Source organism: Sabethes cyaneus, chromosome 3 (assembly GCF_943734655.1).
Source record: "Sabethes cyaneus chromosome 3, idSabCyanKW18_F2, whole genome shotgun sequence".
NCBI classification, from domain to species: domain Eukaryota; kingdom Metazoa; phylum Arthropoda; class Insecta; order Diptera; family Culicidae; genus Sabethes; species Sabethes cyaneus.
The window spans coordinates 68,361,619-68,502,933 of record NC_071355.1 but is presented as its reverse complement, the minus strand read 5'-3'; the positions used below and the strand labels follow the sequence as shown (position 1 = coordinate 68,502,933).

At 40.1% G+C, this 141,315-nt stretch overlaps 15 protein-coding genes and 1 long non-coding RNA gene across 18 annotated transcripts in view; 7 read left to right on the top strand and 9 right to left on the bottom strand.

Annotated features, from left to right (window-relative positions):
- LOC128741915 (5-aminolevulinate synthase, erythroid-specific, mitochondrial) overlaps positions 1 to 2,613 on the top strand; it is a 16,583-nt gene extending 13,970 nt beyond the window's left edge. Inside the window, exons 2-3 of the mRNA XM_053838036.1 lie at positions 214 to 1,869; positions 1,945 to 2,613. Of these exons, the coding sequence (XP_053694011.1) occupies positions 268 to 1,869; positions 1,945 to 2,070 (1,728 nt within the window). The 5' untranslated portion in view covers positions 214 to 267 and the 3' untranslated portion in view covers positions 2,071 to 2,613. The remainder of the gene's footprint in view (positions 1 to 213; positions 1,870 to 1,944) is intronic.
- Positions 2,614 to 7,869: 5,256 nt separating this feature from the next.
- Positions 7,870 to 9,480, bottom strand: LOC128742885 (V-type proton ATPase subunit S1). Its single transcript, XM_053839376.1, has 3 exons — positions 9,225 to 9,480; positions 9,006 to 9,114; positions 7,870 to 8,938 (listed from the first exon to the last, which is right to left on the bottom strand). The coding sequence occupies exons 1-3, from the start codon at positions 9,323 to 9,325 to the stop codon at positions 7,985 to 7,987; spliced, it is 1,164 nt and encodes a 387-aa protein (XP_053695351.1). The 5' UTR covers positions 9,326 to 9,480; the 3' UTR covers positions 7,870 to 7,984.
- A 5,694-nt stretch (positions 9,481 to 15,174) lies between these two features.
- LOC128742541 (PHAF1 protein CG7083) lies at positions 15,175 to 18,730 on the top strand. The gene is made up of 5 exons (XM_053838939.1): positions 15,175 to 15,351; positions 16,685 to 16,767; positions 16,824 to 17,431; positions 17,496 to 17,729; positions 17,795 to 18,730. The coding sequence occupies exons 1-5, from the start codon at positions 15,288 to 15,290 to the stop codon at positions 18,132 to 18,134; spliced, it is 1,329 nt and encodes a 442-aa protein (XP_053694914.1). The 5' UTR covers positions 15,175 to 15,287; the 3' UTR covers positions 18,135 to 18,730.
- A 96-nt stretch (positions 18,731 to 18,826) lies between these two features.
- Positions 18,827 to 19,411, bottom strand: LOC128739680 (uncharacterized). Its single transcript, XM_053835176.1, has one exon. The coding sequence runs from the start codon at positions 19,409 to 19,411 to the stop codon at positions 18,827 to 18,829; it is 585 nt and encodes a 194-aa protein (XP_053691151.1).
- A 4,976-nt stretch (positions 19,412 to 24,387) lies between these two features.
- LOC128743131 (uncharacterized) lies at positions 24,388 to 25,190 on the top strand. The gene is made up of 3 exons (XR_008412285.1): positions 24,388 to 24,452; positions 24,550 to 24,853; positions 24,917 to 25,190. It is a non-coding gene; the product is annotated as an uncharacterized LOC128743131 (long non-coding RNA).
- A 10-nt stretch (positions 25,191 to 25,200) lies between these two features.
- Positions 25,201 to 26,016, bottom strand: LOC128743130 (NADH dehydrogenase [ubiquinone] 1 alpha subcomplex assembly factor 3). Its single transcript, XM_053839655.1, has 2 exons — positions 25,817 to 26,016; positions 25,201 to 25,752 (listed from the first exon to the last, which is right to left on the bottom strand). The coding sequence occupies exons 1-2, from the start codon at positions 25,873 to 25,875 to the stop codon at positions 25,242 to 25,244; spliced, it is 570 nt and encodes a 189-aa protein (XP_053695630.1). The 5' UTR covers positions 25,876 to 26,016; the 3' UTR covers positions 25,201 to 25,241.
- A 9,336-nt stretch (positions 26,017 to 35,352) lies between these two features.
- Positions 35,353 to 65,264, top strand: LOC128739134 (uncharacterized). The gene is made up of 11 exons (XM_053834531.1): positions 35,353 to 35,489; positions 35,758 to 36,271; positions 51,658 to 52,072; positions 52,137 to 52,269; positions 52,321 to 52,466; positions 52,533 to 52,682; positions 52,753 to 52,923; positions 52,998 to 53,062; positions 53,127 to 53,209; positions 58,640 to 58,847; positions 62,149 to 65,264. The coding sequence occupies exons 2-11, from the start codon at positions 36,132 to 36,134 to the stop codon at positions 63,995 to 63,997; spliced, it is 3,360 nt and encodes a 1,119-aa protein (XP_053690506.1). The 5' UTR covers positions 35,353 to 35,489; positions 35,758 to 36,131; the 3' UTR covers positions 63,998 to 65,264.
- A 7,002-nt stretch (positions 65,265 to 72,266) lies between these two features.
- Positions 72,267 to 73,713, bottom strand: LOC128743905 (dynein regulatory complex protein 9). The gene is made up of 5 exons (XM_053840598.1): positions 73,641 to 73,713; positions 73,304 to 73,577; positions 72,989 to 73,241; positions 72,695 to 72,866; positions 72,267 to 72,640 (listed from the first exon to the last, which is right to left on the bottom strand). The coding sequence occupies exons 1-5, from the start codon at positions 73,711 to 73,713 to the stop codon at positions 72,267 to 72,269; spliced, it is 1,146 nt and encodes a 381-aa protein (XP_053696573.1).
- Positions 73,714 to 76,203: 2,490 nt separating this feature from the next.
- LOC128742324 (CAAX prenyl protease 1 homolog) lies at positions 76,204 to 77,968 on the bottom strand. Its single transcript, XM_053838655.1, has 2 exons — positions 77,838 to 77,968; positions 76,204 to 77,772 (listed from the first exon to the last, which is right to left on the bottom strand). Exon 2 carries the CDS (start codon positions 77,765 to 77,767, stop codon positions 76,412 to 76,414), a length of 1,356 nt encoding a protein of 451 aa, XP_053694630.1. The 5' UTR covers positions 77,768 to 77,772; positions 77,838 to 77,968; the 3' UTR covers positions 76,204 to 76,411.
- Positions 77,969 to 81,314: 3,346 nt separating this feature from the next.
- LOC128744609 (RAC serine/threonine-protein kinase) lies at positions 81,315 to 109,203 on the top strand. The gene is made up of 6 exons (XM_053841743.1): positions 81,315 to 81,871; positions 97,988 to 98,816; positions 98,885 to 99,082; positions 99,144 to 99,295; positions 103,468 to 104,086; positions 104,145 to 109,203. The coding sequence occupies exons 2-6, from the start codon at positions 98,274 to 98,276 to the stop codon at positions 104,223 to 104,225; spliced, it is 1,593 nt and encodes a 530-aa protein (XP_053697718.1). The 5' UTR covers positions 81,315 to 81,871; positions 97,988 to 98,273; the 3' UTR covers positions 104,226 to 109,203.
- A 3,157-nt stretch (positions 109,204 to 112,360) lies between these two features.
- On the bottom strand, positions 112,361 to 113,674 carry LOC128739678 (zinc finger protein 490-like). The gene is made up of 2 exons (XM_053835175.1): positions 113,464 to 113,674; positions 112,361 to 113,401 (listed from the first exon to the last, which is right to left on the bottom strand). Exons 1-2 carry the CDS (start codon positions 113,581 to 113,583, stop codon positions 112,361 to 112,363), a joined length of 1,161 nt encoding a protein of 386 aa, XP_053691150.1. The 5' UTR covers positions 113,584 to 113,674.
- Positions 113,675 to 115,118: 1,444 nt separating this feature from the next.
- On the bottom strand, positions 115,119 to 117,132 carry LOC128741838 (kinesin light chain-like). Of its 2 annotated transcripts, XM_053837925.1 has the most exons (3): positions 116,805 to 117,132; positions 115,365 to 116,738; positions 115,119 to 115,309 (listed from the first exon to the last, which is right to left on the bottom strand). In XM_053837925.1, exons 1-2 carry the CDS (start codon positions 116,997 to 116,999, stop codon positions 115,392 to 115,394), a joined length of 1,542 nt encoding a protein of 513 aa, XP_053693900.1. In that variant the 5' UTR covers positions 117,000 to 117,132; the 3' UTR covers positions 115,119 to 115,309; positions 115,365 to 115,391. The 2 variants fall into 2 exon arrangements, with proteins under 2 accessions (XP_053693900.1, XP_053693898.1); XM_053837923.1 differs by having other exon boundaries at positions 115,119 to 116,738.
- A 3,238-nt stretch (positions 117,133 to 120,370) lies between these two features.
- LOC128739677 (kinesin light chain-like) lies at positions 120,371 to 121,880 on the bottom strand. The gene is made up of 2 exons (XM_053835174.1): positions 121,692 to 121,880; positions 120,371 to 121,543 (listed from the first exon to the last, which is right to left on the bottom strand). Exons 1-2 carry the CDS (start codon positions 121,878 to 121,880, stop codon positions 120,371 to 120,373), a joined length of 1,362 nt encoding a protein of 453 aa, XP_053691149.1.
- A 1,583-nt stretch (positions 121,881 to 123,463) lies between these two features.
- On the top strand, positions 123,464 to 125,065 carry LOC128742036 (protein C1orf43 homolog). Of its 2 annotated transcripts, none has more exons than XM_053838217.1 (6): positions 123,464 to 123,788; positions 123,850 to 124,021; positions 124,082 to 124,211; positions 124,264 to 124,350; positions 124,421 to 124,710; positions 124,953 to 125,065. In XM_053838217.1, the coding sequence occupies exons 1-6, from the start codon at positions 123,633 to 123,635 to the stop codon at positions 124,976 to 124,978; spliced, it is 861 nt and encodes a 286-aa protein (XP_053694192.1). In that variant the 5' UTR covers positions 123,464 to 123,632; the 3' UTR covers positions 124,979 to 125,065. The 2 variants fall into 2 exon arrangements, with proteins under 2 accessions (XP_053694192.1, XP_053694190.1); XM_053838215.1 differs by having other exon boundaries at positions 124,934 to 125,063.
- Positions 125,066 to 128,142: 3,077 nt separating this feature from the next.
- Positions 128,143 to 137,784, bottom strand: LOC128740791 (5'-3' exoribonuclease 1). Its single transcript, XM_053836356.1, has 9 exons — positions 137,660 to 137,784; positions 136,565 to 137,593; positions 136,282 to 136,505; positions 135,663 to 136,221; positions 135,500 to 135,601; positions 135,097 to 135,371; positions 133,227 to 135,036; positions 128,512 to 129,318; positions 128,143 to 128,451 (listed from the first exon to the last, which is right to left on the bottom strand). The coding sequence occupies exons 1-9, from the start codon at positions 137,732 to 137,734 to the stop codon at positions 128,380 to 128,382; spliced, it is 4,953 nt and encodes a 1,650-aa protein (XP_053692331.1). The 5' UTR covers positions 137,735 to 137,784; the 3' UTR covers positions 128,143 to 128,379.
- Positions 137,785 to 138,547: 763 nt separating this feature from the next.
- Positions 138,548 to 141,315, top strand: part of LOC128741221 (uncharacterized) — a 17,072-nt gene continuing 14,304 nt past the window's right edge. The window contains exons 1-5 of the mRNA XM_053836867.1: positions 138,548 to 139,552; positions 139,614 to 139,676; positions 139,741 to 140,573; positions 140,698 to 140,855; positions 140,916 to 141,276. Coding sequence (XP_053692842.1) covers positions 138,727 to 139,552; positions 139,614 to 139,676; positions 139,741 to 140,573; positions 140,698 to 140,855; positions 140,916 to 141,276 — 2,241 coding nt within the window. The 5' untranslated portion in view covers positions 138,548 to 138,726. The remainder of the gene's footprint in view (positions 139,553 to 139,613; positions 139,677 to 139,740; positions 140,574 to 140,697; positions 140,856 to 140,915; positions 141,277 to 141,315) is intronic.

The window sequence follows — 141,315 nt, the reverse complement described above, 5'->3', positions numbered from 1 at the left end:
GACACTTTATTGTCGCATCCTTTAACATGCTGTATCTAAACCAAAGAAATTAAAGAATAATAAAAAAAATTCACAAAGCTTCAATAAGCGAATTATATTTAGTTTTCGACCATAATTCAAAAACGAAAAAACTAGTTTTTAAATACTTCTATCAAAACTACCAAACTATGAAAACTAATTCTCCTTCCTTTCCCACGTTTCTTCTGCTTGCAGCTAATAAACTCTGCCAGTTCAACTTTGTTCCGTTCGGTAAGCAGCATTAAGAAGATGCCTTGCCCATTCCTGACACGTCTGAGCACCAGCTATGTGCGCAATTACGGTCCTGCCCTGCTGAAGGCGTACGGCTCCCAGTGTCCGGTCGTAACGCGTACGATTTCGACGCTGCAAGGAAACCTGCCGATTGCTAGTGGAGCCGCTGGGGCTGGCACCGAACCAGCCGCTGTTGGTACCCCTGTGGCCCTGAAGGAACCGCTAGCGGTTCCTAAGCCGGAAATTAAGCCGCAAAATCGTACCCTTAGCTCGCTGCAGCAACCGAAAGCGAAAGAGGAAGGCAAAAAGTGCCCCTTCCTGGACTCGGCTGCTCCGCATCTCAAGGAGCTTGGGGAAGAAAGCGTGGATATGCCCTCAAGTCGTCCGTTCCCGTACGAGGAATTTTTCCATGAACAAATCATGCGTAAGAAGAAGGATCATTCGTATCGCGTTTTCAAGAAGGTAAACCGTCTTGCAGAGGAAGGTAAGTTTCCGCAAGCTTTGGAATACTCATGGGGTGAGCGCCCGATTACGGTCTGGTGCTCGAACGATTATCTCGGAATGTCCTGTCATCCTGAGGTCAAGAAAGCCGTTTCCCAAGCCTTGGAAACGTATGGAGCCGGCGCTGGTGGTACACGCAACATTTCTGGCAATTCGTTGAATCACGAGAACCTGGAAAAACGTTTAGCTGAGCTTCATCAAAAAGAGGGAGCTCTATTGTTCACCTCATGCTTTGTTGCGAACGATTCTACGCTATTTACGTTAGCCAAGGCTTTACCGGGATGTCATATCTTCTCGGATGCCGGAAACCACGCATCGATGATTCAAGGAATTAAAAACAGTGGAGTGCCCAAGCATATTTTCCGTCATAATGATCCCGGCCATCTACGGGAGTTACTTTCGAAGGTAGATACAGCGCTGCCGAAAATTGTTGCATTTGAAACCGTTCACTCTATGACGGGGGCTATCTGTCCACTGGAAGAACTGTGCGATGTTGCCCATGAATTTGGAGCTTTAACCTTCGTGGACGAAGTTCATGCTGTTGGATTGTATGGTGAGCACGGAGCCGGAGTGGGCGAGAGAGAGGGAGTTTTGCATAAAATGGATATAATCTCGGGAACACTTGGTAAAGCATTTGGTAATGTGGGTGGTTACATCGCCGGAACCTCGCGGTTGGTAGATATGGTACGCTCGTATGCTGCTGGATTTATATTTACCACTTCGTTGCCTCCTACGGTACTGTGCGGTGCACTTAAGGCCATTAACATTTTGGCCTCGGACGTGGGTCGTCAGCTGCGGGCTCAGCACCAAGATAATGTACGCTATCTTCGCACAAAGCTACAACAGGAGGGCTTCCCTGTGGAGCACACTCCCAGTCATATCATTCCAGTTAAAATCGGAAACCCGGCTCAATGTACCGAGTTGTCCGATTCGATGATTAAACGGTTTGGCCACTACATTCAAGCCATCAACTATCCGACGGTTGCGCGTGGCGAAGAGAAACTTCGCTTGGCGCCAACACCGCACCATACGAAGGAGATGATGGACATTTTGATACGCGATTTAAAGGTAGTCTGGAAGGATTTGGGACTACCGTTGAACGGACCGCCGTGCACTGCGGTAAGTGAAACGATGAACAATGAAAAAAATGTAACTTTAATCCCCAACTCTTTCTAATATTTTATCCAATTGCAGGAGTGCACTTTCTGCCGTAAGCCGCTACTGTTCGACCGTTTCGAGTCGCGCATCAAACCTAGTTGTGCTGCTGAAATTAACTGTCAGATTCCTAACTGCCCGCAAATTGCCGCCATTGCCAACTAAGGTAGCTACCGCGTCTAGTTACTCATATCTACTTACTATCTGGTGCCCCACCCTACCATGTGGGGGGCCACGTTTCATGACGGTGAATGGTGTTCAACTAACCGGAAATCGATATTCAACAGCAGCATATCGCAGCCACATAATGCTTGTACCGTGTCCACAATAAATTCGAAAATCTCCCATCTCCACCTGGTGTTCAAAAACCGTTACATCCAGTTTTACATTTATCGTTTAGAAAGTTAATTTTTATTACCCGCGAGTGGGGAATCCTGCAATTCTTGTGATACTATCTTTGTTGATGTACTTTTGTGTCTTTGTTATTTGTTACACTTTCCGTCTAAAGAAAGAATCGAAAGAAACCTGATCAAAATCAATATTCCAAGTATTCATTGAATAACACATACTACCTACTACCATGTATTTGTCGTCAGTCTTAATGTTCACTAGGTATAAGAATTACAAAATGTGTTTGTCGATATGTTGTTGACAATATTTGAGGCAAATTGGTACTATGGAAAAAATATATACTTATATGTGTTGCAATCTTTTACTGGAAAATTTGCTTATGCCGAAAGAGTAACACTGCCGTCTCTAATCATATCTATTTTAATGCTTCAATTATTTTCAATTTTTTATTCGTTGTAAGCCGTCCATTTTCCCACATTAAGCCACATTTGAACGTTCCACCGTTGGTCCCTTGAACCCCTCAGTTGATCCCCTTTTTGTAACCCAGCCATTTACTTACTTAGTTGGCCTTACCTCTTATGATAAGACCTGCGTAGCATAATTTCTCCGTTTGATTCGGTCGATGACAGCTGGTCTGCAGTTCCGCGGACAGCGCGGGGTCTTGTCACCTCACTCACTGTGCCCCTCTTCGTCTTGTTCCTACCGGGTTCGATGCGAAAACCATTTTTGCAGGATAGTTGTCCGGCTAGCAACCTGTACTGCCCACCGTATCCGTCCAGCTTTAACCACTTTCTGAATACTGGGTTCGCGGAGGAAAGGCGCGCGAGCTCATGGTGCATTCTTCACCTCGATATACCGTTTTCTTGCACACCGCCAAAAATGTTTCTTAGCACCCGCCATTCGAAAACTCCGAGTGCTTTTAGCAGTGTTGACGTTGCGTGCCCGTAGAGCACAACCGGTCTAATTAGCGTTTTGTACAATGCGCACTTTGTAGGGGGCTCAGATTGTTCGACCGTAAGTGTTTGTGAAGTCCGAATTCCGTTGATAATGCGCCTTTTAATCTCACGACTGGTATTGTTCTCTTTTACCAGTGAGCCCAGAACCAAAGACTCACGGCAACGCAGCTTAGCCAACGACATCCGCGCTGTAGACGAGAACCTGTCCTGGCAAAAGGTTAAAGCCATGACGGGTAACCCAACCAACACCATCTCGTATATCAATGTACGAAAATTATCGTAAATATCTCTTAACAAATTCGGATTCGTTAAGCCTAATAAAGCGCACACAAGTTGATATTCTATCGTTTATAATGCTAACTGGCAAACATACGATTTTCAGCACAAAGTCGTATAGCTGTATGTTCGCACTTAATTGGGTCTTATCGTAATGAAATACCTATATAAGTGTATCGCTCAAAATTATTCTTCAGTGCGTATATCGCCACCAAAATGGTACGGATAAGTGGCTTTTGCGCGTCGAATACGATTTTGTTGGATACCTTTCAGCAGTGGTGGGCACCGCAAACCGAAAATTTAGCGTCGCTAACCGCTAATCCGCTAACAGAAAAAAGTTAGCTCTTTTTCTTCTTCAGCAGCATAGAGTCGGGGTGGCTCGTGCTGTTTCAAGAACTCGTCTCCATTCAACTCGATCTTGGGCCACTCGTCGCCAATTTCCTAGTCGTCTCAGAAGTCGCAAATCGCTTTCGACCTACTCGAGCCATCGTGCACGTTGGGCTCCGCTGTTCCTGGTGCCGGTGGGGTTGTTGAAGAGGACTATTTTCGTCACACTGTCGTCCGGTATCCTTATGACGTGTCCGGCCCACCGTAGCCTGCTAACTTTCGCTAGATGTACGATGGGAGTCTCCCCAAGCAGTGCCTGTAGCTCATGATACGCCTCCGCCACTCTCCACTTTCAGTTTGTACTCCGCCAAATATCATCCGCAGCACTCTCCGCTCGAACACGGCAAGGGCGCGTATGTCCTCCGTGAGCAGCGTCACGGTTTCAAGCCCATAAAGAGTTACCGATCTAATAGGAGTTTTGTACACTGTTAGCTTCGTGCGGCGGCGTACACTTGCTGATCGTAGCGTTTTACGAAGGGCAAAGTAGACCCGATTTCCTGCTTCGATGTGCCGCTTGATCTCCTTACTAGTGTTGTTGTCCGTGGTCACCAGCGATCCCAAATACACGAACTCCTCTACCACTTCTAGTTCGTCGCCGTCAACGGTTACCGTCCGTGGGAGGCGCGCGTTTGTTTCCTTTGAGCCTCTTCCTTTCATGTATTTGGAGCCCTATCCTCACAGTTACCTCACCTAAATTTTTTAGGTGAGGTGACAATTCGTCGCGTCCCGAAGGGACTTGAGAGTGTCCCCACATCACTCGATCCAATGTAGCTCTGATCAGTCGCGTCAGTTTGTCCGAAAAACCGTGTTCGTGCATTATCTGCCATAACTTGTCTCGATCGACTGTATCGTATGCTGCTTTGAAATCAATAAAGATGTGATGCGTGGGCACGTTTGTACTCCCGACATTTCTGCAAGATCTGTCGGTTAGTAAAAAGTTGGTCCGTAGTTGCGCGAGCCCCCATAAAACATGCCTGATAATTCCCTACGAAACCTAGTGCTATCGGTGACAACCGGCGTAACAGGATCTGGGAGAGTGCCTTGTAGGCGGCGTTTATCAGCGTAATACCACGATAGTTGCAGCAGTCTAGCCGATCACCCTTTTTGTAGATGGGACAAACCACTCCTTCCATCCATTCCTCCGGTAGCTTTTCCTCCTCCCAAATCCTCGAAATAACCCTGGGTAGAACCTTTGCTAGCGTTTCTCCGCCATGTTTATAAAGCTCTGCCGGTAGGCGGTCCTTCCCAGCAGCTTTATTGGTCTTCAGCAACCCGATTTCTCATTTGACTTCTTGGAGACCAGATGCTAGGACATTACTATCTTCCATGGGCGCTCCTGAGTTAATTTCCGTTCCGCTTCCTTCTGAGACTTCGCTATTGAGGTGTTCATCGAAGAACTGCTTCCATTTACCGACCACCTCGTGCTCGTTTGTAATTAGATTCCCTCCTTCGTCCCTACACATGTCAGGTTTCGGTGTGTAGCCCTTCCGAGTTTGGTTCACCTTCTCATAAAACCTGCGCGTGTCATTAGCTCGGAATAGTTGCTCTAATTCTTCACGATCTCTGTCTTCCTTCTAGCGCTTTTTCCTCTTCAGAATCGTGGTCAACTGGTCGTCGTCGCTCGTCGGTATTTGGCCAGGTTCTCTCTAGTGGCAATACTTAGATAATTTTTCCAAGCAGCTTTTCGCCTTCACCGCTTGTTGGCATTCCCCATCAAACCAATCATTTTGTGTACTCCGAACCTCAATACCTAGTGCCAATACCGATGGCCGAGCATATTCTGCCCCAACCGTCTTCGAGGTTTGAAGCACCTAACCCCTCGGAAGAAGGCAGTGCCTCATTAAGTACGAGCGCGTAGTTCTCGGCAGCTTTGACGTGTTCGGTATACGGTGGACAGCTTTGAGCGCACATGTACTGCTACTAGGTAATGGTCAGAATCAATATCCGCACCCCGACGGGAGCGTACGTTCGTGATGTTAGAAAAAAGCCGGCCCTCTATGAGAACGTGGTCAATTTGGTTCATTGTATGTTGGTCAGGTGATCTCTAGGTGGCATTGTGGATATCCTTGCGCGGGAAAAAGGTGCTTCGGATCACCAGGCCTCGGGAAGCTGCGAAGTTTATACATCGTTGGCCGTTATCGTTTGTGTCGGTGAGCAGGCTATGGGGTCCTACCACCGGTCTATACATTTCTTCCCTACCGACCTGGACATTCATATCCCCGATGACGATCTTCATGTCCCGGGACGAGCAGCTGTCATACGTTGCCTCCAGCCTTGCATAGAACGCTTCTTTCTCATCGACGGGTCTACCTCCGTGCGGGCAGTGCAGGTTAATGATGCTATAATTGAAGAAACGGTTCTTTATTCTCAATACACACATTTTCTCGTTGATCGCCTTCCAATCTATCACGCGATCCTACATTCCGCTCAACACTACAAAGCCCGTTCCCAGTCCGTTGGTAGCGCCACCGCTCTGGTAAAACTGGGCCTTTCCGCCACGGATCTTCCATACCTTCTCTCCTTTGCGACAGATTTCCTGCAGAGCTACGATGCCGAGTTAGCGGTGTTCAAGCTGTTCAATCAGCACCCATCAGTTCCGTTGCCTACGTTAATGCCGAATATTCCGCTCCGAATTAGCTTGAATTTTGTTAGTTGTAATTTAATTTAGGTGTGTAGCCGTACTGGGGCAACACTATCGAGTGTCGCGATGGGGCTGCCATCTTATAGTGTCGAGACTCACTATGCCTCCTTCCCGGTTAGTATACGACCTTAATTTCCACCGGGGTTGGTTACCCAATCTCCGCTAAGGTTACTCGTATTCCGGCTGGTACCACGAGGAGATCGGGATCGTAGTTGCTGGATAAGAGGCAACACCACCACTATGGGGTCTATATTCCGCATTATCCAGCCGTTTACCAACCACGACCACGTCGCTATTGAAGGTGTGATTCGGCGAGCGGGTATCGAAACGAGAGGAACGATCTTCAGCAGGAGCAGCCAACTCTTAGGCTTCACAGACGACCTCGAGATCTTTACAAGAAACCTTGGGACGGCGGAGGCAATCTACGTTAGACTAAAAACGGAGGCTAGGAAGACTGGGTTACAAATCAATGCGTCTAAAACTAAATATGTGGTAGGAAGAGGCTCCAGAAAAAACAACGTTTGCCTCCCTCGCACATTGAATATTGACGGCGATGAACTGGAAGTGGTTGATGATTTCATTTGTTTGGGATCTGAAGGGCCCATTCAAGCTGGAAGTCAAGCCTACTTTTTCCTCCGCAAGACGCTTCGATCAAAGAGATACCTCGCCGCACAAGTTCGTCAGTGGTATTGCTATTGCAGTTGAAAACCGTAATAATCGACGTGCGACGTTTGGTTTTATTCTTGGAGCTGTGTCGCAACTACGTCGTACGTGGTGCGCTGTGATCGCACATTGATGCGCTATACAGCGCACCACGTGCGACACACAGAACAAGAATAAAACCGAATGTCGCACGTCGATTATTACGGTTTTCAACTGCAATTACAATACAATGCTGACGATGTACAAAACGCAAATCAGACCGTTTGTAGTCCTCTACGGACTTCAGATAGTAGCTTTGCTGCACTTGGCGTATTTGAACAAAAGGTGTTGGGGATTCCCACTATAATCGGCTACGTCGCACGGATGCCGGACGACTGTGCAGTGAAATACGTTCTCTTCAAGAACTGCGCCGGTACCAAGAATAGAGGGGCCCAACGTGCTAGATGGCTCGATCAGGTTGAAACCAACTTGCGTGTATAGTCGAGACGCTTTAGTTAGCGACGAGTAGACCGAGTCATTAAAGAAGAATTCTAGATACGCAAAAGTCACCCCGACTCTCTGCTGGTAGAACTTTTTTTTATCCCGTCTTCATTTTTCAACTTTTTCAATCAAAAGTATCATCATATCGCCCATTGGACAGGTTGGGAAGTAAATGTGATATTTCCGTTTAAAACTCGACTTATGTTTTTATTTTGCAAGATTATCTATTTTGCGAACAATAAATTTGTGCATAAACAGGTTTTCGCCTAACGCGTCAACTGTGTTGGCTGAATGTTTTACATTCACTGACCTACCACCAACCTATTTAGTCGGCTGCAGTAACGGTAATGGTCTTACCCTTGGGATCGTCATACCGATCCATGGTGCGGATATCCATCATCCAACTAATTCCGTATGATCCAATGATGATGAAAATTGTTACCAAAAAGAGTCCAGTTAAAATACCTGGAGAGGTGAAGCCCACGCAATCCCAGGAATCGCCGAAGCGGAATTCTTCACCAGACCATTCCCAGAACGGCTGAAGCTGAATTTGTTCGAAAACAATACGCTTTCTTAAATCGATTGTATGATATTCCAAACTATTGCAATGATAGGAAAAGTATTGATTCAGGTGTACGCGATGTCTCAAATAGTAAGCTTCATTATTGTACGTAACTCCAACAATTTCCCATGATCCTTGCGTAAGCAAGAAATTTAGTTTGAGATCACCGCCTGGACCCTTGATTTCAATTTGAAGAGTTTCGGCAGAGCTGTTTTCAGCGTTCTTAGTGGCTGAATCCAGAACCACTTCTGGGAGTTCCTCGTTGGCGGCAGCGGCATCGCCAGCTCTGAATTTCTCATAAGCCACAATGAATTCGTTGGGAACGGTAATTATTTTTGGCTCTACAGCTGGAGTGTCCTGTTTAGCCTGTCGAGTATGTCGAACCAGCGTTGAATAGCGGAAAGACGTAGTTTTTCCGGTGTAAATCGCTAGGATGCTTTTGGATTCCTGTCGGAGCCGATTATATAAGCTGCTAATAAGCGCATCATGTGACGCAAAATCATCACCGCGCAGATTAACAATGACAACTGCACCACCCTTAGGCACAATCGGTTTGCTAAGTGTACCATCATCGGACATGTCAACACTTTGAATGTCTTCAAACGCCGCTAGTGGTTCCTGTACATTAGGAAGGTATGATTTGCGTTCCTCCTTTGCTAAATTGCGGAAACACGTCTGGGTGTTTAGCTTACATTGAGTCAAATCTTCGGTTGATAGCTGGATGGGAAAGTATACGAAATACGATATGTTCAAAATGATTCTTATGCATTACCCGCTAACTTACTTGTTCTTCCACAAAAACTACGGTAAATGTGTCCGCATTAGCCTGAGACTCAACCAGGGCAGCAAATTCTGATGTAGCATACTGTGGCAGAGCAGGGACATATGATACACTGTAAAAGGAAACGTCACATAAAAACTCACATCACATGACCTCCACAAGATTGTTTCAATCAGACAAAATTAAGCACATCTGCCTTCGCATTCTACGACAAATACTTACGATGACTTGCCCCAAATGAACACGGGTACATTTTCTGACAATACGCAACCGAAGGTTGCTCCCAGTAGCAGCAAAACCGTAAACGTACGGTTAGATTTCATCGTGTATCACGATTCCGTATGACTATTACTAGCTACACCAGACAAGTTCCAATTCGCTACTGAGCAATGATTAAAGCGATATAGATATTCCAGATTTTTTCACACAAAATTATCATAGATCTCGTGACTCAACTAGCTAGCACCATTTGCCTTAAAATTAACACATACGAAAAATAACTAAATACATGCACGTTGCACTTATGAAAATAATAAAAGCAAAAAATGTAAAAATTTGACAGCTGTGCTGTGAGCTATAATTTAACAATGTCGACTTGGTCGACTTAAGCTCGATTTCGATTGACCAAGGGGTGGGTTTTCAACAGCATTGATTAATCGACGATCCACAACAAAAAATATATTTCTCGGGTAATTTTTCAAATAGACCTATATGTGACAATAAAGCTTTCTGACAGCTCAAGCACTCACACTACTCTGTTTTACCTGACTCATAGCGAATATGCGTTGTGTTCGAGGGAGCTCAAAATCGGGAAAATTTTTAAATGAGCGACGTTCCCTCGCTTAATTCGCACCCCTGAAAATTAGAAATACTCAGAGGTGAGAGATACGCGGATGCAGCCATCTTGGGAGCCAATCGAACAGCAACAGAATTGTCAAAGGGGAGCCAATCGAACACGCATACCGTTTGCTTAAATGTTTGATTAATAAGTATTGAAATAGTTATGAATTCTGCTTAAGCTATTGTCACGCACCTTGAATATTATATATATTAATATTATATATATAATATATATTATACTCAGACACAGTGTGTATAAAGCTTTGTAATGCATTTTACACTGATTAAGTTGACAGATATATCGCTCTATTGTGCAAAATGGATGTAAATAAAACTGAAACTAATCATGTTGAAAACAATCAAGTCACACTGCTACAGCATATTGCTCCGTAGCAAGTACTGGCAGTTTTTGTACACTGATGCCAAATCGTTGGCATTAGTTTCCGCGTATCTCTCACTGTGAGTATTTCTACTGAAAATAACCTACAAAACGTTATTTTTCAAGTGACAGTAGTATGCAATGCTTTCTTTGTTAAACTAGAGTGTTATTCGTGCAACTTTTTACAGGTTTAAAGCAATTGGGTCCTAAAGCCCTATGTTGTTTTTAGCTAGAATCGATGAGGTTAGGGTTAGGAACACATATTTTGATATTCAATTTTATATTTTTAGGCTATTGCCGTTAAAAACCTTTTTTTTTATTTTGTGAAATTTTGAACAAAAAATAAACATTTGGGCAACCTTATATAGACAAACTATAGTTGTGCATGGTTGTGTCAAGCGGTGTCTAGACAACACGAATTATAAAAAAAACCACAGTATGTCTTGAAATGTCACGGAAAACTTTTTGTTTACCTTCACGCTCATGTGATAGTGTGTCAAAAAGTCAAAAGTTGCAAAGTCAGGAAATGGCTTGGCAATCGCGACCTAAAACATTTTCTCAGTTTACAGCTCATTTTCCGGTTCCGGTCATCTCAGTTTAATTAAGGCCTTTGTCAAAATCAGCAATAAGCGTAGTGACTGCACTTGGTCACAGCGTGGATGACTTCAGTTTTCGGATGCAACACCCGCCATCGAGATGCGACCGTGTTTGGTTAGAAACGCACAGAAATTTTTGGTCTGCCGTTCGCCCTACTGCTGATTCACATCGGAGTAGCAGAACATACCAATCTGGTTGATAATACGGTGCCAGTTTCGGTTGGCGTTTTTTTCCATACTGTTCTGCGGGGTCGATTGTACCGAGATTATACTGTTGGCCATCAGTTTGACATCGTTTAGTCATTCTTAGCGCAAACTAGATTTGGACAAAGTCTAGCACCGTGAATCGATGGATTGGAATACATTGCCCGAATCAAAACTTTTATCCGATAACTAGTACAAATTTGATGTTCCACTTCCTCACGACCAGCAAAACGCAGACAAGACAAGCACAAGAGACAACTGCGAAGCTGTAACTGTCAAAACGATCAGCTGCTCTAATGTCAAACCAGAGTTGCCAGTGAGAAAAAGTTATCATTGTTGCCAGAAACGTGTTATTTTCGTTATGTCAAGGAAGATCTCTAATGTCAAGGGAGAATAAATAACAATATTTTTGTTTTTTAATTTTTTAGTGCTCTGCATCTATTTAAAAAAGAAAAAACTATACTCTGGTAGTCATAATGGGAAGCTTTATCGTTCCTTCTAAAAAAATCATCTTTTTATCACAAATTTTAGGACCCAATTAATAAAAACAACTTACAAAAAACTTCTTGATATTCGTATTAACTGAATAAAATGCGTATTGAGCTTGCTGACGTTTATCGTACGCACACATCGACGCGCGATTTGTTGTTGCTGTTGTTAGATTTTACATTGATTTTACACGTTTGTTTTTGTTTTCCCCCAGTTATACCCCGGTATAAAAACATACGTTTGAGTGATAAACGATAAGTTTTTGTAGCCTTTTGCACTGGGCTTAGAAAGCTCTATACACTATAAACGAATAAAACGGTATAGTATATACCCAGGTAACCAATAAGCATTAAAATAAGCAGTAAATCAGTCGTTTATTAGCATCCCTGGTGTTTTATACTGCAGGTTGTTGTTTACCAGCTTTTTGACTGCATAACTGTTGTAAATTGGCATCCACAATTCTATTTAAATTCTTCTTGTTGGAAACTAGCTGCAAATAAGCATTGTCAGCACTATAAGAGGGCTAGCAGTAAAGTAGCCGCATATTTTGCATTTAAGTAGCATTTATGGCAACTTAAATGCTTATTGGTTTGCTTTTAAATTGCATTGGAAATGCTTATTGGTTACCTGGGTATTTTATTTCAATAACACGTATATTCGTTGTGAGTCAGGTAAGATCGTAGTGAACACGAAATTCGCGTGTGTAGATACATGATATTTGCCTCATTTTGGGGAAGAACCGATGCCTGTTTGTCTCATTTTCAAGCACCAACACACATAAATGGAAATGTCTATGAGAGATTCTCTTCGCGTCTCCTCTCTTCCGGATTTTACCGCGATACTAATGCATTTTAACCACCTCCCCGACATCGCTATCTTGGTCTACAGAGTTTGACAGTATGCTGCTCCAGTTTAAATAACTCTCGCTCAGTCCGTTTGACGTTTGGCTTATCCGCCCTTTTCAAATGTTGGTCGACATTTGCCTACATTTCGACATTCGACCATTTCGATGATTCGATCAGAGGACTGGCAAACCCTAGGGGTTTCCAGAAAGGCGCATAAGTGCGTATAGTAATCAGAGATTACTTTTGTAATCTTTTACAAATTAATTAGGTAATCAATGGTAATCAGTAGAGTAATCAATGATAATCTTAAGTAATCATTGGTAATCATGATTAATTTATAGTAATCACAAGAGATTGATTACTGGTAATCAGAGGTAATCAGTAAAGTAATCAATAGTAAGGTTTCGAAGGTGCGTAGTAATCATTGTTGTTGGAAACCCCTTGGGCAAACCTATCCAGCTTTTTACGCGCTATTGCTGTTGCAGTTGAAAACCGTAATAATCGACTCGCGACATTCGCTTTTATTCTTGTTCTGTGTGTCGCAACTACGTCGCACGTGGTGCGCTGTATAGTGCATCAATGTGCGATTACAGCGCACCACGTGCGACGTAGCTGCGACACACAGAACAAGAATAAAAGCGAATGTCGCGAGTCGATTCTTACGGTTTTCAACTGCAATAGCAATATAATGGCGAACGCTATAAATTGTGTTCGTAATATGCGAACAATCTTTTTGACAACTCTGCATATACATCAAATCAGGCACTCTCTTACAACACTACCGTGCTCTTTCTTTCATTTACGCCAAAGAAGGAGAGCAAAAATGTGCGAAATGTAAAGAAAACTATTGCACTCCTTCTTTTGCGTAAACGAAAGAAAGAGCAACACTGCCGTACAGGAAAAGAGTGCCCAGTTTTGATGGATGCAGAGTTGTCAAAAAGATGGTTCGCATATTACGAACACAATTTATAGCTTAGTTTTGTTTACATTTTGCACATTTTTGCTTTCCGTTTTGGCGTAAACGAAGCAACGAGCACGGTAGCACAGAACAGAAGTGGAAGTAGAAATCCAAACACGTACATGCTACTTTCTACAGATACTAGCGAACCTGGCGGTAGCGGGTCACTTTTTCCCACGAAAACACACGAACGCATACAAATGCACAGGAAAGCATGTGAAATCTGCTATGGGATTGGCAGCGAGCGTTCTGCTTATATTGTTGTTATTCTCTTCTATGCGAAAACCTTCCCAGAAAAACAAAAAAGTCTCTGTTCCCAGTTTTGATCGCCGAATCGTTCGGACTTCCACTTCTGTTCTGTGGCGGTAGTGTTGCAGGAGAAAAGTACCAGATTTGATATACACTCAAGTACTTTTTTTACACGGTTTGTTTTTTCGATTATAAAAAACGGGGCGACTTAGGGCCCATTCATTTATTTCTCAATACATTTGGGACTGGCCCGACATTCGTCACGTAGTTTGTAAATGGTCCCTAAGTTGCACCGTTGTTTAATCGAAAAAAACAAACCGTGTAAAAAAAGACTTCAGTGTATGCAGAGTTGTCAAAAAGATTGTACGCAACGCATATATGAACACAATTTATAGCGTCCACCATTATAACGCGTAAAAAGCTGGATAGCGTTCGTCATTATATTGCCCTTTGCATTGAAAGTTGGATTTTGAGCACACTTGTTCAGTCACACATTTTGTAGGTGAGAAAAGTTGCCAAAATTTCGTGGTAAAAACCCAAGAATCTTGGTTGATTCCTATTTCAATTCTAATGCTCACGTAGAGTTGTTATCGACGCTACGAATAATATAAAAATAGTTTCTAAATACATAATTCCGCGCATAATTCATAATTTGAACAAATATGCAGCATGTATGAAATAAATGAAAAATTAAATACTATTTGCTTTTCCTACAACTGGTACTGGCGCCACTGCTAAATCAAATGTCAGCTCAGATGGGAGAGTTGTAATGATGGGAAATGTCGATCAAAATCTATAACGATTATTGATAAAATTTTCTTATCGTTAATAATTAATAACGATAATATGAAAGTATAAGCGAAAATACGTAAGAAATAGAACAAAAATGTTAAAATAATAACAAGCCAAGAAGAAGATTTCACTTTAAACCGTCTAATTTTCGATACTCTTCCGTGACGATAAAGTTTGATGGTATTATCGATATAAGATTACTAGCGATATTATCAGTAGCACACTTTTCATCACAGTTTTGAAGGTTGCACTTTATAAGTGTGCAGTCCAATTGAGTGTGAAGAGCGCAATAGCGCGTAAAAAGCTGGATAGCCTCTGTAGCAGGGGCTTGCAATGAGTGCCATGTTTTTGTTGCCAACATCTCAGCACATCTCGACAAAGGTTGGCAGCAAATTTACCTGTCAGACGGGCGCTTTTCATGCAATAGCGCCCTTCGTTAAGTTGACTGTCAAACACCGTTCGTTAAGATAGGGATAGCACCCCGCTGCTCTGTAGGCAACCCCCTGATGGATTTGATTTTAAGTCGACCGAGGATGCGACGGATTCGACAGTCGAGGCGACCCAGTCGATCTTGTATAGTCGACCATATAACAGCCGATATTCGAGTATTCGACGAACAACTGGACGTTAACGGGTTATCAAGGCATTCCGAATTTCAAAACCTACTCCCACATACAGAAAACTCCGTATATAACTGCCAACATATGAGTCCTGCGAAAAGCAATAATATTTCCTTCTCTTTTTTTCTCATTGAAAAACCAGAAAAACAACAACACAACTTCTACAACGCGAATCGCAAGCCAAAACAAAGAAAGTTTTAGGGAACTGCGTAGAACGAATTGGCTGAGTGAAAAATTACAAGTTTTACGAAAAGTTAGCTCTTTGAAATCCTGATCGGGTCATCAAAGCAACGACGAAACGCTTACTTTTACAATGTTGGACTTAGAAGTGGTTCCTGAACGCTCGCTGGGATGTGATAGCTGGGAGTTTATCCTAGGTACGTATACATAATAGACACAATTTTTGTTTTCACCCGATCACCTTCAGTGCCTTCACAGTTCATGGACAAATAGGTATTCAGTCAGAAAAACAGCTGCACGATGAGTAATGTTTCATTGCTTCCCTAGACTATCAATGGAAGCAAAAAATAAAACACTCCTGATTACGGGTGCTAATTGGCAGTTTCAATTCACTGTTTTGCCTTGTTTGTAGGGAAAAAGCTAGAATTTCTGTCACAAAGTGACCTTTTTAATTTATGCTTATACAGAACAATGTCATATCCTATACCAATCGAATCACTTGAAAAACTGTGCGTGAATGTGTGACGCTCGATTTAAGGCTATTGCTTATTTGTATACGCAACTCACGCAGTTGGCTAAATAAATATACTTCTGGCTAAATACTTCTAATTTTAAGAATCAATATACTTTTTTGTTTGTCCTATTGACGCTGGAGTTCAGAAGTTGAGCTGAACTAGTTTAGAACTTTGCATAATCAACGATCCCTTTTTAATTGGCTTCGATATTCTGTTAAACTTTGCTCAGACACGGCGAAGGAAGTTGTTTTCAGCACTAAATAACAAATATGCAATAAGTTTGAGGTGAGGTTTTTCTTTTTTTGAAAGTTAAAACTATCGATAAGTTGCTAGTCAACTTAGCAGAACTTTCAGGTTCAAGCGCGCATCATCAATTTCGGGGATTTCAAAAGTAGTTTTTCTGCTTGAAAAAATAATTATGTTCAGAAAGCTATTCTCACTTCATCCTGTCCGTGTATCAAAACCTCAAAACCCAATGAACATATTTGCGCGAACATGACTTTCATTTCGAGCATAAAAACTGATTTCGAAACCCCAAAAATCAATTACGTTCATTTGAGCCTTGCATTCACGTTTGTAGGGTAGACTAGATGATAAAATAGCTGATTATAGCAGTTTAGCTTTTCGTGCTTTGTTGCTTATTACTTCTGAAAAACCTATATTAGATAAACTTTATTTTGAAACTTCCAGATTATTTTGTGCCAAATTAATAATGAGACATAAAAGTTTGCTTCAGCTTTAACTGAGACAACAACTGTTTTTTCCGTGCTTTGAATTTTAACATACGTAATCTGATTGTTTGCATTTCAGTGATGAAATTTTAATTTTGAAGACAATTTTTCAACAGTTTCACAATAAAAAATCTATCTAAATAATTCAAAAGTGCAGTAGAAGACAGGTTTTTTGACAAATCAAAAGTTCAGGTTTTGAAAAAATTACTCTTGAAAATTATAGCAAAAGAATTCTGCAAACCTTAAAGCTTATCTAGCTAAAGTGATTATTTTGTCGATTTAAGGTATGCATTTTTCCCAAGCCGTGGCAATAATACAATCGCAAGTTGGTATTATTAAAGGCGTGCAAGTTCTCTATTCCGATACGGTAAGCAATTGTAATCATTTGAATCGTTCCGTCAGTTAGCTTTTTTTCTCCCTCAGTCTCCCCTAAGCGTAGACATCATAATCAATCTACCCCAGGATGGGATCCGTCTAATTTTCGATCCGGTTCAACAGCGTCTCAAAGCTATTGAAGTGTTCAACATGAAGTTGGTTAAGCTGAAGTACTATGGACTTCCATTTAACTCACCCGAAGTCGTGCCGTCGATCGAAGAAATCGAACACTCGTTTGGGGCGACCCATCCAGGAGTGTACGATGCTGCGAAGCAGCTGTTTGCTCTCCACTTCCGAGGACTGAGTTTCTACTTTCCGGTTGACAGTAAGCTGCAACCGGGTTACGCCCACGGATTGGGATCGCTGCATTTCCCGAGTGGTGCATCGCCAGTTGTATCCAAAATGGCACTGTACAGTGGCGGAAACATTACCGACAGCCGCCCACCCCCGTTGCCTCTGTCCTGCTACAATCAGCAGCTATATCTGGAGTCTGCTATGGTATTGCGCAATTCGAGCGGAACACGTGGGCTGCGACTTCAACTGTACACGGAAGGATCTCCTCGTGCTCTAGAGGCCAAAAAGCAGTGTCTAACACGAGAGATTATCTTCGGTGACAGTTGCCAGGACGTGGCAAGCAACTTGGGAGCACCCTCAAGGTTAGTCAACGTCAACAAAAAATGTCGAATGCTATTCGAAACCAGTTTTGTCTTGTTATTTCAGAGTGTTTTTCAAAAGCGAAGATAAGATGAAAATTCACTCACCTAGCGCACATCGTCGGGTACAATCCAAGCGTAGCGATTTCTTCTTCAACTACTTCACGTTGGGCATTGATGTTTTGTTCGATGCCAGAACTCAGCGGGCCAAAAAAATCATTTTGCACACCAACTATCCAGGTCATTATAATTTCAACATGTACCACAGATGCGAGTTCAACTTGCAGTTGGCACCGGACAAGTACGTTCACAGCAATGCTCTTACCAAACGTTGTGGTCACTTTGACTTTTCCAATCTGCTTTCAGGGTCACTGAAGATACTCCGCTGGATGCACCGGTCAATGTGAGTGCATATTCCAAATGGGACACAATTTCATCGCGTCTCGCTCCGGCAGAGCGTCCGGTAGTTTTGCACCGAGCCGGTTCGACAAATACTGCAAACGTGTTTGGTTCGACGTTCTGCTACGGTTATCAAGATATCATTTTTGAAGTCATGCCCAACAACTATATTGCCTCGGTGACGCTCTATCACCCATCACCCTATTCTAGCGAGATTGGGTATGGCAGCAGTGCTAGCAGCGTCAGCAACAGCACCAGAAATCTGCTGCAGGACAGCACCAAGGGAAACATTCGCGTCAGTGCATGACCGGCCGTCGGTTTTAATCAGCTGATCCTCGACGGTCAGTATTTAAGTTGTGTTAATTAAAACAAAAACAGACGAATCATTGTGCATGCATACAACAGTGGCGTTGATGATGATGACTTCGTTCATGATAGATCATCGTAGCGAGTAAGCTTCTTTAATAACGTTAAAGTTTACGTTTTTGCTTCCAATATTCTTATTTAATATTAAGCGGGATTTCTTTAACAATATCGACCTACCGTAGTGGATATCGTTACACGCTATTGAAGCTCAATAGTTCGCTGATCGAAACAATCCAGTTAGACTACACTACAAAATATTTAAAATATTCAAAAGAAAAAGTATTGCAATTACTCTCCGTGATGTGTATGAAATGCTTTTCAATGTGACAGTAATCAGCGAAAAAAAATTAAAATGTGATTAAAAAATTCTTTTAAATGAAAAAGAAAACAAAAATATTCAAAGACTATTAAATAAACTTAGATTAGGTCCTAAGCAAACGTGTTTGTTGAATGCGAAAGAAATTGCAATACTGCGCAATAGCAGAATACCACAAAATGCAATTATGCTTGATTTCAAATTCTTTTTTACTAGTTAGTTACAATTTTCACCAAATACATACGTAGAAAGCCAAATAAGAACCGTAAAATAAGCGTCATTCCATAATACACATACAGTACATCAAACTAAAAATTTCAATCGCCTTTTCTGAAGCGAAACAGCATCGCCAGCTGCATATCCTTCGGCATCAGTGTGTTTCTATCACGATGTATTGTGCAACGGTAGGCGTCCTCCATCAGTTGTACGGTGAAGATTTCCGCCGATTCTTGAAAACACAGCAGTGCGTCCGCAGTGATGCGAAACCCTTTACCGACGTAGTCCATCAGAACTTCCCGTATGACACGGGCAAAAGTAAGCTTAGGAATAACCAGCGACGTACAGGACTGCAGTTTGGCGATCTCGACTATTACTTTGGAGTTTGGCGTTTTCTTCGGTGCGGAAGATTTTCTTCTAGGTATACTCTGTCGGCCGCTGTTGATTGAAGCGGACTGTTCTTCCGAAAGACGCAGGGAAACAGTGTCAGTGGATGGGTCGGTAACTACTGAAGACTCTTTGTTGAATTGCTCACTATGATCCGACATTTGTAGCGATTGGCTAGCGAGAACCGTTGAAGTACTGCTGTTTGTTGCCTCCGAAGACGATAGCACTGGAACAGGTTCACTACATAAGATGTCCAATGGCTTATCATTTGAAACCGCAACGATTTCCTTTCCCATCATAGTTTCGAAAGATACATTCTTCGTTTCGCCGGGGGGATTTGTCTGTTTTTTATTTTTCTTGGGTTTTCTGCCCTTTTTTACCATTCTAAAGTAAAGTAAAATAAACGACGATCACTGCACAATTTTTACTCGAGATTTTTACTGTTACCACTTCAGCAACCTATTATTAATCTATTGTTTGTTAGTCTTTTGTTGGCATTTTCAATAGCGTACCCCTTTATCGAATGTAACGGCAGGGTGTCTAGTATCTTTAAGATATAATTCCCATTATTTTTTGGTCGAAGGCCTATTTCGGAAAAAAATATATGCAATTTGAAGGACATTATAACCAGAATAAGCGGAACCCTCCTGAACCCATAAATATTCGATTTTTCAGTTTTTTCCTGATAAGCTAATCCTCCTTGAACGCCCCTTAGCTTTCGTAATTTAAAAATGGATAATTTTGTGGGTCGAATTGATTTAGAAATAAACCCTGTGGGAGCAGAATTTGCGATTCTGAAAGTCACCTGCGTGGCCCCGGTTACTTTACTGACTATACAGATCAAATGGGACTGCACCGGCGTGCCTAGGCTGGGCCAAGTGTCCCACCTTTTCTATATTCTTTATTCTAAAAAAAATGTCAAGGTATAACCAGGAAGAACGAAGATTTCAATAGAAGAACGAAGATGTAATAGCTGGGAACGGTAGGAGAAAGTAGATAATGAAATCAAAGGTGTTTATAGTATTGAAACAGAGAGGGACAAAGTGTGAACAGGGAAAGGCGGAAAGTTACATAAGAGAGCGCTCAGCGGGTACGAGGTCTGCCCCAGTTCACCGCAGCTTGCCACATAGTACTATCTACGCTATATCAACATATTTGATACAGTTCGGGATTCATGCGTCTACAGGCCCAAACAGAATGCAGCGTTAACGCATCCGTCAGCGTCAATTTGACAGTAAACCCATGGGAAAACTGTCAGAATAACGCTGACGGACGCGTTGACGCAGCATTCTGTTTGGCCCTTACGTCACACTCCATTTTCTATTTTGTCACCAAGTGTTGATCACAGAACTTTACCCTCAAAAACTACAAGTACTCGTCGATTAACTTCCTTTAGAGCCACCAGAGGGTTGGTATTCTTTTGCGCACCAGTTTTGTGTGAATTTGTAAACTACGGGACTTCAGCGGGCTATGTAATCTCCAACCCGTAGAAAGCCCGATTCATAGCTGCAATTCGTCGTTCAACTTCGCGGCTGACATCGATGGCTCATGTCATGAGCGCGTCACGGTATATGAATTCCTCCACTCTTTAATATCGCTCCCCATCCAGCTCCACCTCGGCACAAACACCATTTGGACGATCACGTCCCCTGCCAGAAGCCACGTACTTCGTTTTGGCGAAGTTGATGGTAAGTCCCAATCTCGCTGGTTCCCATTTAAAAAGCCTGAAGGACTCTTCCACTGCTAAACCAACAAGCATGTGAGATTTCGTGATGATAATCCTTTGCTCTTTGAATTGCACCATCCAAGACAATGTTGAATAGCAGACTAGAGAGTATATCCTCTTGCTTCAGTCCATCCAACGTCACAAAAGCGGCTGCCAGCCAAACTCATTCGCAATGCCGGCGCGTGATTTTGGCCCACCAAGCGAATCAACGCACCTAATTTCATCAAAACCCATGTTCTAGCTCTATCTGCCACAGCTCATTTCATTTTACTGAATCGTACGTCGCCTTAAAGTCCATAACCAGATGATGAATACGCAAGTTGGTCTTCCGGAAACCGGAACTTGTTTAGTAACGCAGAATAAACATCTGATCCGTCGTCAGTCGTTTGTCAGTAAGCACTATCATTGCACATGCACATCACAGGCATGGCAAAACTCATACACCTCACCGTTTTGTAGAAATTCTGTGTGCCGTGTGCCGAGAGAATCTCTCTCTACGTGCCGTGCTCCTCGTATGCGAGTTTTTTTTAGAATCTATATACCCTGGTTGTGGCCTGGTTCTTCTTATCTGCCACTCTCTGGCATTCGGCCATCAAACCAGCTGGTACACTGTCTACCACGTCCACGCGTCGTGCCTACCACCACGCTCGCAGTTGTTTCAATGACACTATGGAGGATCTTCTAGCCCACTTATATCTAGTTCCTGCTGTTCTGAGATTCACTGATCAAGCTTTCTGGGGTATTCCGCCATCACGCTATCTGCCGACAACCGCTGGATATTGAAATGTAGCGTCCTTTGTGCGAGTCTTCGCCGCTTTCAACAACTTTGCGTGAATCACACGACGAGATAAAGACCGTCCCTCGATGACATTAGAAAAGTGTCGACCATCAATCAAGACAAGATCGATTTGAGACCTAAAGGTTCCATTTGGATGCCTCCAGCTGTGTTTCCGACAGGGGCTTGCGATGGATGCCATGTTTTTGTTGCCAACATCCTCAGCACATCTCGACAAGGTTGGCAGCAAATTTATCTGTCAGACGGGCGCTATTTCCTGCATTTCCTGCAAATAGCGCCCTTCGTTAAGTCGACTGTCAAACACCGTTCGTTAAGATAAGGATAGCACCCCGCTGGTTTCCGAATATTCAGACGCACTCAACCAGCAGACATTTTTGTTGAATAATATACTATTGCTGTTGCAGTTGAAAACCGTAATAGACGTTTTGCGACATTCGGTTTTGTTCTTGTTCTGTGTGTCGCAACAACGTCGCACGTGATGAGCTGCAACAGTGGAATAATCGCATGATATTGATACGTTTGATAATGTTTGTTGGGCAGTTATGAAGTAATTTGCGGTTTTGTCACTAACGAGAATGAAGCTTAGGCTAGATGCTCCAGCAATGGAGAAGTTATGTGAGGGCGTAGTATTTAAAGACCATTATAATGCTCAATTTACCAGCTTCCAATTGAACTACACGATAATATGGTGCACCATAATGTTGGCTTTAAATATATACCAAAATTATGCAATTCTGTTGGTTAATATATCTAAAATAATGCTTTTCCTGACATTAGTCTGTGCTCCTAAAGTAGTGGAAAATTTGCCTATACCACTGACGAACTGGACATGACACATAGAAAAAAATCCTTTAAAAACCATCGTCCTACACATTTTGCTTGCACACTAGCACCCTCTGTTATGCATGTTGCGGAGTAGCTTGGATTTGCAGGGTTTTATGCTGTAGGGTTTTTACATTTGTATGGTTTTTCACTGAAAACTCGAAGCAACACCCGCGCGCCGCGGTGTGGCCATGTTGCGAAACATGCTTTTCTGAAAAATGAGTGGGTTTTGATTGGACGATGGAATTAACGCGAGTGTCTCGTCTGTTTGTCTGTGGCAGTAGTGTAATTATGTATTTATTATCAAGTTACATAAGAGAAAGTATGTAAATCGGAATGGTCTACAAGAAACATCATTAAAGACAATAAATAAATAATTGAATGAATATTTCAATACTCTACGGAACAAATTCGCCACAAAAAAAAAACGAATAAATCATGATGGGTTTCAAACTTGGTGTGTACATATTTTTATCAAAAATAAGAGGAAAGTCCTAGGGAAAGTCTATGAAGTAACAAAATCCAAATCACCGACCTCATTAATTAGTAAACACAAAAACATAAAGTTGATCCAAAAAACTACACGCAGAAAAATGGTGATAGTTTGAAACAACAATCCCCTGTTGTTGAGTTCAACTTGTATCATATTTTTGAATCAAAAAAATATTGTTTAAACTGAATTCGTACTTCTTTTACTTCTACTAGATCGTTTATAAACCCAAAAGTACTTATTTTTGATTCTACAATTTTTTCTTTGATAGAAACTAGCAATTATTTGAAATAACAAACCTTATTGTTGAACTAAAAAGTCAAACAGTTAGAATCAAAAAAATATCTGGGTTAGCCTTCAGTCAACAATATTTTTTGTTGAATTTAGACAGAATTTTTTTGCATTTACAATTTTTTTTTCTGCGTGTACGTATTATTTCTTCACTAGGAAATTATTTTTTTCTTTTTAATTTTTAGCAAGGTAGTAAGAAAAATTATTGGAAGAGAAAGACAACTTAATAATTGCTTTTCTTAAAGAGATTTTTATAAAATTTCTTGATTCATCGGAATTCGGCGCATTGCTTTCGCTGCAAAAATTTCCTGAACTTCCGTTGGCTTGAACGAGCGTTGCTCCGTGCGTCCTTTCTCCTTTGTAAACCTTGGTAACACGCAGAAAAAAAATTGTAAATGCAAAAAAATTCTGTATAAATTCAACAAAAAATATTGTTGACTGAAGGCTAACCCAGATATTTTTTTTTGATTCTAACTGTTTGACTTTTTAGTTCAACAATAAGGTTTGTTATTTCAAATAATTGCTAGTTTCTATCAAAAAAAAATTGTAGAATCAAAAATAAGTACTTTTGGGTTTATAAACGATCTAGTAGAAGTAAAAGAAGTACGAATTCAGTTTAAACAATACATTTTTGATTCAAAAATGTGATACAAGTTGAACTCAACAACAGGGGATTGTTGTTTCAAACTATCACCATTTTTCTGCGTGAAGCAGCTCGATTTTCGAGCAGTCAAGCAGTTACAGATAATTTATGAAAGCAAGATGGCATCTCTGGTTTGCATTTTTGTCTCGCATTCGCATCGCTTGTTTTGATTTTTCTGATAAGGGAAGGCTGATAATAAGGACTCAACTTGGCTCGGCACTGGGCAGCAGGGATACCAGACTTGCAGATTTGTCTGCAAATTCCAGATTTTTGGAACGGTCTTGCAGATCATTAGAAATTTGCAGATATTTGCAGTTTTTATGACTTTTATTGTTTTGGTGCAGATTTTTGTTCGAAGCCCTTTAAACTTTCACAGACTTCCTAAAAAAGTGTGCAGACTTTCGCAGATTATTTCCAAACCAGTAAATTCGAGTAGCCGGAAAACTGCTCGATTTTTTCGGTTTTCGAGCAGTTCCAGACATTTTTTTAGAAAATATGGCATCTCTGCTGGGCAGTCGACACTCGATAGGCGACACTCGAAACTTGAAAAGGCTAGGTTGTAGGTTGTATAGGTAAGTTGTAGCTGTAGTAACTTTTACTGTAGTGCCGGTAGTACTATGGACATGATCCGCTCATAACTAATCGTTTAAATATGATGTCTTTATTTAGTTTGCAGCCAACAGTAAGTAAACAATGGAGAACGACATAGAGGTAGAAGTGGACGATATTATATTGAAGGACGAATCAGATTCAACATCCCATTACGACACAAATGAGGAACCAAAGTGTTGTGCACCTGGTTGTGAAACACGGCAAATCACCGAGGGTATGACGCTGTATCACTTCCCTGATCCGCTTCGGCAAACTTTAAAACACCGAATCTGGAAACAACTGCTTTTAATTACTGGCGACGTGCACGACTCGGACACAGTATGTAATGTGCATTTTAACAAAGAAAGTTTTACATTGAACAGTAAGTAGTAGTGCGTTAATCTTTGAGAATATAACTACTATAACCATAATGCTTTATTTTTAGAGGATTTTACCAGAACTAAAATTTTGAGATCTGATGCATTTCCCTGTGCTACAAGTAAATTTATTTTACCCCTAGAAAAGCGACAGGAGTTTGCCGGTATGAAAATAGGCGAACCTAATGCACATAAAAGAAAAAGAAGGAGACGCCCTTCTGTAGAAGTAATTCATGTCGAACCCAATATTGTTCAGGAAGAAATCGTTTATATGAATCCTCTTGAAGATCAATCTGATCTTATTGTCGAGGAAAGTATTTTGTATGAAGAAATAGAATAGATTAGCCGTAAATTCTATAATTATTTTCTAATTTTCGATAACATGTCATTTTACTAGAAATCTTTTATTTGGAACGGTTGTTTAGTTGCTATATGCGTCCTCATCATATCATCTTCATTAATCCGTAACGAAACTGGTGGAACCAGAGCCGCTGCCACAACCCGCCCTTCAGCGTTGAGAAAATTGAACGTAGCGCATGCTTGTTCAGTAGTCAACACTTCAACGTTGATTTTGTGCTTTCGCATGTAATCAATGACTTTGTTGCTAAAAGCGGGAGTTACTTGCTGATCGCCGATTCCCACTACTAATATGTCGATTTTCGGTTCAAGCACGCTAAAAAGACTTAGACTATCTTCGTTAATATCCTCAAATCCAGAAACATTCCAGGAGAAAACCGAACGTGGAAATATCGCCATTGGGCCTATTACAACCATATCGTTGCTTAAACGAAAGCCCACCTGACTATAAGAATTAATCAGAAGACCGGCATCTGCTTCCTGATTCAAGATGCTTACCGTGGTTTTTCCGTCACCATCATACGCCGTTCGTCGTGCAGTAGTGGACCTAAGGATAATGAAATCCTGATTTTATTTCCTATTTATATTAATCGCGGGGTTGTAATACTAACCAAAAATTTCTTGTGACTGGTGATCTTAGAAAAGATCTCATTCCTCGAAGCGATTGCATTCCGTGAAGATGCAAACGTGACGCTTGCTGTTACGAAATAGATTAATATAACGCTGTTAAATCAAAGGAAGTCGCAATCTCAGATCTGCCACTGGTTACGTTAGATAAACCCGAGGATAAATCAACTGTAGCCGTACTGCCTAGAAGATGCACACGGAAAACCAAAGGTACCCAACAGCTAAGTTTAAGTAACCTAAAATTAGGTACTATTGATTCATCTTCAGCGTTGGGTAGTTTTGATATGTATACATTGAGTCAGATTTACTTAATAAAACGGTAATATGCGCATATGCAATGTTGAGTACTACACTCCAACTTAACGTTGAGTAGATTGTACCTAACGTTGGATGAAAATATGTTGAACTGTAGCGGCGTGCTTTGTTGACGGTGCGGATCGTTTTATTTCGTGATTCGTTTTATCCATGGTGGCAGCATAACGTTCGCGGTTTTGTTTTTCTGTGCTGTGCTATGCTGTGACGAGTGTTCAAAATTGGTAAGTGAGTAATTTATGTGTAAAGCTGTCGATTTTAAAACTTTACTAGCTGACCCGACAAACTTCGTATTGCCACAAATTAACCTGTGTTGTACATAAATCATGAATCTCGGATGATCTTTGTCACTATCTCGAGTTTTGCAAGCCCCCCAGTGGGCGGCGCTTCCGACGGCGGGTCACCGGCAACACTCGCGACCGGCTCGTCCTGAATGATCTAGTGTTACTATAGATAGTTTTTGTGGTCTTGTTATTGATTAATGTTTTATGGAAGAGTCTCGAATTTCTCGAGTTGGATTAGTTTTTGAGTTTCGCAAAAATTTCTGTTTTATTTGTATGAGAGTCCATATCCCCCTACCACAGGGGTGAGAGGTCTCTAACTATCATAAAATAAATTCAAGACTCAAAAATCTCCTACATGCTAAATTTGGTTCCATTTGCTTGATTAGTACTCAAATTATAAGGAAATTTGTATTTCATTTGTATGGGAGCCCACCCTCTTAAAAGGGAAAGGGGTCGTAATACACCACAGAAAAAAAATTCTGCCATCTAAAACTCTCACATGCCAAATTTGGTTCCATTTGCTTGATTAGTTCTAAAGTTATGAGCAAATTTGAATTTCGTTTGAATGGGAGCCCCCCCCCCTCCTAAAAAGGTAAGAAGTCCTAATTCATAATGGGAAAAATGGTTGCCTCCAAAAACACCCACATGCCAAATATGGTTCCATTTGCTTGATTAGTTCTCAAATTATGAGGAAATTTGTATTTCATTTGTGTAGAAGCCCCCCCTCTTGAAGTGTGGAAGGATCCTAATTCACCGTAGAAAATATTTTTGCCTCCAAAAACCTCCACATGCCGAATTTGGTTCTATTTGCTTGATTAGTTCTCGAGTTATGGGGAAATTTGTATTTCATTTGTATTGGAGCCTCCCCTCCTAATGTGGGAAGAGGTCCTAATTCATCACAGAAAAAATTCTTGCCTCCAAAAACACCTACACGCCAAATTTGGTTCCATTTGCTGGATTAGTTCTCGAGTTATGAGGAAATTTGTATTTCGTTTGTATAGGACCCCCCTCCTAAAGTGGGGAGGGGTCCCAATTCATCATTGAAAAAAAAAATTGTCTCCAAAAACACACATATGCCAAATTTGGTTCAATTCGCTTGATTAGTTCTCGAGTTATGAGGAAATTTGTATTTCATTTGTACAGGAGCCCCCCCTCTTAGAGTGGGGAGGGGTCCTAATTCACCGAAGAAAATTTTCCTGCCCTCGAAAACCTTCACATGCCAAATTTGGTTCCATTTGCTTGATTAGTTCTCGAGTTATGAGGAAATTTGTATGGAAGCCCCCCCTCTTAAAGGGGAGAGGAGTTACAATTCCCCTTATAAAGAGGGAGGGGTCTCAATTTACCATAGAATAAATTCTTGTCACCGAAAACACCCACATGCCAAATTTGGTTCTATTTGCTTGATTAGTTCTCGAGTTATGAGGAAATTTGTATTTCATTTGTATAGGAGCCCCCCCTCCTAAAGTGGGGAGAGGTTCTTATTCATCATAGAAAAAATTCTTGCCTCCAAAAACACCTACATGCCAAATTTGGTTCCATTTGCTGGATTAGCTCTCGAGTTATAAGGAAATTTGTATTTCGTTTGTATAGGAGCCCCCCCCCCCACTTAAAGTGGGGAGGGGTCCCAATTCATCATAGAAAAAAATTTTGTTTCCAATAACACACACATGCCAAATTTGGTTCCATTTGCTTGATTAGTTCTCGAGTTATGAGGAAATTGGTATTTCATTTGTACAGGAGCCCCCCCTCTTAAAGTGAGGAGGGGTCCTAATTCAACATAGAAAATTTTCTTGCCCTCGAAAACTTTCACATGCCAAATTTGGTTCCATTTGCTTGATTAGTTCTCGAGTTATGAGGAAATTTGTATGGAAACCCCCCCTCTTAAAGGGGAGAGGAGTTATAATTCCCCTTATAAAGAGGGGAGGGGTCTCAAATTACCCTAGAATAAATTCTTGTCACCGAAAACACCCACATGCCAAATTTGGTTCTATTTGCTTGATTAGTTCTCGAGTTATGCAGAAATTTGTGTTTCATTTGTATGGGAGCCCCCCCTCTTAGTGGGGGGAGGGGTCTCTAACCATCGCTAAAACCTTTCCTGGCCCCATAAACCTCTACATGCAAATTTTCACGCCGATTGGTTCAGTAGTTTTTGATTCTATAAGGAACACAGGACAGACAGACAGACAGACAGACAGACAGACAGACAGACAGACAGAAATCCTTCTTTATAGGTATAGATTTTCTGAAGGACAGCTTAAGGATGATGAAATTATCAACAGCAGCAAATGGAACAACAGTGTCAACCTTCTCATGACTAAGATGGATCATCGAGACAACCGGACATTTTTGTACCGACTCATGTAGCTAATTATGAACCTCAACAGCATACCAAACTGGGCATCGAATCGCGAGGTAAGCTAGTTTCAAAATACTATAATTTAGATGGAATATTTTTTATGGAAATAAGCGTGAATTCATATACAAACAGTCATAAAGCATCTGCGGTTTTATCATATAATATAGCACGAAGTACATAGAGTAATGTTGGAACTTCTTTGAAAACAAAACATGTCCCCTCACATGATTTTACCGCTTCCTGGATCTTCCAATCTGGAATGCAACCGGGTTCGAATACAATCGCATCCGCGCCCACAATATTTTTGACGTAGAACTACGTCTGATTTTTTATACTGAGTATCACTTTATGAAAATGAAAATAGAAGACGGAATTCACGCAAACTCAACCAGGGATTAGCATGACCCTCTCAGATTTCAATAAAACTTTGTGTGTTTAAGGAGTTCATGTAAATAAGAGACTGCATACTTAGTTTTTCCAAAATTGGTCTAGACTAACTTTTGGAAAGGGCTCAGCTTTCTTCTCTTTATTTTTATAATTAATACGGATTAATTCGAAAACTAGGGTAACCAACGTATTTTGTACTCCATCAGCAGCTGTACATAACGTGCACACTTTCACCGGATTTTGCTGTAAGTGTCCAAATTATATACAACTGCTGGTGGGATCCAACATACAACAAAAAATTATCTATGTGTGGCTTTTAAAATATATTCTGAATTTTCATAAAATGGCATTTTTTCAGTGGAAAAGATTTGATAAGATAAGATTTGCATGCAAGGGTTTTGGGGGCCAGGGAAGGTTCTTATGATAGTTACAGACCCCTCACCCTCTAAGATGGGTGGGCTCTCCCATACAAATAAAACACAAATTTCTGGGTAACTCGAGAACTAATCAAGCAAATGCAATCAAATTAGGCATATGGGGGATTTTGGAGGCATACATTTATTTTATGATGGTTTGAGACCCCTCACCCCTGTGGTAGGATGATAATGACTCATACAAATTGTAAGACTGTGGCAAACAAACGTGTGGTTGCATCAGCCCACTAATTTATTATCGTAATGCTCCTAAGAAATATTTAATGATGCTAGTAATTTTCATCTTTTCGGAAAGATCACTATATAATTACCTGTGATAACAATTGTAATTTGAAATGGTTTGAAAAGAGCAAACACAGTTTAATTTTAGATAATTATTAGAGATCAGCTACGACTTCTGAAGTCGATTATATCCATTTATCTATACCTATAAAGAAGGATTTCTGTCTGTCTGTCTGTATGTTCCTTATAGAATCGAAAACTACTGAACCAACCGGCATGAAAATATGCATGTAGGGGTTTTTTGGGGCCAGGAAAGGTTTTAGTGATGGTTAGAAACCCCTCCCACCACTAAGAGGGGGGGCTCCCATACAAATGAAACACAAATTTCTGCAAAACTCGACAACTAATCAAGCAAATAGAACAAAATTTGGCATGTGAAGGTTTTCGAGGGCAAGAATATTTTCTATAGTAAATTAGGACCCCTCCCCACTTTAAGAGGGGGGGCTCCTGTACCAAAGAAACACAATTTTCCTCATAACTCGAGAACTAATCAAGCAAATGGAACCAAATTTGACACGTGGGTATTTTTGGAGACAAAAATTTTTTCTATGATGAACTGGGACCCTTCCTCACTTTAGGAGGGGGGGCTCCTATATAAACGAAATACAAATTTCCTTATAACTCGAGAGCTAATCCATGCTGCATTCAAGATCTTTAGGAACAGAAGAACAATACATCCCAAGAAACATTTTTGTTGTATAGTAGTTTAGCACTAGTTCCATTGGTACAGCTATACATTAGTTGAATAAGCTACTTTTAAACAAAAATGTTTCTCGTGCTATCATAAGGGATTTTGCGGCTGCCTTGAGAGATTGGGACAAGCAATTGCAACTAAATATGTTGGAATAATCCAACTTTCCACGAGCGATAATGGCGGCTAGTGGGTACAACTTTCTGAAGAGTGCAGTTAGGTTATGACATTCAATGCAGGAGCGGTTACTATGGAAGCCACTACGGTTGTTTGCTGATTGGTAAACATTGTTTAGTTTTCGCAGACCTTCCGAAGAGGAATTTAGTTGAAGAGAATCTAATTTTTGTGCTTTCTTAGCTATCATTTTGTGAAATAGTCTTTGCATTGGGTTAATGTGACAATATTTCAGCAAGAATAGTTACGAAGCTGCGCTTCCGCATAACTAAATTCCTCTTCGGCTGGTCTGCGAAAACTAAACAATGTTTACATTTTTCCATTCAACCAGCAAACAACCGTAGTGGTTTCCATAGTAACCGCAGTAACCGCTGCATTGAATGTCAAAACCGAGCTGTGCCCTTCAGAAAGTTGTACCCATCAGCCACCCTCATCGCTCGTGGAAAGCTGGATAGCATAAACCGATGACATCAGATGGCTCAAGAATAAGTAGCCCAACTGTTGTATCCCTGAGTGGGCAAGGCTAAAATACTCAGCAGGTTGCTACGCCTTTCCTTGCAGTATGAAGGATTTCGACACGTCACAGCTTATCAATTTAAAATTTTTTGTAAAAATGTGAATTTTTTAGAATTTTTTCGTGTATAAAAATCTTACGTAAGAAATGATAAAACCCCCCTCCCCCCAAATAAGATTTTGTAAGATTTCGCGGAACACCCCCTCCCCCCATTATGCCTTACGTAATTAGTGCACGGCCCCAAAGAGGAAGGGCAACAATGGCAATGTTGCTGTTTCGTTCTGTTATACACATAGGCTTTAGGAAAAATAATCCATATTCAACTACCAGGCACAATAAAGACTTCAACAACTTTTTAATAACCAGTAACTGAATTATATAAATATTCATATACTGAGAAATTATAAAACAATTATTGTAGTAGAAAGGCCAGCTAACACCGCTAGGTGGATTAATTTACGTTTTACAGTAAAATCTAAAAGAAAAAAATTACGTGGCTGATCAATCGATTTTTCCTTTCACTTCTAGAAATCCGGTGCCTTCAAGCATCACTGGTTGGGCACAATCGTACCAGGTCACTGTTTGCTGGATCAGCTGGACAATCATGATAGCATGATAGGCATTCAGAACTATACCGATGCAATCGAGCTTGTCTACAGGGGCCACAGTCTATCTGTTTTTGGGATTACAGCCACTCCAATGTGGTGCAGGTGATGGTGAACAATGTTTAATACCCAGGTATCCAATAAGCATTAGTATAAGCAGTAAATCAATCGTTTATTAGCATCCCTTGCGTTTTATACTGCATGTTGCTGTTTATCAGCCTTTTGCTTGCATAATTGTTGTAAATTGGCATCCACAATTCTATTTAAATTCTTCTTGTCGGTAACTAGCTGCAAATAAGCATTGTCAGCACTATAAGAGGGCTAGCAGTAAAGTAGCCGCATATTTTACCAAAATAGCATTTAGGCCAACTTAAATGCTTATTGACTTGCATTTAATTGCATTGGAAATGCTTATTGGTTACCTGGGTAGTATCTAGGTGTTGAGATAAAATGCGCAAGTATCAAATCACCCTTTACCAATTCTAACACCAATGATTCTTCTCGTAGCAGCAGCGTTGATCAGCATCAAACTTCACTGACGAAGTTAATCATTCTAAAAATCACTCGTTACTCGTATCATTTATAAAATAAATTTACCTATCTCACGATTGTTGCTTTTCGAATGAGTCCGAACTTTTTCGTTATCTTTATCATCAGTTCTTCAACAGTCTTGGTTCATTCCATCTACTCAAATATGAGTTCTTGCGTATAAGTATAAGTAGAAATAATTTAAAATGTAAAAATAATGTAATATAAATCCGAAGTGATTCGCGATAAGGGCGCAACTAACAAAGTGTAAACAATGAGGAATATCACTGATGATTTGCCAGTACATTTTCAAGTCTTAATTTAAATAAAAGTTACAAAAATCAAGGTTAAAGACATAAATTGGTGTAGAATAAATCAATCTTATAATTTCACAACAATACTGCATAAAATTTGTGCATTCAAGCTCAAAATCTAAGTTTTATAGTTGAACCCCTTGGAATGAGCCTCAAAGCATTTTGACAATGAGATTCCCCCAGCCTTGTTTCGCCTTGTTATGATTTCTTAATTTAGTTTCGCCTGTTTACAATGCGCCTGTGTTTTGAAAACAATGCAGTTTCGCTCTTTACTATCGCCTGTTTACAAAACGATTTGCAAATAAACCTGTCACTTCATAACAATGCAAGGGGCTAAACTGAAAATTGTCTTTTGTTTTGATTAAACACTTCTATCGCCCATCACTAAAAACTTGTTTTAAATAATTCTAACGATTAAAACAGAAGAAAGGATTCTTGCCAAGGATATTATCAGTCTTTTCAAGGCTGATGGTGTAATAAAACGATTTGTTTACAATTTGCCAGTGGAGCCCCAATCGCGAATCACTTCGGAAATAATCGCTTATTTGACCAGATTTTATCCAATTTTATCTAAGAGAAGAACATGAACAAAAAAACGTTTAAATACAGCTTAAGGTTCAATCGCGCGTCTTTGATTTTTGGGATTTATCATTGTGTTCTGACAGACATTAAGAGCTAGAGCACAATGATACATTTTCGTGAATATATCCTTTGTTTTGAGTACCGTGGACCCCCGTTCGTTTGACCGTTTTTAATCTGAACACTTTTTAATTTGAACCCCGCTGGTTTGCACGACGTGCAAATTAAAAATGGTTCAAATGTCATTCTCAACATGACATCATTTACTTATGCAGACAATGCACATAAACACGATTTGATTGTACTTACCTTGAGTGTGTAATTTGTTTCACATTCCGTTTTCCCAACGATTATGATAGAAATCCGATCGCAGAATGAAAATTCGTTGCTAGCAACTGCAAACAAATCAAACCAACAAAACAATAATAAAGAGCAGGGCGACCAGTTCACACAAGTTTCTGCATATTTAGGGTTACCAGTTGTTCAAATTAAAAATTAACCCCGTTAGTTTGCATGAGTAATCGTTCAAACGAACGGGGGTCCACGGTATAAAAACTACTTTTAAAAACCCAATAATCAATTCCGCGTGTTTGACACTTAAATAGACGAATTTGGGTTCAATTTACGTAATTTTAACTCAATATGTAGTTTCAAGCATAAACTTAATGTTGGGTAATTTTAACCGAACATTAAGTAGATTTTACTCAATAGCTTGTTAAAAAGCATTACATTATTTTGGGTAATTTTAACCGAACAGTAAGTAAATTTAACCTAATGAATGGTTTATAAGCTTCAACTCAATGGTAAGTATTTTGAACTGAACATTAAGTAAATTTTACTCAATAGACAGTTCATATGAACAAACTCAACATTAAATAACTTTAACTCAAAATTGTATTTGAAAGCCTTTACCTAATATTAGGTATATTGAAAATACCCAAAATTGGCTTCCTGCACGCATGATACGAATTGGGTTGAAGGAACTTAATATTGGGTACTTTCAGTTTTCCGTGCAAATAAATATTCTCACACTCTACAGAAGATGGTTTTGTTACGAAAGATAGAGAAACTGTCAACAGATGCAATCGAAAAAAAATCCTGCTTTTCTTGCTGGCTTCTCATTTTTCTCACTATGTAGGGTCGTTCACCTGTTACGTAACGCACAACTCACTTCGGAAAAAGGTGGTGTGTTAGGGTACCGCCAGAGTGCAAGCGACATTTCTTGCTGTAGTTATACGCGCAGCCCTTTTTCGCCCGAAGCAGGACTGTGCATTTAGCAACATGAGAGCGAAATCGTGTCGCGTTTACTCTGTATACGGGGCCTTAGGGTACCGCCAGAGTGCAAGCGACATGCGACACGCTGCTCTTTCTCGCTCGAAGCAGGACTATGCATTTAGCAACATGAGAGCGAAGTAGTGTCGCGTCACTGTCGCGTTTACTCTGTACGGGGCCTTATGTGTATCGTTGTGTTTACTTGGTTGGCAACCCCACATCTGGGGAGCAATCAAGTAGCTGGTAGGTAGCCATGTTTCCGATGCCAACATGCTAGCGTTAGCGTAAACGAGATATCATATATTCACCACTCTTCATCATACAAGTTCAGTTAGCTAACTTGGGAGCAATCAAAGGAGCGAGAGCCAGCGAATGCCACAATGCAGCGTCAACGCATCCGTCAGCCACCCTTATTCTGCGAGGCGAGTGACGTGAGGACGTGACTAATTTGGAGTCATCGCGAATGAGGTAACAATTGTCACCTAGGTGACTCGCTTTGTCACCTTGGTGGCACGGTTTATCACCTAGGTGACCCGCATTTAAGTATCATTAAATGCCCGATTTGTATCGTACTTTTCAAGCAGGACCTCCCTGTCTTTTCCCTCGGCAAATATCGCGCAGCTGACTGACGGGCTGACGGCAGAACGATATGAACGAACAGGTTGAAAGAAAATTTTAAAAAATAGGTGACATACAAAAGGAGGTGAAAGAGAAACATCAAAACGTGAAAATTCGTCGTCGCAATCGATTCCACTGGAAAGCAGTGGCCGTAAAACGGGAAAATTTTCATTTTCGAATCTCCCAGCAAGCAGTGCTTATTACTTGAGAAATGATTTGATATCAAATCGCGCATTATTAAACAATTTGTGCAAGTGCAAGTGCGGTGCTATTTGTGTAATCTCGGTGCGGTGCGGAGAAAGCACAGGTGGCCATCGTTGCCTAGTTTAGTTTGCTGATGCGTTATTCTTACGGAATTGATAACGTAGAAAGTTAACAAAAAAAATACAAGCCGTGAAATAGTTCCAAGTGCAGAGTTTTTGAAATACCTATACCAGTTTAATATACCTACATGTTGTGACTTATGTTAAGTTTTTGAGTATCGCAACACATCAGCCTGCTGTGTTATATTTTTTGAAAAACGAGTTTCGCATATTATTGCTCCACTTTCCTTACCTACATCTTTCTTTGATTAGCTATTTCTTCACTGCAAAACGCAATTTGTTATGCTGGTTATGCTAAATTAATCGCTTGAACAGTTACCAGTGATTACTTTGTAAGTGGATAAATATTTGACCCCCTCCCCTTGAGGCCGGGAAGAACGGAGAGAAAAAGCATGAGAAGCATTTTGGTTATTAGCATCAATTGATTTGTGTTTTTGAACGAAGAAAAATTCAAAGCAAAGTGTAAACGATGCCAAAAGTTGTACCATGAAATGAAGACAAAAGATTGCCTCTGCCTATTGTTGCAAAATTGGGAGTACCTAGTAAACATACCAGTAATCGGATACCGGAACTGTTTCGTTTAATTGAATACTGCGGATAGGCAACAAAAAATTCTTGACAATACAATGGATGAGGAGGACCTGATTGCTAGAGCAAAAGAAGAACGGGCAAAAATATTCCAGCGCTATGAAGTGGGACGAGCCGAAGGCGCCGTCATCGATGATTGGGAAGATCCGGCCTACGAAGTCTATCATCAAACTGATCGGTACGTGTGCTAACAGTAATTCTATTAAAACTGGTTTCCTTTATACCTATTGATTGTGTTTTGCAATCAATCGTGTTCAGAAAAAAGTAAGTTGATGTAGGCGACTGGTTTGTCACACAAACACCTACGTCAACAACGTGTGCTCTTGGTTTGCATCAACATCTGAAAATGCAAGACCGACATGTGAAAACTTTTAATATTTACCACCGATGCTTGGGAGCGCTTTGGTGCCAGATCAAGAAAATAATGTTTACAAATAAGTATCTAGGTATATTGCGTTTTCTTGAATTATCAAATGCGGTTGTTATTCACCCCTTTTTGCAATGCTTTCACCAGAATTAGCCTTCAGTAGTTTTTGTTATTTGTTATCTTTTTAATTAATTACTATCGGTAACAATTACTAAAACTTTGAAGCCAACGTATATATCTCCATTAATATTCTTAATAACCTATGATTGAACCTAAAAAATATTCGCCTATTTCCTGTATGCCTTTGATACAACTAGCATAGAATAATTCAATTATTGATTGTTATTTGAAATAGAAATAGAGTTGAAACGTCCCAGAAAGAAATAGTATAATTTAAAAAGATTGCCGTTAAATTTTCCATGGTGGTAGATAACTCCGCAGCAAAATCGAAAAAATTTGGCTCTACCTCAAGAAAAACTTTCAAAACGAAATTCTTGCCAATTGATAATCTCTTAATGAAAAAAATTTTTCAAGATATGTGTCTCGAATAAACAATTACAGTGCAGATGCAATCGGTTGGAGAGAAGGGATTGTTGCTTTCTTTTCCTTAACGGTTTACCTTCAGGACAACAGGTTCAGCTAGGTTCAATGTTTAAATGATATAACCGATCGGAGGGAAGAGATAGTTTAACTCTTTTACAAAATTGTATACTTTTCGAAGGTCAATTTGGTCTAGTTCTTATCGACATAAAAAATTTCCGGCCGGTTAGGACGAGAAGATTCGGTCACATTTCTCTGGATTCACAGTAAACGAAATCGTAGGTGGGTAAGTTGGTAAACGGCTAGATAATGCGGAATATAGACCCCATAGTGGTCGTTAGCCTCTTATCCAGCAACTCCGATCCCGACCTCCTCGTGGTACCAGCCGGAATACGAGCAACCTTAGCGGAGATCGGGTAACCAACCCCGGTGGAAACTAAGGTCGTATACTAACCGGGAAGGAGGTAGTGAGTCTCGGCACTATAAGATGGCAGCCCCATCACGAGACTCGGTTGTGTTGCCCCAGTACGGCTACACACCTAAACAAAACAAACTAACAACATTCAAGCATATTCGGAGCGGAATATTCGGCATCGACCTAGGCGACGAAATAAGGACGACGAATGGAGACTCGGGACTTGGAACTGCAGATCGCTAAATTTCGCAGGTTGCGAGCGGGTGCTGATTGAACAGCTGGAACCCCGCAAACTCGGCATCGTAGCTCTGCAGGAAATCTGTCGCAAAGGGGAGAAGGTATGGAAGATACGTGGCGGAAAGGCCCAGTTTTACCAGAGCGGTGGCGCTACCAACGAACTGGGAACGGGCTTTGTAGTGCTGGGCGGAATGCAGGATCGCGTGATAGATTGGAAGGCGATCAACGAGAGAATGTGTGTATTGAGGATAAAGGGCCGTTTCTTCAATTATAGCATCATTAACGTGCACTGCCCGCACGAAGGTAGACCCGACGATGAGAAAGAAGCGTTCTACGCGAGGCTGGAGGCTACGTACGACAGCTGCTCGTCACGGGACATCAAGATCGTCATCGGGGATATGAACGCCCAGGTCGGTAGGGAAGAAATGTATAGACCGGTGGTAGGACCCCATAGCCTGCACACCGACACAAACGATAACGGCCAACGATGTATAAACTTCGCAGCTTCCCGAGGCCTGGTGATCCGAAGTACCTTTTTCCCGCGCAAGGATATCCACAAAGCCACCTGGAGATCACCTGACCAACGTACAATGAACCAAATTGACCACGTTCTCATAGAGGGCCGGTTCTTCTCTAACATCACGAACGTACGCTCCCGTCGGGGTGCGGATATTGATTCTGACCATTACCTAGTAGCAGTACATGTGCGCTCAAAGCTGTCCACCGTATACCGGACACGTCAAAGCCGCCCTCCTCGGCTGAACATCAGGCAGCTAGATAACCCACAAGCTGCCGAGAACTACGCGCGAGTACTGAATGAGGCACTGCCTTCTTCCGAGGAGTTAGGTGCTTCAAACCTCGAAGACGGTTGGGGCAGAATACGCTCGGCCATCGGAGAGGCCGCTACCGCGGCACTAGGTATTGAGCCTCGGAGTACACAAAATGATTGGTTTGATGGGGAATGCCAACAAGCGGTGGAGGAGAAAAAAAACGCTTGGAAAAATTATCTAAGTATTGCCACTAGAGAGAACCTGGCCAAGTACCGACGAGCTAGGAACCAGTTGACCACGATCCTGAGGAGAAAAAAGCGCCAAAAGGAGGACAGAGATCGTGAAGAATTAGAACAACTATTCCGAGCTAATGACACGCGCAAGTTTTATGAGAAGGTGAACCAAACTCGGAAGGGCTACACACCGAAACCTGACATGTGTAGGGACGAGGGAGGGAATCTAATTACAAACGAGCGCGAGGTGGTCGACAGGTGGAAGCAGTTCTTCGATGAACACCTCAATGGCGAAGTCGCAGAAGGAGGCGGAACGGAAATTAACCTAGGAGCGCCCATGGAAGATAGTGATGTCCTAGCACCTGATCTCCAAGAAGTCAAACGAGAAATCAGGTTGCTGAAGACCAACAAAGCCGCTGGGAAGGACCGCCTACCGGCAGAGCTTTATAAACATGGCGGGGAAACGCTAGCAAAGGCTCTACACTGGGTTATTTCGAGGATTTGGGAGGAGGAAAAGCTACCGGAGGAATGGATGGAAGGAGTGGTTTGTCCCATCTACAAAAAGGGTGATCGGCTAGACTGCTGCAACTATCGTGGTATTACGTTGGTAAACGCCGCCTACAAGGTACTCTCCCAGATCCTGTTACGCCGGCTGTCACCGATAGCACAAGGTTTCGTAGGGAATTATCAGGCGGGTTTCATGGGGGCTCGCGCAACTACGGACCAAATGTTTACTATCCGACAGATCTTGCAGAAATGTCGGGAGTACAACGTGCCCACGCATCACATCTTTATCGATTTCAAAGCAGCATACGATACAGTCGATCGAGACAAGCTATGGCAGATAATGCACGAATACGGTTTTCCGGACAAACTGACGCGACTGATCAGAGCTACATTGGATCGAGTGATGTGTTTCGTACGCATCTCTGGGACACTCTCGAGTCCCTTCGAGACGCGACGAGGGTTGAGACAAGGTGACGGTCTATCCTGCATGCTGTTCAACATCGCTCTTGAGGGGGTGATCCGACGAGCGGGCATTGAAACGAGAGGCACGATTTTTACCAAGAGTAGCCAACTTCTAGGCTTTGCAGATGACTTCGATATCATAGCCAGGAACTTTGCGACGGCGGAGGCAATCTACGCCAGACTGAAAGCGGAGTCTAGGAGAATTGGGCTAAAAATAAATGCGTCGAAGACCAAATACATGAAAGGAAGAGGCTCAAACGAAACAAATGCGCGCCTCCCACGGACGGTAACCGTTGACGGCGACGAACTAGAAGTGGTAGAAGAGTTCGTGTATTTGGGATCGCTGGTGACCGCGGACAACAACACTAGTAAGGAGATCCAGCGGCGCATCCAAGCGGGAAATCGGGCCTACTTTGCCCTTCGTAAAACGCTACGATCAGGAAGCATACGCCGCCGCACGAAGCTAACAATGTACAAAACCATTATTAGACCGGTAGTTCTTTATGGACTTGAAGCCGTGACGCTGCTTACGGAGGACATACGCGCCCTTGCCGTGTTTGAGCGGAAAGTGCTGCGGACGATATTTGGCGGAGTACAAACTGAAAGCGGAGAGTGGCGGAGGCGTATGAATCACGAGCTACAGGCACTGCTTGGGGAGACTCCCATCGTACATCTAGCGAAAGTTAGCAGGCTACGGTGGGCCGGACACGTCGTAAGGATGCCGGACGACAGTGCGACGAAAACGGTCCTCTTCAACAACCCCACCGGCACCAGGAACAGGGGGGCCCAACGTGCACGATGGCTCGACCAGGTCGAAAGCGATTTGCGACTTCTGAGACGACTAGGAAATTGGCGACGAGTGGCCCAAGACCGAGTTGAATGGAGACGAGTGCTTGAAACAGCACGAGCCACCCCGGCTCTATGCTGCTGAAGAAGAAGAAGAAGGTGGGTAAGACATTCGTACCGAGCCTGGGAAGCAACAGCGTGTTTACATGTGATTGGCTGATTCGTGCTGGCAGTGCAAATGGGCTATCTTGCATTTCGCACAACATGAAATGGATGGGACTTGATTCTTCTGTTGTTTTGACAACATTTGGAAGTTTTTTGAGTTCATTTCACAGGCGGCAAATAAGTTTTTATACTGTTTAATTAGCTTTCATCATGATTTTTTAGGATAATAGGGTAAAATGCATGTTTTCCCAAGGTCTGCACAAGATGGGACTATCACTGATCGATTCCTTGCACTTTTAAAAAAATAGGTATCATGTAAGATTCCAAACTAGCGGTTTGAATTAATTGGGATTACGAGCTAATCTTTGCCATTGTACAGTGCCTGATGTTTATGCTTAAAAAATCTATCCTATTCTCTATATCAATCAATGCATAGGAAAAGGTCTGATCGATTGATGCAAACATCTCTGAAATCCATTGACAAGTGGTTGAGTTGTAAGCATGCCAAGCGTAATCACTTTTCATTACATGTTCATTTCCTGTGCTTTCGAAGTGCACCTCAATATAGTACGGATGTATGTATGTATGTATGAATGTCTGTATGTATGGGGGGAAGTTACCATCAGTTCAAAGTCCTGCCAGTGTATGTGGGTAGAATTACAGTTGATCCAAATTTGATTGTTAAATGAATTTCACTCTAAAGCTGTTGCAGAGCAACTGATTCTTGAGCCTAAATGATGCCTAATTGTGTGGAAAGTGCATATTTCCTGTTACCAAAGACGTAGATGACGTTTAGAATAAATAATTTAAGGAGGACCCTACTCTGGAAAGTCGGAAAAATCGAATTTTATTTTTATGCATTTTCGAGAGAGTTTATACCTTCAGTAATGTCTTTCCAAAAGGATTTTTTGATATCTGATTGCGTTAGAAAGTTATGGCAAAAACTGTGGGGTCACCTCAAGGGAAGTGCATCGCTAGAAGAAACTTTAAACGCGTTTTTCTCGAAACCATACTTTCTCAACTGGCGGTACGTGTATCTCAGAATCTAGTGGTCCGATTTGGCTGAATTTTTTTTTTTAGCTTGTAAACATTAATTAACTAAGTTGTTACGTAGCTGTTTTCTGATATCTCTAGTTTTCAATTTTTTATGAGCTCGCAATTGGCGATTTTTGATGAAAAAACACTTTTCTTTTGGAAAAATTGCCGTCATTTTGGTAATTTTTCGAATTTTCAAAAACCCCTACGTAACAATTTAGGCATTGATTTAATGCTTCAAAATCATCCCTTAAATCCGTTTTTCGATACTCCGTTGGTTTCCGGTACGTACCGCCAGTAAGGAACTATTTTCTAGAGAGCATCCACGCGCCTAGCTGCCACCAGCATAATATTCACTATTTTGGCATTCAAAAAACAGAAAATACATGTTCGAATAAAGCTTAACCTATAACCAAAATACCCCAACACTTAACTATAATTCCAACATGCGAGAAAAATTCACGAAAGTCCATTATTTTTCGACCTTCCAGAGTAGGGTCCCCCTTAAGTTTTGTCATTCACCTCTTTCACATAAAACTGCTAAAATTTGGAAATTACAGAAATGTGTTTTGTTCCGCCTTCATAAAATCGTGAATATCTCAGCGAGATTTGAACATGCGTCCATACTTTCTTCGGCAAAGTTCGCCATAAAATCTTCCATCTATACAGTATAGCTATGTTGCTCTAAGACACTGTTCGATACCCTGTTTTGACATTTATTTAAGTAAAATTTCGAAAATTTCAAAATTTTGCCGAATTCAGTAAATTTCTGTAACTAAATATGACTCCAGACATGTCACCATAACTTTTTTATGGTTGTATCTGATCTCAATGATTGTGAAAAAATAGTTGGGTGCCTTGTTTCACCTACTTTAACACTTCTAAAAATATTTTTTTGACTTTATTCCTGCGACATTCAGCGACAATCGGTTAATTTGACACCATTTAGCGAAGTTTTCCAACTGCTCCTGCAGAAAACTCATATCCAGTGGTTGCTTTAGCGTATGGTAAAGCTTAAGATCGTCAGCGTATGAGAGTTTCGCGCATTTTAAAATGGAATTAACGTCGTTCATATACAGCAGGAATAAAAACGGTCCTAGGTGGCTTCCTTGTGGAACACCAGAACAAACAGGACATGGCGAAGAAATGTGATCACCAATTTTCACAGACATGCTAGTAGACAAAAACGTAGTTCTACGTTAAAAAGCTCACCATGGTGATTTTTTATTCCTGAACTTAATATGACCGAAGAATTCTCCAACGGCTGGTTGGCCGGGGCTTTGCTCTCCAAAGTCGCCCAAAGAAAATAATCAATGTAACAAACAATGTATGGTCAAAATGAAATCCGGAATGTAGTTTTTCAGCTATTCTTGGGCCACACGCTCTTTGTGAGATGACGTCGAATCTTGTTGAAACGTCCAAGATCTGTGACCAGAACGGTAGTTTGCCTACGATTTCAAAGCAGCCTTCGGAACACTTTCCTGATGATATGTGGCAATTACTTTGACACTAGGCGCAATTAGGGTTGGGAGTACCGATAGCATTTTTTGAGAACCGGTATTTCGGTACTAGGAACATCAGCACCGGTAATACCGGTACTGGTACCGGTACCCGAGTTTTACCTAGAAAAATCTTGTTCTTAGAAAAATCTTAATACTTATTGATACGGGCCCCTGTTTAAAGTCACTTCCCCTCACCTTACTATAGAGTAAGGAGGGGTAAAAGTGCGATGCGGGTAAAAGTGCGATTCAATGATTTATCAGTGCAGATGCCGAGTAAATTTTCTACATTGGCATGGATGGGTGACTACTTCGACAGCTTGAATCTAACGTAAACTTTGGTTGCTTACGACGCATAGTTGCTGAGTTATGTGCAAATGTTATTTTAGGGCGGTTTTGATGTAATTTTTCGTTATACGGCAAATACGATATTAACAGGAGGATATTACTTGTTGAAAATTTGTAGAAGCGTTTTACATCACTCACATATCTGTTTTGAAAATACGGCGAAAATAATTTACAAAATATATTTCGCTTTTCCGTAATTTAATCTAACCCCGTTAAACGCCTAGCGAGGTAAAAGTGCGATTCACGGACGGGGCAAAAGTGCGATTCATGGACGAGGCAAAAATGTATAGCTAATTATATACAGCTTTAAGCACTATATTACAGATACTAGAAATGAAAGATCTGCAGAAAACTGTGTGGTCTACAGATGTTGGCCGAAGAAAAACAATGTGTTTCCGCTGATGAAACAAAAACCAAAGGTTTGGAAAAGTTTCGATCTAACGGAGGCTGCAATACACCAGCGCAAAATAGAAAAGGTGCAAATTGAGAACATTCCTTACCAAAACATAACGCAGATTGAAGATAATATGGTTTTGTTAGCTACTGCTGGGCTAATTTCATGGATTCTAGCTTCGAACTTTTGCCCCGCGGTATTCGAACTTTTGCCCCGCTGGTGGGGTGGGGATCAAGTTCAGAAGAAAGAAGAATTTATTTTGCAAAACACAATAGTGATGATTTATAGTTGAATGTGAAGACATTGAGTTACTGCATCATTATAAAATATATTATGTTGTTGTCCTTCTTTATATCTCACGAAAATTGATGACAAGTTCAAACATCGCACTTATGCCCCGCCCTACTCTACTTATTTCATTTGTAGGTACTGTCACGCAAGCAACCGGAGTCACCCAGGTCGCTTGTGTTCCCATCTAAAAAATTTAGGTGAAGTGAGTGTGAAAACAGGACCATTCTTACTCTTAGCCTTAACAGAGTGGGCTTTTAAAAAAAAGAGAGAGATTCCCATCGTGCACCTGGTAGAGGTCGGGAGGCTATGACCACATCGCAAGGACGACGGACGACTATGTACTAAACTTTTCAAGAACCGCACCGGAGTCAGGAATAGAGTGACCCTGACCCAACGTGTTCGATGGCTCGACCAGGTTTAAGCCGACTGGCGTGCGTCGAGAAGCTCAACCGAGTACAGAGGAAACAAATCCTTGATACAGTACGAACCACCTTGGTTATACGCTGTAAGAGGAGGAGGTTGCAATAATTCAACTTTAAAATGCACAGAATATTCAACATACTTTTCTCTACTTATGCAAAGACGAATCTTAGTAACAAACTGTAGTGTCGCTGTAGGAAAAACTGTACTCAGGGCACCGAAAGGCATAGTCCAATACTAGCTCATCAATTCTTGAGTTTCAAAGTAAGTGAATTCATTTTGCAGTGTTTTTTGGAATACAGACCAAATGAAACTCCTTGAAGCTGGAACTGCCTTGAGCTTCTAAAGTCCGTTCAAATTTTTCTTCACACTAAACATGTCATAATCACTTCTACAACTAATGCTCGGCGGTGCCTCATCTACGATTTTCTCAATTTTGTTGCTGGTGTTAAATCACTGAAGTAACTCATCCGTTTGTTTCATCAAAATATTCCGCGCAGTTTTGGAAAATATTTTAAAATTGACACTCATCTTCATTTTTTTGGACGAATGTTAGAAAAATTGAATAATTGATCAGTACCGACAGCACCGGTTTCCTGTCGTGCCAGTACCGGTATTTCGGTACTGGAAAATCAGCCGGTAGTACCGGTATTCCCGGTTCCGGTACTCCCGGTATCCCAGCCCTAGGCGCAATGAAAACAGACGGAGAGTGCCCATTTGCGGTTACGGCTACTATTTGTGATGCGTGCTGCTTGTTGGTCAGATGGCTCAGATTGTCGTTGGAACACTTGATCAAGTAAACCCTTTCGTTTCGAGAGTTACCGAGTTACCCATGTCAGAAAACATACTTACTTACTTAGATGGCTTGCAGTCCTAAGACAAAGCCTGTTGAGCAAAGTTTCTCCATGTAACTCGGTTGAGGGCTACCGCGTGCAAACTGTGACCGCGAATGGTCGAAAAATAATTTTTCGCGTCACGAATTTTTCGCTCCGAAAATTTTTAAATAAAAACTTATTTAACCATGAACCGCAATGTGATTAGTGTTAAATGGATAAGTTTTGAGTGAGTGAGTGATCGGATTGCCATTTGGACGCGAGAACATTGCGCGAGGACGCGGAACATTGTTTGGATCTTGAAGGAGTTGCTAACGAGTTTGCAATGTTGCGAAAATCGTCACATTCCGGAAGCAACGCGTGTGGTCGGCAGCAAAAGTTTTCGCAGTCAATTGTTTCCTTGAAAATTACGACTTAAGGAAAATCAAACTCTCCCGAACCCGGAGCTCCTGGCGGCGACGTACGCCGACAACCACGGAGTCGAAGATTCTTCCCTGCTATATAACTCGTGTTCCTTCCAACCTGACAGCAGGATGGCAGCAAATTCACAAACCTCACTGTACTGATGGAACGGGCAAGAGAACATTTTACAAATGCATGCCGGTGAGATCGTTTCGTATTTTAATTATTTATCATAACTATGATTTTCTCTATGCTAAACGTAGAATAGTGGATTTTACAATTCTTTAATCTGACTTATTGAAAATTGGTGTTAAATTAATTTATTTTACTTTTTTCCTTTCGCTAATTTGGTTTTGTATCCATTTTGAATAATCATTAAATTATCATGTCGGTATATTAATAATCAGTTATATACATATTTTATTAATTAAGCTTAAGTATGAATGCGCTCTCATCATTTTTTCGTTTACGCTGGTTTATTGATCAATTATTTTGCTATTTTTATATCTTTTTCTATTCTAACACTACGGTAGCTGGTGCGTCTTATCTATTTTCAGAGAGCGGAATAAGGCGCTATAACCTTGGCCTATTGCAGCCTGGCTTATGGTCGAAATGACATAAGTTCATCCCCGAGGGCCCGGAGTATTATTTAATCTTTACTAGTTGAATACTCCCAACGAGCATCAAAACTAAGCAATAACAATTGAACAGAAACGGTTGGTACGAGACGTCCCCGTTTCTTCCTCCCCTGTTGATTCAGAAATGTATTTATGTATGAATAAATTATTCACACAAGATTCATTTCACAGAATCGTCTTTGCGGCAATACCTCACAGTTGGCCTGGCCGATTTGATTTTTGTGATATATCTGGGATATTTTACAAATGTCAATACTGACAAGAAAATAGTTTGAAATATTACTAGAATTATGTTAGGAATTCAAATTATTTCCAGGAATCCTTTATTGTGGCTGTGAAAGTATTAATGAGTAATGAGTAATGAGTAACTCGGTTGAGGGCTACCGCTCTCCAATTCCTCGGACACCGAGTACTCTCCGCCAGATCTCGCTCCACCTGGTCTAACCATCTTACTCGCTGCGCTCTTTGTCGTCTTGTTCCCACCGGATTTGAGGCGAACACCATCTTTGCAGGGTAGCTGTCCGGCATTCTTGCAACATACCCTGCTCATCGTATCCGTCCAGCTTTAGCCACCTTCTGGATACTGGGTTCGCCATAGAGCTGTACGAGTTCATAGCTCATCCTCCGCCTCCATACTCCGTACTCCGGTTCTCCGCCTGGGCGCCATTCAGGTGTTCGTCGAAGTGCTGCTTCCACCTATCGGTCACCTCACGATCGTCCGTCAAAATACTACCAGTCTTATCCCGACACATTTTGGCCCGCGGCACAAAGCCTTTGCGGGATCCATTCAGTTTCTGGTAGAACTTTCGCGTTTCCTGAGAACAATGCAGCTTGCTTTTCCAGGTAGCGCTTTATCTCCCGAAAGATTTGGTTTCGCTGCATCTTCTTCTGTTTGTGTCTTTCCACGTTCTGACGTGTGGTACTACACATCTTGGCCGCCCGCGCAGCGTTCTCCTCATCCATTACCCTCCTACATTCATCGTCAAACCAATCGTTCCACTGATTCCGGGCCACATGCCCGATGGAGCTCTCCGCTACACTGCTGATGGCTGTTTTGATAGTGTTCCCACAGTCCTCGAGAGGGGATTCGTCCAGCTCGTCCTCTTCCGGCAGCGCAGCTTCGAGGGAATGCGCGTAATTTGAGGCGACGTCTGGCTGCTTCAGCCGCACGAGATCTAACCGAGGCTGGCGTCGGTACCGAATGTTCTTCACAACGGAGAGTCTTGGGCGCATTTTAACCATCACTAGGTAGTGGTCCGAATCAACGTTAGCGCTTCGATAGGATCTGACGTCGATAATGTCTGAGAAGTGCCGACTGTCGATCAAAACGTGGTCGATCTGTGATTCTGTCTGATTTGGTGACCTCCAGGTGTACTTGTGATGCATTCTGTGCTGGAAAAAGGTACTACATACGGCCATGTTCTAGGAGGCGATCAAGTCAATAATTCTTAGGCCCATTTCATTGGTCCGCTGGTGTGCACTGAACCTTCCAACCACCGGTTTGTATTCCTCCTCCTGGCCGACCTGAGCATTGAAATCCCCGATGACGATCTTGATATCATGTTTTGGGCAGCGGTCGTACTCACTCTCCAACTGCGCGTAGAATTCATCCTTGTCGTCATCGGTACTTCTGAGGGGAGGGCTGTGCACGTTGATGATGCTTATATTGAAGAATCGGCCCTTGATTCTCAACCTGCACATTCGAGGATTGATTGGCCACCACCCAATCACCCGTTTCCGCATCTCGTCCATGACTATGAAAGCTATACCCAGATCGTGTGTGTCGCCGCAGCTGTGGTAGATGGTATGTCCATCTCTGAACGTACGTACCGTTGAGCACGTCGAGCTTGCGGTTCTTCAATACGTCGGAGAGCACTCGAGTGCTCCCTTGGAAGTTAAGAGATCGGCAGTTCTACATCCCGAGTTTCCAATCCATCGTCGTTTTTCGTCGCGTGGGTCTATTCCGAAGAATTTTCTTGTTCTTCGTTCCGTGCTTCAGTATTTTTTGTGGTGACGGCTTGCAAAGCCTGCTACACCAACCGCCTGCAGGCTTGGCATACACTTTTCACTTCGATTTTGCTCGTTTGGTTACTGCTCCTCAGCCAAGCAGAATTTGAGTAGTGTATAGGGCATTTGTAGAGCTGGTAATTGTCTAGAATATTGCTGAAGACAGCGAAGTTTTATCTTTAGTATTTACGGCGCTGTAGGTCAGCAATGCCGTTGGTAGCAAAAAGAGCCCTCTTTTTGCTACCAAGAGGGTAGCGGCCTTATAGCCATAAATACAAAATGCACAGTAATGCTTACTTCAGCAATATTGTAGATAATAACAAATTCTACAAACGCCCCATACATCACTTTTTCAAATTTTGCTTGGCTGAGATGCAGTAATTAAAAGAGCAAAATCGAAGCGAAAAGTGTAAGCCAAGCCTGACCGCCTGTTTCGCCGGAGAGCCCTCCTTTCCTGTCGGCATACGACCTTGGCTTCCACCGGGGTTGGTTACCCGATCTCCACCAAAGTTGCTCGTATCCCGGCTGGTACCACGAGGAGGTAGAAATAGTAGTTGCTGAATAAGAGGCTATGAACCACTGTAGGGTCTATTTTATGCCTACACGTGCACAAGGCACCGACGATACGCATTATTCAGCCGTTTACCAGCCATGTCAGAAAACATGGTGTTCGGAAAATGACCGCTTTCGATCAAGTGACCACGCTTTCGCTCTCTCAAGTCTAACTTGTTGCGTCTTATCATGCGTCTTTTAGAACTTGAAAAGCTTGACCTCCACCTGCGTTCGGATATGTTGAGTTCTTTAGCCAATTGATTGGCACATGGCGGCAGCCATGTGACAGCTGCGAATACGGTCTGCAGTTAGTTACGCTTCGAGGGCGGACTCTCGTATTTTGTCAGTGTTGATAATGAATCCTAATCTTACTGTTTTTAATTCAAATAGCCTACAACTGCTTCCACTGCTCAGCTCGATCCCGAAGCTGTCGATGTCATCCACAAAACCAAGAGAAAAGAGATCTCGTGATGATAAGACCGTTGTTTTGCATTTTCTAAACTATGTTGAAGCATTATCTATCACAACCCATTTCGTTTGACTGAATCTTACATCGCCTTGAAGTCCACCAACAGGTAATGTCTGTCTTGATTTTAGAACAAGCAAGTAATAAATTCAAAGTTGTTCTACAGTACCCTACAACAGTGTTGCCATATGCATGAACTTATTTAGAAAGGTACAGATTATTCCAACTTTTTTGGTACAGATTCTGTACGGTACAGATTACAGATTTTTCAATCAATCAATCCTATTTATACTCAACCAGTTTGATCCTGGTGTTTGCTAGACTTAATCTCAAATGCACATCTTGTCTGTATTAATATTTACTATGTATAAAACAATACAAAAATATATGCATTTTAAAAAATAAATAGCAACATTTACCGCAGAGATGATTTTTTAAAATGTAAAATGATCAAATATTATTTGATAAATGATACATTTTCGAGTCTACAGGGGAAGACAAAACGGGGACAACAGTACCATCCGTTTCTATATGTATATAACTATAAACGTTGGAAGTAAGCTAATAAAGGTTAAATGATATTCTGGACCATCGGGGATGATCGGGTAGATAAAATAGATAAAATGAACAGGTATTCTTGATGTCCCAAAAACCCCATTGCTTTCATAAAAATATATTTTACTAGCTGACCTGACAATACACTTAGTATTGCCACAAACTAAACTGTGTTGTATATAAATCGTGAATAAAAAGAGGATAACTGATAAAATAACGCGGATAGCATTTAAATATTCGCCATGATTATATAACATTTCACCGAATACCATTTTGCGGAGCACCACTTCTCGGTTGGCCATAATGCGGAATATAGAGTTTCTCGGATTACCTAGCACCGTAGGGAAGTGAGCAAAAGAAGGAGACGATCTCTTACAAGTGAGGAGCAAGATTGAAATGGGTAGTTGTACAAGTGGCTGGATTTCTGAAAGAGGGAATATGGTGGGCATTAACAAGGGGGAGGTAAAAAACGAAGAAAAGGCTTTGTGACGATAGATCCAGCATGTTACGAGCCATAATGGAATAATATTCGTAATATTTGAACAGCATTTTTGACATTTCAATAACACATATCGCACATATCTTTTCGCCCATTCCTTTAGTTTTACCGTGAGCACGCGGAAAAAAACGAGCGTAGTATTAGTGAAATGTCAAAAATGCTGTGCAAATATTACGAACACGGATTATGCTGTCCGCCATTCCGCCATTATGGCTCGTAAAAAGCTGGATAGGGATTATCGAAAAGAAAACGGATTTACGAGTGGCTGGGGGTCAACAGGGGGGGGGAACTGACAAAGGGAGTAGTTACATTCACATGAAGAAAAAGGGTTGAGTCTCTTACATTATGATAATTTTCTTTGCAATAACAGATGAACAAGTGACTGAGAGACAAAGATGCCCCAAGTAAGATCGGGCAACTAGCTAATCAACTATAAAAACATCAAAAATATTTAAAAAAACGAAAATATTTTTCTCCGCTTGATATGGGAATCCCCAGAATGCACTGACTGCATCATAGGTAGGAAGATCACATATTTTAAGTTTTAGATATCCGTGTCATCTAGGTAGAAACATTGTTATTTTTACCTCTGTGACAGATCTGTTTTTATGACATTAAGACTTGATCGTGTAGCAAAACAGGTATTCTGACTTCAGTAGCAGAAACCATAAACTAGTTTTCTATTGCAGTGAAGTATTGAAGGAGTTATTCTAAAAAATGCAATCCTCAAGGTAACCATTGTAAATGTGCGAGAAAATCGGAAATTTTGCTATTAAATTTCCAAGAAAATCAGTGATCAACAATTTTTACATGTTGTTTGCGTTTATAATAAGTCAACAAACTATGCCGTGCACAAAATTTCGTAAATTTCTGGATCTTTCGATCTAAATTGAAATTGTACGATGCTTTTACAAATTCCCATCTTTTAAAATTGAATATCAATCGAAAAAGTTTAATCATACCTTTGAAGGCTTCTTTATGCAGTATAATTGTCATGTTATTTTTTTAATGAACGCTGAAAGAATTCTTTTCGGTACAAGATTCTTAGCGACATCAAACATTACTGTTCATTTATATGTACTTAACCATTGATTCCTCCTTGGATTGCAAGTTGTTCTTATCCGACTACTTATCGTTTTTCAGATATGGCTTCATCCACGACAAGCGCCTTCCCCAGAAACATGATCCAAACGAAACCAAAGCAAACGAAATCGAGATGGAGCGGGTCAAAAAGTGGCTCAAGATGCTCAACAAATGGAGCGACAAATCGACGCTGGCAAAGTTGCACAAGCGCGTGTACAAGGGCATTCCGGACAGTCTGCGGTCACAGGTTTGGTGCAAACTGCTCAACTTAAAGGAAATAATGAAAGATGCAAAGAACCGCAACAAGTATCAGGAAATGCTCTCCCTGGCGCACGAGTGGGCCACGGAAGCCAGGCAGATCGATTCGGACGTAAATCGACAGTTTCGGGAACATGTGTTCTACCGAGAGCGGTACAGTCTCAAGCAGAAGAGTTTGTACAACGTACTTGTGGCGTACAGCATGTACAATACCGAGGTGCGGTTTACGGATGATTAATTTTTTTTTCACAATGTTTGAAACGAATCTGTGCTTTTTTCAGGTTGGCTATTGCCAAGGGATGTCTGGTTTGGCTGGAGTCCTGCTTATGTACATGGACGAGGAAGAGGCTTTCTGGGCATTAAGCATATTGCTGGCGGATAAGAAATACGCTATGCACGGATTGTTCATTGAAGGTACGGTATGGAGCAATTGTTGGATTATTTTTTTACATTATCAAATTTTAGGCTTTCCCAAGTTGACTCGATTTCTAGCTCATCATGATAAAATAATAGCCAAATTTATACCAAAGCTTAAAAAACACTTTGATCAGTACAACCTGGATTCAATACTCTATTCCTTGAAATGGTTCTTTGTTGTGTTCATTGAACGGGTATGGAAATGAACGTGGAATATTGGAATGTATTTCGCTGCTATTAATTGTGCTTGCTTCTCTTAGATACCGTTCAGTTTATGTTTACGCGTGTGGGATATCTATCTGCTGGATGGCGAGAAGGTTGTTACCGCTATGGCTTACACCATTCTACGTCTGCATAAGTCGAAGATTTTGAAACTCAAAGATATGGATTTGATCGTGCAATATGTACAGGTAAGTTAAAAGTTAAATAAAAACTAAGAGTCAATCAAAATTTACGATAATGTACCGATTTGCCGCCTAGACAAAATTGCATAACGATTTCGGTTACGATGACGATTTTGTCATTCAGTCACTGGAAAAGTGTATGGACGAATTACGGAAAGCAGGCATGGACCTTCCGCCACCGGCAAGTGAGATCGAATTGCCGAAAAAGCCTTTCGGTGTGTTTGTCGAACCGACAGTTGAGGCTAAGGTAACTGACTGATTGACAACTAATGCAGAAACTTAAATAATTTCAATCCCTAACGTCTTTTGTATGCACTTCAGATTGGCCGGCGCAAAAAGGAATTCACCAAAACTGAGAAGGAAGTTACTGAAACGGTTAAGACTAAGTATGTATTAGTCAAATATTGCTAAGCACAGATTATTATAGCTTTAAACGTAACTGTTTTACAGGAGGGAAATAACAACGCAAGAGATTGCAAATCTAAACCAAAGCACTGCAACCGGAGGCGGATCGAATAATCAACTTAATGCCGGTAGGTAACACAAATCCATGTGACTGTAATTGATTATTTTTATTATTTTGAATTGAATTCATCACTGTGATATTTAGGCACATTTCAGCGTAAGGAGATACCACGAGCAGCCGGTGTTTTTATGCAAATTGGTACCTATTTTAAAAAGAGTTTTAAAAAAATCTTCAAAAATAGGCGTTTTGAGATGTTTTTTAGTAATATTTTCCCAAAACGTGGGCGAAATGCTCATTTAGATAAACATCATTGATTACTGACACGGTGCATTTCGCCACAGGACACCCTCATAAAATATTCGTATTCTATGATTCAAACATATGCATAACTCTGCTCTGTTTGAAGTCTTTCAAGATCGATGTGTTCCAAAGATTTGTAGATAAAGTAGGCGCAAATCTCAAAATATAAAAATATATATCGAAGTTTATTGTATAGTTTTTAAGATATAATAAAAATATCTTCGTTACGGGACACTATGCGGGGTATCACGATGTTCTACGAAATGGTAGGCCGTAACGAAGAAGGTAAACTGCATTATTTGGTTTGTTTTCTCTAGAATTCTGTTCAGCTTATCAGGCTGTTGTGGTTTCTATTTCCATTGAGTTCAAAGCTCAGTTGAATCAAGGCCATTCGAAGTCAAGTGACTTAAGCATGGGTTGATTCTTGATTCTAAGACCTTTCCTTATTACCCTTCCTTTATGCTGCATTCTGCCTTACCCCGTTAGGAATAGGAATAGCTTTAACTGAAGACAGTACCGCCTATAATCGCACATCAGTCCCATATACAAAAATTGAGTTGAGAAAACAGCGTTTAGCCCTCTCTGTCCCAAGGGTATTTGGGAGATTTACAGTTTTCGGTCATTTTAATAAAGTTATTAATAAAAAATTTGTAAAGTAAAACTGTGCCTGTTACACAACAATGTTTATACTACGTTCTGAGATAAAAATATCCATATTTAAATGCTTTAAAAATTGAATCGGCTGATTTTAGTATCGGAAGTCATGGATCGCCTGTGCTACCATGGGACAGAGAGGGTTTAAGGTGCCTACCCAGGTAGGCAATCTGGCATATCTGACATTTTATAGCGAACGTGCTGTTTATTAGCTTTTTGATTGCATAGCTAAGTTTATATTGGCATCCAAAATTCTATTCAAATCCTTCTTGTCGGTAATCAACTGCAAATAAGCATTGTCAGCACTATAAGATGATTAGCAGTAAAGACGCCATATAACGAAAAAACAAGGAACATATAGTTTATTCATCAGCTAAATAACCGCATATCAGTCTCAGCTCTTCTAGCGTTCGGCTTATTTGTAAAAGTAGTGTTGGGAAAGGAATGTTGTGATAGTGAAGGAGAAAGAGCAGAAAGGTTCGAGGCACTGGTCAAAAGGAGACTGCTCAACCCCCTTTATTAAACGAGCGACGTATCTACAAGATACGATACGTGTAGATACGTCGCTCGCTTAATAAAGGGGGTTGTGCAGTCTCCTTTTGTCCAGCGCCTCTAACCTTTCTGCTCTTTCTCCTTCACTATTCAAACATTTTCATTACTTTCATCTACCATCCCTTTGTAAAAGAATAACCGTTTCAAAAACATATGCCACATTTTTCAAGTTGATCACGATGGGACTGATATGCGATTATTTATTAGATGGAACAAACAGAGGTTCATATTCTGTTTCATATTTTCTCAGGACAAGGGTATGGCATGAAAATAAAAGATTTTGACATTTCAATCAAAATCAGTGAAAATTAATATGCAACTGATATGCGATTATGGCCAGAGTACTCGCGTGAATAATGCGTGAGCGAATAAACCATGAAATAGTACGCCCAAAAATTGAATAAGCAAATCACTCAGTCAATAGCGATCATAGCAAAAAGAAATACAGTGCTAGTTACAGCAAACATCCGGGCGATATTACAATAAAGCTTACATAATTTTGAACTGGAACATGTTCGAATGTGAGTTTCGTACAGCGGCGTATGCTTTTTGACCAAAACGTCTTAGTTATTTGCTCCGCCGTCCCAAGGTTTTTGCCTTGAAATCCACGAAAAATGGTGCGTGGGCACGATGTACTTCCGATATTACTAGAGAATTTGTCGGAGAGTGAAAATTTGATCTGTAGTAGCATGGGCCCCCACAAAACACGCGTGATACTGCCCTACAAAATCTCCTCCTATTAGCGATAGAAGACGTAACAAGATCTGGGAGAGAACCTTGCAGGCGGCGTTGATCAGCATATAATCGTTGCCTCGCTGACTGTACGTTTCCGTCCATTTAAAAAACTGCTAAAATGGTCCCAATTCATAAAGCAGGAAGCATTCAACTCGTTGATAACTATCGTGGAATATCGATACTTGCCTTACTAAAGTCTTCGAACCAGTCTACGTCCATCGTTTCCTGAGCAATGCTGCAAAATTTTTGATCAGCGAGTTTCAGCATGGTTTCGTCGAACGTCGTTCTACAACGACAAACCTATTGGCTTATAACGGGTGACAACTAAAATTTTGGATTTTTTTTTGAGGCCCCTATACTCCACAACAAACGAGCTCAGAGAGAAATGACAGTATGTATGTGTTAGCTCTCTCTCCTCTTTTTGTCAATATTTTTTGTTTTGTTTATGCTTGTCTTGTTTTGCTTAAAATGACGTCGAAACAAGAAGCATTTCGAGAGCGCGTTGTACACTTCTACGAACTGCCACAGAAATCTCGAAGAAAAGTATGCGGTACAACATTTAAAAAGCGAATATGTTGCGGCTTCGACTGTTTACCATATCCTAAGATGCCCAACAACTATTCGCAAGCAACGTAGTGGAAGACCAGCCAAAATTATGGGCGCAGAAGGACATCGTTCTCTTTCTCGTTTCTTCAACAACAAGCCCTCTGGTTTGGCTATCAATTAAGATGCAGCAGACGAATGTTTGAAGAAAATTTTGATCCCGTTTCTACAAAAACATCATGCAGAGGGACAATATGTGTTTCGGCCGGATAGAGCACCATCGCATTACGCCAAAAAGACACAATCGTTCCTGAATACCAATTCGATCCCATTTTTACCCAAAAACCACGACCCGAAAAATCTGTCTCAGTGCGCCCAATCGAAGATTTCTTCGGGATTTTGAGTTCCTTGGTATACAAAAATAACTGGAGAACCACGAATTGCAAAAAGTTGATTGGTAGAATCAAGAGATGCATTCGCAAAGTTGACATGACGGCCGTACAACGCTACTGTTCGGACATCAAACGGAAGCCGATTACGGACCGTTTTCAAATGTACACTAAATTTTTTTTCAACAATGGATAATGTATCTTTCATTTCGGTAGATCAGATCTTCTTCATGTATCTTTGTCCTTTATTGACAACTTGAGAAAAAAAATTCAAAATTTTAGTTGTCACCCGTTATTAACACGTTGTTCTCTGCAGTTGAATCCCGTCGCCAAATAAATTCAATTTACGTAGATGTTTCAAAGGCTTTTGACCTTGTTTTGCACACGTTTATAATCGAGAAACTTGCCCATCTTGGTTTCCCGAGTTGGATAGTTGAGTAGCTGGAATCATACTTCACCAGACGGAAAGCTTTAGTTCAGGTTGACCATGAAACCTCAGCAACATTCAACTTTACTTCAGGAGTTCCTCAAGGGAGTATACGGGTTTGGTCGTCTTTGAGTAGATAAATTCTATACGTGACTTAGGTTTGATATTAGATAACATTCAATGAGCATGTTGCATTAACTGCAGCCAAGACTTTTTCTGTTCGGGGTGCCGTTCGTCGCCCTTCAGCATTCATTACAGACGTCTATGCTCTAAATACACTGTATTGTTCATTGGTACGGAGTATACTTGAGTATGCAGCACCAGTGTGGGCAACTTTTTTTCTTTTTTTACGAGTAGGGAAATCTACTAAGCACCTGAGAAGATACGGTACAACTCCGGTAGTGTGGGGTTGGGTATCCCGACCCCCCTAATGGGGCGTGAGGATCCCAAACCCACTAAAACCCTACTTGAGTCTTCAGCCTCAATCCTCCCTGGCACCTTATCGGTATTACTTCAGGGAGGGGCTATTGTGTTTAAAGCACCCTCTTAGATAACTACTGGACTGTGGCAGTTAGGCTGTTTATTCGCCGTTCCATCCTATCGCCATTCCCATATCCATTGCCTTATCGTCATTGAGAATTGCACAGAATTGCTTTGTGACCAGGTTTCCTCGTTACTAAACATATCAGGCTTCGGTGTTTCTTTTTCGAGATCGGTTCATCTTCGCATAGAACTTGCGGAAGCCTGTTCCACTAATTCTATATATGTCCTATGTCACTGGTGACTGCTCCCTCCAATTGCAGCTTGCGTTTCAATACTTCTCTATTAGACGGAACTCCTGATAATTTGGTAGATTCATCTCTTTTGGATTAAATTGGACTCCATTGTCGTTGTACTTGTAGCACGTCCTTACTGTAATGGCAGCTAGTTAGAGCTGCCCAAAACGTAACTGACCCATCGTGGCCCTTAATAATCCGCTTGTTGACACGCTCCCTGTACCCTGTACCCAAATTCATTCTGGTTCTCTTGCCATAGGAACGGATCTCTTGCAAGGTCATGATTTTTTCGCGAACTTATCCGCGAACACAAACTTGAATCTGCCAGGAACCTTACCGCAGGCAGGAGCCTTGTAGAATTCGATTTGGTTGAAATCGATTTTTGTGTAAGTTTCATAGTCGAGCAAGACACATTCATCGTTGTTTGAAGCTTTGGTTGGGTTTGCTTGCTCTCGGTAACACTTGTATTCTTAGATAATAGTGTTAGATGACAAATAAAAACCAAAGTACCACGGTAGTATCAGTATACCGACAGCGTAGATTGCGTTCTACAACTTCTAGCAATATACTGGAGCGTTCAAAGTTCCGCTTCATACCGAGGGAAATTTCTGTACGTACGTACACTGTACGCATTCTGCAACGAATAGCGCAAGAGCTGAGAAGATCAGCTGATATATTTTCGTCATTTATAATTAACTACCTTAGCAGCGTATAAACTAAAAGAAGAACTGGTATAACACATTCATTCTCTAATTAGTAATATTGATTCAATTCGGCAAAATTTTGGAGCTCATTTGCGTGATATAAAAAACGGAGCCAATAATGCAAGCCCTGTAACGTTTACCTTTCGGATCATTTGATCATTGTTTTCTTCTTCTCCGTTTATAGTGCTGCCGCGTGTTTGTATTTAGGAATGCTTTAAATAAACTTTTTACGTAGGAAAACTTGTGCACAAGGAACGTGAGGTGTGTAATTAGTTTTCCATGACATTATAGCAAATCGTTAAAGCACATTCTCCGAATCAACAATCATTTTAAATGCTTCCATTGCACAAATCCGTTCTTTAACCTCTAGCAGAATCAGTCAACTTCAACGACATTTGTATTTATTACTATTTTTAGTTCACATTCCAGAGTCCGAGGATGGCGGTTCGCTGTTGGGCAGCTCGCGCAAGTCGCTAGCGGATACGTCTATTACTTCGACGGCAGATTTGAGTGTTATGTCGGGAGGTCAAAGTCAACGCTCGCAACAGGCGTTCGAACTGTGCTACGACGACCATCCTAAGACCATTGAGAGTGGCGACGAAGGTGAAGGCCAAAGTAGTCCCGGGTGAGTATGACCGCGTATTTCGTATAACAACACTATATAAATATCTTAAAGTGGACTGTCCGTGTGGTGCAAAAATATTGCTTCCAATATAGTAATCTTAAATTTTCAGTTTTTTCGTTTTTTAAAATTGAGTTTATTTTTTACAATTTATATTTTATTTATATATAATTGTCATATGTTTGTTTCAGATGGCGAAAACGAGCAAAGATTCTTTCTGTTAAACGTAAACATTTTAAAGGCCCAACGTAAGTGTTGTGGTTTTTGAAGAGGCTTTGTCCTTTAGTTTGTTTGCTGTATATATTAGTGTTTTCATTTAGATTCTTTTGCTAGTTCTTCTTTCCTTTGTACAAATCCCTTTTTCACCATTATTTTTCTCTTGTTAGTAGAATTAAACTACTTGTTCTTGATGGCATCCAAATTTGTGTCGAAGTACGATGCAGCTCTAATAACGTTTTACGTCCGAATTTAAATTTAAACCGAATTTAGTTGTGTGATGCGCAGTATCAGAGACATAACGCGAACGTGAACAGCACTAGAACAAAAGCTGATGCCAAAATGAGCTACTGAAAGGAGACTTCATCTTGTTCACTTAGGTCGAAAAACAGATGTGCAGATGAACATTACCTTCGTCACGAAATCTCATATGATTCCAGGTTTCGCAGTTTCGCAATAACCGTCGACAATTGCTAATTTTTGGATAAAAATATGCATAAAAAATTAACTAATTTTAACGATTACACGGTGTGACAAAAAAAATTTTTTTAATATACTTTGCAAGTGACCTAGTGTACGTTGTTAGTCACACCTAGTACATCATAAAAACACATTTGAAATCTTCCTGCCATCCCCAAAATTTCAAGTTATTGTAAAAAAACGTTTTTTGGCTAGGTGTACACATACTATCATAAATAACTCAATAATTTTTCAAACAATTTTGGGTGTTTTATACATTTTTGGAAAGCTTAGAGGACAAGCTTTCAGAATATATACACATTCACCATGGTTCTACAATAGTTAGACGAGATTTTTTCAATTAAATATGAAATTTAACTACAAAATGAAATTTTTCTCACTTTAGAGGTCCTTAAAGTGAGCTTAAAAATGACCCACATTCCTGAGCTCAAAATCACTTGTTTTATATTCAATCCTAAGACTTTGGTCAAAATTTCAGACAAATCGGTCAACATTTGCAAATTTGACACTATTTTTAAGAGTTGTAGAATTTGTTGGTTCTCATATATCACCCGCCTAATCTTACAACTGAGCATCTTGTACACGATGTAAGATTAGGCGGGTGATATATGAGAAGCAACAAATCTACAACCCTTAAAAATGCCCTGGCGGGTTGTGGGTTCAAATCCGGTTATAATCTCAGATTACAGCTTGGTTCGACTCATGCACCTTCCAGCATTGGACAAAAAGTAGGAGTCAAAATGACTACTTGTCAAGCATAGCTACCATAACCCCCCCCCCCCCTTCCTTTCCGCTCTTCCCCTCTTTCACCAAAAATTTTCATTTCTTTCCCCTACCGTCCCTTCATCAATTGTAGAACCATCGTTTCAAAAAATATTAATAATTTGTGTTGTTTACATTCCGCCAGATCGATGCAATGATCTTGATAGAATTGAAGCGCATATCTCATCGGCTTCTAAACTGTGTCGAAAATGTTCAGCCGATGAAACGGTTTTGGTATGTGGCGATTATGACCAGCCACGCATTTATTGGATTGATGGGCCAGACGAAGCTCAAGTTGCCAGCAATTCATATCTCACGATTGCCAGCGCATTGCTCATTGGCGGCATGGATTATGTAAACCTTCGTCAAACAAACTTGCACTCGGCCGTATGTTCTACCTAGTCTTTTGTTCTTTAGAGCAGCAGTTGGATACTACGCCTCTCCGTTACCCCTATGTACATCACCCGCCTCTAGTAATGTCAATGAATGCTGCCGATATGAGTAACCGCTCTTCGATGGTCAGTACAACGGAAAGATCTAATGCACTACCACAAAATTAACTTTGTTGCCTTCTCGAACTATTTTTCGAATTGTAATTTAATGACACTGTTAGTAAACAATAACGATGGCAGCTTATTTTTACTACACCATATGGCCGGTGTTAAATCAGACCGGATCAAGTAGCAAAATTTAAAAAATAAGTTAATGACAGCAAACGATCAAGAATTTCCTAAGCTACATTTAACTCTAATCAGATTACATAAATGTTGCAAACAGCCAGAGATACGAAAGAATTTTAAACGATTGATAGCTTTAAACTACACAGCGATAGCAATCTTTGACTTCGTTTTTCTCGAAATCAGGTTTTTGTCACTTGGTTCGGTCTGACTTAACACCGACCATATATCAGCTTCGTCTTCGTAACTAAACTAAATTCGTATTGTATATGCGTCGGTGCAAACGAAATCATGAACGAGTGATGAAAACAATTTTGTCGGGCTGAATTTTGTTGCCTGTCTTATGAACAGGTTGAACATGCGGACGAGTCACCATTGAATTTTACAATCAAATAAACAAATAAGCAAAATAATTTAGGAGGAAAAATTTAAACAAAAAGCTGTGGTCGGTGTTCCTGGGGCTAAAAATTCCAGTTTTCTATTCCAAAAGAACGAGAAGATAGACGTATATCGGCCAAATTACCAAAATCACTATACGAAACATCATGGGAGATAAATGTATGATGTAAACAATGATAAATTGGGTGAAGTCCCAAATCTCAATAGCCGATCAAGTGTGATATATTTAAACCATCGCCGCACCCTTTTATTAAGTAGTCTAATATCTAGTTTTGGTGGGTTCTTTCAATTTCACCATTCCCCGCCTATTTACTCAGCGACAATATTATTTTTTGTATAGTTGCTCTTGTTCTGCCGCTAGAAGATAGACGGTTCTATTCGTTTGGTATTTGGTGTTTGGTAGAAACGGCGGGGTGTCCCACGTGCTATGGAAATCAATAAATTTTTGGTCGATATATCGAAATTTTCCAGTTCATCAAATTAACAATTTTTCGCATCATACATTTACTCCCTTTCCGATGGGTTCTTTACGTCATGACCACGATTGAACCATAAACAAGAAAGGGAAAAAATCATGGGAGATGTCAAATCCAAGTTCAGATCGACTTTTCCTTTTTTAAGTAAAAATATATCTTTGATTTATTTTCAAAACATTTTGTACAAACAAGCACAACTGTTCATACGCACCACATATAAAGCAAAACTTAACTTAGCGAGAGATTCGTTACGAATAAATTCCTTCTTTGCTCTCGTTCTTTCTCTCTCTTTAGGTCCGCCGTCGGTTCTATGAGCGTAGTAGCGCGCAGTCCATCGGCGCAAATGACAACACCGCGAGCAATGTCCCCGCAGGACGTGGTACGCATATACGTTCCACCGGCACCGCCTGACGAGTTGCGAAAAGCAACGCCACATTCGGATTCGACCACGACAATGGTTTCCGCCGGAGCCACATCAAGCATCACCGGCGGTAAGAAAGATTCACCAAGCAAAGCTGCCAACGTTAATCGGTTCTCCAACGGTTCGAACTATTCGGGCGGTGGAACGCCAACTGTAACCAGTCGACAAGGTAACTATAATGACTACGAAGATGAGGAAGATGATATTAAAACTAGAAGAAACAGTGAGATTGAACTGTATCAACAGCAGCAACCGCTGTACAGTAGTGGAAAGTTTGAGTATGGAAGTGACTATGGAACTACAACGTCGTCGATTCAGAACTTTGCTGTTAATGGTCGGTCCAGTTCTAGCTCAAGACGCGGAAGTATGTCTCGTAAATCTCCCGCACCTATGTTGGATGGAGAATTCATAATTGAGTGCAGTCACGTAAAAAACCGGAAATATGTGCCGGAACACCATACGAGTCATTCCAGCTTATCGCAAGGCATAGCGGCGGCTGGCGGACGAGGAAGAAACGGGTCTGAAAGTAGCATTCACAGGATGACATCTTTTGAAGAGTTGGCTAAAAGCAAATATTTAGGAGGGAGTAACAGTAGTTTGTTGAGAAATTTAAACGATGATTACATCATAAAGCAGATGGTGCGGGCCAAAGGGAATCGGTTGACGAAAAGTGAGATTTACGATACGATTGACAGTAGTGAGAGCGGGAGTAACGACAGGTATGAGATGTACGCATCGATTAAAGCGCAGCAGATCTCACGGGGACACAAAAGCGATTATAATATTCAATATAAAAATCTGTCGTCAAGAAATTGCATTGCCGAGAGTACTAGTGCCAATGAATGCAACAGTATAGAATACAAAACGTTCAAAACCAGACAAAGTAGCAGAGAAAGCGGTAATGACAGTAGCCCTTTCGACTACGATCTACTGCCTGATGGCCGTCTTGAGAATACTGCCATTCGCGATTATGATCGATTTTTCAACATCGAAGATGATGATGAAGATAAACTGCTCAACAAATCCTCGGATGAATCTTCCACTAGTCCTCCACCTCACAGACAAGTTCAGTATAATCAAAAATCCAATTCCGTAGTAAAAAGTCCAAGCAATGAAACGGTTCCCTTACTGTCATCACCGTTGTCCAGCAGCCGTAAACCTTTCAATCTTCCGTCAACGGCAGCATCATCGATTCCAGTTAGCAACAGCATGAAACGCAACAAATACTCAGCAGAGCCATTCCAAATGGAGCTACCTTTACCCATGACAGCTTCCAATCGTAGGAACACCAACGAGTCAATGTCTTCGACGACTTCTTCAGCACTACTCTCCAGGTCGCACCAGCAACCGACCCCCAGTTCTCGAATTCCAGTTGTCAAATCTACATCGTCCCCTTCAGCCTCACTACAAGGCTCCTTGCGACATCAAAATAGATCACGGATTCCCACGTCACACCAACCAACGAGCAGTGCAATACACTCGAGCAATGGAAGCCGGATACCGTCACACTTCTCTCCAACATCGTCCGGTCCCCCATCGTTAACATCGTCCTCGTACTCGCAGCGAGGGGCATCAAATCAACCTTACGAATCAAGCACGAGTGGGCATTCACGTTCGCGTATTGCTTCGTCTATATCGGCCCATCAGATACGACAGTCGGCAACCGATTCCAATAAAATCCGCATAAAGGTAAACCAATCTCAATCTTATAGTTCCGGCTAGACGCTGAATATATGTATATTTAAGTAGGGACGCCAAACTCTTGTCCACACTTCAATGTGTGGTCAAGTCTCAAAATCATTCCGATTACTAGTATCTAAGCCTTTTTACTTTGACTCCGTGCTGATTGAACAATCGGAGCTTTTAAGCGCATAAAAGACTGTGGATTTCGAATCTGTTTTGAATGGTAATTCTTTTCACACATAAATCCGCTCTAGAAAGGCAAGAAACCAGTTTTTTAGTTTACATACTTCAAACCTTCGTTGCGCTTGACGCAAATAAAAACCGTTAAGATTACGCATGCATTTACTGCACTTACTCAAAGTAGAAAAGCGTGTTAAAAAATGTATGTAGAAAGAGAAACGAAAAGGCAATATCTATATATTTTATTCAATCTGTTATATAATGAGCTCGCCATCATTGCGAGATGCTGTTCAACGTGTATAATAGTAGTAGGTAGAGAAGTAGCCAGTTTCACGCAAGTATTGCGCTTCGTGTTCTATAGGTATTCTTATTCATGTGATTACAAAAACATTCCACAAACTGTTATAATAGACGAATCACGAAGAAGCAAGTGATGAAAGATTTGAAACTGATTTTCCTGTCGAATTGAATCTATTTACCTGTATCATTTTTTATTATATTTTCTTTCCTGTATTTTGAGAGTGAAACTCTATTACAGTGATTAATTGTTGCAAATGCAAATTACTGAGTTGAGTCCTCATATTGGGATATTCTTTTAAAATTTAATACAACTTACATTAATTTTTATTTTTAAATCAGCTTTACTGACTAGTTTTCTTTTGAAAAATGGAAACGTATTAAAGGCCTATATATTGATAAACAGGGCTAGAAATTATTAATCAGTGGATTGGTCACAACCAGTGTTATTCAATGTATTAATACGGCGGTCCTGAGATCAGATTGTCTAGGATTAGGATTTAATATGAATATTGTTTTAGCGTCTTACGATTAATTCTGAAATGCTACGCACGAATGAGATGTTTATTGTAATTTAAAAATAATAACGTTATGACATACATGTTGTTTTGAAGATTTTAACGAGATACGGATAACGGGACGCGCCTCTGAGCCTGCCTCTTCTGCGTAGTCCCTGCGGATTCCAGTCAAGCGCTCTCTATAAGATTTCGTTTGCGTCTCTTTTCATGACCTGAAATCAAAGACAAAAAAAACTTTTTTCCGGTTAAATTCTACTAATAGGCTTATACAAATTTGGAAAAAAGTTTATGTCCTGGTCTCGAAATATTGTTCAAGGGGGGGGGGGGGGGGGGGGGTTTGATCCAAGCACATAAAGTTAGTATTCTGGTTGAGATGAATCAACTTGAAAATAGTGGAGTGCTACAGGATCACTTTAGAGAGGCATAAACGTGTAACTTGACGTTCATTTGAATTTTGCTTTTTACTTGCATGTCACTCGGTTAGGTAGTTACCTTGAATTTTAGAATAATTCAAATCTGTGTCACTTACTAGTTCAGTAACCACAAAATAGTATAGGAATCTAATCTTCTCGTAAAAATGGCAATTTAGGTCCCTACAACTTTTTTACATGGAACGCATATGCTTTGCTGCCGACATTTCCTTAAAAAATCTCTGACACCATTGACGTTTGAAACCACTTGTTTCTTGGTCAACCTTTTAGTCATATAAATATAAATATAAATCCTCAACTGATGATGGTTCTCAACAATAACGTGTTTATCTTTGATATATTAAGGATGCAAACGCATCACTATCAGCAACGATTGTCATTGTTTGACTAATAGCATTTGTCCAGTCCGGTGCTGCACTTCGGATGAAGTGCAGTACTGCGCTGGCAGTTGTTTTCCAAATATCGGGGCTTCTAACAGCTCTCTGTCGAAGAACCTTAATCTTTAATTGAAAAATGCCGGACATCGGCATAACAGGTATTCCGAGTCTTTTTTTCTGTGCCACAGAATCGACATTTATCACCTTGCAGTTTTCCCATAAGCTTCAGATAATAGCGATTTGGACAATGTCCTGTTATAAGATCAGTAAAAATGTTTAAATCTTTCTCCGAAATCTAGGATTTTGCGAACCATTCAAATGTTTGAAGAGAAATGTTTCGACTGCCTAGCAATGAAAGTGTTATTCCAATTTAATTCCACTTTCATACATTTCCATTCTAAAGCTCAATGAAAAAGCAATAATAACTTAACACGACTTGATTTGATGTAATGGTTGGGGCCACCGATGATCCTTATGATAATCACAACATGACAATAGTCAGAAAAATTTCGAACAGTTCAGTGACATCCTTTCTGCATGCGACCAATGCATGGTAAAAATTGTATCTAAGTTTTTCGTCCCTTACATCCAAAATTAGGGTAGGTGCACGGACACTACGGAATAAAACGATCAATTTGGAGCCCCGAAAGCACCGAAAGCTGATGTTCCGGAGTGTGTAATTTGTTGTATTTCTATTTTAACGGGAAATTAGCAGTCATCAACTTTTCGTCGGAGAGCCCAATTTTGGAAGCAGTTTTTGGGCCCAAAAGCGGAGTTTTGTTCGTAAAATTGTAGATACTGCATTCTTCTTGGGAATCTGAATACTTCAAATATATTTTCATGAACAGAATTTTTGATTCAAACAAAAAAATGCTTTTGAAATTGGCAGAATCGATGACGACTAATTTCACCTTAACCTTATCTACTACCTATGACAGCAAAATACAAATCCCACAGCAATTCGGAATATCTCCGTCAAAAGTGGTAGCAAATTTCACTAATACATTGTTTAGTTGATTGATGCGTCAACCTAATTCGGTTCTTTTGAAGCAAGTTGAATTAAAATGGAACAAAATTTAAAGTAAATGGAGTCAAAAGTCTAATTCCAAGCAACCCAATTTTCGGCGTCGAAACTTAAAGGTTAAGCACAATAGTCGCCTGTGACCTGTAATATGTTTGGTAATTTAGAGATGTAAACTCGTTGAATTGTAAAAATTTGCTTACCATTAAAGAATACAATATTACATATTGCGCTTTATTTTTTTGCCCCTTCAAATTTCGAAAAATTTTGAAGGGGGGGGGGACATAAACTTTTTTTCAAATTTGTATAAGCCAATTTTATTCACGACAAAATATATTTATGACCTTCACTAGTAGGTAGCAGCAGTCCAACGGGATCTAAGTAAATCTTGCTAAATGCACTTGTCGCCGTTGTAGTGACAGTCATCGGTGTCTTTTTCCGTTTAATTTGTTTGTTCTTTTGGCAAGCTTCACAAGAATTGATGAGAATTCCATGCTGATCTAGAAGGTCTAATGATACCGTATTCCAAAAGTTTCGAAATTTGTTTATCCACTTCCTCTTTATAGGCTTGCGGGCAGGGAAATGATTTTTGACAGACGGGAATATCGTCTTCTGTGTTAATGCGGTATTCTCATTTGTTGTGCATGATAGCAAGATAGTTTAGTATTGAGACGATGAAAAGCCTTCGCACTAGTCTCAATTATTGGAAGTAGAGCGTTTGTCTCTTTGATAGAGAGATGGTTTGTTCTAATTAGATTTTTAACGTCTAGGCATAGGCAGCTAATGTCGCTTTCCTGGATATCTTTACGCGGAAAAATTTTGAGTTCCTCTGTTATCACGCACAAAATATTGTTGAAAATCGAACACTAAAAATTCAAAATGTTTGTCAGAGGATAAAATGGGTTTAAATTTACTTTCGCACTGATGGTGTTACTGCCGGTTACACCTTTAACACTTCTTATGTGAATTTTTCGCCAGAGCTGAAGGCCCATTTTTTCGAAATAATATTGACGTTCACTCCAGTGTCTGATAGTAATTTTAAATCACCTTTTATAAATGGCAGCTTGCTCAATTTTTCTACTCGCTATTATAGTTGTTTTTTCTAAAAAAAATCCTGCTGTTTCTTCGTGGATATCATTTGGTTCATCTTGATTTTGTGAATTGCTAACTAACTAACGAATAATCTGCTCGTTAGGGTCGTACTCATAATCATCCTCATGATAATCATAATTTTCTTCCAGTAGCCTTTCGATTTTGTAGCTAATATGGCATAAGCGCTGGCGAAATCTAGCGCTGCTGTTTTCATAAAATATAGGCTGTTATTTTCCAGATGCTAGTGAATGCTGGTCATCTCTTCTGCTCTGATTATTCTGCTGCTAGGGATATTTTGTCGGGCTAGTACTAAAGCTTCTTCTAAATTTTCTAGCTGCTGTATGAGTTCGTCTAAGTTGAACAGTAGGTTTACTAATTCAAATTCTTTCCTATTTTCTGATGATAATTTGTCTAACTTTGTTACTACTTTATTTAAGTCTTCTGTCATGTTATTGATCCTAATCTTCAAATATGCTGTTAATCTTGATTTGCTTTTCATTTTGGTCTATCAGTTTGTTCGATGTTGAGTTAATAATCCTTAAGTTTTCGGCGTCCGGGCTGCCTGAAATATATTTCCATATGGCTCCTAACTGTTCCCATATTCTGACTCTACCGTGTGGTCTAAGTTTCAAAAAGGTTTGCTCTAGCTTTATAGTCTTTGCTTGAATAGAATTCCTGAAACCAGTTGCTTGATCGCAAGTGATGATTTTAGGAAGGCCAAAAGTTTTGAAATAGTCTAGGAGAGTTTCTGTGATCTCATCAGTGGTTTCGTTCTGAATTTTGTATATCTGCGCGAATTTGGAAAACGCATCTACAATGGTTAAGAATTTTTCTGATTCTTTAACAAATACGTCCATAAATACATGTTCGAACGGTTTTCCGTAGATTCGTCTAGATATAGGTATTTCGAAAGGTTTTCTTTCATACTTGGAAAACTTACAATCTTCACATTTTTTTATGAAGTTTTTAACCTTTCCAAGCATTCCAGGGAAGTACACGGGATTTGGTACTTCTCCGTAAGTTAATTTGTAATTGCGGTGGTTGTAATTGTGACATCGCCTGATAAATTCGGTTGGATCGGTACCTGAAATGAGATCTGGAAGTTTTATGTTAGAATATTGTATTTTACGTATTTTACGTTGTATTTTACATTTTACGATTTCAACCGGTTTCAAAGATGCAAAGATGCAATTTGTGACTATTGGGTCTAAGTAGCCTTTAAGAATATGTTCCAAATCGTTTTTAGAATATTGTTGCTGGTGGAAAACGTGACTCAGTTGATTCGGGAAGATTCTGCACATAATATGTGGACTCTTCTTTGTTTCCTGCGTTATTTTGATTATTAGTTGATTCGAGTATTTATTCACAATTTCAGGTCCATAAATTTCGTTATTTTCATATATTTCATTTTGTAGTTCTTGTATATTTAGTTCAGGCTGCGGTATTCCTGAGAGTCCGTCCGCGACGACATTCTGCTTGCCTTTTTTATATATTATCCTGAAGTTAAATTGTTCTAAGTATAGTCCTTGTCGTGTCACACGTCCAGTCGCGTCTGTTAGCTTTAGTTCCTTGGTTAAGTGTTCGTGATCAGTATAGATCGTGAACTCTCTTCCGTATAGATAAGACCTAAATGTTTTAGCGGCAAAATATATTGCTAGAAGTTCTTTTGAAGTAGCTGAGTAATTTTTCTCGGCTTTTGATAAAGTTCGGGAAAGATATGCAATAGGGCGTTCTTTCGAGTCCATCAACCTTTGAAAGGTTGCGGGCGCATTCTTTCATCCAAACGGCATACGAACAAACTCATATTTGCCGTGGCCTACATTGAACGCGGTTTTTGATATATCTTTGGGATCCACTTCGATTTGGTGGAATCCACTTGCCAAGTCCAAGACTGAAAAGTATTTTGTGCCTTTCCTAGTCTGTCTAAGATTTCGCTTATCTCAGGTATCGGATACCTCAGCGGGATCAGCGGGAGTTTTTTCATTTAACTTCCTATAGTCTACGACAATTCTGTACTTCTTTTTTTCCAGAGTTTTCGGATTTTTCGGGAACAACCCAAATAGGTGAGGTTCACTGTGAGGAGGACTCTCTTATAATGCCGCTATTGAGCAGCTTATCTATTTAAGCGGATACCTCCTCCCGTAAATGGTAGGGGTATTTGTATGTTTTCTGGTGGATTGGTTTGTAGTCGATCGTGTCGATACTGTGTTTTACCTCGTGTGTAAAACTCAGTTTTTGATCGTCGTTAGCGAATACGTCTTTGTAAGGTCTTAAAGTTTTTGTTAGCAATTTTATTTCCTCGGCATTAAGATGCTCTGCCGGGAAATTTAAATTAAATTTTGAAGTGTCACTCTTAGAGAACTATTCCGTGAGGAAATATTCATTTTTCAAAGGTATTAAATTATACTCCATATTTGGTTTAGTATATGTCACATGAACTAGGGCTTCGTTGTTTCGATTAGTACGGACCAGAACGTAAACATTAGATTACCGCATAAAATTTATCGTAAGACGCTGAATATTTATTCTAATTAGGTTCTTAGCAATTGTGAACCACTCATAATGCATCAGTATATTATTGAAGTCGTATCATAGATTTGAATGAACCCGAATCAATTGAGTGAGTCATCGACTGATGCTTTACATCTTATGATAGAGATAGTATCCCGGAGTCAGTCTGTATCCTACCTGCAATCATTGGAATAATTGTAGTACCTATTTCCCAAAAAAAATTTTCACAAATATCGCTATTTAATAATTTCAAATAGCTAGTAACACCACGCAATGTAAACTTGTAGAGATAATCGCAAACTATTGAAATTGTTGCTTATCACGCTCGCTAATTCCAAGGATCTAATTTAGGCTAATTAGTTGAGAAAATTATTCTGTTATCATAATATTCTTTTCGTTCATTTTTATGTTATCAGATAAAAATACCGATTAACGAAACGCAAAATTTACCAACCAGAAATCTCGTCCTGAAATCGAACGAAGTTACAATCGTGTGAGGGAACCATCGAGTTACGGGGACCATGAACTGTTTATTAAGTTTTTTTCGCTCTAAAATATTCCGAAATAATATTATATTAAATCAAATATCTCAATATATTTGATAAGTTTTATGGGAAGAATCATCACAGTCACACTTTTTAGTCTATTAGGTTTAAAAAAGCAGAAAGAAATAATTTTGTGAACAAATCACTGCTCTTCGTTAATAACTCTTTCATGGTTTGAGAAAAACATTTTATGAGCGCCCTCCAATTTATGTAAATGCAAGATTTTTAAGGAACGTCAGCAAATCGAAAGCTAGCTCACCTTGTGACATGTGATCTAAATTTTATTACAAAGCAGTAACAAAGAGGAGACTCTATTCAAAACTATAAAACAAATATCTAAGCCTCCAGCGAGTCAGTCTCAAAGACAGTCAACGATTTACGCACCAATCTCAACAACATTTACTCTATCGATCTCGATCTATTGTAACATCTCAGTTAGGAACACATCAAATACCATTACGCTATACTCCAACTGTTTGACTACTATCTCGTAAGGCTCATAATGATGATAAACTTTATTTTTGTCGAAAATAACACTAACCTGCAATGCAACAACAATAAACTAAATTGTGATCTTTAGAACTAAATGCAAACTGAATCTAAACATGTGTTTTCTGTTATCCGCAATAGCACAGGAATTTATAACTGTTCTCTATGCAATAATATGATGCAGAAATCTGGTATTATTTTTTGTTTTATACCACAGTACGATAAATAGACAAAAATCCGATAAAATTACAGAAATGAAAGCCTTAGTCTCTCCAAACGGAATCTTCAATTATTATCTTGTGGCTTCTTTCTTCGCAGTCAACATGTCAACACCATTTAAACGCCGTACTATTTACGATGCCTACATGTTAAGTAAAACATACACACAAAATAAAATCTTTAAAAAAATGACATTTTTGTTAGTAATGAAAAACTGTTTTAAATGGTCGATAGCATACGGAAAATGCCGATATTTATTGATTTGCTTAGTATATATGAACGGAACATTACAGATGAAATCTTACAGAACGAATTACTATATTTAAAAAGGAAAGAGAAAATTTTACATTAATTTTCATGGCAATAAGAAACGAAATCAATAGGCAGTGAACACAAAATGATCGAATGCCAATATACGTGGATACTGGCTAGTGGTATTTCTCAGTGCTGATTCTTTTATTCTATTATATTTATATTGGAATGTTTCAGCGAGACAGCAAATTTACTTCTTTTTTTAATAAAAGTCGAAAACTATTTTCTGTCCATAATTATAGAACAAAAAGAAGCTTCCCAAGGAATACGCGAATGGGTATATTATTCACAGAAATATATTTAAAGAAAATCGGCATTATTTGCCCTTTTTGCCACCGGCCTTCTTGGAAGCCTTGGGCGTTTTGGATTTCTTCTTTTTCTTGAAAGGCCCTAACCCCTTCCGGACCATGGTGCCCCGCCACCAAGCTTGAATTTTGATTGCCGAACGCATTTGCTTATCGGCGAAGGCCATCTGCTTTTCCCGCTCCTTTTTCGATTCGGCGCAAATTTTAATCTCCTTCTCACGATGTTTGTAAAGAATCACCATTTCTTCGTACTTAACTTTCAGTTCGGCAATCTGCTCCTTGTGGCGCATGATGTCGTTGTCGAAGGCTTTAATCTCCTTCTGGTATTTATCCATCCAAAATGTGATCTTTTCGTTAATCAAATCGATACAATAATTGATATAGACTGAAAAAACAATGCTTTTACTTCATACAAAAATAGGAATTGAGACTCGCTTACCATCTATTTCACTTTTTAATCTTAATTCGCGATCGATGCTATTTGTAGTTTCCTTCGAGCATCGTATAAGATCATTTTCCTTACTCTCGATTACGATTTGTGCCTGTTCATGCCGTGTACTTTCCCAGTTGTGTACAAGTCTAGATTTGACATCATTCTCGATACGAGTATCCTTTTTTTAAATTACGTATAAATGTTATTATTACATAAATGTTATATAAATATTTGCCCAAGCCATACACAAGCATCTAAATTGCGGTTTGTATTCAATTACTCCCAACCCATTTTGCATACCTTTACTTTGGTTTCTAGATCAAAAATCTCTTCATCCAGCTGATTCAGCAGCGATTTGCGTTGCTTCATTTCCCCATCGAGCCGAGCCTGCAGTGCTCTGAGCCTTTTCTCATTCAAAATGCTATCCCTTATCAGCTGGTGCTCTTCCCTTTCGCTTTGTATGTCAATGTCCATAAAGGTTTGCAGTGTTTCGAACGTTCCCTGTTCGGCCATTTCCACGTGCGTATCGGCAAGTAATTTTCTCAGACTTGAACTAAACGAAAACCAATACGATTATTGTTCAATACACTAATTCTTATTTTACAGACTACAAACATGTCATTCTTTAACTTAACCATTATCATCATCCCCATCGCCACCTCCACGGTTTGTGTCTCACTTAGCGTTCTGTTCTTGTACGAAGGATCGAACCGCACGTGCATCGGCGGTTTAATCGCAATTGGCGTGCTCGACTGGTCGTCCTCCATGTTGACAATGATCAACTTGAAAATTGTTTCCTCGATCGCCGAATTGATCATCGCACTTTCTATATCGTTAAAGTGCACCTTTGCCGCAGCTTTACTGTTGCTCGGGGAATCGTTTGTAGATGCTGTATAGAAATATGCGCGCAAACTTAGAAGTAGCTTACTTCCTGAGTTGTTAGATGCCTTACCAACCGTTTTTTCACTGTCATCTTCGCTTTCTGAAGATTTTGGAAATATTTGATCAGTTTGCATATTTTTCATCACGTAATATATGTTTCAGCAACAACAGATACAATGATAAATAAATGTCCGTTTCTAGGTAATTTTATGTATAGCTATGCGCATGTACAAAATTTCAATCATCATTAAACTTGTAGCTGAATTTTCGTTGGTAATTTTCCTCTAATGTTCGACAAAGGACACACGTTGATTTAAGCATAAAGAAGAAAAAACTGAATAAATCTAAATTTACTGTTATTATCCTCAAAAGTTTATTTTTTTATCAAAGAATTTATTGTAATGTATTTTGAGGAAAAAATCTATATCGTTTTGTTAAAGCCAAATTGTGTGAAACTGTTTGATAGAGTATGTAATGCAAAAAATGGATTTTATTCCAGGTTTTCAAATTTGAAAAGATGTGTTTTAATCCATTCTACACGGAAGCTTTCTGCAATAAATAAGTTTAACATATACTAGACTTACTAACTTAATTAGGGAAAGGCCTCAGTCATCTGCACTGGAGTTGTCTCCATCTTCTTCCTTCGTTTCTGTCGGGTCATTGTCTAGCGCCATTTTTCCTAGAGCGTCGTCGGGTATTGCTTGTATCCTTCCACGACTCGTCATCTATCTGCACTCTACTACTCCATTTAACTCGTAGTGAACTACGCACGATCACGGGACTCCTAACAGGACACAGCCCCGCTCTTAATCATTTAAAGAATATCGGCAAGGTATCACCCGACACCTGCCGCTTTTGTAACTCTGAACCTGAAAGTTCAGCGCATCTGCTCTGCTATTGCGGAGCTCTTGCATTATCAAGGCACAACTTCTTTGGAAGTTTCCTTCTTACTCCATATCAGGTATGGAGCCCAAATCCCAAAACGGTCATTGGCTTTATAAACTATGTAGTACCGAATTGGGGCACAGGATTACAACTATTCCGCTCAACTCCATCAATGGGTATGACTGATCCGTAAACTGTGTACAGCAAACGGGCCTGCCACAAAAGACGATCATTAAGACTGTCGCAGTAGCCTTTTAACCCAATGCCCTTCTGGCATACAAAAAATAAAACACTCTTGAAAATTCTGAAATCTGTCAAGTTTTCGCTGAGATATAGCAGTTTGAATTTTGCGGTCAAATTGACCACAATGTACAGACAACGTGGGTATTTTTTGTACAGACAGAAGGTTGTTGTATGGAGCTGTTGGTATAATAGCTGTCAATAATTATCAAAAATATGTGGCCTTTCTTTTGATGGATGGGTTTACCGTTAGTTAATGTAAATCGGATATCAGAATAAAGGATCACATAGCAATGGAATAGCATAGATTTAATATCTATCTTTATAACCAAGTATCATACAACCGAACATAGCTTTTCGCTACAGCAACGCACTTACATATACTCGACGCTATCAATCTGTTTTTTATTCATCATCATCCGTGGTATTATCTATTAAGTAGCATGAAATAAAAATATCCTTTGTAAAAATTAAAAAATGCCTATCTAAACCATATAAATCGCAAACCTGTTTGTGGTGGCTTAGGAACATTTTCTGCACTTTCTTCTTGTACTAGCCGTGTCAGCGCCTCATTGGAGGAATCCTTCAATGCCCTGAGAGATGTGATCAGAGCATCAATATTGTTTCCGTCTAAAGTGTTCTCTAGTTTTGTTGTTACGGTCCCATGCCGGGCCACTTCCAGCAGTACTTGCGGCATTTTTTCTGTGCAGCTCAGCAGGTTCAGTAACCAAGTTCGCGTACGTTTGTTTTTGTTTACCTTTTACTGACTATTTTGTTTGACAAACAAAATACACTGAAATGAAAAACTAAACCATATAAAAAGAAGCATTAACCCTGACTATCCCATGATAGATAAACACACGTGATCTACGACTCGTAATGTATACTAAAAATAAGTAAATAAAATAATATAATAATGTAGCTTAAAAATTCATGCAGAAATATTTTGAAGGCTGTACTAGAATTTTGAACAGGCTAAATTTCTAATGACTGAATTCGGACTTTGTTATATTGCTGTGCGAGTGCTATATCAATATGTATTTCAAAACGTGCAAATTAGGTTTCAAATCTTACTTATCAAGATTCACTTAATAATATTAAAACAGACAGATTAAAACAATCTTTTATATGTCACGTTACTAATTCATAATGTTTTCGTTCGAGACACGGCCCAGCCAGCTATTAAAGTGCTGAAAGTTTATTGCATTATTGCTGAAATGCGGTGCGTCCGAACCGTATATATAACCCTTTAAACATGTGTCACTTCTCGACGTCCATTGGAAAGCTGTGAGATAGTCCCGGAATGGATGACTTATTCCAGATGACCAAGCGTCCCGGAAATAATATCACGCATTAATTTTTTTATTTGACAGGGTTAATGTTGAAACACTCAGCAAACAGACACAGAGGTTAAACATATATTTTTTGGAAGTTTCGAAGTTTTTCAAGAAGTTCTATATTTACGAATTGTTTGAACAAATACATTCGGATGGAAATTTTTTGTGATTCATATGGTGATAAAAGTTTTTATTGACTACATAAAATTCAGCGCAAAGGTACAAAAATTCTTATCCATCTAACCTGACATTTGAAAACTTAGGTTTCAATAGTACCATAGCTAAAAATTTATGCGTCCATACTCCTGTGCGCATTACGCGTGCTGCACAACCGTCGACTAGTCGAAATCTACTCTACCATACTAGTGGATGGGCTATTTTATCGTTCTTTTTTCTGAATTGTTTTGAGTCGTTCCAGTCTCTGCAATAAAGTGGGATGGGAGTGATTCCAGCTGGAGTACATCCAGTCGTAGATCGGGAATCCCAGATTATCAATGTTTAATTTGATCAAAGCCTTTTGCAGCTCATTTGAGTATCCAAGTTCGTTAGCGAATTCGTCAGCTTGGTACTCATATCGGCGTGATAGAATGGTCATACAGAACGATATGAGCGTATTATACGGAGCCAGAATATACATGGCAATCACGAGGAAGCCAATCAGAATAGGTTGAACATTTTCTGGAAATCCAACAGCTTGATATAACGGAGAGTACTTGAATAGTTGAGAAAAGGCGATGAAAATTAAAAACATTTGCACTTGCATGATGATGATATTCTTCTTAATATGGCCTAATTTCCAGTGTCCAAGTTCATGAGCAAGAACTGCCAGTACTTCCACGTCTTCGCAGCCTTTTCCTTTCTCGTCTTCAGCAAGAGTGGAATCATCCGGTAGTCCTTTATTCAACAGGAGTGTATCAAACAGAACTATGCGCTTGGCTCCAAATAAACCGGTGAAATAGGCATTGCTGTGTGCAGATCGCTTAGAACCTTCTACCACGAACAGTTTTCCTAGTGGGAATTTCAATGACGCAGCGAGTTTTTCAATGCTAGTCTTCAAGTTTCCATCTTCAAGCGGACGGAATTTATCGAACAGTGGAGCAATATAAACTGGATAAATCGTAATCAATAGCAGCGAAACCACTCCCATGAAGGCCCATAACCAAACGAAGAAGTAATCTCCTCCTATTTGAACGATATAGATAATCGCACTGACAATTGGAATCGATAGGACTTGTCCGACAAGAAACGACTTGATTTGATCCTTAACAAAAAATCCTGGGGTTTGCTTGTTAAAACCGTGCTTTTCTTCCAGAATAAATGTTGCGTAAATTTTAAACGGTAAATCCTTAAAGGTTCCAATAATGTTGATTAGGACCAAGAATACTATGCTTACTTGAATTTCACTTTCAACATTCAACCCAAATTGTAGCGTTAATTGGACGGCTCTAGCCCAAACTAGTGCTATGAAGCCAGTGTACAATTCTATGGATACGATGGCAATATCGCATAGCAGCAGTTTAAACACCTCGAAATTTGCTTTATCTAAACCGTAAAGGCGAGCCTTTTCAAAGGTTTCTTTTTTCATGACACCTTTCAGTTCAACCGGAACATCCTTGCTAGTTTCGTACACGAAGATCTGGCGCCGGGTTAGGTAGAGGTTGATAAAATTTTCCAAAATCAGGAAAATCAATATTGAATAAAGCGTTATCTCGCTGGCTTGCATTACCTCCGGCATGTTGGCTGTAATTGAGGTTTGAATATATTAATGTAATTGAGCTACAATGTTATATTGGTAAACTACTAACCTGTTACTGTAAACTATCTGCTTTTTTGCTACAAAACATACATATGTTTTAACAATATTCAACAATCTGTGAGTAATAATGAGAATCGATAACCTCTGCGTTGGCTATTTGCTATTGACAAAATTTGCGGATTGCGGCTGAACTGAACAGAAATGCCAGATAGTTGGTGGAATTTCCAGCAACTGCTTGAACTCGAAGCCAGAGAAGGTGTGCAACAAGGGGTTTCCAGTGAGGCGTACAGCTGCGCGGTAATCGGACATTACTCTACTAAATCTTTACGCTTGCTTTTACGCATCAAGGTGTTTCCAACAGCAGTGATTACTATACGCAGCAGCATGTTTAGCTTTTTAATCTTAAAAATGTTATCATAACAGGACGATAACATTCGTACTTAAAAAAATCAATAAAATTTACCGAAATTTCAACGTCAAATGGCAAAACGTTCGGTAAAAATATCGATGGTGCATATCCACGTTTACGGATCTTGCGGACACATAAAAAAATTACCGAACGGTCGGCTGTTGAAATTTCGGCAAAATTTTACCGAATTCGGTGCTACTTTTTAAGTATGTTTGCAAAATGCTAGATTTATTTATCTATAGCTTTTTACGAGCCATAATGGCGGACGTGTTCGTAATATTTGAACAGCATTTTTGACATTTCCCTAATACATCGCAAATTTTCTTTCCGCGCGTTCACGGTAATACTAAAGGAATGTACGGAAAGTAATCGTGCGATGTATTAGAGAATTGTCAAGAATGCTGTTCAAATATTACGAACACGTTCGTCATTATGGCTCGTAAAAAGCTGGATTGTTACCAGCGATGGTTCGATCACTTTGACTCAATTTTGATTCATTTGATAGTACCGTCTTAATAGGGCCAAATATGACGAAGTTATGTATGGGACATTTGTAGAACAGGTTATTATCTATAATTTTGCTAAATGAAGGTTTACTGTATCTTTTGTAGTTACGGCGCTACAATGCTAGTATCTTATTAGTGACTAAATGAACGTTCATTTAGTCACTGATGAGTTACTAGCATTGTAGCACCGTAACTACAAAAGATACAGCAAAACTTTGGTCAGAAAAATTGTAGATTAGAACTAGTTCTACAAATGTCCCATAAATAACATTGTCATATTTGGCTCGGCTGAGATGGTACTGTCAAATGAATCAAAATTAAGTCAAAGTGATCGAACCATCCCTGATTGTTACATACTGAACAAACCGTCATTTTTATGGTAAAAACTCACAATACCATGAAAGTTATTGGTGGGCAATCCAGCTTTTTACGAGCCATCATATTTGACATTTTAGCAATACATCGCACGTTTTCTTTCCGTACGTCCCTTTGGTTTTACCGTGACCATGCGGAAACAAAACGTGCGATGTATTAAGGAAATGTCAAATATTATGGCTCGTAAAAAGCTTGATATGTTTGATGGTATATCCAGCTTTTTACGAGCCATAGTAGTGGACGTGTTTGTAATATTTGACAGCATTTTTAACATTTCCCTAATTGGGTCCTAAAGCCCTATGTCGTTTTTAGCTTGAAACGATGAGGTTAGGGTTAGGAACACATATTTTAATATTTAATTTTATATTTTTAGGCTATTGCCGTTAAAAACCTTTTTTTTTAATTTTGTGAAATTTTTAACAAAAAATAAACATTTGGGCAACCTTATATAGACAAACTATAGTTGTGCATGGTTGTGTCAAGCGGTGTCTAGACAACACGAATTATAAAAAGAAACCATTGTATGTCTTGAAATGTCACGGAAAACTTTTTGTTTATCTTCACGCTCATGTGATAGTGTGTCAAAAAGTCAAAAGTTGCAAAGTCAGGAAATGGCTTGGCAATCGCGACCTAAAACATTTTCTGAGTTTACAGCTCATTTTCCGGTTCCGGTCATCTCAGTTTAATTAAGGCCTTTGTCAAAATCAGCAATAAGCGTAGTGACTGCACTTGGTCACAGCGTGGATGGCTTCAGTTTTCGGATGCAACACCCGCCATCGAGATGCGACCGTGTTTGGTTAGAAACGCACAGAAATTTTTGGTCTGCCGTTCGCCCTACTGCTGATTCACATCGGAGTAGCAGAACATACCAATTGATTGATAATACGGTGCCAGTTTCGGTTGGCGTTTTTTTTTTTCATACTGTTCTGCGGGGTCGATTGTACCGAGATTATACCACAGAGAACAGACTACCAGGTAATTGGCAAAAAGTGTGTAAAAGGTTTTTATGTAATCTACGAGTAATCCTTCAATAGAGCACCCCTCGAGCAGTAAGTGGCAAACTAAATCTTGATGTCGCTGCCATCGCTGCTATGTAACTCCAGCACAAAGAAATGTTGATAAAGGTACATGGATATTTTTTGATGCGTTTGGCAAACTATTTCTGGAGGGCGCTACCGACAGAATTTACACACAAAAAATCGATTACTTCCTTCGAGCCTGTTAATCTGTTCTCTGTGATTATACTGTTGGCCATCAGTTCGACATCGTTTAGTCATTCTTAGCGCAAACTAGATTTGGACAAAGTCTAGCACCGTGAATCGATGGATTGGAATACATTGCCCGAATCAAAACTTTTATCCGATAACTAGTACAAATTTGATGTTCCACTTCCTCACGACCAGCAAAACGCAGACAAGCACAAGAGACAACTGCGAAGCTGTAACTGTCAAAACGATCAGCTGCCTGTCAAACCAGAGTTGCCAGTGAGAAAAAGTTATCATTGTTGCCAGAAACGTGTTATTTTCGTTATGTCAAGGAAGATCTCTAATGTCAAGGGAGAATAAATTACAATATTTTTGTTTTTTAATTTTTTAGTGCTCTGCATCTTTTTAAAAAAGAAAAAACTATACTCTGGAAGTCATAATGGGAAGCTTTATCGTTCCTTCTAAAAAAATCATCTTTTTATCACAAATTTTAGGACCCAATTCATCGCACATTTTCTTTCCGTACATTCATTTAGTTTTACCGTGAACGCACGGAAAGAAAATGTGCGATGTATTAGGGAAATGTCAAAAATGCTGTTCAAATATGAAGTATTCCACCACGCACACATATAAGGATTTTTTGACATTAGCTGAGGCCCTCGCTGAGGCTGTTTGCAGTAGGAATAATATCAAAAACATCAAATATCAAACTCCCGGATCCTCTCCTCCACTCTTCGCTCCCCTCTCACTCCTACATAACCGATCCTCAGCTAATGTCATTCTGGTTAGTGACGAAACCGCAAATTACTTCATTACGGCTCGTGAAAAACTGGATTAGCGAGAAAATTTCATTCTTATCAGTTGTTAAGTGTGCATCGGCCTTAACAGTATTCCGTTATTACTGCGCTTGCTGATATTGCAGCTCCATGCATCACCCCCCGTAACTCGCACGTCAGTGTCTGTAAAATCATCGCATACAATTTGTCATGACGCGCTCCATTTACGAAAAAAATGTTCAAAACGTTTTTAGTCCGTCAGCCTCGAGATTTTAACTGCGTGATTGTTTCAAATACTTCTAAATAGTGACTGTCCAATGTGTAAAATTGGTGTTTTCATCAATCTGCCGTAATGGTGTTTTGGTAAACTAAAGAATCGTAATTTGGTGAAACGGTGAAGATATCGAAATTAACTATCAATGTGATGTGAATTGTAATAAGCAAGGTATTTTCCTGGAAAAGCTATAATCAGTAAATATTCACGCGATTCAATCAAACGATTTCTATTGATTCGGTTCAGAAAAGAATATTTTACGCCTTTTGCAGACGCAACGCAGGCAGGAAAACAAGTTTGTTCCGTCGACACGTTTACTGCGAATTGCGATTGGTATTTCCTGGGCATTTTGTCTGGGCTGAACAATAACAAGAAGAGTGCTAGTAAAAAGGAGAAAAAAAACTTATGTCGTCTTAGATGTGGCGAACTTCGAAATATTGTGCTCGTGATTGCTGTCTTCAAAAGTGCGAAAATGTTTTAAAAGTGTGGTGCTAAATAGAGATGTTAAGGCTATCCGGATTTTCCTAGTTACCAGCAGGTATGTTTTAATTGAAAGCACTAAAAAATTTTGTATTAAAAAGTGTTGATGTTGGCTTGCATGGAAGGCAATACTTAGCTACCTTTCGCCAACACGTTTTGTTTTTTTAAGTGAGCAAACTAATATTGAGGCATTCAGGATTGGGTTTAACATATGCTATAATAAATTAATTGTTGTAGGAAATTTGATGTCTTTTTCACGGTTAGCAATTTTTGATCAATAACACAGTTGGGTTGTCACATTTTTATCATTCACATAATTTTAATTAGGCTTTGCGTGCCAGCTCAATTAAATAGCTGCGTTAATATTTACTATTAAACCTACAATATCAACAATAAGTTATTGATTGTTTTGATTATTTAGATTTTTTGTCTTAGTTTATTCTTGCGAGGATTTTTGGTTTTCGAATTGCTTTGGGTCTGGCGAAAGCTAATGCATCATCGCGCATCAAGTTTATTTTGAAAGCAATAATTGACACAGCACGACACCAATAAAACATTCGGCAAACACATTTTTATTAATTCCACTCTATGGCGGTGAGGCATCATGCAGCGCGCAGTAAATAATTTGTTTATTGGAAGGTACCTCAGGGCTACATCCTTCAAGTAGTAAATACAGTGTTGATAAATTTTGATGCAAACAAATACATACAATACATAGTGCACGTGTCTCAATGTTTGCTTTTCTCATTCAAAACATAGCTGTGCGCTTTGAATAATATACTCAAACTTATAGTCCAATCAGTTTAGTCGACAACGGTTAATTAAATTTCGGTTTTCTTTGTTGCATTTCAGTAGTATCCTAGTAGCATCGATGTCCTCCCGATCAAAGTATGTTTTTTTATTTTAATTGTCTAGGGTGCATGGTGGAAAAGTTTCACAATCAATAAGTGGGTTGATGGAAGCTCAATTGATAATCATCGTGAGCTGTTGTAATCTATATATGTTATGGAACCTGTAGGGACCCGATTTTGAAAAGTATCTTCTGATGCACGAGATTTATGTAGGTTAAGAGCTGAAACCATTTTGATGTTCTGCTGAACAGTAAAAGAAATGGTGTTGAGAGAAACAGAACGGATACCTATTCGGGATCGGGATAACAGACAAGCTATTAGCTATCAAACTTAAACATGGTATGGACGATAAAACTAACCTCTATGAATTTTAAACATTTTCCGGTTATGGCAATTAAAATGTAACAAAAACGCTTTCCCAATTCCCACAAATATCTTGTTTGACAGGTAATTTGCGCTTATGCTGCGGTAGGAAAAGTCGATCTTTCATCAGTACGGGCACGGTCAACAACTAAATTGACCAGTAATGTCTTCAAAAGCGGTTGGTGCTTTTAGCATTTTGTCACTATGCTAAAACCATGGTTAGATGATGGTATGAATCTAATAAAGTTACTATTGTGCCAAAACTTCCTCTGCTTCCCAGTTATCCAAACGAAAGATACTGTTTTCTGATAAAGCGGTCGCTTTCCAGAAAGAATCAAAAGGTTAAAAATACTGAGGATTTCCAACATCCTAAAAAATTTTCTTCAGTCCCAGAATAACTGAGAAAACTCATGATTTTTTTTTCGAAGCTGTGTAGACATATTTTATTTTTTATTTTTATTTCACCATCTTCGACTACGTCGTACAGATTGTTTACTTAATAACTAATTTAAGCCTCGGATTCTACTACTAAACACATTTCTAGACAGAGTAAAATCGAACACATTACAAACATCGTTGAAGGAACGCAAGCAGACATTAAAACAATTATTCGCACCATAATTTGTTCTGTGGAATTGGATGGCCAATAACGGTGGATTCCGAAGCCGACGAGGAGGTACATTCCACGGTATCTGGTACAGGAGTTCCGGGCAATCCACATTGTCTGTTATTAGGTCGAATATAAATAGACGCTGCTGTTTGACGCGCCGGACTGCGAGTGTATCCAGGCTAATCAGTTGACAACGGTCTATGTAACTGGGAAGATTGACTGGATCATTCCACGGTAGCTGACGCAAGGCGAATCGCAAAAATTTTTTCTGAATTCGCTCAATCGCAAGGATCTGTGTTACGTGTGCAGGAGCCCAAACCGGGGAAGCATACTCCAAAATGCTGCGTACGAGAGAGCAATATAGCGTCTTGAGGCAATAAACGTCAGTGAATCCAGACGCATGGCGTCGCATAAAACCAAGCACGGTGTATGCTTTAGCAGTGACTCTACTTATATGCTCGTCGAACCTCAATTTAGAGTCAATAGTAACGCCTAGGTCGAGAATAGAGTTAACACGTTCCAGACAATCCGGTCCCATGCTGTATTGATGAAGAAAAACGGTGTTACGGCGACTGTATGATATTACTCAATATTTAGTGAACGGGACATAACACTAATAGTGTTATGTCCCGTTCACTAAATATTGAGTTATCGGTTCTTACGTTGGCATAAAAATAGTTTTTGTATGATATTACTTTACACTTATTGCTGTTAACACGCATGCCGTTGTCACTGCACCAGACTAGCAGACGATTAATATCCTCCTGTAATGCGACACAATCGGCAGGGGCACCAATCACCCGAAAGATTTTTAGATCGTCGGCAAACGATAATTTCGATGATGACAGCAGCTCGACCAGGTCATTAATATAAATTATAAAGATGAGCGGGCCAAGCACACTGCCTTGAGGGACACCAGACGATATGTCAAATGTTCTGGAGCGCACGGAGTTTACTGTAACGAATGCTTTGCGATCGGATAAGTATGAGTAAAGCCATTCAGTAAACCATGAGGGAAATCCGATGTAGTTCAGTTTTTCAATAATGAGATTGTGCGGTACAGTATCAAAAGCTTTCGCAAAATCAAAATAGATAGTATCCACTTGCCGCTTAGCTTCTAGCTCACGTGATATCGCCGTGACGTAGCACATAAGATTTGATGTTGTCGAACGATGCTTCATAAATCCATGCTGGCTGTTAGAGATGATCGGTGCAACTGATCTGTATATAGTTGTATGGAGTAGTTTTTCGAATACCTTGCTGAGGCTGCAAAGTATGGATATGCCACGGTAATTGGTGACCGATTTGTAACTTCCGGACTTATGGATCGGCACGATGGACGCCATTTTCCATGCAATTGGGAACGATCCACTACTGATTGAGCGGTTAAAAACAGCGGTAATCGGCGATGCAAGCGAAACGGCGCAGTTTTTTAAAAATACTGGTGGTAGACTGTCTGTTCCGGGTCCTTTCGTTGAATCGAGATCTTCAAGAGCTTTCCGAACCTCGTCTATAGAAAACTGCACTAGTGGTAGATTAATATCACGGAACGGTATATGCTCGAAGCAGTTGTGTCGCTGAACGGGTGATGCTTTACCAAATACGCCCTCGAAAAACGTAGCGAAAAGATTAGCTGATTCTGAGCTCGAGTGAGAAGTTGTTCCTTCGAAGTTGACCGACGGAGGAATATTGTTGCCAGTTTTGCGTTTCTTAACAAAATTCCAGAAACAGGAGGGATCCTGTTTAACAGCAGACTGAATCCTTTGCAAATAGTTGTCATATGTTGCGGTAAGGACAGCTTTATACTCATCCTCACGCTCCCGAAGTTTAGCTCTATCAGACTCGCTTTTAGTAAAGAAATATTGGTTGCGCATTTTACGGAGGTTGTTACGAAGGTTTCGGAGCTGAGGGGTCCACCACGGTTGCTTGAAGTTATTCTTTGAAGCAAGATGACTCGCACGGGAAGGTCCTGTGCTATTTACGGTTGACATCGACATCTTTGGGTTTGATATGCCAGTCAAATGTTCGAATCCGGGCTAGGAGCAACAGTCAAAGTCAACAGCATCCTAGCACTAGCCCCGTAATTGTCCTGTACTCTAACACCTGGCTGCGAATTTAGGCTCCGAAAATGGAATGCAGCACCTAGTGTTTGCTATAATTCTGTTGATGACAGTAACATATTTATTTTCAAATTAAATGAGATACTTTGTACAAATAAAACGATTTGTTATTAAACCGTCTGTATTTTTTGCTTCTCCTTGGTATATTATTCATGATCTTGTTTATGATTTTCATTAGCAGGCCGGCCGAAGTTGATGGAATGATAGATCAGCCTGAAATATTCAGTTTGTGTTTTCGCTGTTTACTCGCGCTCACACCGACGACCTCGTTATGTTTGTTTCTGTAGTGAACTTAAGAACGATGCATCCCGCCTGATAATTTTTGACAACAGCCTCACAATCGATTGCTTCAGCAGGAAATCCCCAATCAGTTAGCACAATCTGATGATTGGTAAATATTTTTTATTCTGTCTTATAGAAACTGTGGGATGTTCATAAAGTTGTTGAGTGTTGGACAATTCTTATTGCTTGGCACAAATAGTTTACTTATATATGGAAAGTTTCGAATTTGATGACGTTTTATTCTCTTGATTGTTTCAAAGCATTCAATCATATTTTGCTCCTTGTATATCCATGCCACCAGCCACGATTGCACAGTTGCAAATCACGTTCCTGTAAGCTGCTAACGATCATTCGGGCAAACAAATAAAAAAAACGAGTGCGATCATAAGGTGGATCACTAGAATACTATGAATGAAATACTGGATTCTTAAATCGTTTAACGATGTTTTTGCAACAGTCAATAGCAGTTTTACAATTATTTTTAGTGACTTCCAAGATAAAGTTTATTGCACAATCTACTGTTAACGCATTTGAGCATTTAAGAAAACTAACGTCTTGGGAAAATGGTTTTCGAGGAATCATAATACAATTATTAGTTGCGTTTTTAGTATTGCTTATCGAGAGGAAAGTTTTTACATTACGAATTATAAACAAGATTAAGTCTATTTTATAACTACCAACAGTCTTACAATCACGTTCTATCACGTTCTGTTTCGTTTTGTAATCAAATAGTATCTCCTGAAGAATTTATTTGCGATTGATGATAACATGCGGCATTATCAAATATTTACTGTGGCGCCCGCAGCGTAGGCACTAAGTGAGTTTGCATTTGAAGAGAATATAAACGTTCTGAAATCAGCTGTGTCATGTCCGGAATGATCTTTTAAATTAAAGTGAAGGCAAACATATAAAAACATAAACACATAAATTCATACGAGATTTGGATGTTTGGAGGCGTATTCAAAAATCCTCGTATAAGTTCAAGATAGAATTTGATTTGTTTTTGTGTCCAGAAAAAACAGCAGTTGGAAAAATGCACTACTTGAGTCACTCTAGTAAACATCCACCCACAGTCCCACACACACAAAAGAGCGAAATTAATTGTTAACTGGTAAACAACTCGCCGCTTTGCGCAAATTGAGTTCGTTCAAGGCCGGCCCGTGCCGATGACTGGCTTATCACTGCATGTCGTGGTCGGCAAATCCCAGGTGTAAGGTGTTAGCAAACACGAGGCTACTCGACCAGCTGACTGATGGCTTTAACTGCTTTTGAAATCATCAGTTTTTTTTCACACTGGATGGCATCTGTTTTATTCCATAGGACGAAAGCAGTTCTTCAATATTGACTTATAATACACTAGACAAGTGAAGGGCTGATAACATTACTATCATTATTATTAAACTATTATGATAAATTAAAAAAAAGAACTAAAATGTGTCCCAGCTGGTTTGATCCGGTTAGATCACCGTTATTCAAAGAAATCGCTTTCAGGCGATAATAGCACTCGCAGCATTTACTTATTTTTTGATTCTTTATTTCTTTCTTTTAGCCTGGGGCTGGTTCGCTTCTTTGCATTTAGATTTACTGAAAATTTTGCTCGTTTCCTGCAATCCTGGTTGAAAAAATTCGAAACAAAAACAAACAATATAAAGAAGTTTAATCAGCTATTTTTTTTCATAAGAACGAAAGTAGTTAAACCATACCTGCTAGATAATTTTTTTTGGCGTCAAATAAAAGACCAAAGCAAAGCCTAGGTGCTAGTCTTTTTCCGCAACTGAAGCTTATGTTTTTTTTTCGATAGATTTCGCAGTAGAGTATAGGACAGTGCGTTCGTACTAAGTGCATAACAAACTTTTTCAAAATCGCTGAAATTGATATAGATTGAAAGCCTGACATATAGACGGTTAGTGAAAAAAAAGCTTCATTTAAAAGAAGGTAAGGCCAGTTAGCTTCAAGGTACGATGCTGATCAACCAAGCCAGTTGTCGTATGCTCGAATCTCGGCTGGGCAGGGCTGCTAGAGTTAGTAGGGTCGCTGTATCAGCCCCGTAACTGCTCTGTACCCTAACAGCGAGCTGCGAGGTCTGTCGACAAAGAAGGGTTAAAAGGATTTACAGTCGTTTAAACCCAAAACCTTCTTTTATTAACCAATAATAAAATGGTTTTGTTATGGTTAATAATTCTTTAAAAAATAATGAAAGATTGCAAGGTGAGGGCCTTTCTAGATCTGCGCCAAGCGACGTCCTGTGGAAACGGTTTGTTCTAAACTAATCTGCATAACAGTCTTGTATTTACCAGCCGAGAGCCGGGGTGACTCGTGCCGTACCAAGAATTCCTCTCCATTGTATTCGGTCCTGGGCTATTCGTCGCCAATTTGTTGCAGAATAACATTTGTTATGTCATGGCATTTGTCATGCGTGTTAGCTTCGTAAACATTGTTGTGATTTTTAGTTCGGACGATGAAAAATTTTGATGGACGGATTTTAAAACGGTACGAGGAATTTAAGAAATAAAGTCAGTTGCGTAATTTCAATAATATGCTTTAATAATCGCTTTTCAGTGATTTCAAAGCTCACGGATCGGAAGGTAAGTGTGCTTTAGTCAAACAAGAACTTTTGGAGTATTCATTAAATCCATCTAACAAATGATGAAAATTAGAATGGCTGTACTTACTACGACGGGAATTAGAACTAAACCCTATGTCTCCTGTCTCATGTTCGTTAGTATAGTGACCCTTATTTTCTTTGGAGCCTTCCATATATTTGGTTTCCGATTTCCGACGCACTGATTTGTAACCTAATCTTCCCAGCCGCCGTTTTTAGTCTGGCGTAGTTTGCCTCCACCGTCCCAATGTTTGTAGTAGTGATGTGGAGGTCGCCTGCGAAGGCTAGAAATTGGCTACTAAGAGTTTGCTGAAGATTGTTTCTCGTTTCGACGCCCGCTCATTAGATCACACCTTCAATAGCGATGTTGAATAATATACAGCACAGTCCAAGGGGATGACCGCAACCCTCTGCGCAATTCGAAGGGACTCTAGGGTGCCCCCGAAACATTCACGTAGCGCAACACTCGTTCCAGGTTTGATCTTTCATCAGCCGCGTCAGTTTGTCCTGAAAACCGTTCTCGTGTATTATCTGCTATTCACGGTTGGTCTACCGTTTGTGTTCGACTGTATCGTATGCTGCCCCGTAATTCACAAAAATATAATGCGTGCGTAGGTTGTGCTCCCGGCATTAGTGGAAGATTTGTCGGAGAATGAAAATTTGGTTCGTAGCAGCACGGGCCCTCATGATGCCCGTCTGATAACGCCCTGTGAATTTTCTTTTTATTAAGAATAGACGACGTAACCAAATCTGGAAGAGCACCTTGTAGGCGGCTTTGATCATCGCAGTGTCGCGGTAATTACTGCAATCCAGCCACCCTACTAGCACGGTTGTTACACAGTAGTTGTGGTAACCGAATTATGACTAATTTCAGTCGTAATCCGGTTGCTTCAACTAAATGGACCTAAAGTGTGCTACTTGGGCAGTCGCTCTTTTTGGCAACAATCTACGTTACTTTTATTTTAAAACCGCAGAACAAAGGAGATTTTCGTTGAAAATAGTCGAATTCGACCGTGAAAATATCGAGAAAAATCAGAGGTTGTGTAGAAGACAAGACCGCATAGGTGACGCAGGACTTCTGTTTTTATACGACAGACTTCGCAGCCAGCTCTTAATACAGGACCAGTTGCTACGATCCTATTGACTCTTACAGCTCCTCCCAGTCGAGATTCGAACATACGTAACGAAATATTTTTCCATCAAATAAAACGTAAATTGTCTAACCCGTTTTTAAAGATAGATTAATCACTACATCTGATGACTTCTTATTATTAAAATGGTTTAAATAGCTAGAATTCTGTCAATATTTAAGAAAAAATTGCAACTGTTCAGAATAAGGCACTGTTTTGAATATGGTGCTTGCACGGTAGTTTGTACTTCTTATTTCTGAGGATAAATAACAAGGAACAGGAAGAACTAAACATATCACACATTTTAGTTACAACATTTAGTTGCATTCGTTCACTTAAGCCGTAGTTTTGACATTTTCAGCAAGCGAGGGTCCATTATAAGGTTACCAACGCAAAAAATCTCACCATTAGTGGACCCTCACCATAAGACCCTCACCATGCACGGTACTAAACGCTGAAATAGTACCCGAGAGTCTACTACAGGGAGAGGGTCCATTATTGGTAGATATATCTTGTATGGATACAATCTGGTATCTGGCAATAGTAAAGGATTACCTCTCACTGTTCTATGACGTTTCACTTTCAGGACATCAATTTGAACTACATGTTTGAAGATATACTTGGTTGAAAGAAGGGGATGATTTTATACTTTAACAAAATTTTATATTTATTCAATTTTGACTTAACAAATGGCGTTTAACAGGGTGGCCACAGACTCGGGAAATGCGGGAAAAAGTTGAGAATTGGAACCTGTCGGGAAAAAGTCGGGAATTTGCGTGAAAATTGCTATAAATCGGGTATTCATGAATTTCCGTAAAGATGTTCAAGTTGACTTCGTTGATAGAATCTGGAAGACATGTCGACACCCCTGCAATTCTGAGACAAATGAATCTTTAGACCTCGAACGAAATCTTCGTACCAGGAATTTCCTCCACCTGCAAAGACGAACTGAAAACCGTTTGTAACTGTGAGCGTATGGCACTCTCTGTATCAGCTTTACGTCGCTGCACTGGATCCCTTTGTTCTGCCGAACCACAAGTCAACGGACATGAACACATCAGAAATTAAGTCATCAGCAACAAAATTCAACAGCATTTCAAAATACATATTGGACGCAGTGGTTCAGTTCCGCAACAGAAGAAGAGAGCTCCATTTATTGCTAACCGTTTCCTTCCAGTTGGCCCCGTGGTTATTAAAAAATTTTAATACTCCTTTCCGCACGTATAATAACAATTTTTATTAAATAACAATTTGTATAAGTTAAGTGCTTTTTATTTTTACCTTAAAGTAGTCAGCTTTGATCTGTAGATTTTTCACTAGAGATGTTTGAAATCATAAAACGGGTAGCAAAAAGCAAACGCGCAAAGTGCAACAACTGTGCCCACCCGCTTATAAGAAAGTGAGCGTTTGCTTGTGAGATCTTATGTGTCATTAGTGAAATGCCAGTGTCATGTCAGTTCGTCAGTGATTTGGCCTCCTAATGTTGTGTTTGATATACTCTGTGGCCAACTGTTAGTGTGTAGAAAAATTGATAGATTCGATAATACGACGACTGGCTTATTTGATCAGTATCGTATAACGAGACCAACTGGGAGGAGACTGTTAGCAATAAATAGAACTTTCTTCTTCTGTTGCGGAGCTGATCCACTGCGTCCAATATTTTGAATTATTCAGGGTGGCAACTCAACCAGGAAAACCGGGAAAACCAGGAAAAGACCAGGAATTTTATTTCACCAGGAAAAACCTGGAAAAAACCAGGAATTTTTATCCAAAACCAGGAAAAAGTTCTGTTGCTTGCTGACGACTTAATTACCTATGCGTCCATGTCCGCTAATTCGGCAGAACAAAATGTTTGATTTCCCAAATAATGACAGCAATCCGCCATGGCCTTGTTCTGTCGCCAGGAGCGTTTCGAATCAATAGTCTGAATACAGTCGACTAGGCTACACCGCCAATAGCCTCTAGATCCACCTAGTCTGTGTTGTCCCTGCGGGTTCCAGTTGACTGTCTTTCTGTAGATTTCGTTCTCTACTCTCCTCAAAACATGTCGGATCCAGGCATCAGATCTCGCAGGCAATAGAACGGATTTCACGTTCAAATTGAAAATTCGTGTTAGGGTCGATAAAATTATCTGATTTAAGCGCCAAACATTTCCAAGATCCAAAAATCACCGCTGGCCTGGTTCATGTTTCTATATCAGTCTTGGTACCACCGCCTAGGGTTATCTGCTACCAGAATTTAAAAAATCTGCCACCTCAACCTCTACTGTGAAATTGGAGGGATTGTTGATGTTCACTCCCACTGAGTTAATGTTTGCGACATTGACTATGAGACCTGTTGCCTTAGAGCTATCGCAGAGACTATCAAGTTTTCCCTACACATCATATTGCATTTGAGGGAACAAGGTAATGTCGTCGGCCAAATGGAGGTCAATTAATTGCTCATTTGTCAAAGGGTTCCAGGGCAATCCTCGGTTAAGTTTACTGTCAATGGCTCCAATTAAAATTTCGTCAATAATGACGAGGATCAGTTGCGGTGAAAGTATGTAACCCTGTCTCACTCCTGCAGCAACCCGGCAGGAGGTCTCATAATGAGCGTCGATAAGATAGACTAGCTTACCAGGAACTCCTCTACGCCTTGGTGCGCCCCAGATATTTTCGTGATTTAGTCAGTCGAATGCTTTTTTTGAAATCAACAAGCACTAGAAGAAGACAGCCTTGGATTTCGATGATTTACTCGAATATTATATTGACCGTCGTGATCCGATCCACACATGATCGGCCGGCACAGAATTCAGCTTGCTTAAATGAGTTTATCCGTAAATTGGTTGGTAGCTAAAACATGGTTAAAACTACTTAAAATGCCCTTAAAGTGTACAAACTTAGATTTTGAGTAGTTCTTCAACCACAAAATTGGTAGTAGGAACTTAAAAGTGCGTTATATTGTGGATACAATCGGGCGAAAGATGGCGTTGGTTGCTCACTTTTTTATAACTGTTCAGGACATCAAATTGGACTAGGCTAGTTGCGATCCTACAAAATCTGGTTAGAACGAGAAGGCTTTATCACTTTTTCTGGTGTACCTCCTAAGCACACATATTTAAATTAGTATAAGTTTGAAGTCGTAAAAAATCTTCGACTTGTTGGGACGAGGGTGTTTTGTTGTTTTTTTTAAATAAAGTAATCAAAATCACAGTAAACAGATCCGGAGTGATTTGCGATAAGGGCGCAACTAGCAAAGTGTAAACAATGACGAATATCACTGTGATAATTTGCAAGTACATTTAATTTAAATAAAAGTTACGAAAATCGAGTTTAAAGACATAAATCGGTGTAGAATAAATCAATCTTATAATTTCACAACAATACTGCATAAAATTTGTGCATTCAAGCTCAAAATCTAAGTTTTATCGTTTAACCCCTTGGAATGAGCCTCAAAGCAATTTGACAATGAGGTTTGCCCAGCCCTGTTTCGCCTTGTTTTGTTTTTTTTTGTTTAGTTTCGCCTGTTTACAATGCGCCGGTGTTTTGAAAACAACGCAGTTTCGCTCTATCGCCTGTTTACAAAACGATTTGCAAATAAGCCTGTTACTTCATAACAATGAAAGGGGCTAAACTGCAAATTGTCTTTTGTTTTGATTAAACACTTCTATCGCCCATCACTAAAAACTTGTTTTAAATAATTCTAACGATTGAAACAGAAGAAAGGATTCTTGCCATAGATATTATCAGTGTTTTTAAGGCTGATGGTGTAATAAAACGATTTGTTTACAATTTGATAGTTGCGCCCCAATCGCGAATCACTCCGGAGATGGTGTTTTTAACTGTCGCCCCTGCCTGTGAAGAGGGGCGATAACGAAGAAAATTTATGGAGATATTTGACCTTGAAACTTTTCGTTATTTTCACTCATTTGTGATTGAAAAAGATACAGGTCGGCCTCGTTTATCACGGTGAAAAAAAAGTTTTTAAATAGATTAATTTTTTAAAATGTGTTTACGTTCAAAACGTTTTTAACATTATAAAAAAAATTCACCTGGATAATCGAGTCCGACTTGTAATAGAAATCACATAATTGCTACATCTATTATGAGTCAATCGGTATCTAAACCATGTCCCCACCTTGCCGTAAGACGCAGTTCTACATAAAAAAATCTGGATCTTTTTCAAGGAGCTGAGGGGCCTCCGTGAAGATAGCATGCCAACGCTAAAATTATGAAAATATTACATCATTTTAGTGAATTAACAAACTCCATGCACATAGACCACTCTGTAGAAACATCATCGTTTCGTTCTAGATCAAAAGTTAGGCTTAATTTTTCAGAATTTTATTATTCATGTCACTAGATACGGCATGTTGCAAAAATCTCCTTTTTTATAAAAATGGTCAATGGGGTAAAGTAAGAAGTTGCGGAACGGCTCATTGAAAAATTATATTTGAGCATGTTAGTAACAACAGCGTTTGGTCAATTTATATTGACCAAAAACATATGTGGTCAATTTAAAAGTTTAGTCTTTAGTCGAAACCAATTTGCGCATACGCTGAACACGTTGTAATTTATACATTTTTGCCCTCTATAGTTTCATTTTGTTTTGTATTGTGACCCGCGGGTAGAGCAATTTTCGAACCTGTTCCTCCTATGTAAAATAAGAAATCTGAAAATCTTGCTTCAGCGCATAACTTTCGATGTATCAAGTGTCCGTGCATCGTTAAACTACAGTCTAAAATTGTGAATCAGACAGTCGTCTGTGTTCGTTTTTTTTTGTTTCAGCTTATAGTACGGCTAGGTCAACCGTCTGGCGCTGCGGTTTTTAGCTTAAGCTAAATAATACCGCCGCTGCTGACTAACTACCGCTGCAGTCTGGTTCTATATTTAGGTTCATTCTATTTATTTTGCCCCATCGCCTAAGAAAGCGTTGCTCAAACGGCAGCGCACCGAAACGCAGGAAGGCGTCGAATTCCTTCGCTCTTCGGTTGTATTTTGTTGTTTTTGCTTGCGATAACGCAACTACCGTTTCGCAAGCGATATCCAACGTTTGTCGGCAGTTTTGATTGTTCTAATGTTAAAAATAAACGTTACTAAAAATTCTCATTCGCCCCTTGTTTAATTAATCTTCAAGTCTGGACACTGGATCCTAACGGTTATTTTAATAGCAAATATAATAAAACCATTAAAAAGATAATAAACCCGAGTTAATCCACCTGATGGTGAAAGCAACTTTTGTTATACCATGTTATTTGTTATTTGAAATAGAAATCGACACGACTTCGGAACATAATTCAACTGTTAGTTAATGCTGGGCTAGCAGCCACGTAGCCAGAGTGGGGGAGTCTATTTCGGCTCCAATTGTTTTTCATGCATATTCTTTCGGGTATTGTAATGTATTCTAGTTCTAAGTGGAAAAAATACTTTGTAAACAATTTTTAAGTTCTGTATTTTATTTTTTCACGAAAAATTCAATTTATTTGAAAATATATACTATGCTCAGTGATTATCGTCCAATATTGAGGGATACCGAGCCGTCTCCCAATGCCGGACAGCAAAATGGTTTACTTGGTTCAGTAAAATTTTGCAGGAGTGATGCAGAAAAAAGACAATGTGGAAAAAGTTTTTTTACTGCAAAAATTTATGTTTCATGATCCAATCATCCTAGAGCCAATATTTTTGCTAGAAAAATGTAAAGCAAATTAAGACCCTCTTAAATAAGAAAGAATATTTTGAAAACTTTCCAAAAATTAGAACATAGTTTTTTCGACTTTTCTTTGAAAATTTCTCCACACATATGAGTCCGTCAAGAATTTTACCGCGACCAGAATGGCGTTGATTAAGATATTATATGCGACCCAAGGACGTTGGCTCAATTGGCCACATCACCGTCATTATCCAACTCGACTGGAAGTTCGCACTGTCGGATATCTGAAGCTCGCTGACAAAATTGGACAACTGTTCAGCTCTCTATTTCCGCTAAAGTTTGGAAAAGATTTGTGTTATCATTCTGTTGGCCGCATTCCATATGTTCTCATCTCTACACATTTCACTTATATTATCTGCGTTAAGAGCTGGTAGTTCGCTTCGCACTGACTCGAAACCTCCGGTGTTTCCTTCATATTATCGCACTCGATGCCCAAACCGATTCAGGCACTGCCTGAAGCAACCGTGCCCTGATAGAAATTGCTTCCTTTTGACCCAACTGATCAGGTTCGGTATCAACCTGTGCGTCCATCTCCCATTCGTAGCAGTGTTCCACTCTTGCTACCGCTTGGTTATCGATTCCGCTCTCGTCTGTTTGCGCATTTCTCTAATACCTTTCTGCCTATAACGTTCGCTCTTTTCAGCCAGTGTAATAATCTAATAATGCAAATAAGGATCATTCCGGCGATAATGCAAGCTACTTTCGAAAAGATGGTTCGGTAGGCACAAAAAACGCGCATGCCCAGCAGCCGAAAAATGAGATTTAACTTCGTTCCAATTCGCTGTGATTCCAGCGCTGCAGTTCATTAAGTGGTCTGTAGTTTCCTTCTTACCCAGTCTGCTGTGGTTCATTACTTCACTAATATCTTCGATCCACAGGGCCTGGGTGAAAAGTTGGGATCGTATCCGGTTATAATTGTCTCCCATTATAGCCTGGTTTGATTAGCGGACTCCTCAGATTGGGAAAAGACGAACGTTATACAAACTCAATAAGTCTTACTTAATAAGGAAAATTTGTCTAATTTTCCGCTCTTTCCCTTTCACACCTTGTCTCCCCTAAGATACTATCAACACCTTGTTTGATTATTTTCTTCTACCGTTTGCTTCGTCGATAGTAACAACTACCGTTTTAAAAAAGATCTCTTTCAAACATTTTCGTTTTCCACATCCGTCCGCAGTCTCTAATCCTATGTAGTGCCACGGAGTTTTTCCGACCGATATGGTATATCGAATCGCCTGATGGTCACTGTACGAATTCTCACAGATTCTCCAGTTCATGCTTACTGCCAGGAACGGATACCATACTTACTGCGTGTGCATATGTTTGTGTGTGCGTGTACGTGTGTGCGACCAACAAGACAAAATGTTCAAGGCAAACACATCTACATATCTCTTTACTCTATCTCATCATAATCCATAAAATCCTCATGGCCTTAGAATGGTCCGCACATATCCTTTCGGTCATTATCATTAACTCCTTCTCTCAGCTTTGGACAGGCATGGCTCTAACTGCCCGACCTTGTGCTGAAAACCTACACTAAATAGGCGAACACGAAGTTTTCAAGTATAGTTTTCATAAATCATAAATCCGTTAACATCCATCCATCCAACATATCATACAATTCTGGCTGACTCTTAGATAATCAAGGATCTAGCCGATCTTGGTGTGAACGATTTCTAAATGATCAAAGAAGCAAAACTAATTCTGATTTGGCTCTAAATTTGATCTGATGTTAGGATTTTAGATTGTGTGTGCTGTTCAGAGTTTGTTTCAGATCCACTGAACGAGTTTACTCTGGACAATCCTTCATCATCAACGACGTACAGAATTTGTAAACAAAACACTCGATGATTATTTACTACCCATTTAGCTGCAATAATAGCGAGTTAAATATCGCGCTGCAAAAAGTGTGACAAATAATTTAACTCTCCGTAACATAACCAGCGCATGAATGGTAGGCAATGTTTCTATAATTAACACGTTTTGTCGCTATAATTACTTTCTCTCATCGTACAGAAAAAATCCGCAAACACTGTGATCTACTATTTTTTCCGAGTAATAATGAATGGCAACTGTGAACCATTCAATATGCAGCGTGTGAAATTTTCTGTCTAAACCAACATCAATTCATTGAACTATTTAGGTGACATCATGAAAAGAGTTTACTCACTATCTTGTTTAAAACAATCGATGTACAAATTGATGTCGGTAATAAGCCATAATTAATTGTTATTGCTATATATGAAACGGTGTATTTTGGTACTCAAATTAACTTCGCCAAAATATTTGTTTGTATTATTTGTCAGCTACTGAACTGGTCAAGTTACTCATAAATTATTCTAATCTAACACCCTGCCATAGTACTAGTTTGCCCCTCAATCGCACTCGGGAGGGAGGACTGCATCGCATCGGCGGGACTTTTCTGTATTTACCAACCGCTTACGTACTAATCCGGTTTTGTACAACACTTTTTCATTCGCGTCAAACGATGATTCAATAAACAATATTCAATATTTACTTTACAGATTTGAACTACACACAGTGGTGCCAGTGCCGGTGTATCGACGTCTGTTTTAGAGACGAGAGGCGAAGTCCTCGCATAGCATCGCAAATTGCAGTGCCGCTCGAGATCGACTCGTTGTCGTCAGTGAAAGTACACGCGCGCTCTGAATTAGCACGTTGTAACAACCGTGTCGCCACGATTGTCGAGACTGCCACTCCACAATCAAACAAAATATTCTTCACAATTGTGACTTTCGTAGGCCAACAGAAACTTGCGTTCAGGTAATCAACATCAAAGCCTCGATAAGAATGTCTTCTTCGGACAGTATTCCACCCCAGCCGGTGCCAATATCGCAACCTACTCGTGTCACTCAGCCAGTGGTTACCGTTTCCCCTCTGATTGTGAAAGAAGGCTGGCTGTATAAACGCGGTGAGCATATTAAAAACTGGCGCTCACGTTACTTCATACTACGGGACGATGGTACCTTGGTTGGCTATAAAAACCGACCGGATGCGGCATTCCAGGCGGAGCCCTCTAACAATTTCACCGTTAGGGGATGTCAGATTATGTCCGTCGACAGACCCCGGCCTTTTACATTTATCATCCGTGGCCTGCAGTGGACAACCGTCATAGAACGGATGTTTCACGTGGAAGAGGAGAAGGAACGCCAGGAATGGGTAGAGGCGATTCGTAGCGTTGCCAATCGCATCACGGAGGCTGAAGCATATCAGGCCGGATCACAATCCAACGAGGACGTCGAGATGGCATCAATCGCGGAAGATGAACTGCTGACCGAAAAGTTTTCGGTGCAGGGAACCTCAACTGGAAAGATTAGCGGACGAAAGAAAGTGGTGAGTATTTTATTTGTACTAACAAATTGAAATAGTTTGAAACTTAGCTTTGTTTGTCTCTTTTTTAGACACTGGAGAATTTTGAATTTTTGAAAGTACTTGGCAAAGGAACCTTCGGAAAGGTTATCCTGTGTCGTGAGAAAACTACCGCCAAACTGTACGCTATTAAGATTCTTAAGAAGGAAGTGATTGTTCAGAAGGATGAAGTCGCACACACAATGGCTGAGAACCGTGTTCTGAAAAAAACTAATCATCCTTTTCTGATAGTAAGTGCCAATTGAACATGATGACCTACGAATATTCTGAGCTCCTGTTTTATTTTTTCAGTCATTAAAATATTCATTTCAAACAGTCGACCGTTTGTGTTTTGTAATGCAGTACGTCAACGGTGGAGAACTTTTCTTTCATCTCAGCCGTGAGCGTGTTTTCTCCGAAGACAGAACACGCTTCTATGGTGCCGAAATCATATCAGCGCTGGGGTAAGTAGCAACGTTTTACCTATTCGTTCAGGAAAATCTACAGTTTGTTTAAGGGGTATATAAATTGAAAAGTCCAACAACTGAATTGGTGCGAATTCCACACCTTTTATGTATTATTATGATTATTTCATCAAATATTTTGGTCAAACGCCACAATTGATTTATCCATAATCAGGTCCGGGTAATCGAACTTATGTGTATAACAAAATAACAAAGAGACAGTTATTAACGATTCCAACGGACGATCGCCAAATGACTGTAACTAAACATGTCTAATGAAATTGCCATTTGTGCTAGGCACATATGTTTTTGGGTATAAAATCATATGAATTCTACACCATTGAAACGCGTTTCATTCTCTATTGCGCTTCTCTCTTAAAGGTTCTAAATACCTTTTCAACAGTCCCGCGCTCGACACTAATAATATTGATTCAAGGACTACGTTAAATATCCCATTTTAAAGCACATTTCCTTGCTTCCATTTAACACCAGCACCGACAGCACAGACAGAGTTAATAGCACGATAACTCATCTCAATCTCAAATTAATCGAAGGAACCGACTAAGGTCTTACCGCTATTTGGACGCATGATTTTAATCCCTCCACCATCATTTAAATCAGCCTAACAATTTCCTCTAGAAAACGTGTTCTTCTACAGCCCTTTTCAATTAACTGAATCGCACGCCGCCTTGAAATTCAGCAAACTAATGATGAGCAGGTTATATTACCAAAACTTATCCAGGACCTGTCGTACAGTTTTAACCTCTCGGAAACCAACTTGAAATTCGCCGATAGAGGTTTCTGCTCATAAAGTACTGATTGATAATCTGCACAGGTGGCTCATCGGAGTAGCCAAAGCGTTGATACTCTTAGCAGAAAGATGGCGGAAAATGTCGGCGGTAACCAGAAATCCCAAATATTTGAGCTCATCATTCACTTCCAGTTCATCGCCATCAATTATCACTGTCCGGGGGGGTGAGGGGTATTGGGTATTGGGTTTCCGACGCATTGATTTGTAAGACAACCCTCCCAGCCTCCGTTTTTACTGGGATTGCCTTCGCCTTTCCAAGGTTTCCAAGTGCCACACACATCGTTGAAGGCCCGATGACACAAGTTTATAGCGTTGTTTTGACGGACGTGGTGTCCGGTGGAAAGGTATTGCAAGTAACTGTGTATCATGAAACCGCCCAGCCTAGCTTCGAGGTACGATGCTGGTCTAACAAGCCAGTCGTCGTATGTTCGAATCTCGGCTAGGCGGTGCTTGCTAGTTAGTGTCAGTAGGATTGTTGCACTGGCCCCGTAATTTTCCTGTACTCTAACAGCCGGCTGCGAAGTCTGTCGATAAAGAAGGGTAATGTCTAAAGACGGTATAAACCCATGGCTTTGCTTTTTGTGTATCATGAAGCCGGCGAGAAGGTACATTGATTGGCTTCTAGTACATTGATTGGGGCTCTAGTAATGCTGGACAATCAATGTTTCCCTGCATTTGGCCAAACACGAACATCCTTTGTTGATTGGTACGTCTTTCCGACAGTAGATTTTGATCAGCTGACACCGAGCTTGATAATGTTGAAGGTTAATTGCATCGTTCCAGGGCAGACTGCGCAGAGCAAAACGTAATTTTTTCTGTACTCGCTCGATTACAACGGTTTGCGTTACCTGATGCGGGCGTCAAATGATAGATGCTACGTACCAACGAGCAGTACAGCGTTTTGAGAGCGTAAATGTCGGTAAAGCTGGAAGCATGACGGCGACTGAATCCCAGTGTGAAGAATGCCTTCGCGGTGAGTCAATTGTAACACCCAAGTCGCAAATTTAGTAAGCGCGATCTACAATATCTAACCCAATGGCAATAGGTATTGATAGTGTAGTGCGTTGTTGCTTCGAGTGAATGTTACTATTTTGTAGTTGATGCGCATGCCGTTATTGTCATATTACATTAATAGATTGTTTAGATCCTGCTGCAGTTCTATGCAGTCCAAAAGCGCCCTTAATTCTTCGAAAATTTTCCAATAATCGGTAAACGAAAGTACGGGAGAGGGCATAAGTGCACAAGTCTTTTACGAAAAGATTGAAGAGCAATGGTCCGATTGTGCTTCCTTGGAGTACGCCGGAAGGAATAAGAAACGTTCGAGAACGAGCGAAATTCACTAAAACGTGTTCCGTACGGTCCGTCAGTTATGAACTGAGCCATTCTGTAATTCAATCCGGTAGGCCCATGTGCCATGTTGATAGCCAAAATATGTGGTACAGTACATCGAAAGCTTAGTCAACCCGATCAAGAGGCCATAACGAGATTATATCTGTCTTATAACACATTTTGATATTTTTAACATATGTTACAAATCGAAAGTAAACTAATTAGGAAGCAAATTCAAGTTTGTAACAGATTCAGATACAAGTAGCACATTGAGTTATGAATGAGCTATATAGATTCCACCACAAAGAATGACACATTTCGCTTAAATAACAAAATATGTTACTTGCAAATTACTTTTATAACAAAATATTTTACTTGCAAAACTTATTTTAATTACCATCATCATTTTAATAGTATATTAAATACGTCACTTCACAGTTACTAATACTTGCTAATATATCTTTATTAGCTGTGTTATTTTTGGAATATCTTGAAATGTTGACAATTAACCCTTAACACAATGTGTTACAATTAAGATAAAATCATTACATGGTTTGTTATGAATCAGGTATTAATTGGAGGCCGTTTAGTTATAATTTTTGATATTTTAACCACTTATGGAGGCTAATTTATACCAACGGTTGTTATAATATGATCAAATATACCAAATTAATAACAACTGTTGTTAGAAAATTTGAAAGCAAAATAACAAGATCTGTTATAATTTGGTTAGGGTCCCCTGATCGGGCAATGTACACCGAGTTCAATAACATACAGACAATGCATCCCCTTGTCACAGCCGTATGCGCGATTCGAAGGAACTCGCTCTCGAAGCACGTATGTCGAACATCACTCGCTCTAGGGTAGCTTTGATCAGCCGCGTCAGTTTGTCCCTAACACCGTTCCCGTTCATTATCTGCCATAGCTGTTTTCGTTCGACTATATCGTATGCTGCTCTGAAATCTACGAAAATATGATATGTATGAACGTTGTACTCCCGACATTGCTGGAAGGTTTGTCGGAGAGTGCAAATTTGATCCGTAGTGGCACGGGCTCCCATCCGTCGGGATCCCGTTGGGGACAGACAACGTAACGAAATCTGGGGAAGCACTCTGAAGGCGGCACTGACCTGCGTAATGCCGCGGTAATTACAGCAATCTAGCCGATCACCTGTTTTGTAGATGAGACAGACCACACCTTCCATTCACTCCTCCGGTAATTTCTCCTATTCCCACAAATTATCAAGTGAAGTGCTGTCGCTAACAGTTCTTGGCCATTTTTGTAGAGTTCTGCGGGAGCCGGTCCAGGCTTCGGTGTGTATCCTTTACGAGATTGGTTCACCTTCTCATAGAACTTGCGCGTCTCAGTAGCCCGGAATAGTTGTTCTAGCTCCTTCTGGTGCGGAGGCTCAGGATCGTGGTAAACGCATACTACGTTCTTCGATACTTTGCCAAATTCTCGTGGTAATACTTAGATAGTTTTTCCAAGTTATTTATTTCCTCTTCGTTGCTTGTTGGCATTCCCCGTCAAACCAGTAATTTTGTGCATTTGAGGATTCTTTACTAGCATTCGACCGAACATATCCTGGTCCATCCGTATTCAAGGCTAGAAGCACCTAGCTCCACAGAGGAAGGTAGAGCTTCAACCAGTACGCAGGCGTAAATCTCGGGTCTAATCGCCGGATGTTTAACCGAGAAGGACGGCTTTGTCACGAGTTATATACCGTCGATAGTTTTGAATGCACATGTACTGTGTACTACGGTCCGAGTCGATATCCGTAACCCGGATGGAGCTTGGGGATGTTCAAGAAATACTTACACATATACTTACCAATACCTATATTAAAGATATTTTTGTCAAGCAAAGAGGGGTACAGGGGTGAGGCAATGACGAAAAACTGATGGTTTAAATTGCTAAATTGCGAAAAAAATCAGGCTAATAATTTTCACGTGAGAGTCTAAGAAGGTGGAATCTCCGCAATAATTTATAGATAATTTGTTTTTGTTCGTGTTTTTTTTTCATTGGCAAACAGATATTTACACCAACACGAGATAGTCTATAGAGACCTGAAGCTGGAAAATCTCCTGCTAGACAAGGATGGACACATCAAAATCGCCGACTTTGGCCTCTGTAAAGAAGAAATCACGTACGGCCGAACAACTAAAACATTTTGCGGCACGCCGGAATATTTGGCACCGGAAGTATTGGAGGATAATGATTACGGCCTAGCAGTAGACTGGTGGGGCACCGGTGTTGTAATGTACGAAATGATGTGCGGTCGATTACCGTTTTACAACCGCGATCATGACATCTTGTTTACATTGATATTGATGGAGGAGGTAAAGTTCCCCAGAAACATTAGTCCTAATGCAAGAGACTTGCTGAGCGGACTGTTGATGAAGCAACCAAAGGATCGTCTTGGCGGTGGGGTTAACGACGCAAAGGAGATAATGGCCCATGCATTTTTCTCCAGCATTAACTGGGTTGATCTATATGCGAAACGCATACAACCCCCCTTCAAACCTCAGGTTACATCCGACACAGATACGCGCTACTTTGACTCAGAATTTACCGGTGAAAGCGTTGAACTGACCCCACCTGATAATACTGGACCGCTAGGGGCAATTCAAGAGGAACCACACTTTTCACAGGTAGAGTATTGATTGGGTTTTGCTTGAGTTGATTTACTGAATGTTTAATCCATTACAGTTCAGTTATCAAGATATGGCATCGACATTAAATACACCGTCGTATATAAGCAATGCCACAAGCTTTGTCTCAATGCAGTGAAGAAACTACTCAAGGAACATCCCGAATTGAAAAGTACGACAGCAAAAGCTACCAGCATTGTATAATTGAACTCAACGGCTTGAAATGTCGCTGCTCTTTTTTGTTCGAAGCCGTTATAAAGCGTTTGGGACCGTCGCCGCCAGGTAGGCCTTTTCAGTGTATAGTTGTAGCATTTGCAGTTCCGAAAAGATATCTAAGTTGAGGAGCAGGAGGGGAATTTGGGCATTTTCTATTGTGTATTTGACTAACTGCGTTGCCCATAAAGGAATATCGGTTTCCCGTTCGATGTAAACTGAAACGGATATATGATTATGAAGAATGCGGTTCTGCCCAACATTTCCCGTTAAAGCATCGGATCTATCAAATCAACGAATAGCAGGAATGAGGCCCCGGAGGCTAATTTAGCAGCTAGAATTCAACCCCAATTTGATGACCGGATGACCGTCCACAGGAGCACAGTACTCAAGGACTTGTTCCGCGCATCGACAAGACGCCCCGCAGTAATAAATCGGATTATTTCAGGTAATTATGCCAACCGAACAAACAGGACGCAAACACAAAACGAATGAAAGGTCGCCAAAGGACCAACATTAACAATAGCCCACATGTACAACTTGAAACGCAGGTCGCTCCGGTTGTACACTCAACATAAAAAAATCTATTCCATTCAATTTTTCATCCGCATCCCAGGAAGTGAATTTATTAGCAAATTCAAAAGTCAAACATTAAACTATCAAGAAACACACTAACGTATGAAAAGATCCTCTGCAAATGAAATCGCTCTTCCTTTGAAAACTAAATATGCTACCGTATTTAATATATAATGAACACTAGAATACAACTATAATGAGACGGATCGAACTGTGATAATTACATAAAACCAATCTAAAATACAAAAAAGATCGATAACCGAAGCAAGAAATTTTGTCAAACATTATACAGTCGTAATAAAAAAAATTAAATTTTAGTTAATTTTAAGCATAATCAAGATGTCTATTATCACTATTATTGGTGTTTATAATTGCTATTATTACAAAAAAACAGTACAGTGGATTTCAAAAAATTATTCCCATGCCACAATAGCCAAGCTCGCGATAACTGCACATACACATACAAATGTTTCCTCAAAATTTGCGGTTTACCCTGTCGTGCAACAGGGCAGCGGTTAGAAGCACTTCACTTAATAAACTGATTCTCTGAAAAATATTACCGTTAAGAGAAGTCGAAACTCGTCTCAAATGTTTAATTAGCTCGAGCACGCATAGTGGACTTCAAATATTTAAAGTTTTCAAAAAAAATCACTGCAAGTTGTATGTGCATAAATCTTCCTTATCACATTTTAAAAACATCAAACTTGATATAATTATGAGCGCTCGACAGATATTCGAAAGAAAATGACAGCCCGCTAACATTACTAAATTTGTGTCAAATCAAAAACAGATGTGTGCAACCTCGAGCATGGCGTTGCTTATGTAGACCCTGAAAAATAATTAAGTTCTATGACTGTACTCAAAAACAACTTTGGATGTTGATGCTACAGCGGGCGCTTTAATTAGACTCCAGCTATGCTAGAGGCATCCCCTCGGCTGAGTTGTATCACTCAGCAATGTACAAAATACACAGTGTTGTCTTGAAGTAATATTTGACTATTGATGCGATAAACCAGAATAAATAAATAAAAATACGACGATTTTGTAACACAGATAATTACTTATCCAAGAATCAGTGAAGGTGCCTAAAACTTACGAAATCATTTAGCTGGCACAATTAAGTAGAAAATTGATGGCTAAGACTAGGTCAAATGGCGTGATATGAATTGGCATATTTAAGGAACCGTCGCTTTCGGAATCTCTAATTCACGGTATGCCAGTTCAAGTGACAGAAAACATACAACAGAAGAGTTGGGAATCATCTATCTTTTTCGGTTTTGTTTTTTTAGATAAATAACTCAAACCTTTTAGAATCATTCTAGAGTATGAATCATGTTTGGGAAACATCAATATCCTAATAGCGTACTACCTATATGATTTTTTTATAGCTATTTTTCTTAATAATGCGATCCGTCAGAAATATCGGGAATACAATTTTCAGCCAGCATACTGTGAAATCGATCGATTGGGATGCATCGACATGGCGTGATCGAGTAATGTCCTGTGGGGTAGTCTCGAGTCTTTCAACTCTTAAGTATATTTGGGATCCTCTGGTGGCCATTGTATTGTTATTACAAATAAGAAAATCCAATTACGCATTCAAGCTGGAAATGGAAACTGGAAAAGTGACGAAGGCATACATACTCACTTGCCGTATTCGAGCGGATGGTACTGCGGACTAATTTTTCCGGAATGAAAAATGAAAAGAAGATAACGACGGACAGAACTAGTCGTGAGAATGTCAGCTGACAGTGCGAAGAAAACTGGGCTCCTCAATGACACTGTTGGTCGGCACCAGTAATACAGGGCGGTTCAGCATAGTCGAAGGTGATTTGCGATTGATTTGTCTGACCCTTCGAACTTGAAATCCGATTTCCTACTGATAGAATTTAGATTTACGGTGGATCGGATTCACGAGAAATGAGTTTGGAGTTTTTTAGTCTATAACTAACGCGATGTTTAGTGGATATCGATGCTTCTGGTCACCATAACCGTCATAAGAGTGGCACAGGGGGTGACTTAGCATTAAGGTGACTTGAAATCTCCAAAATCAACAGTCTCTTATTTTGCATAACGGTTAAGCCCCATTTTTTTCAAAATTCAGATCATAACATCACATGATAGTATACACCCCTAACAACGTCCCCATGAAAGCCGGTTGTAAAACATTGCATTTCCGGAGGCACACGACATAAAACAATTTTGGCTAATATCCAAAATAAATGAGAAGTTGGCTAATATCTGTGATGATTTCAAACCGCACGCGCAGCAACCGATGTGCTCTTATTTCGCATTTTCCATCACACATTCCAATTGATCATGTGGTGTGGTGGTTTCAGACGTAAGGAATCCTTTATTGTGGCTGTAATGGTATTAATAAAAATAAGTAAGGCTAGCAATCGCTAAGTTTTTGGATCGAATCTTGTTAATTTTTTTATTGTCACGACAGCCTGCACGGTAAAATTTGCAGCTCCGATTAACGTCGGCATGATGAAGCTGCTTCTACCTACAAGCGCTCGAACCTTACGCTTCGTTGGCAACTTCTTCGAGGTGCACGGATTAGATGTTTCATCGTCCACTTCGTCCTCACTTGTGCTTTCTTACTGTTTTAAATAGTTTAAAACCATTTTGAAGACTCACCAGCATAAGATAAATGACAACGTATGCACGTTAGCCAATTTTTTTCCTGGATTGTCAACTCTCCTTGTGTTTATAAATGAAACAATGGCTACTGCGTTAAAAATGTTCCCCGGAAGGAATTTGGCCACAGCTATCGTTGTTTCAATTCAACGGCATGGCTCCGGCATATATGACGGGTAATATGTACATTAAACAGGTTGCCGTTACCGCGTAAAACCTATTTGACAGACAAAGTAGTAAAATTGCATTTTTCTCAATTTCATGTTCGTAGCATATTAGCCAATTATTCATTTCTGGGCAGAGTAGGCCATTCTTGGGATAACAGAATGGGGTAAATTCTGACGACACCACTCTTGTGATGGGATGAGAAGGTAGGGGATGCTGTCGGAATCAGTAGTTTCCATTTGGAATCAATTTCATAGCACAAATCGGCAAATGATTCTTCACGATGAATTTGACGATTCGTCGTATTCTGAAACGTCCAGCCATCCTACTTATTTCTTTTTTTTGTTAGATTATAGTCACTTCAACCAGGTTGGGTCATTCGTGACTTCGGCGGGGTTGGGATTTGAACCCGGGTCCTCGACGTAAGAGGCGTGAATGCTAACCACTTCGCCGGGACTGACCCCGTATCCTACTTATCTTTGTAATTATCAGTAAACGTTGCTGCAAATCATCATTGCAGACAAACATTTTGCTGTTTATGAGTATCTTTTAACAAAAACGTTTTTCATCCGCAATAAATGTTTCACAGTCTAAGCTGCTTCTCCTTCTTAGCTGCGTTCTGTGTGCTTTAAGCTTCAAATCGTGACTGATGATATTCCTGACAGACGATTAAGACTTACTGATTGTCTAACTTTACTTTGCTGTAACCCAAATTTGTGATTTTTTTTCAATTGATTCTATATATTTATGATTCAAAGTAGTGTCCGGTGATGGCTTTGGCCCGCTATCACCTTTGCGCATCTTTCCAGCATTCGCGTGACAACATTGTAACACCTGAACCTTTAGTTTTCTACAGCATTGTCTCTTACATTCGATTAAACATTGAAGTTATCCTAAATGTTATGCCGCACATAATCCGTTCAGTTGAATGGAAATGATACCCATCTAACGAACAGAGCAAATCTACGACTACGCAATAGTAAATTGCGTAAATGGGTAGTAATCGTAACAGATGTTTTTGCTCAAGTCATGCTCAATATCGTGCCATTTTTTATAAACCCGGTCTGGCCTGCAATCAAACTGTAAATTAATAAAGTGACAAAAATTATTGTGCACAATTTCGGTCATGTATTTCCAACTGAATCTTTGCTACACAGCCGCCTAGATTGTGAGTACTAGAGTTAACGAGAAGAAAAAATGATTTGCAAACTAAATCAGAATATCACTGCCTTAGATAATAAAAACAAAAAAAAAAACAAGAGCATCATGAACTGACATTACCAAGAACGAACGTCTGGCATGGGAGAAACTTACATTATGTAAACTTTTAGTAAAATACTAAAAACAAAATTATAAAGCTTACCATAAAGTCAATAGGTGACTAAAAACTAATGTATAGGAAATGCGATGCGAAACACCCCCGCAGAATTCATAGGCACTAAATCATAGGGTAACCATTCGAATGAAGAAGCAAAACACGAAATAATGATATGTGAACATAGTGATAGGTAAAATATAATGCTTTAAACTAGAGTTGATTTGATTGGTGCTGAAATTATTCAATCCGAAAAAAGCGCTGAGTTTTTACTAACTGTTCCTCTGGAAACATAATTCCGAACATTCCAAAAACAAATGTCTTGCTTCTAATTTCTAGCAGCAAGAATTTCTCTCCACTGTTCTCAGTCCTGAGCAACTCGTCGCCAATTCGTTTCGTCTCGACATGCGCAAGTCGGCTTCAACTTGGTCGGCTCATCTCTCTTCCCGGTGCTTACTGTCCGTGAATGAAAGGCGAAAGTTGTTTTCTCTGGAGCCACTTTCTTCCAAATATTTGGAAGCTGACGCATTGATTTGTTGTTCAGCTCTCCAAGCCTCCGTTTTTATTCTAACGAAGTTTGCTCCTGTTGTCCCAAGTAATGATGTCAAGGTTGTCTACGGAGGCTAAGAGTAGCAAGAGTAGCCACTTGCTGAAGATCGTCCCTCACGTTTCGATGCCCGCTCGGCGGATAACACCTTCAATAGCGATATTGAACATACAGGACAGCCCATCCCCTTGCCGCAAGTTTCTGCGCGATTCGAAAGGACTAGAGAGTGTCTCGAAAAACACGCACGTAGCACATCAATTACTCCAGGGTAGCCTTGATCAGTCGCATCAGTTTGTCTGGAAACCCGTACTCGTGCATTATCTGCCAGAACTGTTCGCGTTCAACTGTATCGAATGCTGCCCGGAAATCCACGAGAATATGATGCGAATATGATGGGTACGTTGTAGTCCCGACACTTCTGGAGGATATTTTTTTTATCATGTCATTTATTTGTTCAGACTCGTATGCGATAGCTTTAACCCCTCTAAGGTCTACATTGTTTTTAGCGCCGCAAAATTCACTAAAAAGGCCATAACTATTTTATTTTTCAATATTTTTTCTCCAAATTTGGGAATTTTGCCGAAAATATTTTCTATTTTCGTAATACCTATAGATAATGACCATATGCCATATGGTCCCGGAGTTAAAGTTGCCAAATATCTTAAATTTGTTTGAAATCTGTTGATTTTTGAAAACATATCATCGACTGTGGACATATCAGTTACTTTGCCGCAGTTATGAGCCATGGTGCGCGCCATCCGGATCCGGGGGGACACCATAAATCCGGAACCGGTTCCCATAAAGGGACATTTCAGCAACAGTAAACTATGTCGTGTCGCATATCAAAAAACATCAGCATTCGATAAAATAGCGATTGGTGATCATCTCATATCTTTCAGAGGCCATATGGCCGATTCCAGGTCCCGGAAAAGTTCCTCCGAAATCCGTTCCGTGCTTGAATCAGAAAAGAAACCCTCCCCGGACCCGAAACCGGTCATACGGCCTCTGAGAGACATAAGATGATCACCAATCGCTATTTTATCGAATGCTGATGTTTTTTGATATGCGACACGACATGCTTTACTGATGCTGAAATGTCCCGTTACGGGAACCGGTTCCGGATTTATGGTATCCCCCCGGATCCGGATGGCGCGCACCATGGCTCATAACTGCGGCAAAGTAACTGATATGTCCACAGTCGATGATATGTTTTCAAAAATCAACAGATTTCAAACAAATTTTAGATATTTGGCAACTTTATCTAAAATAGCCATATCTCGGTCCCCCAAGGAACTCCGGAATAACTCCGGGACCATATGGCATATGGCCATTATCTATAGATATTATGAAAATAGAAAATATTTTCGGCAAAATTCCCAAATTTGGTGAAAAAATATTAAAAGATAAAAAAGTTATGGCCATTTTAGTGAATTTTTCGGTGCTAAAAATGATGTAGACCTTAGAGGGGTTAAGGAGCCAACTTTTTTTTAATGTCTAATTTTTATAACATGATCAACTGGAGGATATGTCGGAGAGTAAAAATTTGATCCGTAGTAGTACGGGCCCCTATTAAACACACCTGGTACTGCCCTACGAATTCTCTTACTATTGAAAATAAACGACGTAACAAAATCTGAGAGAGCACCTTGTAGGCGTTGACCAGTAAAATGCCGCGGTAACTACAGCAATCTAGCCGATCGCCGTTTTGTATATGAGACTGATCACACCTTCCATCCACTTTTCCGGTAGTTTCTCTTCCTCCCAAATCCAGGAATTCACTAGAAATTATCCAGTGAAGTACCGTTGCTGGCGGTTCTTGGCCATTTTTTTATAGTTCTGTCTGAAGAGTGTCCTTTCCTTCATCTAGTACTTGCGCATAGTTTTCGGCAACTCGCGGGTTGTCTAATTGCCGAATGTTTAAACAATGACACTCACAGAAACTTATGAACTTACATATGCCAGTAATGTAAACAGCATTAGTCTTTGATCTAGTGATCTGAAATAGCCCTACGTTACCTTTAGGGCTGTATACCTTAAAGTTTTTCCTGCTGTCCAAAACCAGGAAAGTTGGGTTTTAGGTGAAAACCCTATCAAAAAATCATAAAAAAGCCCGTGCATGAGAAAAACTGAAAATTTGTGCCACCACGAATGCGCACTCGCTGTCTGGTTTGATCGAGTGTTGGGTGTCGCAGTGTGCGACTCTGTGGTTTATAGCAACTGTCTATAGACTACCGCGAGCACCCACATGCAGTGTTGCGAAACGCGCACTCGTGTGGCCTTACTTGCTCACATACGCGATCTCGTTCTAACGAATAGACTTGGATGATCATTTCTGTCCGACTCTTATGATTATTTTTTTCATGCGAGTGTGTCGTCGCACTCGCGCGTCTCGTCAGTGCAACCCGAGCAGTTGATACCGATGGCTCATGAGACTGTTGACAGCTCACGAGTTTTTGGCTTCGTGAAGGGGTTGTGCAGAAAGATGCTACGAGGTTATGCACTCACGAGTGTGCAGGTAACACAATGAATTCACACAGCACCATAGATTTTAACGAGAAGCACCGCAGAAAAAACTGAGTAATAGTCATTTCATTTTAGCCGAGCTGCGCTGCTCGCCGATTGACGAGTCTAAATACTCTTCCTTTTCTTAGTTTGCGAAAGGCAACATTCCTCGATGAAGCCTCTTTGTAGCGCAGCCAATCTTTTAGTTAGTTCAGACTACAGGGTGAGGTGATGTATATCACAAGAAATAATTTACTCTATTTAAGATTTTGATAGAATTGTAATTTATTGATTTTTTTATTTTCGTTTCATTGATTCACACTTCATCTAAGGCAGCAACGTTCGCTTTTTCCAACGGATTGTTCCCGCACGGCCCCTTGAAGTGTACACTAGCTGCGGATTGAGAGTACAATTTCTTATTGCACTTACTACATAGGATCGGATCAAACTTTCCTACTACAGCATCATGTTTTAGAATGGTGTGCATCTTAAGCGATTTTTTGCTTCGAAATGAGCTCAAACAGGCCGTTACTGAACAATGGTATTTAAAAAGATCCGTGTGCTGTACCTCGTGATTTCTAAGCCGATCTTTGCAGGCAAACCGTTTGTCACAGGAACTGCAGGAGAACGGTTTTTCCATGGTGTGGATAGTTTCGTGAATTTTCAGATGATGGCTATAGTTGAATGCCTTCGAACAGTACTGGCATCGAAACCGTCGCAAGTTTCGATCTTGATGAATTCGGCAATGCTGACGAAGAGTTTTCTTAGAACCAAACCGCTTATTGCACACCGAGCACACAAGCTGTCCGCCGATACTTTCGCTGTGCTCCACCACAAAGTGGGTGTCCAAATCCGCCTGAGATGGCAGGAACATACAGCATATCGTACATTTGTGTTGCTTAGAATTTGCTTCAACGGGCGTATTTTCACTTTTTGGGCTGATGTTATTTTCATACTCACTGTTTTCTGTATTGGTGTCAGCATCTTTTGTAGCTATTTTGTCGTGGATAAATTCTGCTTCGAGATATTCTTCGTCGTAAACGTTGGTACATTCATTCAACGTTTCTAATTGTGTCTCATTGTCGACAAGTTCGATTTCCGTTTTTGATACCACCGCTTTTGAAGCGTTTTCCTCTAACGAAACTAAATCCAAATTCGTATCACTAAGAGACTCAATTTTATATGCTACTTTGTTAATTTCTGAGGAAGCATCCTGCGTGTTTGCATCACGGCTTTCCAGCGCGGAAAGCAAGTTGTAAAAGGATTGTATTGCTTTCTTTTGAAATTTGAAACATTTGTTTAGTTCAGTGAAACAGGAGAGACAAACTTTCATTGAAATGTTATTTTCGTTGATGTCCTAAAACAATTAAAATTAATGTAAAGTATGCCTGTTTTGTTTGTATTTAAAGGGCTAGGTACCTCAATTCCAGTAACGCTGCAATACATTTCCATACAGGTGACTTTTTTGCCATCAAATTCCACCTCTGTTTGTAATGACAAGAAAGTTTTGCCCTCGTCCAAACACACTCGGCAACACATTTCATATGGCGTTATGTTTGCATTAATTTTACAATTTTCCGAATTTTACACAAAAACCAGTTCCATGTATAATACAGTATGAGCAAAATCAAAACAGTTATTTTACGGAGCTTTCACGTAAAGATTACGGACCGTAGAATGAACGTAAACAGAGATGCCAGATTTTTCGAAAGCAATTCACGACAACTCTAAACTCATGGTGAGGACAGAGGCTGAGGACAAAAACCACAAAAACTGATTGAAATACGAATAGTAAATTATAAGGAAAAATAGCCGCTTAACGAACAATAATTTAAAACATATTTTCAGGAAGTTAGTGCTAATTGGATAAGAAGCTGTACGTAAATTTTCAAGGTCTGAAATTTGTATACAAATCTTCCCATCTGGTATCCCTGATTATGAATGAAGAATCTGAAGAATGAGCGGAATGGGGTAAGAGCGGAATGACATTCGTTTTGATGGTTTTGACGTAGGACTACGTTTTACTGTAATAGGTTGTCATAGTATAGTTCGTGCTTAATGTATAAAGATCTTTAAATCAAACCACGAAACAACATCATAGTTGTCCTGGCACGAATGTGCATTTGGAAACAATTAATCAAAATCAAGAACAAAACTACTACTGTCCTGTTACCTTACGGGTCAAACAGAATGCTACATTCACGCATCCTTTTCCAACAAAGCAAAGCCTAAATGCTACGTTTGGTTTCTTGACCTTCTGTTTTTTACACGACAGACTACGCAACCAGCTGTTAGAGTACAGGACAATTGCAGGGACAGTTGCTACAATCCTATTGATTCTAACATCCCAGTCGAGAATCGAACATACGAAGACGGGCTTATTAGGCCACATCATACCTCGAGGCCAACTGGGAGGAACACGTTGCCCTTCTCCAACACAGATATTAAATTGGCCTTACCTAAAAAAAGTTTTCGACCAGTTGGGACGAGGGAGTTTTGATGACTTTTTCTGGCGCACTTCTTTAGCAGAGACATCCAGTTGGTCTAAGTTTAATCGTAGTAAAGAATACTTGACCTGTTGAGGGAACGGAAACATTCTGTCACGTTTTTCTAAAAACACGTTAAACCTTTGATGACTTTTTCAGTCAGTTGGACAATGGTTCATTGTTTTCCATTTTTCAATATTGCAACCTCAAGATTTTTTTTTCATTTGGATCGAGGCGTAGATTTTTCGATCGATTGGTGCAAAAATATTAAAAATCGATCAGGAAACCGCTTAGTTATCAGTGTTCAACACCTGACAACTTCTCGAGATAGTTTTTTTTTGGAATGACGCCCTATACCAGCTACCTTCCAGAAAGATGTCCACATCAAAATTGCATTGTAAAGATAGATAATGATGTTGCAGATTATTTCTCAATAATAACGAAAGTGGTATAGACCGTGCGTACTGCTTCGATTCTGCTTACTGTTATAACACATGAACACAAACATTTTTGAATAGTAAATATATTTGGTTTAAAAAAATTAGCAGCTGAGTATAATGAAATCACAGAAAGTCCAGTAATAGAAAACAAAATGAATTGAATAAGCTGTTATCCTGCTGCGAGTCGCATATATTTGAACGGCATATTTAGCGATACATTTGTTATTGTTGTAGCAATGGTAAATTTAAAACTAATGAAATTTATACTGCTGGAACCATTTTGTGAAGTGTTTTATTTTATGCCGGTGTCAAGAAAAGTTGCTTGTTGCTGTTGCTTGTCTATCAAATAGTTGGGTATTTAGTATTATAGCTTTAATTATTAAATAGTTCTTACGTGCAAAACAAACAAAAAATAAATATTTCACTTTAGATTTCGCCGGGCTTCTTCATCACAATTGTCATTGTCCCTCATTTTGGAACGTCTATTCTCATCAGCCACTCCCAGTATTTTCGCCACTTTCGTTTGTTTTACTAAGTCCAGTGCTTCCTTCTTGCTTCGCAAGGCGCAGTCCTCCAATGTATCAGCAGCTTCGTATTTGCCTTGTCTTCTGTACAAGGCTCCCAAATTCTTCAACGTTGTGGTAACGGTTGGAGAATCTACCTTGGCAGCCTTATGCCAACCACCGTATTCACCGTAGGGTGTATTCTCACGGTTTTTTGATTTATTTTCTTCCCTCTCTTCTGCCACTTGCCAAATTGGTTTGTTTTCGCCATTGATAGCACCAAATTCTCTCTCGTGTGCCCGCGTCAATACTTGCTTGTACAAGATTTCAGCTTCCTTGTATTTTCCCTGCTTCAAGTAGCAGCTTGCCAAATTATTCTTAGTTTTGGCAACATTCGGATCATCTGGACCAAGTTTCATTTCGTATATTTCCAAGGCTCGCTGGTAGTACAATTCTACCTCTTCATATTTTGTTTGATTTTGGCAAAGCAATGCCAAATTGTTAAGTTGTTTTGCAACGTCCGGATGATTTTTTCCTAATACATTTTCTCGGATTTCCAGAGCTCTCTTGCACAGTGGCTCAGCGTCTTTGTATTTACCACGCTTGCCATACAGCACAGCAAGGTTATTAAGAGTCGCTGCCACGGCTGGATGATTCTCGCCCAATGTTTTCTCTCGTATCGCTAATGCATCATTTAACAGGTTTGCTGCTTCTTTATATTTATTCTGGTCTCTGTATACTAACGCCAAAATGTTCAGCATTGTAGCGACATCCGGATGATCGTGTCCACTGGTTTTTTCCAGATCTTCTAAAGCCTGTTTGCAGAGCGGAACCGCTACTTCGTATCGTCCTTGAGAAGCATACTGTATAACTAAATTATGCAATGTTCGTAAGCGAGCAGGAATTTCATAGCCAGCATTCGCGTGGTTAGCAAATTGGTTTGGAGGAGTTGGGGACATATTATGCCGTTCCTCTGCGTCATCCTCCGGAAATAGTTCCACTACCGGGTCGGTACGAGGTTTTTCAAAACTTTCTTCGCCATCTTGGTTTTCGTCATATTTCTTTACAGATGCCATAAATTCAAGATGCTTTTTCTCCTCTTCCAATTGTGCCACGGTTTGTTCCGATGCTTGCAGTTTTTGCTGAGTGTTTGCAAGTTCATCGCGCAACCAAGCATTCTCCTGACACAATCGTCTGACTTGAGTACGAAGTTTTTGTTTTTCTGCTTCAATGTTTTGCAAATGAGATGCCAATACGACTATTACCTGATAGACAAAAGACGTTGAAATTGACAATTTAAATAAATTATTTCCATTTAAGAAAAACCTTACTTGTGCTTCTCCAAGTCCAAGCTCAATATTCTCCATATTGCGCAAAACCATTTCGGACTTGTCTGGATCTTTTTTGTTGCCATCAGTGAGATTTGATATGAGGGTGAGGTGTTCCACACGTAGAGCTTCGAGACCTTGCAGTACCGTTTTCGTGTCTGAAACGATTTGCTCTTGGGTAATTTGCGTCATGGTCATGTAGTTAATGAATCACTATCTTAAACTCGCGAAGATGTAATTCGACTTTCCAAAAACACTGCAAAATATCGGTATTAATATTCACAAATGTTTATAAATTCCAGAAAAAGTTTTGCAGGAGAAACTCGTCACTAAAATTTTCTTCTATCCTGAAATGAGCAGGCAGCAGGCGTTTGCTTACACGACCATTTCAATTTGAACGAAGAGGTAGAGAATGAAATATTTGCTACCTACACGGAAAAAATTGATACTTTGCTATAAAAAAATCAGTAAGAGATAGCGTTTACCCGCTTACGAAAATTTCGGATGCCTGGCAGAAATCGAAATTGTTAACCTGTTTATTGCACACGCTTCGTGCTGCTACCCTCCACAAAAGGAGGGAAAGCTGAATTGGTACAAAACCGGTTTTTATTCGAAACCTCTGGCAAAAATCCGGCAGAAAACTCGAGGCGAAATTTCTGCCCGTATCGCATGTGTCATTTCTGCTATCACGGGTGACGGCGGCCAGAAATCCGGCAGAATGTCTGGCAGAAAAAGTTCTTCGCTGCCAGATTTTTGTTCGATTTCTGCCGGACGCGCCTAAGCGGGTATGTTTGATGAGTGTTTTTCACTCAAATGGCCACTTCCGTGGGTGAAAAAAGGTACCCAGTAAACCATTTGGTTTGTATCCAGCTTTTTACGCGCTATAATGGCGGACGCTAAAAATTGCGTTCGTAATATTCGAACAATCTTTTTGACAACTCTGCATCCATCAAAACTGGGCACTCTTCTCATGTACGGCAGTGTTGCTCTTTCTTTCGTTTACGCAAAAGAAGGAGAGCAATAGTTTTGTTTACATTTCGCACATTTTTGTTCTCCTTCTTTGGCGTAAACGAAAGAAAGAGCACAGTAGTGTTGCAACCTAGGACAGGACGTGCCAAGTGTCAACCGCGCGTTGACCCAAAATTGACTCAATTTCTGATTGGCTGAAAGCGACGAGCAACCATTGACTGGAAAATATAACGCGGTATCGCTTTCAGTGTTGCTGAAACTCATTAGTGGGAATACGACAATAAGTTATTATTTCCGAATTTTGATTTCTTTTGAATTCTGTAGTTCTATCACAGAGAACAGACTACCAGGTAATTGACAAAAAGTGTGTAAAAGGTTTTTATGCAATCTACGAGTAATCCTTAAATAGAGCACCCCTCGAGCAGTAAGTGGCAAACTAAATCTTGATGTCGCTGCCATCGCTGCTATGTAACTCCAGCACAACGAAATATTGATAAAGGTACATGGTGATTTTTTTATGCGTTTGGCAAACTATTTCTGGAGGGCGCTAGCGACAGATTTTACACACAAAAAATCGATTACCTCCTTCGAGCCTGTTAATCTGTTCTCTGTGGTTCTATGCTTGGTTCTACATTAGTTTTGTTTGTACACGAATTTTAATTTTCAAAATGAAATTCAAAACATGATTTTGGTCGCATAAACTGTGGCGTATCCGGGAGCTGTAGTTCGGCAAACGATGTTTTCTTAAGATAATATGTGTCGGCAACAGTGGTGCAGAGTGTAACAAAGAATATTCAATCGGGATGGCGGTAATAATAAGAAGAAAAGTTAGAAGCCAGTTGGCACGTCCTGTCCTAGCTTGCAACAGAAAAGTGCCAGATTTGATGTATGCAGAGTTGTCCAAAAGATTGTTCGCATATTACGAACACAATTTATAGCGGCCGTCATTATCCAGCTTTTTACGCGCTATAAAGGCGGACGCTATAAAATGTATTCGTAATATGCGAACAATCTTTTTGACAACTCTACATACATCAAATCTGTCACTCATCTCTTGCAACACTACCGTACTCTTTCTTTCGTTTACGCCAAAGAAGGAGAGCAAAAATGTACGAAATGTAAACAAAACTATTGCTCTCCGCCTTTTGCGTAAACGAAAGAAAGAGCAACACTGCCGTACAGGAGAAGAGTAGCCAGTTTTGATGTATGCAGAGTTGTCAAAAAGATTGTTCGCATATTACGAACACAATTTATAGCGTCCGCCATTATCCAGCTTTTTACGCGCTATAATGGCGGACGCTATAAATTGCGTTCGTAATATTCGAACAATCTTTTTGACAACTCTGCATCCATCAAAACTGGGCACTTTTCTCATGTACGGCAGTGTTGCTCTTTCTTTCGTTTACGCAAAAGAATGAGAGCAATAGTTTTGTTTACATTTCGCACATTTTTGCTCTCCTTCTTTGACGTAAACGAAAGAAAGAGCACGGTAGTGTTGCAAGAGAAAAGTGCCAGATTTGATGTATGCAGAGTTGTCAAAAAGATTGTTCTCATATTACGAACACAATTTATAGCGGCCATCATTATAGCGCGTAAAAAGCTGGATAGCGCGTAAAAAGCTGGATAGTGCGTAAAAAGCTGGATATCTCGATTGCAACTGAGATATACGAAATCATATCTGAACGAAAAAGTTATATTTTACGCCATATCAGAACATAGGGTAACCAACCTATTTTGGACCCCATCAGCAGCTGTACATAATTTGGACACTTGCATTTGATTTTGCTGTAAGTGTCCAAATTATGTACAGCTGCTGAGGGGGTCCAAAATACGTTGGTTACCCTATATGTACCAAAGTGGAGGCGATATACGTGCGAAAATTTTGACAACTATTTGTAATTCTATTTTGCGTAGTTTTTATAACACGCAACTAAATACTCCTGAATATATGATTAAGATATAATCAAATATTGCAGTCGTCTATACTGCTTTATAATTCACAGTCATGAATTATATATGAAGACACGCACGACTGCAAAACAACTTATTGTTCACTTCGATTGACATACTCTAATCATTATACAATTCCAATTTGAAATTGACATGAAAACGATTTAATGTGAACTTTCTATTACGATTTTGTGTTATCTGGGTAAAGTTTATATGATGAAGGCGTGGATGAATTTGCATTTTTATATCGACCATATTTATTTTTGAATTTAAGGTGTGCCGCTGTGTAAACGCATTCATTTAACCGGGGTTCAGATTAAAAATATTCGGATTAAAAAGGGTCATTCCAGTGGGGGTACATGGTATTAATTCGGAATTTAAAGAATACTTAATACTGATAATTGATCATACGAGTGCAAATGTGTTATATTTAGTTATAAACAAACAGTCTTCGCAGGTAATAACCGATAAGCATTAAAATAAGCAACAAATCAATCGCTTATTGGCATATCTGGCATTTTTACTGCATCTTGTTGTATACCAGCTTTTAGACTGCAAAGGGGTTGTAAATTGGCCTCCAAAATTCTATCCGAATATTTATTTAAATGCGTATTGACTTGCATTTAAGTAGTATTGGTAATGCTTATTGGTTATCGGGGTAGTCTTCTATATAAGGCTCCCAAATTCTTCAACGTTGCAGTAACGGTTGAAGAATCTACCTTGGTAGCCTTATGCCAACCACCGTATTCACTGTAGGGTGTATTCTCACGGCTTTTCGATTTATTTTCTTCCCACTCTTCCACCATTTGGCAAGTTGGTTTATTTTCGCCGTTATAGGCACGAAATTTTCTCTCGTGTGCCCGCGTCAATACTTGTTTGTACAAAATTTCAGCTTCCTTGTATTTTCCCTGTTTAGAGTAACAGCTTGCCAAATTATTCTTAATTTTGCCAACATTCGGATCATCTGAACCAATTATCGTTTCGTATATTTCCAAAGCCCGCTTGTAGTACAATTCTACCTCTGCATATTTTTTTTGATTTTGGCAAAGCAATGCCAAATTGTTAAGTTGTTTTGCAACGTCCGGATGATTTTTTCCTAATACATTTTCTCGGATTTCAAGAGCTCTCTTGCACAGTGGCTCAGCATCTTTGTATTTACCACATTTGCCATACAGCACGGCAAGGTTATTAAGAGTTGCTGCCACGGCTGGATGATTCTCGCCCAATGTTTTTTCTCGTATCGCTAACGCATCATTATACAGGTTTGCTGCTTCTTTATATTTATTCTGGGCACTGTATACTAACGCCAAAATGTTCAGCATTGTAGCGACATCCGGATGACAATGTCCATTATTTTTTTCTAGATCTTTTAAAGCCTGTTTACAGAGCGGAATCGCTATTTCATATTGTCTTTGCGAAGCATACTGTATAATTAAATCATGCAAGGTTCGTAACCGGGCAGGAATTTCATGGCCAGCATGCACATGGGCAGTAAATTGGTTTGGAGGAGTTGGAGACATATTATGCCGTTCGTCTGCGTCATCCTCTGGAAATAGTTCCAGTACAGGGTCCGTACGAGGTTTTTCGAAACTTTCTTCGTCATCTTGTTCATCATATTTCTTTATAGATGCCATAAATTCAAAATGATTTTTCTCCACTTCCAATTGTGCCACGGTTTGTTCCGATACTTGCAGTTTTTGCTGAGTGTTTTCGAGTTCACCGCGCAACCAAGCATTCTCCTGACACAATCGTCTGACTTGAGTATGAAGTTTTTCTTTTTCTGCTTCAATGTTTTGCAAGTAGGATGCCAATACGACTATAACCTGGAAGAAAAAAGACATTGTGATTGACATGTTCAATTAATAAAATAATACATATATTGTTTTCCTTGACATGATAAAAGGTTATATACACTGAAAGGTTACCGTGACAAATATACTAACAAATTACAAAAATTAAAAAAAACCTTACTTGTGCTTCTTCAAGCCCGAGCTCAATATTCTCCATATTGCGCAAAACCATTTCGGATTTGTCTGGATCTTTTTTGTTGCCATCAGTGAGATTTGATATGAGCGTGAGGTGTTCCACACGTAGACCTTCGAGGCCTTGCAATATCGTTTTCGTGTTTGAAACGATTTCCTCTTGGGTCGTTTGCGCCATGGTCGTGTAGTTAATGAATCACTATCTTGAACTTGCAAAGACGTAATTCGACTTTCCAAAAACACTGCAAGATATCGGTATTAATTCATCGTTTTCAAAAGGGGAGAACATTTACAATATAGTTCGAAGAATTACATTTTCGTTGAAAAGTTAATCTCACTTATGGGGTAGCCAACCAATTTTGGACCTATCTGTAACTTATGTATTACTGCACAATCTTTACGTTTTTCTTGATTTCTACTTACATTGTTGTTTTTTATCTACCTTTAGCCTTAGGCAAACTTTTTTTCCTGTCTTGTGCCGTCCAAATTAAACCACCTTAATAAATGTTTTCCCGGGTTTAGTTTTGTACAATGTTATAGTCTTTTTTTACACAGGGGATACGTGGCACGTAAAAAACCACGATAATTAAAAAAAATGCTGTGAAAAAACCGCGTAATTCGAAAAATAATGTAAAAAACCGAATTCAAAAATCGTCATTAAAAACCGCGGTAATTGAGTGTACTTTTAATCACTTCAACGCATGAAAATCTCTTCATTCGACCTACTCGAAACTATCTTTCTTTCTGCAAACGCTTTCCTGCTCCTACAAACAACTATCCTTCGCACTATCTTCAAACTAACTCTAGCAATATTTCCAACTTTCAGCATTTAAACCGCATGCCAATTTGCTTTAAATTCCACAATTTTAGGCTCCAACTACCTACAGTACCAGAAAAGTACCTAGCGCTACGTAAAAAATAGGTAAAGTTGAATCACAGACAAACAGACATGACTCTTGGAAGAAAAATCAACAAAAATTATCGTACCTCACATTTAGTCTGAAACTAGCACCATCTAGGTTCGACATTCTCAAATATCAAATAGCAACATGGGTAACCCTCGAAGTAGCAAGTATTTTTTATGGGGAATTCCCCTTCTTTCGTCAAAAAGCGCCCCTTTGACCAAAACGGTGACATTCCCAACTAAGCCCAAATTTGAAATGGCGGTTTAATCGGTACGAAGAATGGAAAACGAGTTTCCATTGCCTGTTTGTCTGTGGTTGAATCGTTTGTTTGTTTAGGGAAATTTTGCTTAGAAATATGGTTACAAATAATGGATAGTCTGAGCACAGAGAACAGACTACCAGGTAATTGACAAAAAGTGTGTAAAAGGCTTCTATGTAATCTACGAGTAATCCTTCAATAGAGCACCCCTCGAGCAGTAAGTGGCAAACTAAATCTTGATGTCGCTGCCATCGCTGCTATGTAACTCTAGCACAAAGAAATATTGATAAAGGTACATGGATATTTTTGATGCGTTTGGCAAACTATTTTTGGAGGGCGCTACCGACAGATTTTACACACAAAAAATCGATTACTTCCTTCGAGCCTATTAATCTGTTCTCTGTGGTCTGAGCGAGTAAATAAGAAATATTTTGCGTAAAAATGGGGTGTGACACACCCCTGGTTTCACCATAAAATACTCAAGCGATACGTCTGTTTAAAAGTTTATTCGTGAGAATTAGGGAAAGGGAAATGTCAAACACTGTCAAAGTGTTAGTGTATATGGAAGGCGCAAGAGAGGATTGGAAATCTAAATATTTTGATTCTATTTTCGTTGTCATTTTGGTCTCTTTGTGTGGCAGGATATTGATTTTTGTCCAAGATTATGTTTTCCAATAGTGAATGAACTTTGTCAAGTTTATATGTAGACATGAAATCTAAAGATTCGTAAATAAATTGAAGAGCAACACCCCATAAAGCTGCCGAAATGGAAGAACTTTCCGGAGTGATGATTGTAATAATCATCGGTGGTGGAGTGCTGGGCGTAACGATTTGTTTTATTATTGCAAAACGACAAATCGTACGCTTCACGCTTCGACAACGCCGTGGTCCGCATGTGGCAGTTGGACACGATGCTAAAAAAGTACGTAGTATTCCGCTTTCTGTTTTTAGCCCATTAATCAGCAGCTAGATTTTTTTTTCAGTCAATTAAAAAAGAGATCGAAAGACGCATTGATTGCATTCAGAAAATTTATTTCGAACCAAAGCTCTTATGGGATGATATAAAGGATGGTGATAAGTATATTTTGCAGCCGGACTCTAATATTCCGCCTTATTACTATCGAATGAAGGCAATGGACGACGTTAAGGAACTTGGTTTGCATGTTGAAAAATCAATGATTTGATCAATGTAGTGAAGTTCGCTTTAAATTTTAGAAAAAGAAATAGCCAAACAAGATGGCTCTACACGGCACCCAAGAGATAGCTTGAGAGCGTTTCTGTTAACAACTTTAGCTGCACCTCTTAATGGAGCTGGGCAACGATTAATTCATCAGTTTTGCGACATGTAGGTAATTATATAAAGATCGCCTACATTCCACAGTCGTTTTCTGTTACAGGTATGAACATGCGCGTCACGATCCTAACGAATTCGGAGAGGAAGAATATCAAGCGTACCAAAGATTGCTGAAAAAGATCTGTGATGCGTACGTCGACATTTCATGAACTAAAACTCTTGAACTAAAAAACTTCAAGTAAAATTCAATTTATTTTCAGAGCAAAACTGTTAAAAACATTTAGTAACAGTCGAAAGTCATCTCCCAGTCGAACTCCTGTGAAGAAACAGAGCAAAATGCAGTCCCTTCTGGACCCCTCCCGTCTGAGGCCACCACCAATGACTGCAACAGGGGGTGGTATTACCGGGGGCAACACCGGTAATCAAAATGCTCGCCTCAACTTGTCCCTCGGAGTTCAACTTCAGCATCAGCAAGAGCAGCAGCTACAGCTTCAGGAAGAGTTGGGCGAGAATGAAATACTGAGCATTTCGCAGTATCATGGAGAAACAGGTTAGACCATCAACAACCACGCAGTTATTGTTTACTTCTATTGGCTAACTTTTTCCCTTGTTCGAATGTCCATGTTTGCACACTTCTGAGTGGCAAATGCTTTGAAGCTCACACCATTCAGCTTGAAACAGCTTTACAAAGTCAGCTATGTTACTACTATCTCTAATCTTTCTCTCTATATGCTTTTTGGCTTCCTCTCTTTCTATGCTATCATTTTCTAAAGAAACCTTTGCCATACACAGGTCTTTCAAAGATTGATATGGTTTAGAGAGATCGATCGAAAGGCAACGGATCTACTGCGTAGAGGGTACATACGATTGATCTAGTTTCTAGTGAAATAAAGCTGTTGGTGACGTAGATTATAATGGAGTTGCTTTCTTTATTTATCCGTAACAACGACTATATCACAACTTATGAAGATAGTTTTGCGTGAAACGTGTATCAAAAAGAGATTTCAATCGAGCAAAACTAGCTCTCAAAGTACGTCCAATCAATCTGTTTAAACAAGAGACTCGTTAAGAGTGAACATGTGCAAATCTAGCGTGACAGAGGACACACGAAAAGAATCTCTCAGCTGCAGTTAGGATCTATTCAAAAATCAGGTCAGAATTATTGGGCCAGTGCACCGATCCTACTACATACTGACTCTATCTAACAGCACCGTCCAACCGAGATTCCAACATACGACTGGCTTGTTAGATCAGCAACGTACCTCGAAGCTAGGTGTCCTCCAACTATCATCTTAAAATCAGGCAACAATTGTCGTGTACTCTAATAGCCGGTTGCGAAGTCTGTCGATAAGGAAGGTTAAGGGCGGCTAAATTTAAACTTTGCTTATTGGTGCCAGGATGAATACTAAGGACAGAGCCAGCCAGTTACCGACTGACCGTACAGAACAGCTTAAGCCATGGATTGAACGTCTCTTTTGAGTTTTGGTAACCAACAAAACCAGCAGCGCATGACGCCAATAGTTCGTTGCATTAATCACGTAAACTCAGAGACGTCAGCACTGGATAATATTGAAGCAGCGATCAAAATTATAGAACCCAACAGAGCACTAGGGATAAACTGTATTTCAGCCGAGATGCTAAAGGCTGATCCATCTTTGTCATGCCAACATGCAGAGTAAGTTAGATGACCTCTCCGAGAACTCCTAAGCAGCAGCAGCAACTCAATGTAACAAAGACTAAACGTATGGTAGTGAATATCAGGCCAGACAACGCCCGATAGTGCTACCAAGACTGATATAGCCACACGAATCAGGCAGGCCGGGGGTGCTTTTGCAGATCAGCGAAGCAATCGGCGCTCAAACGAGGTCTCTCATACGAAATCCCGAATTTTCAACTCGAACGTTAAATCCATATTGATTTACGGCTACGTGGTGCGTCTCAGTGAAATATCATTCGTGCCTGGTGGCCTAACAACTGAATATCTAATGTGGAACTTCATGGTCGGTGTCATCAACGGTCGATTGCCAACAGGAATTTAGGGAAGTAGGTGGAAGTGGATCGGATATAGCTAGAGGAGAGGAGCGGCGACGCAGCTTAGCCAACGACATTCGGGCTTTTGACGAGAACCTGGGCGATTAAAGATTAAAGCTATGGCGGGTACCCGTCGCGACGGCAGTGTAGATCACTGATTTCATACCTTTGTTCTGCTGGATCGGTGGACTAATAGGTAAGTAAGTTTAAAGAAGAAATATGGTTAACAAGAAAGCGTAACACTCAAATCTCGTTTTACTTCCACTATTGGGGGGACGTAAAAAAATCGATCGTAAAAAAGTGGACGTTAATTCAATTTTTGGACGTAAAACGAGAGGACGTTATTTCAAATTTTGGACGTAAAACGAGAGGACGTTAATTCAAATTTTGAACGTAAAACGAAATCACGTAAAAAGAGATTCTAGTGTAACAACATTTTTATATTACTGTTAATTTTTATTTATTCTTCGTCACAAAAGCTCAAAATCTCTATTTAAAACGTCAAAGCCCTAAAAGGATTACCAATAAGTCGATAATAGCAACTAGTAGGTCTATCAACAGGAGTAAAATTATCCAGAAAAGCAATTATATTTCCAGATGTACTGTAATTTATTCCAAATATGTTTTAATCTCATTTGGTCTGTGCGTAGCCCTGGCATACACGAAACGAAAGGAGATCACTGTATTGTCTCTTGGTTATTTGCTCATATTACAGGCATAAGTATACCGACAACATATGGTTAAAGAAAAAAAAATCAAGAAGAAGGAGCTTTCGATGTGTTTTTCAAAATTTATATTGAATTAAGGTTTAATCAGGTTTAATCGGATAAAACCAATAAACTATCTATTAGCAAAAAATATCACCTTTGACAGTGTGTATATTTTTGTGCTGCAGCATTCATTTCACATTGTTGTTTATGTATATGTTACCAGGAAGAATATCGCCCTGACCCTCTCAAGCCTTTGTTCAGTGCCTCCTCACAAATCTAAGTTAAATGATGACGATTGATGGCTATACCTGGAAACGCTTCATGATACATACTGGAGTAGCTAATTGAGAACTGGTGGATAAGAATTCGGGCGTCCCGGTTTCCCGGCTAAAGGGCGACCTAAACAGCGTCTATCTCGTGGTGAGCGACTATATACAATGAGGGTAAATAATAGAAGCAACATGGACTCGGTTTCGTAGTGTTGGGAAACCAAAACCAACGAGTTATCCGGTGGACGCTGGACATGTGACAATTAAGGCTAAGTTCTTTATTTACAGTCTAATCCAAGACAAACCTGATGCTAAGGGCGAGAACATGTGCTTGCCGAAACAGTGGAGCAATTCGCCAGGAACGATGCACAATGTTTCTACAAAATGGTAAGGAGCAGGAGAAACATTTACTATGCTATGTCAATTACTGAACAACTTCTGGAAGTACAATTCGCAGACTCGTCATCTGCTAATTGATTTTAAGGCGGTGTACGATTCACTCAAACAAAATAAACGGTGGCAGGTACGGTTAGAGCATGCTTTTCGGACCAAACTAGTAAAGCTAATTCGTACGATGCTAGATGACTCAAAATCGTGCGACAGAATAGCGGGCCTCAGCCGCTTTCGTGGCATTGGATGGACGGAAGCAAGGGGGTGCACTCTCTAAGGTGCTATTCAATATCGCCTTGGAAGGTGCAACACGAAGAGTCACATGCGTTTTGGTTATGCGAATAACGTTGATGTCATCGGAATCAGTGGTAGAGTAGGGGAAAAGCCATTAGGTCTTTTAAATTGGGAATAGCAAGATTAGGACTCACCATTAATCATACCAAAACGAAGTACACGATTGCTGGCAGGGAGCGTAGGAGTCCAATTGTACCGAGGTGAAATTGAATCAAGAACGTATAAAGTAATTAATACGCCGCTGGACATGTAGCCAGAATGTCTGATCAAAACTATCTTCAGCAGGGAACCAGGAAGAGGTAATCGACTACTGGGTAGGTGTCGCAACCGGTGGGAGTGCACTGTCCAGGACGATGCACATCCAACTGGTATTCGAGGGGAATGGAGGACCGAGTTGGTTCGGCGCAGGATCGATAACGGATCATCGCCACTAAAGTAAAAGTAAGTAAGTAGTACTCTTCTTGTTTATCAAATGTGCTTAAACGATGTACAAGTACAGTGTGAGTGTTAATAAGCTGCTTCGTTCTATTCAACTTGCGAGAATTTAGCTGCTATTCGCATTTGACGAGGCCTGGGCTGCTGTGCACATGAATTAATCTGTCGAAAAGTGTATATTTTAATGTTCAACACTTAATTGCATATATCTGTTATGCTTACCATTTTGCACTTCTCCGTAAGGTCTGATGTGCATTGTGTAGCTGGTACCACTTCGTTGTCCTGCGATGGCAATTTTGCAACGGGGGCTTGTGCAGTTGCCAAAAACGAAGCAAAGCCTTGGGTTGCCTCTTCATGCTTCTGTTCTACGGTCTGTCTGAGTTCGGCGTTCTTTTTAGCGAAAACTGTAGCGGCAGAAACCGGTGGTGCTTGCTGCTGTTTCGTGCGTGGTTGATAGTTGTTGCTTTGCTTATTCGAACTAGTTCCTACATTACGATTCTTGGCATTAATAATAGCTTGCAAGGGAACGAAAGCTCCAGTTCCGGCCGGAGTGCTTCTGTTAAAGCTCAAATTTTGGGGGCCATTAGGACCATGCTGTTGGTAACCAAAAGGTGCTGGCGGTGGTGGTGGCGTTCGGTATATTTGCGGCCTTTGCGACAGGTTTTGCTGCTGTGGTAAACCTGGGTGCGGGTACATCGCCGTATTCCGTTGATAACGTGGCATTGGCGCAAACCCTCTAAAGTGTGCATTTGGGGGAGGGTGCATTCTTACATGAGAGTGTTGGGGTCGCATCTGACCGAATGGTGGCTGATATTTGAGCGGCTGAGTAGGCCGTGCAAATGGTTGACTTTTCTGTGGAGGTAAATGTTGTGTGCAGGCGTTGGCATTGTTGAGCTGCTGCGTTTCTTTTACACACTGCGCATTATTCAACATCTTACTTTGAGATCTCCAAGATTTGGGCGGTTCTGGTAAATTCTTTGGCGTAGGAATACTAAGCCGATGAGGTAATGCGGGAGAGTTGTTCTCTTGCTGAAATAAGAAAAAAACATGCAATGAAAAATGTATATGTACGAGCTCTCTCTAATGGCCAGACCATTACTCGTAAAGCTACTATTTTTGAATACTAAAAAACGACAAAGCAGCAGGGAAAGACGATATCCCGACAGAATTTCTAAAAGCGTGGAGCTCGCGGTTGAACGGAGCGATCCACCCAATTATCCTTAAGATATAGGCGAATGAACAAATACCGTATTTAGCCAAAAGAAACAACGACTTAATCATAGGAACCATTGAGGCACAACATTGGTCAACTCAGCGTCCGTATTCTGTTCATTATAATGAGACCGTTGGTGAAATCTTTAGTCAGGAAACTGATTTCATTTTCCAGAAGGTGACTCCAAGGCGGAATAAATGTTTACCCAACAGACTCTAAAAAAGTTCCAGCAGTACAACCTGCAGACTCATTACCGTATATAAATTGTAAGTCGGCGCACGATACAGTTAAGCAAAGTGAACTGTGGCAGATAATGATCTAATATGGTTTTCCGATGCAACTGATAAAGCTGATGCGAACGATATTGGGTGGATTCCATTCAAGCGTCAGAATATTGGGTGGCACCTTAGCACTTTCGGGATGATGGATGGACTGAAGCCCCGTTATTATCAGGGTCAACTGCAAAGCTGTAGAAGAGGGTTTAAGGCCTTTTCAATTAGAAGTAACTAGGTTAACTCATCATCAACACTGCCAACACAAAGAAGGTACATTGTTGTAACAGGCTCAGAACACCGTAGGAGACCAAATGATGCTGGTGCCGAGGTGGAATTGGGGAGCGATTTGAAGTAATTGAGAAATGTGAAGTTACCTCTTCACTTTATCAGCATAGATACAGTGAAGGTGCAAAGTTTTGCTGAATAATTGTGTTCGTTTCGTATAGCTTTTTAGTAGTCATTTTACTGTTAACTGCTGTAATCGAGATCATCGCAATAGCAGCAAGGCAGTGGCGGTGGAGTCCCGATTGCTGTTTCCAGTCATTGCATTAGCTATGTTGATCTGAAGCCAATTTGTGATTCACTTGAGCAGCTTTGGGTTAAAATTTCTGAGCCTTCTCGCTGCATTAGCTTAGACGTTATTTGCCAATCACCCGACCGTAGATCCGATTTTATTTCAATTGAAAATCATATTAGTTCGCTTGACTCCATTCTTACACGCTTAAGCGGCAGTAATCTCGCAATTTTATTCGGAAACTATTAAAAAACAGAGCCTAGATGCTACATTCCGTTATCTAAACATGACCTTCTGTTTTTATACGACAGACTTCGCATCCAGCTATTAGAGTACAGGACAGTTGCAGGGCCAGTTGCTACGATCTATAGACTCTAACAGAAACTATTATCAGCTTGGTGTTGAATGGAAACGTACGGATGATTGTGCTCCTGTTGCTGATTTTCTGCAGTCCAATATATCTACAGCATGTTCTATGCTGCTTCCATGTTTACGGCTCGATTTGGCACTCATTAATGACACAGCTTTATGTGAAATTTTTGCAACGAGTGAACCATTGTTGCTCCTTGACTCTAACTACCCAGCGTTTGATGCCGGCACAATTTGTACATTCGTAACCCAGGCTACCCGAGTTTAGATTTCCGCAGTGCTGATTTTGAGTCTCTATCGCCATCACTTCATCGTTGATCGCCTGTCTCCACTCAGGCTCATTCGGACGACCGCTGACATCAGTACAACACTCAGGAGCCTGTAGGAAATTCACACCAGCAGAAAAAGCCTTGTATGGAATAAAATCAGTAAAGCAACCTGGTCTCCTGTACTCCCGACCACTAGACCTCGGAATTTCAACACTGGATTCGTTCCTTTCTGATTGTGGTGGGAGTGCCATTGCACCTTCTTCGCCGTTTTCTCCCTCTCCAACTGTAGAGTAACCGGATTCGCGAGCATTTTCACCTCTTTTAACAGTTTGGGTCATTCGTAACTTCCGCGGGGTTGGGACCTGTGCCTGGGTTCTCGGCGTAAGAGGTGTGAATGCTAACCACTACAGGGAGATTGACCCTGTTACTTCCGGATGGTTGCCAAAAACTATATGCAGATGATTTGAAAATATTCAAAGTCGTTTGAAACACTTTGGATTGCGGTGAGCTTCAGCAGCTCACTGACTTTTTTCATAATTGGTATTCGCGTTCATCCCATGTTTCTTTCATCTGATTAAAAAGCCTATTATGTTCAGTTGCATCACGTCCAATCAGTCACTATGTAAAGTCACGCAGGTACGTGATCTCGGAGTTTCTCCAGATGATACGCTTTAGTTTAGACTACTTATTTGACTTTATTGGCGTCATCGATCCTGCGTCGCACGAATTATGGTCCTCTAGTACTGTCGGTCCTGGACTGCCGTTCTCCAATTCCTTCAAACACCAGCTGACCCTGCGTCGTCGTCGACAGCACACATCCATCGGGTGCAAGGTCTACCACGAAGTCCACGGAAAAGGCTGGTTCTCTGCTAAACAGTTTTGACTACTCTTTAGTCGGGCATTCTGGCCTCTTGTCCAAACCACCGCAGCCTGCCACATTCTACAACCTTCACTATATCAGCATATTTATACACTTGATACAGCTCAAAAACCTCAAGCGCTCATTGGTCAGCTTCACTTAGCGTCCATAATTCATGTCCATACCAGGGTCACCGGAAGGATTAGTGTTCTATAGAGCGCCAGTTTTGTGTGAATTCGCACGAACTTCAGCTTCGGCTTACATCATTGTAACAAGTGACGAACGTACCAAGGTAATTGAATTCCTTAATTACTTCATATGGTTCTCCAGCCAGCTCCACCTTGGCACCAACGCCGTTGGGACTCCCACGTTCCCTGCCAGCAAACTTGTACTACATTTTGGCGCTGTTAATAATTGTAAGTCCCCATTTCGCTGCTACCCGTTTTACGAATGATGATATCGACATCATCCGCAAAACCAAGAAGCATGTGAGATTTCGTGATGATAGTCCAGTTCCTTTCCACGTTTGCTCTTCGTATTGCAACTTCCAAGTCAATGTTGAATAGTAGATTAGAGAGTTCGTTGTCTTGTTTCAATCCATCCAACGCTGAGATCACACCCGCTATAATAACACATGATTTTAACCCATACATCGTTGGACGAATCAGTGCTACTAGTTTCTTTGAAACACCTTGTTTTAGCATTATCTGCCACACCTCATTTTAATCGTACGCCGCCTTAAAGTCCACAAACAGATGACGAGTATGCTACTTCCGGAATTTAGGTACGAAAGCTAACCGATAGCTTCGTTTCATTTTTAGTTCTTCAGCTTTCAGTTCTGGTATCCATTGTACCCCAAGTTCGCATCTTGGTATGCAAACACACTGGAACAAAGAAGATTCTATGCACAAGCTGTGTTCGTCTTCCCGGACATATCGCGTCTGCGTATATACGCCCTTGCTAGATCACTCAAGTCACGATTTTTCCTAGAACACATCCCGTAGCGCAATGCCACCTATGGACAACACGACCAGATTTGCTGCATGTCATCCAATTTGAACTCGCTTGCGGATCTGTTCGAATTTAATCTGACTGGCATTGTGACTTAGGCGTAAAGAGCTTTTCTTTTAATGTTATTATTTCTTAATAGATTAAAAGGAATTTAAGCATTTCATTTTGAAACCGAAAAACAAATTTAAAGAGAATAGATTTAAATGAAAAAAAAAACATTAAAAACTTTGAAACTGAAATGTTTTTAATTTTCAGTTTAGCTGAATGAATGACCATTCGATAGAATGAACCGAAGTATTCTGCCGTGAATCGCATATCAGTCCCATTTTCTATGGAGTTTCTTATATAAATGGGACTGTTATGCGATTCACAGCAGTATACGAGTACATGCAGGTCAGCAACTTATCTAGCAAACTGTGTTACTTACCGCCTTAACCAAGATATCCAAAATGTTTTTTTCCGTGTCTAAATTATCAGTATTCATCACAGTCAAGTTGTTTTGGTCAGTCTCGCTTGCATTGTTCCTGATCTTTAAAATCATTTTCAACACATTGGTTGGATCTGATGTGGTTTCCACTTGTGTACCATTATTGTCTGCTATTTCTACGCCTGCTTGAGCGCCAGCAATTTGTCGTTCTTTCGTCTCCAGTTGTGACGTGTTTGAGGCTGTAACAAGAAAACTTTTTATGTCACCCTTTTCCGATGTCGTTCCAACCTGAGCAGTTTCTCTTAGCTTATTCCACGTTTGCTCAAAATCACAAGTCGACTGAAGATTGGGTTCGTTATCTTCACGAGGTTTTTGATTCGCCATCACAAAAGCTTTCATAGGGTTCTTTTTCTCAATGCGTTCACTGAGTCGTTGCTTTATAGATTCGGCTGTGGGCGGCGGCTTCAATGGAGCGATTCGCACAGCCTCATAGTTTTGCTGCGTTTTGCTTTGTTTTTTCCCTTCGAAAAGAAACTCTTCTGCCGGAAGCATGATCGGTTGAAATGGGTCGGCTAGTTTGTACTCTTTCTCTGCTCTACCGAACGTTATGTTGAGCACAGCCCCCTCTGCCAGCCGAACAACTCGTTTAGCCGTTTTTTCAAGACCAAAGATTTTGACACCATTATGACATTCCGTATCAAGCAAAATATCGAAGTACATGTCCTCCTTTGATGCACTCTCCTGGCGTACGGGATTCGGATCTCTAGCGAAATGAATTCCCACAATTGTTCCTTGATAACCCAGTGGTACAACCTCAGTATTTTTAGCTACTATTATGCGATCTAGCAGTTCAAAATTTGCTTGATGGTCTATGTTTTTAGCTTGCTTCATGCCAGGCTTGAAAAGGTGCTTTGCATGAACAAACATAGTTTGCATTAATGGATGTTCATTTTTATAGTCGTCTAAAACTTTCAGTAGCTCTTCAAGGGCTGCTGGCTCAAGCGTCTTGGTTCCACAGGATCGCTTTTCTGCCTTGACATGGTCTTGGCTGCTAATCCAAGCCACCAGTTCCTTCAGACTAATTTCATCGTCTTTATTCTTGCCAAACATCTCTTCCTCGAACAGGTTATCACATTTACCAAAATGCTCCAGACGTCCAAATAGATGCGGTACCTTTTCGTAATAGTCCTTTATCAGCTTTATAGCCTTTTCCGAAAACATCCACGTTTTGTTTGCTTTTTTCGTATATCCAACCGTCTCTTCGTTCTGCGTGTGCATTCGAAGCTGCAACCCGATGTTCATTTTGCCTCGTTCATCGGTGTTTACCGACCGTCTGCCACCAGGAACTATTAGGATCGTTGAAGATAATCTGCTTAATAGGTTGGGTGAAATGCCAATCATAGAAGCCGCATCCTGAGTACCCATGTAATGATTTTTTGCACGCTCGTTGACGTCTACAACTGGGCCCAAATCTGGTTCGTTGTATACTTCGAATCGTGCCTTAATACGTTTGTGACCTGCCGTCACGTTAACTATGCGACCCATGCTTCCGTAGAACTGTGTGCCTCGAAGAAACACTACGCAATCCTCCGGAAACATTTCGTTCAGTTCCTGATAAGGCCTTAGCGTTTTGAATACTTCGCGTAAATCAGTTACTATGGCTTGGGCGGGATACATGCTTTCCGCATTACTCCATAATTTATTCAGCACGTATCGTTCATCTCTTAGTACGTATTCGCTTCCGACACATGCTCTAACGTGAATTAGTTGATGTATCTTTCCCAGGTCAATGCCCAGACGATTATTGTGACTAAAAAATTGTTAAATATGTTTGGTTGAAAAACGGTATAACAAGCCTATGAAAACTTACTGTTCTACTATAGATCTAACGCAACTGTCGAAAAATTTGCTATTATTTTCACGTCGCCCTTGATCTTTTTCGTACACGTTGGTTGCATCACTAACTTTGACCACTTTGGCTTCAGTTAAATGAGGCCAGCTGACGTAGACTACTCGGCCGAGTAGATCTTCGGCGATTTGCTCTGTTGGCCTCACCTTTTCCTGTGGATGATCTAGCACGACTACCATGCTGGGATTTCGACTAGGGTAGTTGAAAACTTTTATGCGTAGTTCCTTGAGGAGTCCCTGGAATAAAATGTGATTTACGGTGAATCGATAGAATTTCAATTAAATTTGTATTTTGTTTAGAGTTTAGACAAATATTGATTCATTTTACCACGCATTCAATGATATTTATCCAGTAAACAACTTACATGGTACTGCAAGTGCCTGAATGTTGGAAACCCCTTGACGTAGCCATCCAAGATAGCTCCCTTGGATGGTCCTAACACCAGCTTGTCAGCCGGAACACGGAGCTGTTTGTAGTAAAAGAATAACTAAATGTTTGCTGAATAGAATAACCAAAAACATCCTTACTTCTTCTCGATAAATATGAATTTCTTTTACTTTCAGTTGTTCAATACTGTCAAATCCGTAGTTTGCCGGTAGTGCTGGCAGTGGTCCGTTTGCGTAGTACTGAAAGAATAGCATTGGACCATGAACGTTTCTTTCTTTTTCTTCATCCGTCAAAAAAGCATCACAAGGTTCCATAGCTCGGAGAAGCCGTTTTTCGTCAATAAACGGGATAAGCACTACGGCTTCCCAAGCCTGTTGCTTACCGTTAAGGTCAGTGTCAAAACGTTCTGGGTAGAAATCGGACACCGGGCTGTTCGGATCCATCATAAGTTTGTGATAAGCAGAGGGTAGATGGTCCCTGCTCGCCGCTGGAAGCACACTAAGAAGCTGTTGGAAGGGAAGGAAGGGTTTCCCTAGTTCGAATTCGATGGAAAAATGTTTGAAATCATGCACATCGCTAATAAATGGTGCATAATGATGCGGGTAAAACCAAGCCCATGAAGGTACACCTCTATAGTAGTACAGTAGCGTCCACTGTAATGCTCGGATGTAACATTCCGCTTGCTCAGCCCGGACTTCCCTAAAAAGCAGAACTTGAATCAATGCTGTAGTATGTTGAAACCGTCACTAGATTAATTACTCGTTAAATTCGTGATAACCCATTTTGGTAATATAGTAGTTTCTCTTATAGGCAGCAAATTCTTTTTCAAAGAATTCTGGATCATTTTCAATATCACCGGGTGTCGACCGGTCATCATCATCATCTAAAAACATATCTTCTGTCGCTCGAGTCAATGCAGACAAATCATAATCGTCGCTTATTTCAGCTTTGATTTCCTCTATTGTAACATCAAATGCTTCCGTCTAAAAATATAGGATGGATTTTTAAATAAAATAGAAACTGTTTTGTTGATTCTCCTTACATCATCTGGTCCCCTTTTCAATTTGAAGTACTGCAAATCTGTATAATGTTCGAGAAAGATGTCCCTATCGAACTTGGTTAATCGTTCCATGAACACTTCCAGCCTTGGCAAATTTAGGATACCTCCTTCGTTAATGTATCCATCGAGTGTCGGCAATACATCCATGTATGCTTGAAACAGCGTTGGCAGCGCGTTCTCATTTATGTGCAAATGAGGTAGGTGAGGGATAAAATCATTCCCTACCATGTATCCCATCAGCACCCAATCGTCAATTAACTTGTTCATATCAAAATTAAAACTCAATTTGTCTCGAATAGGAGCAAACTCAAGTTCCAAATACTCCATCATCAGCGTCAAGTGAAGTAAATAAAACTTAGTTTCCTCCACCATAGACGTTTTATTCTCGGTTTTGCCAAACTTTACTTCTTCCCGAAGTAACGAGAAATGTTTCTCATGTGTACACAGACCAAGCATAACCAGATCCGCATCTAGTCCATACAGGCAGTGACGTGTATTAGGATCGAATCCAGGAGAAGCCTTCGCGTGTCTTATGTACTCCATAATTTTGTGTTCCCCTTCGCCTGGTGTTTCATGTCCGCTCAGAATCACTTTGCAATGCTTCCACAACGGATTGGTGCTTATCTTGACCTTAATGAAATGTTCCATAGCTTTTTGCAATCGAGCCATAAAACTAGTACCGGGAGTGATGCAGTTACTATCGAAACGAGCCTCAGTAGGCAATACGTGCCCCTTCTGTTCTGCTTGTTCAGCCTGCTCCTTGGCTTCGTGGGCCGAACGGAATCGTCTTCCCCGTTGTTGGTTCATTTTAGCTCGTGGTGCCACTCCGTCGACGGCGATAAAAAAGAGTTTTTGCGGACGTATCATCCGGAATAGAAACTCTAAATAGTGAAAGATGTCGCTGAAGATCTTCTCTTCCGTGATGCGAAAGAACACATCCGAATCGTTCGGATGGGAACAGTTATGTATGATGCCGTTCATATCCAGATAGAGGTTGTCGAACTCTGGAACCTAGGCAGGAATACGTTGTTTGTAAACAGTAAGGAATTAAAAAAAATAGTATTCCCGCTTTTATACCTGATTTTCTCGTATCAGCTCGCTTAAGCAGGGATAACGTTCGCTTATATAGCGAAAAAACTTAGGTACTCCCATATTACTAAAATTTTTGTATAGTTAACTTTATTGGTGGAATAATTAAAATCTAAAATATGTTAGTTTTAAATACGCTGAAAGGATTTTGACTATTTAGAAAAAGTAAAACTCAATGTATTCTGAAGGAAAAACAACAATGGATTACTCTTGTTCAGTTTGTTCACGTTTCACTCACCACAGGTTACACAATGTTGCGCATGAGGAAAGAAGACAAAATTATTGTGCTTTTGCATTCACGACAGTTCGTTGTATAGGGTATTGGGTATAAGAGGGAGCAGTATAAACTACAGACGCTCAAAGAGAAAAACTGTCTAATTTGGCAACACTTTCTTTGTTTAGGAAAAGCCAAGGGGTTTCCAACAGCAATGATTACTACGCACCTTCGAAAAAAGTTACTTTTGATTACTTATTACTTTACTGATTACCTCTGATTCCCAGTAATCAATCTCTTGTGATTACTATAAATTAATCATGATTACCAATGATTACTTAAGATTATCATTGATTACTCTACTGATTACTATTGATTGCCTAATTAATTCGTAAATGATTACAAAAGTAATCTCTGATTACTACGCACTTATACGCCTTTCTGGAAACCCCTAGCCTGTTGACGATATTGCTGACGGTCAATGTCATTCCGGCTTATAACTTTGTAAAGCTCCATGTTCACGAGTGCCATAAAACTTCACATTTGAAGGGCTTTAGTTTACGCTCACTGATCGATCGCTTGTTGGTTGCTGCCTTTTGTTTTGTTGATTGTTGCAAATGCAACAGCTGTGCTGTGGAAGATCTCGTGTTAATTTATTCAGAAAAGTTATGAAAAATATACAAAAATCAACTAGGGACTTTGCTCATAAGGACATATAAATACAGTATATCGAATAGTGCGCGTTTATGTATGGTGCCGTGGTTACGTATTATGAATCGACAATTAATTTTTAGTACTTCAGATTATCGGTTAACAAGCTAAATTGTGCAAAGTAACTGGCATGCAGTCCGAACACAAAGTTCGTCGTTCTACGAGAGCTCAAACAATTCACTCCGATCAGGAGAATGCATCCGCTGATGAGCGGTTGGTTATTGACGTTCCCGCGAAATCGCCGGCTTCGGATAAAATGTCCAAACAACAAACTACTTCTACTCCAGTTAAAGCAATTACACCAAGGAAAATTTTGCCTTTAGCAAGAAAAGTACGGCGCAGACCGAAATCGTGCAGTTCGAACAGTACCAGCGATGAATCCTCCCGTGAAGAAACGGAAGGCGACGATGACGATGATGAACCAAATCGACTTTTACCCAAATTAACTCGACTAAAGGCCAAACAGCTGAATAAAAAACCCCTTCCTATAATTCCGTTGAACACTCCTCGGCCGGACGCAGAGGTTGCTGCATTGATACGGGAGGAGCTGGGTTCCGATGATGATGACGAAGAGTACAAGCCAACGGAAGAGGAAATCCATTCAGATGATGATCCAAATACTACGGTATCCGACGTTGATTCCCAACCGAGGACGCCAGCAACACCGGCCACTCCGGGAACAACTGAGCAAGAAGACACTGGGAATGCTTGTTACACCAAGGATGGCCTATTTAAGATTCCACGTCCTCGAAATGATAGTCAATGTTCGAATTTGGAACAGGAGCAGGAAAACATTGCACGCAGGACCAGATCAAAGTTATGCCTTCAGACGACGGCAATTGAAACGATCGAGTCAACGTTCGTTCCACCGGACATCACCACGGATATGTACGATCTTGATTGCGAAATGGATCATTCGTGGAAGGAATTTCTGTTTAATTTCACAAAACCGTTGCGTAAGTTTTAACCCGATACTATGGTCTGATAACAAGGTTCATCAATGCTAAATATTCACAGCAAATCATGCGGAAGATGATGATGATACCGATCCAGAGTATGTTGCAGCGGGTAAAATTCCCAGTAAGTGCAGCCAAATTTTGAGAAACTTGTATGGTTACAGATTCGTTTGCTTTTACATTTTTAGTTGATTTCGAAGAGCTTCGAGAAGCTCCCGTGTCGCGAAAAGAACTCAATGAGTTAGTCTCAGAATTTATAGAGTGCGGTCTGAACTACGATACTTATATAGAAGATGATTTTTCCACGGTGTCCAATGTAGTTAGAACACCGAGTACAAATGCATTCCTTGAAACACAAAATTGCCATGCTTCTCAATCTGCTGATCAAGAACAAACGCAGTCCATCAACCAGAATCAGACGGTCAACCTAAATGAAACCGCTATGAAATGTTCGTATGCACCAACCGATGTAATAATTGTATCATCGGAAAATAGTGCACTCAATACAAATCAACAGCCTGTAGCTTCAGTAATTAACACATCGATCATCCAAGACGCCACGCCATATACGGGGAACTGCGGGTTTGCAACGAATATTGTTCAAACTGTAGCCTTCGAAAACCAAAGTACGGTAGATTTAACCAAATGTCATCAGGGTAATGCACAAGCGACATTTCCATCATGGAGTAAAATGGACAGTGGACGGTTTTTTGTGCAGGAAGCAACAATTCACGAATCAAGTTTTCGACCGTACTACTATCAACCGAATGCAAATGCAGTATCAGTTAACCAACTCAGAAATGGCCAGCTGAAGCCCGCCGATCGTCGGTACCGTTACGTACATACTAAGATCCCGGTGGAAGTACACATCACAGATGATTCTATTGGATATACCGACTTCCAATATCAGCTCTTCCAGCAGCAGTTGCGTATGCATATTCAATTGGCAGCGCAAAATTTCCTGCAAAGCTACGCACATCCTGAATTTTGGAACAGAGCTGAACAATTTAAAACGATGTTGGTAGGAGGATACATTTAATTATCTTAAATTAATGATAATTTACAAGTCAAATTGTAGTAGTTTTTTCTTCTATTATCGCTATTGAATAGCTGGAATTGTTATTGATTTTCTTTCTATTCTTCAGCTTGAATTTCAAAAAATGTTTTCCAATAATCCTACTGCCAAACCTTGGAATCTTGACGCTGCTGTCGAATGTTGCGTGAGTTGGGAAGCAGATCTTGAGAAACAAACGGAAGAAAACAAGGAAATGATGAAATTTCTTTTAGAGGAGAAAGACAAAGCGTGAGTTTACTCCGGTTTCATAGGTTTAATATCTAATCATTTGTATTGATTATTTTACAGCGAAAAAAATTTGCAATGCACTCGACATTTTCATTGGAAAATAATGGATAAAATAGTCGACAGTCGTGCTTTTCTGTACCCGAAACTACTGCCCCACACACCGTTCCGTATGAATTTTAATCGGAAATTTAAGATCGATTGGTCTGAAGAGCGTCTAATAGCACTTGGATTGGAGACGTTCTTACCAATGGTTGAGCGAGAGATCACCAAGGACAAACAGCATTTCCGGGGTAAAAATCGAGCGCTGATGTTAGCAAGTGAACATATTGCCCAGTACTTCTGTATGCCACACGACACGGAAAGGCTGCTCAACTGTATTCTTGCACGCCGAAAACGGGTCGACAGTAAAAGCCCAATTCAGGTAAATTTCTTTTCGCGCGTTGCATCTGTGTCTCTGGGT

Coding starts and splice junctions, on each gene's coding strand:
- LOC128742885 (XM_053839376.1), bottom strand. CDS start 9,325: ATGAAATCTAACCGTACGTTTACGGTTTTGCTGCTACTGGGAGCAACC. Junction 9,115..9,224: donor TTCATTTGGGGCAAGTCATC/GTAAGTATTTGT, acceptor TTCCTTTTACAG/TGTATCATATGTCCCTGCTC. Junction 8,939..9,005: donor TAGTTTTTGTGGAAGAACAA/GTAAGTTAGCGG, acceptor TTTCCCATCCAG/CTATCAACCGAAGATTTGAC.
- LOC128742541 (XM_053838939.1), top strand. CDS start 15,288: ATGTTGGACTTAGAAGTGGTTCCTGAACGCTCGCTGGGATGTGATAGC. Junction 15,352..16,684: donor TAGCTGGGAGTTTATCCTAG/GTACGTATACAT, acceptor TGTCGATTTAAG/GTATGCATTTTTCCCAAGCC. Junction 16,768..16,823: donor AAGTTCTCTATTCCGATACG/GTAAGCAATTGT, acceptor TTTCTCCCTCAG/TCTCCCCTAAGCGTAGACAT.
- LOC128739680 (XM_053835176.1), bottom strand. CDS start 19,411: ATGATGGGAAAGGAAATCGTTGCGGTTTCAAATGATAAGCCATTGGAC.
- LOC128743130 (XM_053839655.1), bottom strand. CDS start 25,875: ATGCAATCGCTTCGAGGAATGAGATCTTTTCTAAGATCACCAGTCACA. Junction 25,753..25,816: donor CCAGTCACAAGAAATTTTTG/GTTAGTATTACA, acceptor CATTATCCTTAG/GTCCACTACTGCACGACGAA.
- LOC128739134 (XM_053834531.1), top strand. CDS start 36,132: ATGGATGAGGAGGACCTGATTGCTAGAGCAAAAGAAGAACGGGCAAAA. Junction 36,272..51,657: donor GTCTATCATCAAACTGATCG/GTACGTGTGCTA, acceptor ATCGTTTTTCAG/ATATGGCTTCATCCACGACA. Junction 52,270..52,320: donor GCACGGATTGTTCATTGAAG/GTACGGTATGGA, acceptor ATCAAATTTTAG/GCTTTCCCAAGTTGACTCGA.
- LOC128743905 (XM_053840598.1), bottom strand. CDS start 73,713: ATGAAAAATATGCAAACTGATCAAATATTTCCAAAATCTTCAGAAAGC. Junction 73,578..73,640: donor TGACAGTGAAAAAACGGTTG/GTAAGGCATCTA, acceptor ATTTCTATACAG/CATCTACAAACGATTCCCCG. Junction 73,242..73,303: donor GTTAAGTTAAAGAATGACAT/GTTTGTAGTCTG, acceptor GTTTTCGTTTAG/TTCAAGTCTGAGAAAATTAC.
- LOC128742324 (XM_053838655.1), bottom strand. CDS start 77,767: ATGCCGGAGGTAATGCAAGCCAGCGAGATAACGCTTTATTCAATATTG.
- LOC128744609 (XM_053841743.1), top strand. CDS start 98,274: ATGTCTTCTTCGGACAGTATTCCACCCCAGCCGGTGCCAATATCGCAA. Junction 99,083..99,143: donor CTAATCATCCTTTTCTGATA/GTAAGTGCCAAT, acceptor TTATTTTTTCAG/TCATTAAAATATTCATTTCA. Junction 99,296..103,467: donor GAAATCATATCAGCGCTGGG/GTAAGTAGCAAC, acceptor ATTGGCAAACAG/ATATTTACACCAACACGAGA.
- LOC128739678 (XM_053835175.1), bottom strand. CDS start 113,583: ATGTGTTGCCGAGTGTGTTTGGACGAGGGCAAAACTTTCTTGTCATTA. Junction 113,402..113,463: donor GCAGCGTTACTGGAATTGAG/GTACCTAGCCCT, acceptor TAATTGTTTTAG/GACATCAACGAAAATAACAT.
- LOC128741838 (XM_053837923.1), bottom strand. CDS start 116,999: ATGACCATGACGCAAATTACCCAAGAGCAAATCGTTTCAGACACGAAA. Junction 116,739..116,804: donor TTGGACTTGGAGAAGCACAA/GTAAGGTTTTTC, acceptor TTTGTCTATCAG/GTAATAGTCGTATTGGCATC.
- LOC128739677 (XM_053835174.1), bottom strand. CDS start 121,880: ATGGCGCAAACGACCCAAGAGGAAATCGTTTCAAACACGAAAACGATA. Junction 121,544..121,691: donor TCGGGCTTGAAGAAGCACAA/GTAAGGTTTTTT, acceptor TTTTTCTTCCAG/GTTATAGTCGTATTGGCATC.
- LOC128742036 (XM_053838215.1), top strand. CDS start 123,633: ATGGAAGAACTTTCCGGAGTGATGATTGTAATAATCATCGGTGGTGGA. Junction 124,351..124,420: donor CTGAAAAAGATCTGTGATGC/GTACGTCGACAT, acceptor ATTTATTTTCAG/AGCAAAACTGTTAAAAACAT. Junction 124,711..124,933: donor GCAGTATCATGGAGAAACAG/GTTAGACCATCA, acceptor CATTTTCTAAAG/AAACCTTTGCCATACACAGG.
- LOC128740791 (XM_053836356.1), bottom strand. CDS start 137,734: ATGGGAGTACCTAAGTTTTTTCGCTATATAAGCGAACGTTATCCCTGC. Junction 136,506..136,564: donor TGAAAAGGGGACCAGATGAT/GTAAGGAGAATC, acceptor CTATATTTTTAG/ACGGAAGCATTTGATGTTAC. Junction 135,372..135,499: donor TCAGGCACTTGCAGTACCAT/GTAAGTTGTTTA, acceptor ATTTTATTCCAG/GGACTCCTCAAGGAACTACG.